Genomic DNA, 144179 nt, shown 5'->3' on the forward strand with positions numbered 1-144179 from the left:
TCTGATATGGGGACATTCATTCTGCCACTAAAATTAGCAACCAATGATTTACTGAAATAATTTATCTCTCCATCGCTGTCATGCTCCCTATGTCTCGCATTTCTATCTCTGTCTCATTTCATTCCCTCACCCACTCTTCTCCCCCTCTTATTGACCAGCTACTAGCTAAGACAAGTTACCAGCACTAGATGGTTGACCAGCTCATACCCAGCGAGACCAGCTTGTCCATGCTGGTTGACCAGCTCATACCCAACTAGACTAGATTATGACCAGCTTGACCAGCTCGATTTTCAAGCTGGTTAAATCAGCATAGCAGGATTTTGCAGCAGATATCACTCAACAAGCAGTTTCATGACAGCCAGAATAAATAGAAAGCACTGGAAAGTTGTGTAGGCTGAAGCAGTTAAAATCATTGTTCCCCACAAAATGGGATTTGCATACAAAGTGCATAAAACCTGCAGTTTTGAAAGCACGCAGGGAGGGAACGGGAGGCACGTGGAAGTACACTTTATATGGAGTTGATTATTGCACATTAGATCAATGTGCCACTCTGGCTGAGGTTTGTGCTGTTTGACCAGCTGATTTCTTTCGATTTTTTAAGCACAAATAGGTCTGTCTTAAGCTTTTACCACAAAAAGGAACACAGCATTACTGTCCAATGTGTGCCTGAGCACTTAAAATGCCACAACACATTTTCAATACCAGTTAAAAGCTTACAAGCCCTTTTTCAGTCCCTGCAAACAGCAAGTAATCTCACGTAAGACTTTGCAGCACACAGAATTATTTACCATGCAATCCAAGAGCTAGCATTCACTTAAACAAATTCATGTGCAAATATAAAACTGCCCAGTATGCAGCAAACTAAACCATGAATTGCCCATGCCTTGTAAAAAATTAATTCATAAAGGTAGATCCAGAGTTGATTAAAATGCAAGGGAGCCCAATATTATGGGTACAACAGTGAACTGAGTAATTTGTCCTGTCCCTTCATCCATCTCTGAAAATGAGTATGCAAATAAGATGGCTGACTCTAAATTACCAAGGTTATAATGACAATGAACAACTGAGAGCAAAGAAGAGAGAAATGAAGCCTATGTCTCACATGCTGACCTACAGATGCTCAAATGTGCAACACATCTAGTGGCAGGGAGCCCATTGCATATGACCAGCCATTTTGAACAACTGTTACTGTATCTCTCATCATGTCACATAATCAGTTGGTCTTTCATTCTCGAAGCTTGTGGTGAGCCCTGGACAATTTTTTATTTTACAAGGGGAATTACGTCCATGTCCTTTTACTGCATTTTAATACAAACCTGGGGCATTTTCATCTTTGGAAAGCCAAGTATCCCGAAACAGTTCCAGCAATTGTATTCATGCATATTTAAACAACTGCATCTGCGTTTCTGTCATGTTCAGCATTACAATAAACCTTTATGTATACACCTGATTGTATTCGCCAGGCAAGGCAGCCGGATTGACTCATTACATAACATGTTGTTCTGATTGCAATTACGAAAACAAAAACAAAACCTTGGTGGATTGAAGCGGTTTCATCTGAGAAACAGAATGTGCTTTCAATTATGTCATCAATCCTTCTCCACAGAGAGTGACAATCACACACAGGGTCCAGCCAGAGCCCCTAGCTCTTTTCACACATAAGCAGTGATATGAAAACAAAGAGAGAATGCATATGTGCCTGCATATGGTTGTGGAAGAGTTAGTGAGCATGTATGTGTGTGCGCACATACCGTGTGCAAATGAGTGTGTCTGCATGTGTGCATAAGTGTGGATGCACACATGCAGAGGGGCGACATGGCTCAGGCAGTAAGAGCAGTCGTCCGGCAGTCGGAGGGTTGCCGGTTCGATCCCCCGCCCGGGCTGTGTCAAAGTGTCCCTGAGCAAGACACCTAACCCCCATTTGCTCCTGACGAGCTTGTCGGTGCCTCGCATGGCAGCCAATCGCCGTTGGTGTGTGAGTGTGTGTATGAATGGGTGAATTAATCGTACAGCGCTTTGGATAAAGGTGCTATATAAATGCCAACCATTTACCATTTACCACTCAGATGAGAGGACTGACCACTGTCGCAGGGCTGGTTCCTTCTAGGTGCATCGGTGCTTTAAGCGGTGAGTCATCGATGAGCATTCACCACAGTAGCACAGACTCATTATGCAACGCCCAGCAGCTGGCTGGCTGCCGGACACTCCAACAGGAGCGCTCGTACGAGAGTTCCTACCCAAACACGGGAATAAAGCTGAGAGTAGGAGTCCCAAATCACTCCGTTTTGTTCAGCGTGCACGAAAGGTCATTTATGCCATCTGTGGTCTGGGATAGGCAGATTTCTCATCAGATCTGTGAAGAAGAACATGGCATAATTCTCCCAGGGTATGGAGGATGAACTGAAATTGGGTTCACGCGTATCTGGGTCCGCACAGAATCCTAACATCACCTTTTGGGTGCGTGTGTGTTTGGGGGGAGCATAGATACTACTTCAGACTGCCATCTACCGCAGAATGAGATTTTTCAATTACTGGAACCCAACAGCGCTTGAAATTTTGACATTCCACGTGCCATTTACATCACGCCAAAGACCTTGGCCTTGTTTAGTTTCCAGCATCCCCTATTTATTTAACTCGAGCAGTGTTTAGCTGCAGCTAATTTCATGCTAATTAAATGTGGGGGCAGGGTGTCTGATGTGTGAATAGGCAAAATTATCACACCGGTTTTATTTTAGCACAGAAAGTACTCATGAAAGGGTGTGAATTGCTTTGAACTAAGACAGATCGATTATAGCCTCATGCTAATAGCCTTTTTTGGACCAAGCTGATAAAATTAGCCCACAGTGTTTTCTCTGTGCAATTTGCGTCAGGCAGAAACAATATAGTTTTCCCACTCCCAGAAAACCTTTTTAATACTATTGTAAATATAAATCTCACTTTTGGTTTTAGGGTCAAATCAGAAGCGAGGCATCTCATGTTCTGTTATCTTAATTCAATTGAACCATGGCAGGATTAATTTCATTTAGCCTATTACTGCTACTTTACACAATTACCATAAGCTCCTCCACCTTGTAACATGATACTCCTGATTGGAGAATGGAGCCAGCCAATCAGGAAAAGACATTAGTTTGAGGGCAAATTTTTTTTTTGTGTATATAAAAATTTGCTTCAAATCAGCGGGAGTCGTACATTTCTCATCAGACACCAAACCAAATAACTTGAGTGAATAGCCCTGAAATAATCTGTCCGAAAGCAGTTTAGAGCACAACAGGATTTAATGGTTTCTTGAGGTCACACATACTTACCTGCTTTAAAAGCCAACAATAACAAGCTGGCACAGGGCACCAGTGCCACTGCCAATATCAAAAACATGTGTCCGATTTCATCTACCAGATGACCGCCAGATATTAAGTATTCCAAGCTGACCTAACCTTACATAAGTACAAAAATATGCAAATAATTTAAAGCACTGAAATGGTGACAAAACATGCAGAAGTACTTTCAGCTACTATCCAAAGTCAGGTGTATCACAGAGAGAAACAGTATGAAGTTACTTCAGTCTGAAATAATTGTAAAACAGGTCACGTCTGGTAAATTTTGTTACTCCCTCTAATTTCTGAATATGGCTGGAGCCTACTGCACTGCAATATATGATATGCCCAGCAATGGCACCGTTCTGGGCCACTGGAGGAGGTAGTGCCACCGGCATTCAGAGTAGTTTACCAGCACTGTCTTTATGGACCAGACCGCATCAGGAGAAAAGCAGTAGTGATTAAGGCAGGGCTGACAAACAAAATGCAGTCAGCACAGTGCAGAAGCAATATTGTGCCAAAGACAGAGAGATTGAACCTGCGGAGATAAGCTTTTTCATTACAATGCAAATCCCAGCTATAATCAGGGCTGGCCTGCAGCCAGGGCCCACGGCTGAGTGCAAGCATGCACAGTCCTCGCGGTGAGCTGGCATCGCGACCCTCGAGCGTCACTGCCACCATCCGCCATCCGCTGTCGACACGACTGCCCACGCCGCCCTGACTCCCAGCAGTCCCCTCTCTCCCATCCCCCACCCCTCCCAACATTCTCCCAGCAAACACGTTCCCACATTGCTGCTGCCATGTAGCAACAATGTTTTAACACTGACAAAATTCCAGTAACATTATGAGAACATGGAAGGAACAATTGGGCCCATGCCTGAAATGGTAAGCATGGGAATAATTAGTAGCGAAGGTACAGAATGTGAGGCCAAGCAAGAACAGCTAACACAAAATATTACAATGGCAATGCTATAACATTGACAAAACATTCCAGTAACATTGTCAGAACATTTTGTGTTAGCTGGGTTTGCTTGGCCACCCGTCCCGTCACTCCGAAACTAATTATCCTCACGTGTCCCATCTCAGGCCTGGACTGAGATTGTTCCTTCCACTCCACGGACACTTTGGAGTACATAAACCCAAGTTTATCGTGGTACTAAACCAGATGATGGAGACACAGTCACACACTATCACATGTGGATTGTGAGAGGCAGAAGCTCTCAGCTTGGTGTTACTGTTACTGCACTGCAAAAATAAAAAAATAAGTAAATCTCAGTTAGCATTTTAGTACTTATATTTAGACTTATTATTAGACTTATTTAGTTTTGCTAAATAAGACAAAATATATTGCCAATGGGGACAGTTTTCAGTAATTTCAAGCTTCAGGCAAATGTTCACTTGTCAAGCAAACAGTAACTTAAAACAAGGTACTATTTTCTACTTGAAAGAAAAAAATAAGATCTTGAGTCTCATTGCAAGACTAAAAACGCTTCTTAAGACAGACATTTTTTGCAATGTGTTCTAACGCCATTTATACATGTTTATTTAATCTAAATGATCCATTTCATTTTTAGCGATGTCTTTGCCGTCTGTGGGAAAATCCAAGGCTATATTTTGAAACACGACTTGTTAAAATGTGACACAGAATCTGGCTCCTTGCTCTGTTTATGCGCAGATGCTCCCACCATCTCCTGCCCTCCTGGCTGTCTCCATTACAGGCACCCCCTCTACACCCCCCCCCCCCCCCTGTTCCTGCAGCCAATCACTGTCTGACACATTCATTACAGGCCCGAGTAACACCAGAAGATTACAGTCAACTCAACTGCTCCTATATTACAGCAAATCTGCATCAACAGCTATGTACTTCCTGGCTTCAGTCATTGCAAGCACCAGTATTAATTACAGAAAGTCATAGATGGCCGGTGGTGATTACAATACATAAAGCATGTATTATCAGCAGTACTGCTCGTCTGCCTTTCTATTTTACATTGATTTCACTTTGTACCACCTCTCCCCAATCATTCTCAAAGCAAACAAGTGCACAGAACATTTTATTCTTTCTAGAGAAAGGTTGGATGTCTGTTCAAATCTCTTTTAGTCCACGAGTCTCGGCTACTAAAAGGTTATCTCATCCTAATGTGCTTCTGCCTCAGCTCTAAAGGTTACCTGCTATTGCTATTGTTGTCGGATTTGATTTGATTTTACTCTGCAAAGTTTTACTCTTTCCCCCAACAATTTCCCTCGAAAGAAAACCAATTCACTTTGGCCAGTAAATGACCGGAGGGTAGGAATGTAAGTGTAGGTCAGTTTTAGTTCTGTTCAGCTATGCACATGCATACATGCATGTGTGTGAATGTGCACGCCTGTGTGGATGTATGTGCAAGTGTGTTGGCAAGCATGCATGTTTCTATACATACATGAAGGTATGTACACATCAGCACACATTCATGCCTGTGTGCTGTAAGCATGTTAATGTGTGCCCAAGCACATTAGATACACTACGGATTAAATAAATGACAGGAGATAAAAAAAGATGTAAAATGGCAGCCATGATTGCTACTTTCCGGTCAAGAGCACCTGGCCAGGAAACAGAAAAATGACCAAAACATTCTCCGATTCGGTGACAGGCAGTGTGCAGAGTCTCCTTATCTGAACTAAGCAGAGCTCACTGCAAACAACAAAACAGTCAGTCTCAACAAGTATTTTAGTTTTATATTTAGACTTATTTCTAATACTTTTTGCAAAATAAGACAGACTTATTGCCAAGTTAAAACAAGCCAATATTTACTATTTGAGAGAAAACAAATAGGATCTTAAGTTTCATAACAAGACTAAAACAATTGACAAAATACTTTTTTGCCGTGGAGAGGCCATTTCCTACCAAGTTTTACATGGCATTAGAGTTCATATTTGTTCATTGTTAGGAGGTGTGGTTCTGCGAGGTACTGAAAATGAAGAGTTAATTATTTTAGATTTTGAAGGGACAGAAGGCACATGGCAAAAAAATGGATTAAAAGCATTTTTACTCAAGTACTAAGCTTTCCTCATGCTGTTTTTAAGCAGATATTTATCACCATATTGGCAAATCTTCAAATGAGTCAAACTCTCTCATTGGCAGTGTTTAATCTCATTTAGCAAAAAACTAATAGAAATACGATTTTAAGCCCAAATATAATACTAAGATACTTGTTAAGACTGACTTATGTTTTGTTTTTTTGCATTGCAAATGTACCAAAAGGGCAGATGCAGACCATGGTATCACGTGGAGTACAGGACAAAGAGCTGTCTCTCATAGCTATAGATAAATCTACAGTTTCACAAATCTGACCAGATATTCAAGAACATTCTTGAGCTGACTAAAAGAGGATACATTCTTTGTACATCCAAAGCAGCCACGTCTCCAAGAATAACATTTTGCACCAGAGAGGTTGTCTGACACCTCTAAATTTAGTTGAGATCAGTCAAACACATATATACGTCATCTAGCACAGTCAGGAATGTTCAGTGTTTTTACTGGTGGGGAAAGATACAGTCAAGATTCAGGGCTACAGAAAATTGAGGAGGCAGAAAATATCCCCTGAATTACTGGTCATGACCCATTTTCAATAATTTTCCTTGATTAACAAGTTTGCCAATTATCTGAATATTCCACTGGCAAGTAAACACACAGCTTCTTTCTTCATGCCATGTTAGGGAGATTCAATTCAATTTAGAAAAATGTTTTATTAACTACCCAGTAAACACACTTCATTGTTACGATGTATGTAATTAAATTAATCAGGATGGCATTGTAGGCGTACACAAAAAAAGATAAACTAGCCTACTCCATTAACTACTGCCTTGCAATAAAAGCTATTTAACCAGAGCTTCAAGATTTTAACAAAGATTTTGCATATTGAAGATCTTGCCATGACTATGTTCTGAGTGTGAGTGTGGAAAACAAAGAGTAGCTACATTATATCCACGATTTTTAATAACACTGGATGGTATTGAGTACTTGGTGTCTTAATCCCATTGTTAATCAAAAAAAAACAATTTAAAACAAGTTGTGACCAAAAGACGTTGTCAGCCAAGGAGCCTCCGATGTCAGGGATGTAAGCAGTCAGGGAGACCTGAGTTCCCTTAAGCTCAAGAGCAGTCCTTTTCTTCTAAGCCAAAATGGAGCAGTATAACCAGGACAATAGCAGCCGCTCTGACACTTCTACACATTCTGTCCCATTGGAAATTATGACAAATGTCAATTTCTGCATTTCTGCTCACTTTCTGTCCAAGAACTGCCTTAACGATAATAACAGCATAGGTCCCTTGAAATTATAATGAATACTTATGCTCAGGAAAGTGCATTTACGAGTCTCCTCTGAATACATAATCATAACACGCAATAAAGAACGTTATTTTTGCTGAGGAACCATACTAAAACGGACAAATTCCGATTAGTCGTGCAACGGCTGCCTGCTACGTTTGCTTAAACATTCGTACTTGGTTTGAGTTCCCACTCAGCGCTCTACAACTCATTAGGGCAATCAATGGACCGCTGACAGCACGACACAAATTGAACTGGAGGATCTGTAGGGCTCTGCAGCCGTGATTGCAAGCCAAATATTCCACCCTTAAAGAGATGATGCATGGCTGTTTATCCAGCATATTAATCCACCCGGAGAGAACGTGACTGTGGCAGGATTGTATTTCACCACAGCAATGAAAAACAAGCCTCCGAACTCAGCTGAACAGAGGCGAGAGCAGAGGGACGAAGATCACTGCTCTTCAGACAAACGGACAGCATTCATTACATTATTATACGATATGTTCCGAGTTATGACAAACACGGAGCCCACGTGCATATCTCAGAAATGAAACCTGAAACAATCAACTGCCTTTCCCGATTCTCTAGTGCACTGGTTCATAGACTTTTTCAACACTGAGATCCGTCAAAAACACATACTAGCATGGCCTAGTGAACTACAGACCAACTACAGACCAACTGGACCCACCTGGACCCATTTTGGGTCTTCACCCATAGTTTAAGAAACACTGGTCATGGGTCACAAACATGAAAATCGCAAATCAAAGGAACATTAAGCAAGCAGTTGCAGTAAGAAAAATAAAAGTACCATAATTGTAGCAAGGAGATCGGTGGGTGAAATGTGGGTGGGCTCCCCATGTGAATAGTATCCTCAGCATACTTAAGATAAACTTACAGTGAAATATAAAATAGCATACTTCAGATATGCTTCAGCATACTCTTTTTTTAGGGGGCCATAAATGCTTGTACTGCAAAAAAATAGTTTTTAGTCATAAGACTTAATGTCTTATTTTTTCTCTCTCAAGTACAAAATATTAAGTTGTTTTAAGTTACTGTTTGCTGTTGTTGAGATGACTCATTTTTGGTGTTTGTAGTGTGGGAGAGGTGGCCGGGTGATCCAGTATGCAAAAAAATTAATAAAATAAAAATAAGCCTGAACAAGTATCTTAATGTTATATCTAGACTTAAAATCTTATTTCTATTATTTTTTTCATAAAATAAGAAAAAATAACTGCCAATGAGGTGAAAAGGTTTGACAGATTTCAAGAATTGCCAATGGGGTGAGAAAATTTAAGCAAATAGTAACTTGAAACAAGCAAATGTTTTCTACTTGAGAAGAAAAAAGATCTTAAGTCGTATTACCAGACCAAAAACACTTGTTAAGACATTTTTCGCAGCGAGGGCAGCAGCTTCATGTAGCAGAGCGCTTCACAGGAGCAGGACAGGGACCAGATGTCAGCCGTGAAAACAGGGTCGCGCGGATTAGCCCGCAGCAGTCACGCCGGTCGCACGGTTAGCGGCAGACATGAGCGCCGGGACGCAACCTGTTTAAGGTGAACGACAGAGCGCTTAGCCCCATATCCAGGCCAGCTGAGGACAGACCCATCGCCTGCTCATTACTCTCCCCTCTCCTGCTCCTGAGTTTTTGCAGAGGTCTGGATTCTCATATCCGACGGCAGACATACAGTATCTCATTTCGACATGAGGATGAGGGCGGTCAAACTACTCTCTCACTCAAACCCTCCTTTAACCCGTGTGCACCAACAATACGTGTGATAAATTAATCCCCTTTAATACAACTTAAAATATCACAATTTTAAAGAAGATCAATTTAAACTTGTTTTCTACAAATCCAAATTAATAGCAAGATCCACCAATATACTTTTCAAGGTTATATGCAACTGAATTACTGCTTCCAAAAACTGAAACATGGTAAATTCCAGAAAGGTGAAGGTTGTTTAGAGGGAAGCATAAACCTCTACTGAAACTCCTAATGCTCCAGAGCCAATACGCAGTGAGTTTGATGGAAACCGCTAATTTGCCCCACAAACACTTATTACTGGCCAATATAGAATTAATGAAATTGCACTACACAGAAGCATATTCAGCCTTGACCATATAACCCCATAGAAAATCCAAACTGCTCTAAACTTTCAGTATTGCGGGAGGTCTATGGAAGAGAGATCACTGTACAGAGAGAGCAAAAATCCTGACCACAATGAAATTAATCAATTACGAAGAGTCCCAGAGCCAGGGCTGTTACCGCCACTGCAGCTGCCTGGCTTCTGTGTGTGCAGCCAAGAGCAGCGTCCCCTGAGACTGCTGCCACACACACACACACACACACACACACTCACTATATACATGCACGCGCGCACACACACATACAAATGCCCACACATACACGGAAACGCACACACATGCATACATGCGCTCACACACACACTTTGTCCATCTTTGATTAGAATGCTGTTGATGATGAGCCATTTGTTATGCACTCATTTTGTTGTGACAGAGATCTATGACATTCCCTTTGAAACTGGGCAAATTTCATTTTGAGACACCTGGTCTTTTTCTTCGTTTTATCAACACAGACAGCCCCAGCATTTGGATTTGATACAGATCGTGAGCAGAGCTATTACATGGCAGCCTTGGCACTGGTGCCAAAGGCTTTACAAAAAAGTCATGGATAAACACGATGTCTGAACCCCGATCAAAATCTGCTGTCAGAGAAAGATGCAATGAAAGATCATAAAAGAGGGACAAAAAACATAAGCGCGAAACATACGCCAGCCTTTTCATTTCCATTTGTTAAATCTACAGAGCAGGAAAGCACATTCAGCAATACTACACTATTACTTTGATGTGTGAGACAATCTTTGCAGAGATCCCCCCCCCCCCTCCCCGAAGACACTGTTACGTAATCCTGACACAAAGCCTGCTGTTCATACCACTAAACCTCCTGTCATGACGGGGCGGTCAAACACTACACCAGCCAGTCCCCCGTGTTGTCAGCGCCAGGGCTGGTGGGACACTACAGTCACCAGGGGGTGGGAATTGGGAGGAGGGGGATTGCTGGGCCCGCGCTCCCATGATCCGCCTCCCACGGACCGCTGCCTCCACCCTCCCCCTGCAATTGGCCAGCAGGAATGGCCTGGACTCAGCCGCCGATTCCGATAAAGGTTACATCACCCTTAACCAAAAATTGGTTACCCTTTTAATGTCACGCTGAGTGTACACAGACGCGGATGTCTTTCCGATGCCCCGCTTTGGCTAGCAAATGGCAGCGGGGAAACAGCAGACAAACAAGCTGAAAAAATCATCTCTGAAACAAGTCCTGTTATGTGACACCTGCAACATCTGAAATAATAACACATAACTGTTTGGGTGAGTATAACAGTAGAACTGTTTTGAAAAGGATACTGTGGTAATACTACATTTTAGTGTCGCTGTAGCTGAAGGCAACAGTATCATTGCAGGCAGCAGTGAAGTGTACAGCAGCACTGCAGTTAAACTAAGTGTTTCAGAAAAACATCTCACGCCAGCGCTACAAGACCGGCTAACACTCACTACTGCCACACAAATATATCACCAAATCAGCGGGTTTAAAAGTGGTCGTCACCCCACAAACCCCCCAGGTGTCTCATTGGCCACTGAACAGTTCACAAATAATCACTAGCTGTCTAAGACCCATCTAACGCAGACCCGCTACACTGAAACGTCAAACATGTCTGCTGACATGCAGAGTTTGTCTCCAAGGCATGTAAGCAGAGGCAGGTAGGAGGATGTGAGGGTCACAGAGGCACTCTGTACTGTGGAGGTAAACGGCCGGGGAGAAAAAGCAGCAGACCTAATTGCAGTACCTTCCCCCGTGCACAGCCTTGGCAACGGTCAGGGCGACGACAACAAATCCAGTACACCGCTCCTCTGATTCCTGGAAGAGGCTGCAGCTTTAAAAAGTGCTGTTTTCATCTGGCCCATGAGAGCCAGAGGGTAAGCTAGTGTATCACACCGCATATGCAAGCATCGACACTACTCACTGACGTACAGAAAAGCATCAAAGTACATGGGCACATAGAAATACATGAGTGCAAACCTAAATGAAGGAATACACACACATACGCCAAGTGCACACAACATAAAAACCCCAAACATATTAGCATACAAAATGCACAGATACAAAAACAAATATACACAAATAAACCTGACTCACATACACAGACGCGCTCACAGAAGATAGATTATTCACTCTGACTAGTCCTGCTGCTGCATCACCACGAACAGCCCAGCTCCTGCCATTCGTCTTTCAGAATGATCGAAGGTGGAAAACTGCATTCCTTTGCAGTCCAGCATGATTCACACACAAGGTTCTAAGGTTCTATGATCTTTAAACATTACAAACACAACACACACAGATATGCCCAAACACAGACAAGACATGCAAACACACACCATACACTGACACTGTCAAACACAGACAGACATGTACAAACACACACACTTGCACGCACACGCACACACACACACACTCACACACTCACACACAGAAACAGCATCCTGCAGAGGTTAGTAGAAACAGCAGGATGTGCACACACACAGACACAGCAGCACTGGAAGGCAGCTCTCTGCAGCAGCAGGGGGAGAGCTGGTCTGACAGTACCTCTCCAGCAGCGCTCCCAGGTCCTGCGGTCTCCCTGCTCCAGGACAGGCGGCTCCAAGGCGGCTGGGTCCTACTGTGTCATGTTACCGACGAGCTGGACGGACGGGACGACGGCGAAGAGGCGCCTCTGCTGCGCGGTTCCACGGCTTAACGCGGTTCATTAGTGAGCGGCAGTGAGCGGTCCGGCCGAGCGACGCAGAAGCGGCGAGAGAGCATCCTTCAGCTCGCACAGCGGCAGTGCAACAGAGCACACGTTTACACACACTCACTCTCTCTCCCTCTCCCTCCCTCCCCCTCTCTCGCTCGCTCTCTCCCCCTCCCTCCCGCTCTCCCTCTCTCGCTGTCCCTCTCTCTCATACACTCGCTCACTCACGGACTGGCAGACGCAGAGGCGGTACAACCCACAGTGTCAGAGAGGAGCGCACCTCGAAGATGGCTCTCTATCTCGGTCCTCTTACTGTCTCACCCTCAAATTAACTAAAATTGTCACCCGCCTGCTTCTGAACTCAACCAACTCACCCCCCACCCCACCAGCACCACCATAATAAAGCCCCATCCCTCCTCCCTGAAGCTGAAAAAAACTGTGATGGAAGCTGACAAGGTCAAATGAGGTTCTTTTTATTTGGGCTCCCCCCTCCCTTTCCTTCTTCCCTCCCTTCCCCCCGTTCTTAGGAGCAGCGACCCGACGCAGGTATTTTGCTGTCTGCCCAGCCTCCCTGTCGGTCAGTACTCCCGCACGCATCCTCCTGACACTAGACCCCGGGACCCCTCAGAATCCCCTCAGCTGGCCAGACCAATCGTTACCTCCAACACTGGAACAGGAATATATTCTGTCCAATCACAGACGAGGAAATGAAGTGCAGAAGGTATTAAGAGGGATTATTCGGACAGTACTGGGCTCTTTTTCCCCCTACAGGCAGATTTGATCTGGGCGCAGCGTTAAGTGCTGTAGCCTCTGTGGGTAGGGTGCTATCAGCAGCTATCAGCTGTGCTGCATGCAGAAGGGGAGAGAGACGCAAAGGGAGCGGAGTACAGTTCCTCTTTGCTCTGCTCTGCTGCCTAGCAACCACAGCGGCTCTGTTCTCAATCCCCCCACCCCCGGGTCCCTGCCTCAACCGGGATGCTCCACCTCCCTCCGATTCCATTTTAAAGCTTACGTTTTGCAACCGCCGCACGACGCCCTGGCACTGCGACATCGCACTCCACTGACGGTAGACCCTCCCCACTCATGTCCAGCACACACAACACAAACCAGGGGGGAGGCACCCAGATGACGGACAGCAGGAACGGTGCAATGAGAGAGGGCATTAGGAGTCGCTCATTACAGACAGAAAGATGCAGTGATTTAATATGTCAAGGTGACACTTTTTTTAGACACTGTAAAAAAAACAGGGCTATTGAACCATTTTAGTTTCTACTCGTCTGTTGTATTCTGCCTCTTGCCTCCAGGTGGTCACCATGAGTATCGTTTAAAAGGTGCTTTATCAGCTAATATAAGCACTGTGGAGGGTCTTTGCCTCAAAAAAGTACTCAAATGAGGATTCTTTGTAGAATGTTTCATATATTGTGCCAGTCGGGTTAATGTTGGTCTCTTATCGGAATTCTTAAAAAATATATTATTGCATTACATGTACGTATCAATGAGGAAAAATATTATGACAGTCTTCAAAAACGCTTTGATTACTTAATATGCTGCATCTGGGTAGATCTAAAAAAAATCTACAATTAAATAATTGATTAATCCACAGTCATTCGGGGATATGCTGGAACAAAAACAAACTGCTGCTACATAAGTAATATTTACACCCCCAAAATGATCTATTTAGCATGTGCAAGAAAGTACTTTGCAGACACTGAATGGGGCAATTAAGCAGTTAAGATGATCCTAATACAACCTCCCTCTCTATTAAGCAGTGAATATTAATCTGCTCGAGTCTCTACGTTCAAGAGGATGAAAAGCACACACAGCGCAAATTAAATGCTATTTCTCTAAGGAACTCCATACACGGTGCGTCATCCCCAACTGAAGCTTATGTCCGGAGTCCTTTGAGGATCTCTGCCCTAAATATACTGCGTTTCCTTTGTCTAGGCCATAGCATGAGAGGAACTCAGAGCCTTCATGCTCAGTGGGTGGCCTTCTGATCAAAGACCCATCGGGTCAAACTCCACTGCCTGCCTTCAAAGCCCACATCGTCACCATCATGATGCCGGTTATCCTTATTGCACTTTGAAAAGAATCAACAACAAAAAAGGTGAGGGGGGAGCCCACCGTTGATAACCACAGACTCCAGATCGGTCCGGGAGCACAAAGGTCGGTCATTGGAAAAGGCCCCAAGGTATTGATGCTTAAAGCTTCTAGAAAGTCAATGCATTTCAAATGTAGACTAGTGCACTAAGACTAATAGCAGCGAAGCTTGGTGTTTGGAGTTCCAATAATACTTTTTTTTTTTTTATACAATATCACACCACCCCCTGTAATACAACTGTAAATAATACTGTACATGCAGTACTCATAATATTGCAGATTATGAGATGTTTATTTCTCAGCTACAGTAACACATAGGGGATCTGTTGGCATGTTGCGAGAACGACGCGGCATAGATCCCAAAAAGAGACGAATATTTATCAATAGATAAAATGTGCTGAAATTTAGCACATGTTGGAACTAGTACAGAGAATATGCTTCCATAAATAAAAGCAAACCAAGGGGAATCTGTGCTCTGGGTGATAATTATGGAAGAGCAGTTCCCAGTTCCAGCTCTAGCTCTTACAGAATTCTGGCCTAGTTGCATCTTGAGTTTCATTCTGTTTTTATGAACACATTCCTTTGTGCTAACTTGATAATACTGCCAATTGCAACAGAGACCAATAATTACATATATTTCAGATGTCTCAGCTTTCCCTAGATACAGTATACAAAACAAAATGGAGGTTCCTCTGCTTGGTACTGCCATGGACCAGAGTGGCTGTTTTGCAGACTATGGCATGGCTCTGAGAGGAAGCTCAGTCCCAGGCTTTGGGCAGTGAGTTCTGCAAGATGACGGACTCATTACTCCTTGGCCAGCCACTCCTCAATCTTCTCCACAGATGGTGGTGACACACTCCACCTTTCTCAAACAGATGCTCATCCCAGTGAGAGCCTGACTGATCGGCCTGATTTGAGGTTTGCTTTGTTCATCCCATAGAAATAAGCAACATGGACCTAAACTGGCACAGTTTGTTTTGTGAAGTGATATATATAATATATATGCCACCACTCTCCACTGTTCTCAGTCCAGCTCACTCTGTATTATTTTAAATGATTTTCACATTTTTATATATAAGTTGCTGAACCATATGGACCCAAATATAAGTATCACCTCGATGAGTGCAACTCTCATAGAGAGATAATTACATTTATATTTACATAGTCTGCATGCTTACAGCTGGATCTTTACCACAGCAATTCAATTTATTAATGAAATATTGTCTTTATTATATTGTGTTTAATGGTCCAGCTACATTACCTCACTCCTAATTATAACACAACAAGAATTGCAACTATTATGAAACACTTAATAATGATGGAGCCGCCCATGGAAAAGCAAGCCACAGTCTGCCCAAATTATCTGTGAGAGCGCAACTGTGTCGCTGCTACATGGGAAGCCTACTCACCTTCTCCTTGGCCCTCATGTGTGCCAAGTTCCTGTCCGCAATGATGGACAACTGCCTCTGGATCCAAAGCAGCTCCTTCTGGGACTGTTTCAGTAGTTCCTCGATGTCACATGACCTGTGACCTCCCATGACCTCCTGCACCGCATACAAACACACACACAGGCACAGATCAGTGCTGGTTACATAACATAACTGTAATAACCCTAACTGCAGGCAACAGCTGCATTAATGCAGCATGTCCTTGTCAACAGAATATGCAATTACCCTCTCCTTTCCGCTTAATTGCTCTTTAAATCGTTTGAGATGGCTTTGCTTCTCGGTGGTGGGACCTACCATGACTGCGCCTTCGGCATGTTTAGCCAATGCGCTTTGACCATGGCCGGCTGCAAATGGCTGTGTCTAAGCTGCAACGTGCTGCTCTTTGCCGAGGATTATTAATATGCATTTTCAACCCAGTTACATAACAATTGATGTGGGATTATTTGAGCAGTGTACGGGAAGCCTGCAGAGTCTCGACTGCAGCCAGCTTTTTTCCCACCTCCCTACTGTTCATAGTGACCAGATGTAATATTCAATAATAAAATAAGCCAGGTGTATAGACACCTATAGACAATATAAATTAGCCCAAAACCTTCAAATATGTTTTTTGGAAAACGATGATTCACACATCATTGATCCTATTTGTTGTCTTAAATTGGATAGTTTACTACTTCTACCAGGCACTGGAGAATCCCTGTTTGAGACATGTTGCAATGTCTAACTCTCACCACATGGTGTAGCTGCCGCACCATTGAAAGTTGTTTCAGCATCAAACGGAACTAAAATGAAACTTATTTTACCAATTCACATTGAACAAAAACACAGTACATGATATTATGACGAGTCTTAAAGTAGCCTAATATTCAACTTTTCTGTGACTGTTACGGCTGTGTGTGCGCGTGTTAAATAGTTTTGATTAAAATGTTTATACTTCATTCATTAATAAACCACAGCCCTGCATTCAATGAAAAACCATACTATATCGCCACTTTGAGCGAATATGCATTACATCCAATTTATTTCAGTTCAAACAGAATGCACTCCAAATGCATCGCAAGGCATTTAGTCTTGACCAATCTTTCCAATGTAATTCAGTTTAATCAGAAAGTTTGCCTGGTAAATACATTCTTACACAAACACATATAATTTATTTAGCCAAATGTTACTGTTTTAAGTACTTTAAGATTGTCTTCTTGAAATTCAGTGTTAATAAAATAAGCAAATATCCCGAGCACATATAATCAGCCTTTCACAGAGAACCTATTTATGTAAAAAATATGCAATTCATACCACAGATGATATAATTCTTCTGAACCATTTATTTAGAAGTCACTTTGATGTTTCATGCAGTCATATAATTATTTTAAGATAATTCTGTGTTGTGGTAGTACCATGCCTCAATGGTAGTTAAATATTTATGAACATATCCATGTATGTATATTTGTAAATATGTAAATATATTTATGATATACACTCCACACACACACACACACACACACACACACACATAGCTATATTCATCATAAATATACCTAAACACATACATTTACATATTATGTGCAAAATGTTTTTCATATATTTGTTTTCCCATTTCAACCAACCTCAGTTATTATACATTGGAATATTTCTAATATTTAGACATTTGTAGGGATTTCTGTGGGAAATACAAGGGAGGTTGCATTTATTTTTTAAGCAGACAACACCTACCTTTAAGTTTCCCAGTCGCACCCTCATTTCCTGGTAACTCGCTGGTGATTCCCCCGTCTTAACTTGTTGGTGGACTCCCGTAGCAAAAATTTCCTCCATTCAATCAAGCTACTTATCCTCGGGATGTCGGTGTGTGTAGCTGGGTATCACGTCCAACCTGTAGGCCACACAAATAGTCCAGTTGATTATTCCGATAGTCAATCTCTTCTTTTTGTTGTTGTTGTTTTTTTTTTGTCTTGTGCTTGCCAGGATTTCACCCGTCATGGATGGCTTTGCATGTTAATGTTCTCTTTCAATCAGCCATTCTTTTAATCTTTAGAAAATAAGAAATGCGTAGCCTAATGATTCCTGTTTAAAACGTACAGCAGAACAGTAGCAGCTGTGGTTTCTTTCTAGGGTACTAATGCAACTGGGCTGCGTGCCTCGTGCCCCCAGTGGGGTTTTCTTGTTAATATCAAATATAGCGTATACTACAGTTAAATGGCTTCATTAAATGATACCATTGCAGATGTAGCGCGATGAGAACATGCGTTTTTTCTGTTTTACTGGTATGTACACTTTCCTCACACTGGTGCTCCAGGCTGAAGAGCTACTCAACAGCTTCACTTAATGTAGCATACATGCCCTTGGATACAGAGTATGTCTACATATGCTATACAATTAAATTAAGTTATTTCTACACAATTTTCTTTTCTTCTTTAAAATAGCCTATCACATCTAAGACATTTCTATATTTCTCCTACAGAAATAGCCATGTTTCAAATTCAGCCCAATGTATCAAAACTTGACAGTAGTGCTCAGTGGCCTTACAATAACTGAAAATGATGACTGAACTCACAGAATTACAAGTGCCTCCATATGTTAGACAAACGTCCTGGAACCAATACCCCAAAAACAAAGTTGCTTTTGGAGCGTCGAACAATTGGTCTACTTATGCTAGTATGCTATCGACTACTCATGCAGTAACTTTAGCATTCACTCATGTGACTACAGTGTATTGACAGTAACTTATTGCTCAGTAATCTGTTTTAAAAAATCCCCATGCAAAACAGATGTAGCAAGGAGGCATGCGGTGAACGGTTTGTACGGAGCATTACTATCCATCTGTCTGGTTTTAGATAAAGGCGCGTCGCACGGTTTCATCTCGAGCATCTGTTTTTTCCAAACGTCTCATAGCCCACCTTCTAGTGCGAGAGCCCCACTATTCGCACACCACCAACACAAATACAGACTCGTTTCTCATTTCACTAGCATTTATACTTATTCCGCTTAATGAAATATTGTAATGTAAGCTCGTTAGCAAAAGCACACAGAGCTGCGTTTTAATTCCAGGCAGAGAAGACTGTATAACTGATTGGATGGCTCTTGGCTAGGGACAATGACTGCTTTTTGTTTTGTTTTTTAGTTGTTGTTTTTTTCTGTACTTTGCAGCTTTTCTCTTGAAAAAAAAAAAGACCTTTTTGTCTCTGACACTAGCCCATGTCAAAATATAATTAAATGATCCCACAGGTAGATACCATACAATTAATAAATAATTCATTGGAATTGAAGTGGTAAATTGTCTCTTTTTTTGCAGAAAATGGTTTTGCCATGGCAGAAACCATATCAAATTGATGCCCAGCTGTGACACCCCTTTTATTGCTTTCCCAAATTGGGCCTCCCTGGTCCTCCTGAGCCTGACTGCACCTGGCCCAGGTGTCTCACAATGATGTAGCGCTCCCCGACGGTAATGCTACTACAGGGAGGTTTAGCATCCACCTGAATTTCAGACAGAGGAGAAAACATTTTCCAGCACATTGCAGCTTATTTGGGTGTTCTGTTGTACCGAGTGACTGAGAAAACTACAAACAATTTGCTTGAGAGGATCCCCATCTATTCCATGACGATGTCTGCATCCTGTTTACAGCTTTGCTTTCAAATTCATTTAACAATTTTGCAACATTTGCGCAAGAACCTCAATCGCTTTGCACACCATGTTCTCATGTTTGGCAGCCACTCTCCTGGCAGCTGTCTTTTATTAATCTTACTTGATTGAGTGAATAATTGATGTTTCTCACTATTAAAAAAATGCATATTAGCCTCTGGAGATATTCAGTGACAGTCGCACACTCAACCGAACATGTTCAAACATTTCCCATGTGTCCATTCCAGACCTATTCATCATTTGCATTTTCAAGCACATTTTGAAAAAAGTATGTACAATTAATGCGCAGTTATTAAAACAAGTAATCTAGTTGTATGCGACAGAGCCTCCATGCAATTAGTGACTCAATCCCTTACACATCAATTTTATTGTCAATTGCTGAGATTTAAGAGAATGTACATATTTTTGCCCTGTTTTATTAAGTGGTTATGAAGCTAAAATATGATGCTCATTCTCATTATTTCACACTCATTTGAAGTCTGTTAGCAACATGATGAGATAAATTTTGGTAGTCTAATTACTATTCTGAGAAGCTGAAAAAAAGACATCTCATCAACACCTTAAAAATTTCCATTTCAGATCAGCAAACATGTTCCGGCAGGAATTTCAGACAGTTGTGTGAATAGACTTACTGTTTTTAGACACAGTTCTCAGCAAAGCCATTTTATCTTAAGATGACAGATGTGTAATTACATTATTGTTGGCCGATAGTCTGGCTTTCCTTTATAATTTATCTTCTCTTCTAAAACTATATTTTAGTCAAAGGTAAATTTCACTTCACAATATTTCATATTAACTGTAATATATTAAATAGAGGCAAATCACCCCTTTCTTTCTCACCATTCTCTATAAAAGTGCATGTAAGGGCTTCATTAAGCCATTTTTCCTAAACAGAATCTCCATGAATATTAAGAACTCCTTGCACCACATAAAACATGGTCACATTTCATAAACTGAAGAATTCAAAATGAATTCAAAACATGAATGTGGTAGTGCTTGCTGTGATGTCACTGCCAGTGGTTTCAATATTGAGCTTGAGTGTGTAGCAAGTTCTGGCTTCCTCTCATTAAAGAGAAAGAAAGCAGGGCATTCTATAAATGTTGTCAACATTAGCCAATTATTTTTCCACATGCTGGGAATTAATGTTAACACAATATCACAACTGCTATAATACCATACAACTCCAACAATAAACACATTCATATTGAAGGTATTTCTTACACTTGAGCTCAAAGGGTGGACACTGCCTGACGCAGGTGCTTGTGCAGGAACACTTTGTTGCTCTGTTCCGCTGGTAACTGTCCACCTTGGCACACTACCCCTGTAGTTAACCTGTGTATAGTCTAACCACAGGACACTTAGCTGAAGAGCCAGAGAGAAGTTGGCAGTTTTAGTTATATGGTGAGAGGAAAGATGTCAGGATTCATACAGCATGTGCTGTTCTGTATTTGAGTGATGTGGAGCTACTGCTGCAGATTGTATGTGCTTGAATGCGCATGCAGTCAAGTTGCTTAGCATAATTGTAAAACAACATGTACAAGTGTTTGAGAGCAAAAGAATCAATCCCCTTCACTCTTTCCGGTTATTGTGTCAGGCACCGCTTGCTGTGTGGTCATATGGCACCAAGGAGCAGGACAGTCATGCAGAGAGAAACTGGCACATTCCCACAATGTCAACAAACGCTCAGATCCATTGTTTTTGCACTTGCTACTGATGATAAAACGCTCAGATCAAGAACACAATTTCAATAAACAGGAAATGAATTACATCATCAATCTTATTCATGTGTACATACCTCAGATACAGATTTTCCACTTCTGTTGCTCATGCAAATCCAGATTTAAAACTGAATATAATAGATTTCATTACCAGTTAGCACAGGTTACTACAACACATGGACTATGAAAATATGTAATTCACCAATGAGCTCAGTCAGTTGTCTGAAAATGTCCATAGTCTATAAATTGCTTTACAAATGATGGGCTCAAATAAGCAACATCTACATCAAGTCTGGCCATAAAAGGAGATCTATTAAAAGCAAGTGTATCAGTCATGGAATCAGCTAGAATGGAAAGCCAGGTAATGACTCATTAAACCAAAGGCGTGTAGGTAGTGTTACTATATATACATACCTGCAGTTCCTGCCTGTGGAGACTCCGGCTGCTCTAGCAAGAGTTTGGGATGGTGACTGCATGGGAGGTCTGGACACTCCTCTAGACAAAGATCTTGATAGGGTTGCCTCCACTTGTTTATTCTCTTCAACCAAATGTATCAAGATGATTTTTGAATATGTAACTTTTTAAAGTTTTAAAAATGTGAACTCAAAATCACTCATTGACTTGACTATTGAGAATTTTTAGAGATCAATGGCCATTCATCTAAATTTAGTGCCACCCACACATTACAAAATAAAAGTGGAGTTAGACTCACTAACAGTTCAAGTGTTGCAAGTTTGCAATATCCTTCAGATAGATCATTACTGAGCCAAGTGTGGGGGGAGTCTTATCTTAAGGGGGCAACATTGGCTCAGGAGGTGAGAGCAGTCGTCCGGCCCTGGGTGTGTCGAAGTGTCCCTGAGCAAGACACCTTACCCCCAAATAGCTCCTAACGAGCTGGTTGGTGCCTTGCATGGCAGCCAACCAGTGTGGATGAATGGGTGAATGAAGGAATGTACCATTTACCATTTATATGTGGAAATTATCCCCAACCCCCTGCCCCCAAAGACAAATTGCCTAATGAAAAAAAGAGCTGGACAGTTCCACCCAAATGGTTACAGCATGTGATAATCAATAATAATGTTAAATCAGTCATTTCAAAATCAGAGAATCAAGCTGAAATGAACAATCATTAATTAGATTAACTTAACAACTTTAAACACAACATTGAAAGAATGTAACATTTTGAATCCTTAACTTTTCCATGTTTATAAGTCAGCAAGGAAACCTGTGTGTTTGAACTAGATTGATATTTTTTAGATTGATATTCCTCCAAGGGGAACGGTTCCAAAAATCTGAAAAAAAATATATGATGGGGTAGTGCTGAACTTCTGATGTGACAGGACAGTTATTAAAGGGGGTAATCCAATGAACACAGAAATGCCTTTCCCTTCATTAGTGAAGCACAACTCGCACCACAGAGGGTTTCCAGACCATTCTACCTAGCTAGCAAGCAGAAGCCAGGAGAAAACCATGCTGTGCTAACATATCAAGTAACAAGAAGAATTGGATAGCTACTACTTTAAGTGAAGAAAAAAAAAATCACCTCTCTAAATTACTGTAAAAGGAGAATAAACAAGCTAAAAATGTTTGAGTTGGCCAGGCGATAACCGGATGTCATGTTTGGGACAGGGGCCCCTCGGGGCCAACTCATATTCCCACCTCCCAGCGTGAAAACGGCACGGCAGTAGGGACGAGGAGACACGACTCATTCCCGTGTTACGCAGGCGTGACCTCGGAGAACAGAACGAGGTCCTCACAGCTTTGTGAACAAGCCGGCTCTTGTGCCATGGTGCTAAGGGAAGGGCCTGACTCAACATCCGCAGCGACAAGTGGGATGGAGAAATAAGGCCGTGCGACTGGCCTGGCACAATGAACAGGACAAGCTGAGGGATTACATAACCCAAAAGGACGGGATTACATAACCCGAAGCATAACTACAGCCAGGCTCCAACATGCCAAGATGGCACTGGAATCAACCACACACTCCTCGTTAGGAGCCTGTTCATCACTGCGCAGAATATTTATCTTACAGACATTGACCAGCTAAATGTGTAATCACTCGCTGTTCTGCATGTGCCCCTGCAGTTATTCCAAGAACAAATGGATAACAATATATTCCAGGAAACGGTAGCAATTCAAGAAAAACTGAAATGGAAATGGTTATTACTTTTAAAAAAGGTAAAGACTTCAATTCAGAGCACACAAAAAGAAAACACAAAACAATGTTCCTGGGCCAGCATATCCTCAGTTAAACACATTCTCATTATTGGCACAAGCAGCAATTTTCATTAGCACTGTCAAATCAAAGAAGTAAAAAAAAAAAAAAAAAAAAAAAAAAAAGATATATATAAATAAATTTTTCCCCATGGCTTAAAAAACACTAATTAATGCTATTGCATAAAGAGAGAACAGCCATCACCAGATTTGAAAATAAAAGCACAAGACACATCCTTTTACCGGTTTGTTTATTTGGGCTAAATTCAGTCAGTGTAATCACATCATAAACACAACAGGATACTGGGCCTGTGCCCAGAGGGTATGTCACAATAAATGAAAAACCAAACAACTGGATTCACAATGGCTAAGAGATGTGACTTCATCTTTGGCAGAGTTTTAAGATCCCAATTAAAAACCGTAATGGGGTGTACTCTTCAAGCTTATATACTTCAATCTAAAGACATTCATCTTGCTCTATACAATCACTTTGAGAATAAAATAATAAACCATGAATATATAAGTTCCGTGTCACACAGCAAGACGTGTACGTACAGCACAAAGTGTATGGACAGTAGCAAAATCCACATATACCAAGTACGACTTTCAGTCTTAACCATTATAGCCAACATCTGCAGCATCACTGTTAAATATAGAATGCATCTTGTAAAATATTTTTTCATTAGATTTATTATTCTTTAAGTTTTATATTATTTATTGTATTTGGAGACTGCATTTTTGACAGTCCAAATAAAATCTGTATTATTATATTATTACTATTATACACTTCAACAGTTATACTTGAGGTATACAGAAATATTTCCTTTGGAATAAAATATTAATGAAGTATTAATAAAGAAGAATTAATGCATGTGCAAGACTTGTATTAAAATCCCTCCCAAGATTCCACTATAACTTGAAGTAAAGGACTCTTATTTGAAAAGGTAATTGTGCACTCTATTACTCAGTCAACTCTCAGGCACATTCTGCTCATTATCACAGTTGTTGATGGAACTAAAAAAAAAAACTTTATTTAAAAAAAGTTTCTATTGTGCAAAAACTGGTCATACACACTACCTAAAAAAAAGACTATAAGGCTATAAAACAATACAACATACATCTCGGAATGATTTTAAGTCTTATACACTGACGTTAGTAAAGAGGCCAAAATTGGTGAAGGGTTGACAGCCAGTGCTGGAGCTGAGACACATTCATTAAAATGGGCCATTGGAGAGCTGGCCTATACAGTACATCAAGGCAGAGACTCCCTGAACGGGCCTGTGTGTCTCCCCGCGTTTCTACAAAATGGCATTTCAAAGGACACTTTCAGGTGATACAACTGACATGAAGGGAACCGCAGTCAGGACACAAAGGATAAAATAAAAACTAACACAGTTCTCAGGAGTCTATTCATAATGGAGAGCAGCATTGGAGTGTGTGTGTGTGTGTGCGTGTGCGTGTATGTGCAAGAGAGAGAGACAGAGCAGAGGTTGTTTGTTTAAGCTTAAGCGCTAGACTAATGAGCATCCTGTAACAGCACAACACTGAAATATTGGAGATTTTCTATGCAAAACAAAACAAAAAGCTTTTAATATACAATTTCTCAAATTTGGAGTGACTCTCGGTGCGATACAAAGCTGGCAAGGCCTCTTATGGTGAGACTGTGAAGCACAAATGGTGGCACCTTCTTCATGAGTGTGGATCAGGGGAAAAGCCAAGTCAGAAGATTCAAACACACCAAAGGCTAGACAATAAGGTACCACCAAGGAGCAACACATCCTACCCGACTCATCTATTTTATAAAAACCTGCAAAGTTAAGTTTGCTCTGGGGAGTGCAAGCGGCTTTATTTTCATCCTGGGCATGTACATTCCACCTCACCATTTCCTCCTTCGCCGATGGGATGTGGTCCGCACTAAGACACTGTGGTGCCGATGACGATGGCTAAAATGATGACACACACTGCCACACAAATAGCGATGTAAAGAGTTTTCTGTGAGACCAAAGACAGCACAGGGAGGAAGAGGGTGAAAAGGAGAGAAACCGGGTCAGAGGACTTCAGGAAACATGCTGTATACACACACCGTTACAGAAATGACTTGTGACATGCACATCCCACACTTTAAAATCTGGTGCTTGGATGCAGTCCTCAGTGATTCACATCAACGCGAGTAGCCCAACCTAATTCAAGTCTGCATACTCCTAACTACAATTATGCATGACAAGAGGAATTAGAACAAGGTGATGTCCCATTAGAATGGCTGGAGGCTTAGTGAGCGCCAGCTATTTCTTCCCCTTGCTAATATTCTTTTTAAGATGATGCTAACTTGGTCACAATCTTTGATGCATCTGAATAATAATCTATTATTTCCTCAAGGCTCAATGTCTTACTGCAAGCTGAATATCTGAAGTCTATTATAATAGCATTTTGCAATCCTGCCCATAGAAGCCTATGGATGGGGGCCGTTGACAACACTGATGGGTAAATCAGAAGCTGGCTGTTAGTCTCATATTGTATACAGTACATGGTCAGTAGCTGCATTCATCATGTTACTTGTGAGCCTTGTGCTAAGTTCCTTAATTTGAGCTTGGGTCTGTTAGAGCATTACAGCATTACTCATGGATGTTAGCATTGCAGCATTACTCATGGATGTTATAGCATTACAGCATTACTCATAGATGTTATAGCATTACAGAATCACTGGTGGTAATGTGCCATAGGATGCGCATTCCCAGAATGCTCTAATTTGGGAACGATACCACTCCTGGGCCAATGAAATCACTTGCATGACAAACAGCAGTGACGGACAGAGCAGGTGAGTGTTAGCATGCGATGACATGGTAATTACCTAGAGCAGCAGGTGGGAGGGCCTTACTGTGGAGACTTATTCAGGCCCACAGACAGGCCCACGATTAGTGCAATTACAGCAAGCAGGACCAACACAGCCATGGCAATAATTAAATATTTCTGCCAAAAACAAGATCGAGGGTTACATTCAGCTATTGGCACAAAACAAGGTGCAAATAATAGGAGTTAGAGGTGCAAACGTGACTCCAATGTGTTAATTTCATCATCTGCGGTTGTTCTACTGTGGTTTGTAAGAAGCATCACACATGCATGCAGACAGGTGGCAAGATGATGTATCTGTCTACTGAAAGGAAAGGTGCATTTTATTTTGAACTTGACGTAGAGATAGAGACCACACTGACCTGAAAAAAGGCTAATCCCACACATGACTCAATCAGACCGGGGTCAAATACGTAATTGTTTTGGATTCAAATACTTTTCTATGATTTACTGAGCTCATCTAGTGGATTTGAAAAATGGCAAACTCCACCTTCTAGTCTTGGTTGGCTTAATTGCACCAGACAAGATCAATAGAGTACAGAAAAGTATTTGAATCCAAAACAATTAAGTAATTGACCAAGGTCAGGACTCAACTGAAAATGAATGCTATTCCAGGAACCCAGACTGCAGAAACTGATGCAGGGTCAGTTCCTAAGAGCATAATTTATTTTAGAACAGCTTTCCTTGAAGTTTGCCAAATTCTCCCAACAAAGCAAATCACATTTTATAGAATACATCTCTGTCAATATGATGCCATTTTGAAATCCTTGTAATTCTAATTTTGGAATGACACTAGCTAAACACGATCATGATCTTGGGCTTCTTACCCTCCGTGCCTTCTTCTGATATCGCACAGCTTTTTTGGTCTCCTCTTTGGCATGGCCGATATACTCCACGGAATTGGTCACGTTTTTCTCTATGTTGTTGACCATCTCTCCCTTTAACAACAGTGAAAAGAAAACAAATTAAAAAGGGCTCCAAGGCCATTTCCTTCAAGTATTTTCTTTCAATAAATTTTTATTTTCTTACTTTCCTCTCATCGTGCCCCATATTTTGTTAAAGTATCAAAGTGCTCAAATACCCAAATATATTCATATACGCTTGGGATTAAGTTGAAAGTGAGCGTGCTTTGTCAGCACAGTGTAGAAACTACGACAGCGACCGCACGCTTTCCATGGGTGGGGTATTGTTTTCAGACTGAACAGATAGACCAGCAGGTGTGTGGCAGTGCAGGGAGCAGGCACCTGGGTCTCCACCAGCATGGCCATATCCACGAACATGTCGTGGAGCTCCTTGATGCTGGACTCCAGACGGATGATGTCCTTGTGCCGCGACTCGATCTCGTTCAGGGCCTGCCGGGTGATCTGGGAGTCCGAGATTATCTGCGCGGAAGGAGAAAAACAACAGCTCTGCCTTAACATGCAAAAACAATAATTTCCCTTGCCCGTCGGTGCAATATGTTACTGACCGCCAGAGGGCAGTACAACCAACTTCCCGGCAGAGTAATGTCATTAATACAGGAGATTTCACTGGGGTTTGACTGTTTACATCCATTCTGTGTATGACGCAGGGGGCTCACGTCAGATGTGAAAATGGCAGGGTTCCCACTCTCCAGCATGTCCTCCAGCTCAACATCTGTTGTGACTCTTCCAGCTAAAAGAAGTAAACGCACAATATTTACCACAGGCTGACACCAGCCAAACACGCTCAAGCTAAAGGGTATAATTTGTCACCATGACGCAGTAAGGTAATCATACCTTCAAGGGCAAAGAAAAAAGGTCAAGATGTGATATTTTCCAAAAACCATTTAAGTACCGTGCAAATATTAAGGTGTGCGTACGTGTGTGTGTGTGTGTGTGTGTGTGTGTGTGTGTGTGTGTGTGTGTGTGTGTGTGTGAGTGTGTGTGTGTGTGAGAGAGTCAGAAGGGGAGACAAAGGAAAGCAAATACAATCTGGCCCAAGGGCCATGTCAATTCAGCTGGGGTTGCAAGAAACAGGGGAACAATACACAAACGTAACTAGGGGTAAAGGAACAATATGCTCAACTAAACTTGTAAGCGATGGACTGCCCGGGACAGACAACAAGCGCTTGTGTCCCGTCCCCCACCTCCGCCCCTTTTCACAACACCACAGGAACAGTAGTACCATTCTCCGAAGTGGGAGCCGTGGGGCGGTGCGCTTACATCCCGAGTCTCCATTACAACTCACCGCGGGCCCCCGAGACCGACCTGCTGTCTGTCGCCCGCTGGGGGATAGGTGGGAGGGGGCTGGTGTATTCACAACAAGCCCCGCTCCCCCCCCCCCCCCCCCAGCAGTGCCCACGGTCCCTCTGCTCATCACAACACCGGCGGAGCGAGGCAGGGGTCCGTCACACGGCCCAGCGACAGGACGGGACCCGCCCGCCCGCGAGCTGGGATGAGCAGCGCCGGGGTGTCGCCGCGTCTGAAATTTCACCCGCCGACACCCTCACCGGATACAGGGAGCGTTCGGCCAGGGGTTTGGCAGGCTTCAGTTCTGGCTTGGAAAAGTCTCATGTACAACTCTAAGAGAGCTTAGAGTCCTAGACTAAAAGCTTTTTTTCAATGGAGATCTTAATTGAATTTGTCTTGTAGTCTAGGACCAGGCTTAATCCATGTCTGGGAAACCAGCTGGAAAACTCTTTAAAACTCCATTGTAAAACTCTAAGGGCTGTTTTAAGCTTAGTCCTGCACTAAACTGAGTTTTTTATGGAGAATCGGCATTTAAAATTGAACTTCGTCAAGGACTAGGCTTAATCTATATCTGCGATTCTAGCCCTAAAACTCCTAAACTATTGTCAACTATTGTAAAGCACTAAAGAAACAGCAGGGGGTGTAAATGTAATTGTGTACAATTTCACTCCTCATCTTCCTACGTCCTGTTCATCCACACTGACCTCAGATCAGTCCTGAGTGCAGAATCGTGTCACGGCCTGGTGCAAAGGGGAGAGCAGCTGAGGGTGCAGTTTACTGGAGGGGCACATGCACGCGGGGAAGCTGTGAAACTACGCGGCTCAGGGGGTGACTTCCTGTAGATTATCTCCAAGAATTTTCCGACTGGAATCCGGGCCGGAGGGCCGGAGCACCGGAGCACAAAGGCACTTGGACTTGGGCAACGTCCGAGCACGTGCCGCACATTCCCCTGCCTAATCCCGAATGCGGTCTCTTTTCAGCCGTAAAAACCCAGTGCCAGTCCCGACACCGGACGGGCTCATGCTATACTCATTCATCATTTTCAGGTCTAGAGGCAGAGTGGTTCTTTGTCTATTGTTTAACTAAGCTCATTAACCCTGTATCACTAAATTCACTAATGTTAGCAATTGAAATTGAAATGTGTAACTGTGCTGAAACCTTGACTTCACCTTTAATATAGAGATAAGGCTATTCCTGGAGTAAATCACGTCACACGACTGACCTTCTACACCCACACCGCCTTTCCTCTCTCCTCTCCCCCTCCTCCTCCTCCTCCTCTCCCCCTCTCCCCCTCCTCCTCCCCCTTCCCCTCCTCTCCCCCTCCTCCTCCTCCTCCTCCTCCCCCTTCCCCTTCCCCTCCCCCTCCTCCTCCTCCTCCCCCTTCCCCTTCCCCTCCCCCTCAGCTCTCCCTGCCAGTAACAGGCTGTGGACATACCCCCGGTCACGTGACCAGCCGTTCCCAGGGAAACGCTAACACAGGTGTCTCCTGTTGCAGGCTGCTGAGCCCGGAGCGTGGGCGTGGAGTGGCGATCCTGAGGGAGGCAGCCACAACCTCAACACCTCCTCAGGGTGAGGCTGTTCCTCAGCACACACCACCATGCAAGCCGCTGGAGCTCCACCCGAGAGCGCTCCGCTTGCACAAGAAAGCAACAGCCTCTTCTGACGTAGGGTTAGGGAAGCTACTCAACCGAAAGGCCAACTGAAAGAGCGCACATTAACTTTCAAATACTTATTCATAACCAGGCAATTATTCAGACGTCAATGGTAGGAAACTACAATTAAAATTTTATAAAAACACAAACAAGAACAGAATAATACAATACATTTTTTTAAAAGCACAGGGTAAATGTTTTTTGAAATTACGGACACAAATTCCATTCCAGTACTTTTGAGTTTGGCCAAAATCAAATATTTCAGTAATGCAACACAGGAAGTGTGAGAGTATTTTTTATTTTTTATTTTTTTTGGGGGGGGGGGGGGTTGTGTATTTGCAATGGCCTTGTGCTACTCACTGATCTCCAGCTGTCTCTGAATCCTTCCTTTACTTCTTTCCCGAAAGGACACTTGGGTCTCGTTGTACTGAGTCATGACCTCCACAAACTTCCGGGAGAGTACAGTGTGCTGCAAGCCGAAGAGCCGAACCAGGAAACCCGGAGAAAGAGGGACCGCAAGGGAGAAACGAGAGGAAACGCATTTCAAACGGAGCCAGCGACAGCGGGAGTGGAGGAAGGATGGAGGGGGTGAGACAGAGAGGGAGCAGGGGGAGGATAAAGCAGGAAGTCAGGGTAAAGGAAGTGATAGAGTGACGGAAACAGGGAAGCAGTGGAAGGAAAACACAAGGCCAGAAAAAAGGCAGTCACGACAGTTGTCTGAACACATAAGGCATTTCAGAGTCATGCGCATTGGTGCGGGACCAGTGTATTAAACTGCTCGCTTATATTCATGCAATGCACAAAATTCAGGTCATGTTCAAATGCAGAAAAACCCTATCATTTTATTAACACACAAATGACTCCAGGGGCCTGGATTAAAATGAGAGCACAAAATTGTCATGGAAGCGCAGGAGTGTGGCCTGACCTGGGTTTTCTGAATGCGGATATCCACAGAAGCCCTGTTAGCGTTCTCGTCCGACGGGAGGTTCTGTTGCATGGCTGCGGAACCACAATGGGCCTGTTGTTAGAACACTAAGTAAACCCATCCACCCCCTTCACACTGGCACCGCGTGGCACGCTTCTACCACAGCTGCCTACGGCGGCTGATAATGAAACTAAAGTACTGCTTAGTCATTAGAGCTAATGGAATTAGCAAAATGGAAAATGGATGCCGTCACTATAGCTGCGCTGGCACCAATTAAGGCCCGGTTACACCCCAAATTGTTCTACCCCAGAGAAAAGAAAAAGAAAACCTTCCAGAACTCCTGAAGCTGCACCCTTTTCTATAGAATTTTCCCTTGGAATCAGAAATTGTGCTTCTTGAGTAACCACCATCTGCGCCCATACAAAGAGCAGCTGAAGGGTGTGCACTCATCTGATTAATAATGTCTGCTATGGGAAACAGTCTTGTTACGGAAAAGTCATGAAAATGTATGAAAACAACAAGGCTATGGGAATAGCCTTGTATATATATAAAAAACTAGAAGCAATTACCAGTACCTGCCATTTTACAATCATTGCCATTTTGGCATTCTGTCATTTTCAAAGTGTCAAATCTGAATTTTAAACAAAACTTTCTGTTCAGTCCTATGTGTTCAGTCCTATGTGTTGGGGCTGCCAGCTTACATACTGCACACTTTCCACCTGTTTCACAGTCCTTTTGCTTTCCCCATTTTGCAAACCAAATTTCGGCAAGGTTGGGAACATTAGCTGATGCCTTTGCTGCTTTCAGCACAACCACACCACTCACTTTTTAACTTGGTCCGCACAGTGTTGGCATTCTTCTTAATTTCGTTGGTCAGCTGTTCAAGTTCCTCTTTTGTCTCTGTGAAGAAAAGCAGAGAGGAAAAGAGACTTCCGACACAGCACGGGATGTGGTTTGACAAAATAACCTGTAAATGCTCAAACAACCATCATTAACCACACTCTGAGAGGACACGGAAGTCAAATTCTCCATCTGATATCACAATGCTGGTCTTCAACAAAGTTTAATTTCATTACTTTAATTGTATTAAGCTACTCAAGCTACAAAGCTGGGTAACACTAAACTGCTGTTATAGTCGAAACACTCATGCACTGGAACGGCACCACTGAGAGCATGAATTAGAGAACAACTGGCTTACAGCAAAAGACTGTCATTACTCTGTAACATTCCTCATGGTAATGGACATGGCTCAGGCAGTAAGAGCAGTCAGAGGGTTGCCGGTTCGATCCCCCGCCTAGGCTGTGTCGAAGTGTCCCTGAGCAAGACACCTAATACCCAAATGCTCCTGACGAGCTGGTCGGCGCCTTGCATGGCAGCCAATCGCCGTCGGTGTGTGAGTGTGTGTATGAATGGGGGAATGAGAAGCATCAATTGCACAGCGCTTGGAGAAAAGCGCGATGTAAATGCCAACCCTCATTGGAAGCTATTCTCCATTTGTGTTCAGTGGATATAGCAGTTTGTTTGCTCAATTGAAACAGCTGTGTGAGAACAGAAATGTTCACTCCATGTGAAACTACAGCAGTAAATCTGAAGGGTTCTGTTGAGTTCTCCATGAACCAGTGGTTTTCTGTGCACCATGTCGTTGTCATGTTATGTCGTTTTGGGAATGGGAGGGTGGGTTTAAATATGGTGAACCTAATGTGGTATGTGTATAGAAATGGAACAACCAAACAACTGTCCTAATCTCACAGCCGGGAAAAGGGTAGGAGGGGTAATATTTTTGATTGTCATATTTTTTTTTGCCAATGAAATTGTAATATTTACAGAATTGGGTAGACGTGGCTGATATTTCACATCTAAGAAAAAAACATCAATTAGTGATTTTTCAGGCCAGTGCAAAGGGTTGACTAAGCACACAAGCTCATTTAGAGCCACGCTCTGTTAATGTCTGAATAGGTTGATAATATTTTGTCAAGCTTGACAACACTAACAAGCACAGTGGTCAAACCCCAGAAATATGCAACAGGAACTGTGCATCTGAGGTTTGGTTGTCCAATAAACCTCATACTGAAACTAGTCATCGTGACCACAAAGTCATCACAAAAGTGCACTTGTTCCAGTGAACAAAAATCTTGACTTACTTCTGTTACAGACATGTGATGATACCTGGACTGCACTGACCCTTTACCGTGCATAAAATCCCCAATCTGACCTACATCCAAATGTGAGTCCAAACTGAAGGATAAAAAATCAACAAAAAAGTGTTTTTGCTTGCGATTCAGTGTGTTGGATGTGCCTGACGGGTCCTGTCAAAGCCAGCTCATCCATTGGGTCAGCAATGAACAAATCTGGCCATTGAGAATAACAGCTGCAGCCCAACACCGCTTGGAACACGCAAATACAAAGAAACCCAATCACTACAAATACACCCACACCACAGTTCCCTATTCTTATGATATTTCATTCTGTTCTGCTATACGATTTACTCACAAGAGCAATTTCATAACCCTTTAACCCTTTCAGTCCACAAGGCACTCCCAACCTTTTCAAGCAATCAAAACAACAGCCAAGCCTAAATGCCTTGCAGTTCTAGGCATAACCTTAAATGAATCAACCGCAGCATTTCGTTTATCTTTTTAGTTTTTTCATAACTTCCCTGCAAACGAACTCGGACTATTCCTGAAACAGTTCCTTGAAATGGCCGGTTAAATTATTAACATAGCTAGCAGGGTCACGCCTTCCTTCCCAACCTTGCTCCTTCCCTGGTTAACAATAACAAGATGTTGCTGGTCAAAGGCACTCTTCCTACACAGGCTTGCTTGCTGCACAATTTATTTGTATTATCAAAGATATGACATTTCCTGAAGCAGGACAATGCTCAACAGGAAGTCAGGGCAATTTGTCTCCCTCAAGCAGCCGACTTCACAGCCGTACCTATGCATATCAGCGGCTATATTTAGCCATTCAGCCAACATGTAATACTGACATTTTATTGGTTGGTTTTGCACACATACCAATGTGCATATACCCCTGCTTTAAATGTCTGTTACAATAAATCTGTATGTGAAAAGTAAACCTGAGTTAAACATGAGATCTTTCTGCAAATCTTAAAGCAAGATTGCTTTTTATTTTAATTTTTTATACTGCTTACAACTTACAAAAAAGGAAAAAGGCCCTGAGCAAAGGTTTGGGAACCCTTTCAGATTATTTGTTACGTTTGAAAAAGATGATTACTAAGGCCCAGGCCCACGTGATTTACTCGTTAGGGCTTCAATGAGTCAGGTGAGTATACTGCAATTCCAGGGCTGAACTTTACATTAAAGTAACTCCATGCCTTCTAAAGTACCCAACTGCAAGGATTTCGGAATGAAGATGGTTCATTTCCACCAAGAAAGAGAAGGCTACAAATACTCTCTCAATGTTTCAAACAACCTATTTCCACTGTCAGAAATTATTAGAAAATTTAAGATGAATTGAACACTTGAAGTCAAGGCAAGGTCTGGAAGACCAATAAAGATAGAATGGCTCGAGGCCAGGTGAGAAATGCTTAAAAGAAACCAAAATACTTTTAATAACAAAGACCTATATGGCAGAGTTGTTAGAAAAAACGACCTCAACACAGAATTAAGCATGCAAAATTATGCAAAAGAACACTGAGAAGCCTGAAGCCTTGGAACGTGCTTTGGACTGATGAAACACCACCACCACCACCACCAAAGAAGGTTTTGTAGAGGAGAACACCTTGCCAACTGTGAAGGACGAAGGTGTATCCATTATGCTTTGGGGTTGTGTGGCAGCTGGGGGCACAGGAAATATTGTGCGAGTGGAAGGAAGAATGGAAAATAATAATCTAGAAGAAAAGAAGCCTATTCGAGAGGCTAATGTTCAAAGATCAGTCCAGACACTGAAGTTGAAGAGAGGTTTGGCAGTTCAGAAAGACAATGATCCAAAGCATACCTCAAAATCAACCAGGAAGTACCTCCAGGAAAGACGGTGAACATTTTAGAATGGCCACCATGGTCCCCAGACTTGAATATTATTGAAAATCACTGGAGAGATCTCAAACATTGTGCACATGCAAGGAGGCCAAAGAATATCTCTGAGCTAGAGGCATTCTGCCAGGAAGAATGGGGAAAAATTCCAAAAGCGAGAATTGAAAGACTCTTAGCTGGCTGCAGGAAGCATTTACAAGCTGTTATAGTTACCCGAGGAGAAGTTACAAAGTACTCTTACAAGGTTCCCAAATATTTGCACAGGGCCTTTTTTCATTTTTGTATTATTTTGAAACTGTAAAAAATTCAAATAAAAAGTAATCTTGCTTTCAAATTTGAAAGTGTCATGTTTAACAGTGTACCATTTAGAGGATAGGTTCGCTTCTGCTCACTTCAATATTCATTGTAAAAGGCTTTTTGACCAGCGTTGCCCAAATTTTTGCACACTACTGTATGTATAGCTGTTCCATAGTATCTTTCATTTTACTCATTACTTGTAATCAATGTAAAATATAAAATGGTCAAGCATCCTGTCAACTAATGGAACTTGTCCTATCGCATAGCCAGGTAACATTAACTACACAGATATTGAGCAATAATAAAACTTAAAATGGATTACTATTATATCCCCAGAGCATGGAGCCCACTTTCAATCACAAACTGATGTCTTCCATATCTACATAGTAATCCTCATTAAAACTTTAATTAGATTGCCTCGACTGAGAACATTGCCTGTAAATGAATTAAGCCAGAGCAGACCTCCATCATAGGATGTCAGTGTCAACCAAAGTTCCACCTTTTTGCTCTAACACAGAAACAGTTGCAGGAGGCAGTCAAACATCACACAACCTAATTCCACCCAGAGAAACAAAAGAAAGAAGCCACAGATAATGGGATAACGGGATGAGGAGTAAGAGGATTTGATTAGCTGTAAACTGATGTGAATGAGTTTAAACGGGTGCCATAAGGAGCGAGCAGGGGAACAGGTGCATATGTGTCTGGGAAGGAGAGGACAGGTGTGCGGATGCATGCTCACTCTCATCAGGATTGGGTGCCGACAGGATCATGCTGTGTTTCTTCTTCACTTCCTCCACTTCAGACCAGATCTTATCAATAAGTCCCCTGATCTCCTCCACCTGCAGGATAAGCTGACTGGTTACAGATCTTATCAACACTTCTAACATCACTGTAACAATAAGATAACCAGGCCAACCTTAAATGAAATATATTCAAGTCATTCTTACCCGTCTGAAGAAATCTTCCATAAATGCACCTTTATCAACAGTGATGTTGACTTCTTCCTCCTCATATTTGCTGTTCTGCAGAGAAAAGACGCACTCCATGTGAAAGTAAAGAAAGGTATTAAAAAGCACAAGTTGATCCATTCCATCAGACTTGAATGTGGACATACATTCAGTGAGCACTTTATTAGGTGGCCTGTAGTGGTTAAGGTATATGACTGGGACACGCAAGATCTGTGGTTCGATCCCCGGTGTAGCCACAATAAGATCCGCAGTCATTGGGCCACTGAGCAAGGCCCTTAACCCTGCATTGCTCCAGGAGAGGACTGTCTCCTGCTTAGCCTAATCAACTGTACGTGCTCTGGATAAGAGTGCCTGCCAAATGCCATTTATGTAATGTAATGTAAAATAAATATTTATTACTTTTTTTTTTTTTTTCTACTGCTGCAGCCTATCAGAGTTATGATGTGTTGTGTGTTCAGAGATGCACTTCTGCATATCACTGCATAATGTGTGGTTATTTGCGTTACTGTCACCTTCCTATCAGCTAAGACTAGGCTGGCCATTCACCTCTGATGTCACTCATTAACAAGGCGTTTCTGTCTGCAGAACTGCTGCTGACTGGATTTGTTTAGTTTTTTTTCACCATTCTTTGCAAACTCTAGAGACCAGTGTGCATGGAGATCAGCAGTTTCTAAGATACTCAAACCACCCTGTTTGCCACCAACAATCCTTCCACAGTCAAAGTCACTTAGACCACATTTTTTCACCATTCTGATGGTTGAATAACTGAAGCTCCTGACCCATACCTACATGATTGTATGCATTGCACTGCTGCCACACAATTGGCTGATTAGGTAATCGCATGAATAAGTAGGTGTAAAAAAGTAAAAATGTTCCTAATAAACTGCTTGGTGAGTGTATATTCCACAACAAAGGTATATTATTGTGATATTAAACCTCACTCGACGTAACTCACTGAAAGATAAAGCGCTTAGACTTTAAAAGTTTGCCAAAAACGTGCATTATAAGACACAAATTTCATGCTGTAACAGGAATTGATTCGACTTCCAGGACACTACTTACTCATCAATTACTTACTACTGAACGACATTCTATGATCACCATGAGAAATACAATTAGGACACAATTCAACAGCTTGGAACTTGAATTTAGGCAAACCCAAAGATCTCACACACATGAAAGATAACTGCCCTTACTGATTCTGAAAGATAACAGTGACCCAGTTCTTTACTTCCTAAGTGTGAAAAAAGACTGACTGTGCCTGTCAAAAACACTGGGCTGTTTTCACACGCTCAAGTCACTTACTCAAGCCTCAGTCTGCACCGGTATGGCAGGGCCACTTCAGGGTATGGATCAAAAGAAACTTTTGTTAACTTTATATCTGCCATAGCACAGATTTCGAAAATCTATATTCAATTATTTGTTATCTGTTGCTAGAAGATAGCCGTTTATTGTAGTTGTTAACTTCTGCTTATTGTTGTCAACTAACGAACTTATCTAGCTAGCTAGTTTGCAACACTCAGCTAAATTAGTTAAACAAGCCCCCTGATCAGAGCTAAAACTACTTTTTAGCGTCAATTCATATAAGGTAGGCCCACTGCTCCAGTTTGATACTTAATAGCTGCCAAACTAATAGAACAGTCTCAAATAATAAAGTGCAATACACCTGCACATTCTCTCACGGAAGAACGAAACAAATCCTAAGGGAAAATAAGTGGCCAAATTATAATTTAAAGATGTTTAGGAAAAACATACCAGTTAAATTCAAGGTTAAAACAATTGTCTAACGTTACCGTTGATTTTGCTAATAATAAAAAAATGCGTATAACCGGCAGACGTCAGTAACATTACGTTACTCTTTCCTAAGCATACCCAGACGAAGTAATTTTACATGTAAGCTTGCAACATCATAATTTCATTTGATCATTTGTAACTGTAGGAATAATGTAAAATTATAAATTATATAGACAAGTGCGTCAGTGACTCCAAAGTTCTCGTCCATAATGCCGGCTAATAGACTAGCTTGCTGTTCACCGTGTTCATTTTTGGATCTCTTGGCTAAAGATAACGCCGTTACTTTATTGCGAACTGTAGCTAGCCAACTAGTGGTCGACTAGTGATGGTAAAGTACAGTAACTAGCGAGTTGTTTCATGATAACAACAGATCAGACACCAAAGTTAGCTAGGCTAATGTAATGTTAAAAGAAGAAAAGAAGAAAAGAAAAATGAAATGCTAAATTAGCTAGCTTAGCCACTAAATTGTAGAGAACAGGGTAGGGGCAACGTTAGCTATAACTGCTAGCAAACAGCTGACTTCCCACGGACTGAAAAGGGCTGGCTAGTACTTATTTAAAATCGTTATTTAAAAAATGATCTTTACTTACGGCTGTCAGGTCGGCCAACCGGTCCCTCATCACCCTTCTTTTTAAGCAGCGTTGGTTAAAAAAACATCAGCTAAAGTTAGCCAGCCAGCTAACGTTAACGCACAATGTCCAATGTCTTGGCACTATTCCATGGAACTAAGTCGGAAAGATATCCGCGGACACATTTATCGGTTTGTTCTTGAAGTTTCCACCTCAACGTGTACCTCTTTAAATGACCTGTCCTAATAATGTAGCTTGCTATATACAAATGTGAGGTGATTCTTAGGTTTTTCCAAGATAATGTATGTAGCTATCCTTAAGCGTTTGTCTGGTTGAAAACCAGCTTTCAGAACTCTTCAAAACTAGCTAGCGGCGTGCCCTCGGAAACGCCTCTACGCGGTCACGATCGTGCACTCGCACAAGCATCAATGGTACTGGAGAAGACACCGGAGCAGAAACTTTGAGACCCGTTCGCTTTGTGCCCTGCGAGTGGCCTGGATTGTGCCGTATTGGCCCATCTTCATTCTAGCTAGTAGACGATTAACAAGTTTTAGAAATACATTTGAACTTATTTTTTAAATATATTTTAATGATACGTTACCAGCTATTTGACAATTGCATCGTTTATTTTCACATAAAGCCATTTACTTTTTGCCACAACAAATATCTTCAAACAATTACTATCTATAAATAGGCCTATGTTAGTTAATAGACATTTTATTCCAATTAGTGGACCATGTTATATACAGTATAACTTGTGCGATGGTCGAATTGATATTCAGCTCTCTGATGCCACCTTATGTCTGCAAATAGCTAATTCCAATACCGTTCTTCTTGTTTTGGGTTTGGCTACTGGATACGTGGAAACACTATAATGAAAAACAAGCGGGAAAGCAGTTGGAATCTGGAGTTCATAATTTCTAGGATACAGATGAACTATAGCCTATTTTGAGTTCGACGCTTTAGAGTTATTGAATATGAATGATACAAATTTTCATAGCTTACCACTAACTTCAGGCCATATCAGAAACCATTTTTAAATAAAGGTCATTTCTAGTATACACTGTCAAATCAGTAAGGAACCGCATGTGGAAAAATGTTTGTGAATCTTATTGCAAGATTTAAACGTTCCAGTTGCATTGTTAATCCCATAATAAAATGGATAAAATATATGGCACAACCCCAGCACTGCCAAGATCAGGACATCTTACAGCACCTCACACATTTGTCCTCTTTGGGAGAATGGCTTGACGGAAACCACTTCTGAGAAAGGTCAATTAATATTAAACCACCTCAGAATCCATGCAACGGATCCTGAGATCTTCTGGAGAAATTATGGAAAATATTTTGTGTTCTGATTTTGAGCTCTTTAGTCTGAAAGCAATATATTTTTACACAAACCAAACACAGCCCAGTACCCAAATAACACTGTCAAGCTTGCTTCCCACTCCCAAGATGGATGGAGCCAAATTCAAGCAAATGAATAAGTACAAAATTAAAGAAGTGTTTCATTTTAAAACAAGTAAAGTGCCTTGAAAAAGTATCCAGCCCTGAACACTATCTATTTAATAACATTTTATTGTCTCAGATTCTACATTTAAAAAAAGTTATTTAAGTAAAAGGAGATTGAGAAAGTATTCATCCCCTTTGTAATCATGAACGTTGCTAATGTGCAAGGTATTATCTTACCAACACACACAATTTGTTTATGGTTTTCGCCTGTTTAGGAAATTGGCAGAACACCTGTTTTTAATTAAGTCATAAGGACAAATACTCCTATCTCTGAGGTCCGACAGAACTATTTTGAGATAGTCACCAAACAAAACAAAATGAAGACAAAAGAGCAGGGACATAATTATCGAGAAGCACAGATCTGTGGAAGGGTACAAGACCTCAAAGGCACTGAACATACCTCGGTGCTCAGCAGTCCATTATACAGAAGTGGAAAAAATGTGGAATTACAGCTTCTGCCTAGGTCAGGCTGCTCCTCTTAACTCAGTCACTGAATAATAATGGCACTTGTCAGAGAGGTTACTGCATTGCCAAATGTCACTCTGACTGAGGGCCTTTATGGAAGAGTGGCAAGGTAGAAGCCCTGGCTGAAAAACATATTCTTGCCTATTAAGAGTTTGCAAAACATAACTTGGAGGATACTGCAAAGATGTGGCAGAAAATATTGTTATCTGATGAGACTAAAGTGGAACTATTTGGCTAGAACATGTGTGATGTAAAGCTCACGCTGCACATAAGCAGGGTAACACCATCCCCACTGTAAAGTATGGTGGTGGTAGCATCATGTTTTGGGGATGCTTTTCAGCAGTAGGGACTGGCAATCTGGTCAGGAATGATGCACAATACAGAGAGATCCTAGATTTAAAAAAACCTTCCCCCCCTGCCAGAAAGCTTTTAAACTGAGTGGCCCAGTCACAGTTGTGACCTTAACCCAACTGAACATTTGTACAATTTGTTCAAAATTGCTGTCCATCACTGCTCCCCAACAAATCTGGCATAGCTTGAGCAATTTTGCAGAGAGTGGAAAATTAATAGAGGCTTAACCAAAAACATTACTGGCTATAATCACTACAAGAGATGATACAACCAAGTAATACATGTAAGATGTAACAGTGAAAATGTGAAAAAACTCAAGGAGGAGCTTATATAAGATTAAGTTCAGATATAAGTATAAATCAAAGACTAGATGAAATCACATGTACAGTAGGTTGCTGTAAGCTAACAAGCATTAATGCTCAATTAACTAATTGAGCAAGCAAACTTACCATTACATATGGATACCATATTATAGGCCACAATTAAGTGTGGCGCCATGGAATGTGGTACTGTTTATAATTTTGTTCTTAATATGCATTTTGTTCATAATATGCATTGCTTCTTATGATACCCCCCATAGTGCATTTTTTAATGTTCGTTGAATATTTCTTTGGTTGTTCAAACAGTATTTTGGACAGTTTGCCTGCAACTGTTCGTCGCACACCACTCCTAGCCGCTAGGTGGCAGTAGTCACACCGGATATCAAGCACACGCGCTGTACCTTGGCCAGAGCAAGTCATGTCAGTGTAAATGAAAGCAGAAAGCAGAAGCGTATCATAGCTGCTTATCGTGACTACAGTTTAGCTAACAATATTTTCATGTGTTGTTGCAGAATATAATAAAATATGAGCACCTGGATATCACAAAATGTCATTATTCAAATGTGCAACATAAGCATTATCCAACATACCAGCTATACTCTTATCTGAGTGATTTGTATACAGTGCCATGAAAAAGTATGTGCCCCATTCCTGATTTCCTGCATATTTGTCACACTGAATGCTTTCTTTAGAAAAAAAAATAACAGACAAAAAAGCCACTCCTTTGATATCTTGGCTGTGTGCTTAGGGTCGTTGTTCTGCTGAAAGATGAACCGTCGCCCCAGTCTGAGGTCAAGAGCGCTCTGGAGCAGCTTTTCATCCAGGATGTCTCTGTACATTGCTGCATTCATTTTTCCCTCAATCCTGACTAGTCTCCCAGTTCCTGCCGCTGAAAAACATCCCCAGAGCATGATGCTGCCACCACCATGCTTCACTGTAGGGATGGTATTGGCCAGGTGATGAGTGATGCCTGGTTTCCTCCAAACATGACGCCTGGCATTCACGCCAAAGAGTTCAATCTTTGTCTCATCAGACCAGAGAATTTTGTTTCTCATGGTCTAAGAGTCCTTCAGGTGCCTTTTTTCAAACTCCAGGTGGGCTGCCATGTGCCTTTTACTCAGGAGTGGCTTCCGTCTGGCCACTCTACCATACAGGCCTGATTGGTGGATTGCTGCAAAGATGGTTGTCCTTCTGGAAGGTTCTCCTCTCTCCACAGAGGAATGCTGGAGCTCTGACAGAGTCACTATCGGGTTCTTGGTCACCTCCCTGACTAAGGCCCTTCTCCCCCGCTTGCTCAGTTTAGACGGGCGGCCAGCTCTAGGAAGAGTCCTGGTGGTTCCGAACTTCTTCCATTTATGGATGATGGAGGCCACTGTGCTCATTGGGACCTTTAAAGCAGCAGAAATTTTTCTGTACCCTTCCCCAGATTTGTGCCTCGAGACAATCCTGTCTCGGAGGTCTACAGACAATTCCTTTGACTTCATGCTTGGTTTGTGCTCCGACATGCACTGTCAACTGTGGGACCTTATAAAGACAGGTGTGTGCCTTTCCAAATCATGTCCAATCAACTGAATTTACCACAGGTGGACTCCAATTAAGCTGTAGAAACATCTCAAGGTTGATCAGTGGAACCAGTATGCACCTGAGCTCAATTTTGAGCTTCATGGCAAAGGCTGTGAATACTTATGTACATGTGATTTCTTAGTTTTTTATTTCTAATACATTTGCAAAAATTAAAAAAAAAAAAACTTCTTTCATGTTGTCATTATGGGGTGTTGTGTGTAGAATTTTGAGGAAAAAAATGAATTTATTCCATTTTGGGATAAGGCTGTAACATAACAAAATGTGGGAAAAGTGAAGCGCTGTGAATACTTTCCGGATGCACTGTAAGAAGTAACAGCTTCTGCTTCCAGTTCCTTGGACTCCAATGGGTGGTGCTCAGTGTGGCATGACATCACTTTATGGAGGCTGGCATGTTTCACTATGGGGCTTTTTGGCATCAGAGCATGCACACTGGGGCATTTTTTTGGATACCAGAACATGCAATTACATTTCATTCAACCTTTTCATGATAGTATTTGTAGGCCCCATCTATCCGTCAGCTAGTCATCATCACATGTTCAATACAACCCACCTGAGTCTCCAATGTTGACTCTCCGATTATTAACCCTCCTGTTATGTTGCGGGTCAAATTGACCCGTTTCAAAGTTTAAAAATCCATGAAAAATAGAAAAAAAATGTTTGGAGCATGAAACCTTTTCTGCTGGGCTTAATCACTGTAATGAACATGTAAATGAAAAATTACAAATTTTACGAGTTTGCAACCCCCCCCTGCATGTTTATATAACACACATACTGTTCGGGTCAATTTGACCCGGCAGTGATAATGGAGGATACAAAGGCTAAAATTATCAAATTTAGACCAAAACTGATTTCTTTTCTTTTCCAATATCAGAGACAACCCAACCACACATACAAACACATGCATACACACACACCAACACACACACACCTGCACACGCACACACAGAAGCGCGCACACATATACAGACAGACACACAGACAGACAGACAGACAGAGAGACAGACAAACACACACACACACACACACACACATAATTTGTTCCTGGACCCCAACTACACCCCTTTCCTCACTTTCTGCAGGGAAAATGTGAAATGTATCAAATATCATTCTACCTAAAATGAGATTGGGAAAACTCCGCCCACACTCAGGAGGCTCTGGAATACATCTTTGGTCAGGATGGTGAAGTAGAGGAGGAAGTTTCTGAAAGTGAAGATTATCTTGAGATCAATTCTGATCATGATGATGAATTTTCAGATGATGAGGGTAATGTCTCACACCCATCAACTCCAAGAAAGTCATTAATATCAAAAAATGGTCAAATCGAATAGTTCTCACCCCCGAACAGGCGTCAGGGAACAACATCAGCTGCAAACATAATAAAGGCAGCACCAGGGCCCACTAGGATGGCAGTGACTTGTCACGGATATAAAATCTGCTTTTGAGTTGGTCATTCCTGATTCAATCCGGAAAGTTGTTCCAGAAATGACTAATTTAGAAGGGAGGTGTGTTTTTGGGCAGGAGTGGAGAGAACTGGATAATAAGCACTTACATGCTTATTTGGGGCTTCTCATCCTGGCTGGGGTTTATAAGTCCAAAGGTGAATCGACAGCCAGCCTGTGGGATGCAGAGACAGGCAGGGCCATATTCCGAGCCACCATGTCTTTGGAGATCTTACATATTTTCTCAAGGGTCATCAGGTTTGATAATCGGGAGAAAAGAGCTGGCAGACGGGAGAGAGATAAGCTGGCGGCTATTAGGACAGTGTGGGACAAGTGGGTAGAGCGGCTGCCACTACTCTACAACCCAGGTCCTAATGTCACCGTGGATGAAAGCCTGGTGGCATTCAGAGGTCGCTGCCCCTTTAGGCAATACATGCCTTCAATGCCAGCAAAATATGGCATAAAGATCTGGGCAGCTTGTTCAAGCTATGCATTGAATATGCACTCAATCCTGCCACTCATGTGCTTCATAGACACACACACACACACACACACACACACACACAAACAAATTGATCTCTCCTTCTTGTTCAGGTTTCCTGTTGTAAACATTGTAAACATTGTAAACATTGTCAAAAATTCAATGCAGTTTCAACATGTATATTTGAATTTAAAGGGACAGTTTGACACCAAACAGAAGAGATGTATTGTTTGAATTAATCAACATGCCCTCATAACAGAAACTATTTGAAAAATGATGGAAAAAAAACAAAATAAAATAAGAATGTGTTGAAGCAAATGTGGTGAATGACACATTTTTGCCAGTGTACAGAAAAAAACAGTTTGAAAATAATTTTTTTTATGGAAAACGAATTGATTCTCATCAGTAAACCAGGATCTGTAAGAGGTGAAAAATTGATTCCACTACATATTAATTAAATTGATATTAATTGAGCTAAAGATAATGTTTATGGAGAAAAATATCTTTTTAAACTACTTTCAGATGGTGAAACATGCACCGGGTCAATTTGACCCGGGAGCATTATTGCTGTTCCCTAAATTTGAACATAACAGGAGGGTTAAAACAACTCGACTATAACTTTGTTATTGAATGGTGTCAAGTAAAATTACCCATTGATTCTTATTATTATATTTACCATGGAAATACTATGTTGAAAATGTGACTGTGACTCCCTTAGTTAGGAAGAAAATGACACGAGTTTCTCCATTATAGCCCTTGGGAAAATTGAGAGTTGCAGGGCACTGGACGCCATATTGGTTTCAGCAACTTCGGCAAGCGCTTACATCAGAGACAGTTTCTGCTTACCGGTACGATCTGTATTCATATGAAAGCTGCCCAATAGCGCATGAGGCCAGTTTATGGAGGCTGCCATGTTTGACTATAGGTTTTATTGGCACTAGAGCATGCGCACTCGATACCTAAACGTGAAAGGATGAATAGGAATGGAAAACAATTGTGTGCATTCCTTCTTTGCGGTCCCTGGATAGTAATACGTTCAGTGTGAAAACATTCGAGAATTTAAAAGTACTGTCCAAAATAGTAGAATTCTGCCAGGGTAATTTCATCATTTTTTAAGGGACTTCAATAGGGAATTTGCACCAGAAGCTGAGTAAACTGCAATACCCTTGGTAACCACTGGAGTTTGCGAGCTTCAGGGGGAATGTCAATCCCTGGTTCCCTGGCTAACATGGCCAAATCTTGCCGCGAGTTGCCATGGAGAAAATAAGCACGTGACGAGGGTGTGCGCTGTTGCTTCAAAAGCGAATCAGCCATTTTCTTCAGAACATTCCCTGAAAGGCTTGGTGCTGCAAGAGAAGGTAAGCTAAGACACTAAAAGATAGAATCCATCAACAATCAAAGACATCCGCAAAGCTATTATTTATTACGTGTGTGCATGTATATCTGGACATCGGTAAACTTGTGTTTACGCTTTTCTCGGTGTGCATCGAACTTTACGTGTAGTTAAGTCTATACTTTTTATGCGAATGGTCGCTATTGTGGCTAGCTAGCTAACCACTTGGCGGGCTTTTAATGTGACAATGAGACCGCAACTAAACCGAGTTTTCACTCATCACTATTGTACAAATGTTATTAGTCGTACATTCAGGTATCAATATAGTCATTTGTGTTTGTTGTATTGCCAATAACATATACAATATTGCCGACTTCGTAGTTAGCATATTGCATTTCCAAGGGGGGAGTGACGCTGTTTCTGATCAGTTCGCTTGAAGTCTATTTCCTATTTGCGCTGAAGTTAAACCAATATGAAGAGCCACGTTTGTCTTTCAAAGTTGGTGATGTAACTTGTTACTAAAAAATCCGCTGATGCATAGCTTGCTTAATCGGTAACGTTAGCTATTTGGGAGTGGAGGTCCAAGGTAGCCGCTGAAAGGGCCCAGTAGATATGACTAACGTTAGCTAGATGGCTAATAAGCGATGGTGCTGGCGGTCATTATGAATAGGCCATGTTTCCAAATTGTCATTATTATAGCTAGATACCAAAGTTAAGTTTTTCCATTTTTTTGCAAACCAACCACCTGGCTGGGTTTATCCAATATTGAAGAGCTAATCTCTCATTCCTTGTTCTAACGCTAGTCTAATTTAGATTTGCACCAGTAACATTAGCGTTAGACAATAGTTTACTGGCTAGCGTTTACTACTGTTAGCTAGATGGACATCAGTTGGTATAGCTAACTGGCTAATGTTAAAGCTAACGATTGATCGACCATGGTAAGTTCAATTGTATGTTGGTTAGGTAATGTTGCCGTTTTAATCCTGTTCTACTAGCTGTCTAGTCTAAATCATTTCTGGTTTCTAACACGTGGCTCCACCGTCCCATTGCCTCGCCCTGTTCTAACCGGTCGTGTCTAGATGGGGGACCGGAGATTTCCGGAATTCGATAGATTCGCCACGATATAATTTAACGATAAATCGAGGAAAGTTTGACGTCATTTGTTGGACAAACGAATTATTTGGGCAGAGGTAGGACAATACAAAATGCGTAAACTATCAAGATGAGAACTAACTACCTACCTAGTGTTGCTAGTTCCCCCATCTGGTTTGGCTAGCGCTCCATCGGTCCAAACCCAATGGATGCGACACTTGCTGAAATCTCCAGTATCCCATCTAGACATGACCTTTCTAACCCTGAATGCAGATGACGCCAGAAAGCGGTCTGCTTCATGGATTCTAATGAATGTAGATCTGCCTGTGACCCCCTTGTGGTTTTACAGAAAAGGTAATGTCTCATCGTTTCTACAATGTAATGAAGTTTGCTAACACTTGCTTTTTTTTTTTTTCTCCCTTTCAGGTTAACGTTAAATCAGTCATGGCAACCCAAGAAGCTCAAGCCCAGTTTAAAGTAATAAGCTTTTTTTTTAATGCAAATTATCAACTGATGGGGAACACTTGTATAGTCTGATTTGCATGTTCTGTGATGGGTGCTGAATTCATTTGTTCCTGAATGTAGCAATTCGTAGCCATTTTGGGTTGTATTTGGTTCTCATAATGCAAAGTAAAGACAGTGACTCTGAAAGTGTTTTCATTCTGGCAGTTGCGGGACACTGCATCCTTGCCAGTTTGCAAAAAATGTTGGGAGCTGAGTCAGAACCCTCATGTAAATGGTGTGACCATTTTCTGTTAAGTAACTTATTTACGCCTGCATATCTTCTACCTTTTTGAATTTAGAGGTTTTACCCCTTTTTATATTTGTTAGTTTTGTTAATCCTTTGCCCTGGGTTTGGTGGTCAAACATCTAAGCCTGTTTTTTCGGTCCCATTTCCTTTCAGTTGGTCCTGGTTGGAGATGGTGGCACTGGGAAAACAACCTTTGTGAAGCGACATTTGACAGGAGAGTTCGAAAAGAAATATGTGGGTAAGTTGGTCTTAACTGGTGACTTCAGTTGATGCTCGAGCTCGTTCATCTTCTGACAAAGCCCATGATGTAAACTGCTTCCGCTTCATATCGCACTGCTCTAAGTTGGGCTCACACCCACCTGAGTTGGAGGAAGATGCTTCATACTCTGCCTGTACTTGACGTTGGTGGTGAGAATGCAATCCAGTTTGATCCCCTGGCATGACAGTTTTCTGTTCTGCTAACAACTTTCTGCCGGTCTGAATAAAGTTCATACTGCAAATAGGGTAAACTCTCCCTTTAAGAATAAGTCTTGTTGCAAGGGTCCTTCTCAATAAGTGTCATTAGTATTGAAGGCGTTTATGCAGACCTGTCAACTTTTGCATTTTCCATACTAGTTTGGTACGCATTTTCAGTGTATGGATTAACTGAAGTCGAGGCTTTGACACGCTCTGACAATGCTGCATAGCGAGATCTTTACCTCCTGTATCGAATTTAATTCCATCTACGCGATTCAATTTAAAAATGTGAATGTTCAACTTTTTCAGATTTATTCCCAAAATATTTTATTTCAACAGCGTGATTTAACAAATGTCATGGTATACAATAACTTCTATGGAATTCGTAACTAGTGAATATACTTTAAATGGCTAGTGTAATGGTGCAGTCTCAAGTTAATGTTGCTTGCCTCATCTCATGCAGTTGGTGATCTGTTTCTATGCTGGCTAAATGGAAGATTGGTTCTAGGTCTGCTCTTAGATGATGTCCCCACTTTGTTCTGAACTTGTAATTTTCTTTTTCACTTGGGTTTTTGTGCCGTCAATCGGATTAAAGCAGGTTTTTCCTGATTAATTCTGTGGCACAGGAATTCAGTCCTGCTTTTTTGATGTTTCTGAGGCTGGAACAGCTTAAATGGAGCTGTGAAAGACCATCTATATCCATTAATGATTGAGCTTTATTATGCAGTTAGGCAGTTTAAGCCTTTAGAGAATTGTAGCACCAGTATGTAATCTCTACTTGTGTATACTGGGTGTAGTTGCTGTGAATGTGAGTGCCTGTGAAGTGAATGTAATGTCTGAGCTTTTTGTTTTGCAGCCACTCTGGGTGTTGAAGTGCATCCTCTAATGTTTCACACCAACAGAGGAGCTATAAAATACAATGTGTGGGACACAGCTGGACAAGAGAAGTTTGGAGGTCTGCGTGATGGCTATTACATTCAAGGTAAGGACAGGAATTGAGTCCTTTGTATTTTGCAGGTGCCCTTGTCCAAGTTGATGGGCATCTTGAAGCTTTGCATGGGTCAACAAACACCTTTTATTCCCTCATTCAAGAGCCCAGCTGGTCCTTGTGGGGAAACTAACCTTGTGCTTATAAAGTTCCCCCATGGAAATCAAAAAGCACAACCGGAACATGTGATCACCACCAGAGGACTAAACACTAATGCAGGCACACGCAATGCCAGCTAGTTTTGGCCTCCTAGAAGTTACAATGGGCACCTAGCTAGCCTGGCAGCTCATTTCCACATGGTAAAATGAATGGATGATTAGCTGCCGTTACTGAGGTTTGGTGAGACCCAATGTACGAGGTTCTGCAGCCTTCTTTTTAGTTTGTTGGTGACCTAGCTCCAAAGACTGAAGCACAATGAGAATTGGTGGTTTGGGGTGAAAATGCTCATTTCACACCTGTGCAGTAGATGGTTACAAATTTGCACGACGTAAGCTCTGTTCATAGTGTATGAGAAGTAGCACAAGGAACATGCACTTAAGTGGTGGTCTTGTAGTCTTCATGCTACTTGTGCTTCCATGTAGTAAATTTAACTATCATGAATGGGAATTTGGTGATTGGATTGATTTATTTTGATTAGTTCTGTAATGTCTGGTTTGATTGTCTAACATCCAGTTTTGTACTTCCAGCACAGTGTGCCATCATTATGTTTGATGTGACGTCGAGGGTAACCTACAAGAATGTTCCCAACTGGCACAGAGATCTAGTCCGGGTCTGTGAGAACATCCCCATCGTTTTGTGTGGAAACAAAGTCGACATCAAAGACCGCAAAGTCAAAGCCAAGGCCATCGTTTTCCACAGAAAGAAGAACCTGCAGGTACTGCAAACTGCTCCAGCATTGTTGATGCTTTCTAGATCAGTGCTTTCACTGACCAGGAGCTTTTGCTCCTGAAATGTCCATGTCTTATGTGATGTTTTTCTTGTACAGATGAGTTTCCGCAGAGCTCTTAATCTGCCGTTTGTCTATTTTCAGTATTACGACATCTCTGCAAAAAGTAACTACAACTTTGAGAAGCCCTTCCTCTGGCTAGCCCGGAAGTTGATCGGTGACCCAAACCTGGAGTTTGTGGCCATGCCTGCTCTGGCTCCCCCGGAGGTTGTGATGGACCCCCTGATGGCCAGACAGTATGAGAGTGAACTAGAGGTACGACCGAAAGATTATGTAACCATTATGAAACTGCGCAGGTGGTTTGACTTGAGCTACCCCCCCCCCCCCCCCCCCCCCCAAGGAATTTCATAAATTTGCTTGCATCCAGTTTAAGGGGAATGTAACGTGTTATGATTGAGCGTCTTGTGGAAAAAGCATGATAAAACAAGCCTGTGGTAGTTGTGGGTTCTGTTTGCTCGTTGAGCACATGTACAGTGCCTTTGAGCAAGGTGAGTATTCATTTTTTTAATAAGGCTAAATCTAGTGGGACTTGACCTAGCTGTCTAATGCTGCCGTTTGTGGAGCAGTAAACGGATGTTGCAATGTTTTGTGTTTGCAGTGGGCTTGCATCTCAGGAAGGCTTAATGTTTTTCAAATTGGAGCATGCTGATATTCCCCCTGTTGGGAAGTCTATGGAATTGTGGTCTGGATAGCCATAAGATCTGCTAGTTGATTTGATCTGATTTGTTTATGCTGAGTAACGATGTAATTGATCATGCAGATGGCTTGCCATTGAAAAGCCAAACAGGATTTGGTCTTGAAAGCAGTGTAAAATTGTAATGGGAAAGCTCTTCACTCTTGGTACTTAAAAGATTTTCCTTTTTATCCCTGCACTGAATGGGATTGTGCAACTAACCACTTTGCCTCTCCTGCAGGTGGCCCAGCATACTGCCCTGCCAGATGATGAAGATGACCTGTGAATTTGCTGTCGCCTGACGCTGGCAGTCTAGTTTTATAGGCTACTGTGCGCAGTGGGGGGTTGGGGTGGGCATAGCAGTTATAGGGAGGGAATTGGAGAGAGGTATGGGACAAGGCCAGTCCTGTCCTGTAGTAATTCAACAGAACATTTATATGTGCTTTACTGGAGAATGAGAGATTTCTTCTTTTGGACCTGCATTACTTGGCTTTTTTTTTTTCTTTTTTTTTTCCCCTGACTGCAGTTCTGGTTTTTGTTTTAGATTTCCTAATTTCCATAATTTATCTAATGGTGTGGCACTTCATTCCCATGTTTTACTTGTCATAATAAAGTTATTTGTTTTGAAAGCACAAACCATTGGATCAGGATTTTTAATCTGAATGTTCAAATTGCAGTAGGGTAAATGTAAAACCTATGAACAATTTGAATGGGTTAGTTTCAGCATGTGTATGTGCTGACCGTAATTACCTCAGAATTGGTATCGCATCTCTGAAGAGATGGTCAAGGTGGCATTTTGGGGTTCCTGTGTGTCCTGGAAAACATGCATTAATGCAGTTTTGGAAAAATGTTAAACTTTCCAAAATCTCCCAGGGCATGCTTCTGAAGAATATTTTTGTGCAACTTTAAAAGGTAACTTGAAAGGTTGCAACCACAAAAACAAACTGTTACTGCTGTACTGCACAATATGCAGTTGACATTGAACATTTTCAGTAATAAAATTTTATTTTTTGCCTGTCACTTGATTTATTGGCTACTGTTCAGCATGTGATTGACAAAGTAAATTTCCACCATGCCCTTTCCACCCTGAAATGACATTTCCAAGTGTGCATTAGATGTATCTTCATTTTGTCATCTTAATGAAATGAGCTTAGTGCCCTGTTTTGTACCCTGGAAATCACAGGTCTAGACTAATTAATTGTGGCGTGCAATTGAAGTTTTGGGTTCTCATTTGCCGACTCCAGAAATAAAATGTCATTACGTGCAACCTTTCAGTGCCTGTTATTTCTATGCAGATATGATCCCTGTCGGTCCTCAGTCCTCTTTCAAATGTACTTTTCTGTACAGTCGAAAAAGGAAATTGCTGTGTTTTTTTATCAATTGTGTTGTGTCTAGCGGTTCAATATTCCTGGAATGTACGCCACATTGCCGTTTAGTATGTACACCACGCGATGGCGCTGTTAGACGGCTTTACAGGTAAATCCTCCCTAGTCTGGATAATTGGTGTTTCTGATATTTCGGGTTTAGTGGGTATTTACGATTTGGTTATGTGCGATGAAGGATATTTTCGTTATACACGCAAATGGGACGACATTGGCTCAGGCGGTGAGAGCAGTCTGAGGGTTACCGGGTTGATCCCACGTCCGGGCTGTGTCGAAGTGTCTGAGCAAGACCCCCCTAACCCCCCAGCTGGTTGGTCCTTTGCATGGCAGCAATCGCTGTTGGTGAAAAAGGTAGACCCTTTTAACAGGAGCCAAATCATCCCATGTACAAACTGATTGTATGTTTAAAGTAGTATGCGTACCGTTCTGCTCAGAAGCCTCTGCAAATTGCTGTAACAGGCTAGACAAGTGCAGCAATATCAATAATTCTAGACGTCGACAGTAGTAGCCCAGTTGGCAATAATAGCAAAAAGAAATGCAGTTTCAAAGCCTGATTTTCAAAACGATTGGTTCTTCTGGTTCAGTCTATAGTAGCCTAGCGTGTTCTGGTCGTGAAGCGTCTTCTGTCCAGTAGGCGTAGGCTAAGATCATTTAGACAGGCCTGTGTTACAAGCCAACATGCTACTAACAAAGGAAACGTATTTGTCATCTATATCTACTATTTACAATAAATGGCATAGAAGTCCACCTGGAGTTTACTAAAGACCATTCGCCATGTATACATTTTGTAGCCTATGGCTTAACGTTCGGGTAATGCTGTATGAAATAATCTTTTTATGGTGTAGGTATAGGCTATATTTTACAGATCTAGGTGGAGATAGTTGTAATTACATTGCAGTTAAAAATGCTCATCCATCATTCATTTGTAGCCTGCACAAACATTAACATCTTTCGAAGTTGCGCTTGAAATGGACTAGTGATTGTCTTGAAATAGACTCTGTTATTTAACAACTACCAAATTTGACCAATTTACATTATAGGCATTAGGTACATTACAGGCTTGCCTAATACAGTCTAGTTTACAGACTACTTTCTTTTATAATCTCGAATTGTGTGGAATCCAAATTTGTCAACTTTTGTCAGTTTTACTTGCGCTTAAAACAAGTTTATCCCTTCTCTTCTTGTCAGACGCAAAAAAAAAAAAAATCTGAACATTACCGTTACTTTACGTGGGCTAGGCCTATTATTATTTTGAAGAGGATGGATGAAGCGCACAGGTTTGTGGCGAAAGCTAGTTCCTGAGATATTTCCCATTCCTCAGAGCACATGACATCACAATTTGAATTCGCACACCCAATTCGACAGCGCACTGGACTCGGCTAGTGAGTTGCGCGAGTTCTTTAACCAAAGACCTGTTGAGAGCGCATTGAGCAACAAGCGCAGCGAATCCGGGGTTTGCAGCTCATTTTCAGACTGGATCCAGAATTCGCTTTTCGGGCGGTGGATTACAAGTTTTTTTGGGAAAAAATCTAACAAAGGATCCCTGAATTTGCTGCAAAAGATAATTTCATAGTTTCAATATTTTGCTTGACAGCGTTTTTATACTGTTGAGTTTGAGAATAGACCTCCAGACATTTTTGACGCAAGCGGTAACTTTTTGGTTGTTCTAAATTTTAAGTATATTGATTCTGGAATTTAGCTTGCAGATTTTTGTTTCCGACTCCTGTGCCTTATTTTCGAGGTGAAAAAAAAATGGTCAATCGTTTTTGGAGTTATTGTGGACAAAGGATTTAATTCAAACCAAGTTAAACACAGTCACAATTGTATTTGCAAGCTATGGAACAATTTTGCAGACTGCTGTCACTCACCACATTTGTAACTTTCATTCAGGTAATAGCATATTACGATTTTTAGATTTTCAAAACCAATTCGGCCTAGACATGGTGGTGAAATGGTTCGATTTTTAAATGTGGGTTGTCTTTTTCTGCTTAGGTTAATGATCAAGCTGTTCTACCGTCTGAGCATCCAGGTAACGCAATCCTTAGGATCCTCTTTTATACACTCTAAAAAACAGTTCCAATAGAACCCTGTGATTCCATACAATAACCCAGCCTAGTTAAAGGGTTCTTTGTCAGGCAAAATGGTTATGTGTCTGGGAGTTTTCACATCTATGGCAGAGGGTTCCATAAAGAACCAAAAAGGGTTCACCTATGGAATCATGCAGAAGAGCCATTTCAGAACCCATTTTCATAAGAGTACATATTTTTAGCCTTTAAAATATTTATATACTTTCATTTTATTGAACATTTTATTGCAGTTAAATAACCGTCAGTTGTAGTCGGAAATGACTAGATCAGCCAATGACAGTTTAGGCTATCTTTTTCGAGCTGTTCACTTTAATGAAGATACAAATATTGAATTAGGTGTTCGTTAATTTCTTAGCCTAGATTTATAATGGCAGGCGAATTTAAAGCATGCATTTCCAAATGGTGGCCTAAAACAATGTCATATTCAGATAGCCAGAATACTCATATTATGCTGCCACTTTTATCATATTGGACCAGGTGAAGTTGTAGGCTATTAAATAAAGAAAAAATCATTTCACTGCTAAATTCTAAAATATCTTAATGTATTTTTCAAATTTAGGTATGATATGCTATATTTTATCTACACTGTGAGTGACTAAAACGTTTATATTTACAGTCCTGATTTTATGAATAGACTATAGCATCAAGGAAGAGTCCGTTGATTTTAGACAGGCTACTTCGTCGTGCTTTATTTTCAGTCAAATCTTTTAATTGCAGTGATGGAATAATACGGAAGAAATGAGCCATTGATACTTTATTTATTTTCCCGAAGTCCTAGTGAAATGCGATGTGAAGAACAGACTCGCTTTTTTGTCATTTACGAGCTTTGTCCACAGGCCTGCAGTTGCTGGCCACGGCCTCGCACTACTGGCCTCTGGATGCTGTGGATGGGATTCACGGACTTTCGGACCAGATTGGAAACAGAACAGGTTATGTTAATGGAAGTAATATAAGTATGTGCACAGGTGTATGCTTCACAATATAACTCATTGCCATCTTTCTGTCTGCCTGTCCTGTCCTATTAGTTCTAACTTCACACCACCAGTTGCCATTCAATTCCTATTCTCCAGTGTACATATGCAGTGTTCAAAATTGAATGCGCCGTGAATTGACGTTTAAAAATGACAATATTGTAGTTACCGTTTATATTCTGAAAGGCTAGATAACGTAGGCTAGCTTGAATACTGTTCTACTTTATGGGCCTGGTGTACATCAGCAGATAAGTACAGTAAATATTGTATAATTTAAATTGTATCTTTATACTTTGACCATAGGTATTAAGAATAAGTAAGAATTTATAGATGTATATATAAGTGTCATCCTGTGTCTGGAAAGCATGCAGTGCCAATGCCATTTATGCTATATTTGCTTCAGTTGTGTCAAACACAGATTTTCTGTGAGTAACAATTTAAAATCTGTTGATATTGTAGATGCAGATCTTTGGAGATTATTTAACAGAAATTGACATATTTTTTTCCATGTGTTGTTGATAAACAGAGATCAAGATATTATTGAATAAAGAACCTTCTGGGGCATTTACGGTGACTGCTTGTCAGTCCTGTTCAAATTGCATCTTCTTTTTGGTGCTCTGCTTTATTCCCTGCTCTTGCATTTAATATTGTGTGAGTGAATATTTGCTGCAACAAACAACATCCAGATTCACACTTTGTCATTGTGTTAGCAGTGTGAGTAGGTTAGACATTAACTGTATGGCATCATTTTTATTAAGCCAAGGAGATAACGTATCCTATGTGAAAAAATATTTTTTATTTGCTTGTATAAGACCAGAAATGTCTACTTGGTGAGAAAAAAAAGATTTATTCCCCTTCAATGTGATTTCCCTTCACGGAAGGGCAAAATTGTGTTGAGCACTGTGTATGGGTCACATACTTTGGTTTCCCTTTGCATTTGCATCTTTTCTGCCTGTTTTGTCCGGCCTTTTGTCTCCCATCACCAGTGCTGCGTTTGTGTTTGTGTGAATCACCTGTTTCACCCTGTTTGTCTGTGTTTGTTTTCCATGTCCCATCCAGCTCTCAGAATCCTCAACCACACTGTGCTCCCTTCCTCCCATAACACTTCTTCTGTGTATGCCAATGATTCTGCCTACACTAACATTTCTGCAACAGTAGGTGAGGACCATCCTTGTAACTTGAAATTGGATTACACTTCCAAAGTGACCTCATTCTGTCTCATCTTGTGTCAAAACCTATACATCTGTCCTCCGTGGGGTATTTTCAAACCTTTGCTGTCCCCTGCTCAGCAGCCAGGGTTGTTTTCCCTGCCATCACAGCCCAGCCCGTCAACACTAATGTGTCACTGTAGCTATGCGCTGCCACCCAAAGATGTTGAATTTCACTCCCCCTGAGTTACTCTGCCCCTTCTTAAGTGTGGAGTTTCATCCAGTCGTATTCCATGCCAGGGAACTAGCCAAGACCGCAACTCTAATGATGCACTAGCCAACACTGAGGTTTGAAAATATGCCTGGAGTACAGTATAATTAAGACTCTTAATACCAGCAGAAATTCTATTGTGTCAAGATTTGTACACATGAGTGGAGGAGGAAAAATTGGTTAACCACTGAGCTTAACCTTTACAAAAGTGTTGCTTTTGTGAAAAACCACAGGCAGACACATTTAAGTAGCACAACCCCACCTACAACTGTAGGTGGTTGCGACTGATATTCTAAAGGAGCCTTTATAGGATCTGTTGGTTGCTTCTCATTGAAAGTGCTTATGATGATTCCAAGATGACCATTTGAGACCCAGTTCAATAACATTCTCAAAATGTTCAGCTAAAGTTTCACATGCTGTACATGTGAACATTATGTGTCTTCTCAAGTGTATCGTTTAGGCAGTTGACTAATTAAGAGTTAAAGAGCCAGTCAATGCAGAGTTGAACACATGCACAATATTTGTGATTGTAGTACTTTTTTTTTTTCTACTTCATTTGTTATTGAACCATTTTTGTTATAGACACATGGATGTGATTACCTTTTTATTGCCTAAATAAGAAATTAATTGAAATCTTCAGACAAAATAATGTCATTTATCCCCACCTTTAGACATTGTAGAAGGAATGGTTAACAAGGCGATATATCTGAATGGAGATAATGGGGCCACCTTTTTGCACTTTGGGAACTACAAGAATTCATGCATCAGTGACCCAGCCTTATGTGGCTCTGAAGGTGAGTCCTGTTGGCATCTTGGAAGTGTGTATACATTTGTTTTGATGCAGGCACAAACTAAACTGTATGTATTTACATACATACGTATGTATACAGTGAGTTCAATAAGTCTTGGGATAAAGACACATTTTTCTTGATTTGAATCTCTACTCCGCAATTTTAGATTAGTAATTGTTAATAATTTACAATTACAAATTTGTAGTTTGTCATTGTAAATGTGTTTTCTTACTCTTTTCTTACTCCTATGCAGGAATCACATTTTCCTTTTTTTGGAAGAACCAAGAAGCAGGATCCCGCTTTGCCGTCTCTTCAGGGGGAAAAGTCATTTCCAATGGGTTCTCTGTCTACACAAACACTCATGGGGGATATGTGGAGTTCTACACAAGGGGAGACTCTAAGAGATGGAGAGCAACAATCGAGATTCCAGGTACCCCTTTCTCGGGTTTTCAAATACATGTAGTCTTTCTGCCAAATAGAAAATGTGCTTTGCATCAGCTCTGGTCTCTTGGAGCATGGGCTTAAATAATGTTCCGAACAGTCTGCATTGTCAGTTGTTTATTTAAGTTAAGTTCGACTCACTGAGTGTTAACACGTTTCATACACACAGATGTCCAACATGGAAACATAATGATAGGTCATTATTTAATAATATAAATATAAAATGCAAGAAAAAAAACAACTTAACAACTTAACTTACCTAGAGCTTAAATAACATATTGAAAATATGTTAAACATGTTCTTTTGCCCCTGGTTACAGTCATGAAAACAAGACCTTGCAGAAAGATACTGCATAGAGCTTGAAGTTATTGCTCGATGTCCATATTTCTAGCTCAAGCCACCGAGAAACATGGACTTTATTGCATATCTTAAGGAAAGGGCACCAAGTGAGACATTTATTACAGTGCCATTTAGCTGTCTCTTTCCAAATTATGGATGGCATGATTGTAATATAAGTGTTTGGTTATCTTCTTATACTTTGCCTGCCATCCTGATGACAGACTTCTTTCGTGATTCCTCTGTTATCGAGCATTGCATATTGTTGAGCTGTGTGTTTTCTGATTTGTGACTGCACTGTCTTATGGTGTGTTAAGTGAACTTTCTAAACATGTAATTATTATTAGTAATAGTATTAGTATTATTGTTGTGATTGCTATTGTAAAAGGGTTGCACAGAGAAGTCAAAATGTATTTCCAAATCAATCATCTTTACACGGACAAATGTGACTGTGGGTGAAGCAGACAAAGTAACATTGAGCTGACATACAAAACCGCAATTTCCTCTACACCCCCATCCCCCAATATCAAAGGCTGGGCTGGAAGCTGTAACTAATAAATCAATATTTATATTGACTTTGATTTATAAACAGATGATAACAGACCTTGAGGCTGTTGTACTCTGGTATTTCAGTATCGAAGTGGAGAATTGCATGTTTCATTTGCCCTTTCCTCGCTAAACTCTAATGAAAATACTACGAGACTTTGTTTTTGAGCAGTCTGGCCTTATGTAACCTACAAGCAGGCTACATATATGTACATTTACACGAGTTGCAGTCAGAATGATGAGTGGTGATGGTGGGACATATGGTTTGTATTTGGGCGTGGTCGGCCCAGATGGCCGGTGTGTGACTGCATTGAGCTCCAGGAGGGGGAATGCTGGGGCAGGAAGTAGCCGCAGGGAAGATTGGGTCCCTGCTGACGTAAGTGCCCAGACACAGGACACAACCTGGGAGTCTTTCACTGGCCTGCAAAATAACCAGGGACATGCACTAGTCCCATGTTGTAAGGTGGAGGGAGCCAGGATAGGTGGATAAGGAGAATAGGTTAAAAGTGGTAAGGAAAAATGGGAATGGCAGGAAAGTCAAAGTGAAAGTAATGACCTGCCTGTTCTCAAGAGGTTCTAAAAATAAGTTCTGTGGGGAACACAAAAAGTCCCAGAACAGCAGTGGTGTTGGATGAACTTCCAACTTGAGTTTCCTCTGTCAGTTTTTCTCAGTGCTCACCCCCTTTTCATACTGAGCAACTGTCAGTTTCAGTAATTCAAATTCACTCACAACATACAGAGCCCACTCTGCATGCAGTGAATTGAAGTAAATCACCACCCAAACTGTACATTTATACTAATGTAATATTAAGATCAATCAGACAAACTTTGGGCTGTGTCATGTATCATAGGGCCATACTGGACCCATGTCCTATTCACCTGGACCCGGAAGGATGGCCTGAATGTCTATACTAATGGGACCTTCAGCGTCTGCGACCGAGAGGGAAATGGCTCCAAAAATTATGGAGACTCTCATCCGAACCTAGTCATCGGAACCGACAACAAGGAGTCCTACAAGCACTACGCGACTGGAGCCTTTGATGAATTTGTCATCTGGGAGAGGGCCCTTTCTCCAGATGAAATCTGGCTGTACTACAAGGCTGCGACAGGTAAGGGGCCATGGAGGGGAAACTCCCCTTCTGAAATATGAAAGTTTATCATTTGAAACTATCATGTTTCCGTGTTTAAATACTGCTAATACGACTCAAAATTAGCTCTATAATTCCCAAATTGGCAGCGTAGGTTCTGATAAGCAGTGTGGGCATGATTGGCCATTCCAAATTGAGAGGAAAAGAGGGAAAAAAAATGAAAAAGGAAATGAGGGAAAGCTCACAGAAAATGCATCCATCTAATATGACTGCTAGATTTGAAAACAACTGCCTCCTTTTCTTGTTTACATGTGAATTACATGTAGGTGCACAGCAGGTAACAACAGTCTACTTTTTTTCCATCAACTCGCTTGTTAGTGATTACAGAGGTCTGTTTCTAACAGCTTATGGCATTAATGAGTTTGCGATGAGAGGTTGAATGATGTCTGGCGGACCCTGTATCCTGGCACTGTGGAAACAAACACTCCAAAACACAGCAGTGTACCGTAGGGCTCGAGTCTGCTGAATCTATCAACGGAGGTATGCAGGTTGTGCATCGACTGTGAGGCTGAGGGGCCTGCCATAACACTTAACCCCTGTCAGTTAACTGTACTCACAGGAGTGCGCCAAACATAAGCATATTTCTCTGGTGGTAAGGATGGTTTAAAATGCAGAAATATATTTTATATACATTTTCATAGTTTTTGTGGTGCTCTAAGGAAAATATTTTAGAGGACTTGATGAGCATATTAGATACCAAATGTATGATCCTTCGGGAGAAAGATTTTAATATGACAATATTTTTGTCAACAAATGTAAACCTTGAAATTACCTCCCGCTATTTCAAGCTGTCCTGATAAGGGCTTGTATAATGTTACAGCACTTACACGTCTGCGTCATTAGAATAACAGAGCATTCAAGTTGGACGGCAGGTTAATAAATGATCTAAATATAGTACAGGACAGTTTTTTTCTTTGTCTAATAAGGTCATGTGGATATAGCAGAACTGTGTAATGACAGGATTCTGAATTCACCTTCACTGGGGAATCAGTTTTTTGATGATGATGAGGGGGTTGGCTTTTTTTCCTGAGCAAAAGCGATCAATTTGTCTGCTCTGACTTGGCCTGGTCCTGTGGGCATGGTCAACATCTTGCCAGACAATAACATAATAATCAGAATAATACTCGTAGAGAGGGGTTTTCAGTGACAAATTACAACACTTAATACATCTTACCATCTCCATCAGTTAATGCAGTACCAGGCAGATGTGCAAATTCTGTTTGATATATTGTATATGGAATATGAAAGAAGGGAAACTTTTACCCGCATATTGTTCCTGTGTCATCCACTTTTCCACACTATGGACTTGGAGCGTACTATTTGTTTGTCTCTCTGGTCCAGGTGATTTTGTTTTGTTTCCCTCTGCAATGCTGTCAGATCAGTGGCCTCTGAAAACATCTGTATAAATGATGTGTTTCCTCACTCAGTAAGGGATTTCCATTATGTTGAATCTTGACTGTATTTTCTTAGTACTTAGTGCTTAAAATGTGTCCTTCCCCTCAAGGTGAAACTTGGTTTGCTCCGACAACGGCATCTGTTCCTACCTCTACCACTGCTGTGGTGAATACTCCTGTGAGTAATAATCCGCATGGTTACATGACTGATGTTTAATACTGCAGATTTATGTGTTATGTCATCCCCTGAAGGAAATCTGCCTTTATCTATTGAATTGCAGAGGGCACGGTTATTTATGACATATCAGGATGCACAGAAGTGTTTCTTAAGGGATTGCATCGAGAGAAAACATTGTAAAAGCTGAGATAAGATTAGATAATTTTCAACCTAAGGGAAACGGTCAACAAAGCACATATAAAAAGATAAAAAGACAAACTGGAGGGCTTAACCTGTCTCCATGGGCTTGTGTTCCCCTGAACACACACTCTGGTGCATTAATTAGGCTTGTAAGGAAATTATCTGATCTCATGTAGGTACCATGCAGACACCTCAAAATGAAAGACTATCTTGAAGTGATCTGCTCAAATGATCAACTGCAAAATCCCAGGCTGATCAAGTGAGCTAAGGGCAGCAATCAGGCAGGAAGTGGACCTTCAGTAACCCTGGTTAAATCACAATAAATACAAACATTTGTTTTTATGTAACAGTTGTTTTTGGTGAAGAGCGCTCTCTGAGGAAATGGAAAAAATGGGCGTATTTACTGATCAGTGGGGGCCCCTTGCTGTTTACGAAGCAGCTGCTATGGACCTGACTTTGATAAAGAAAAGATCCCACAGCTCAGCTGCACGGAATGCCTCTTTAGGTTATGGTTACATTTCCCCTCACAGCTCCTGGCTTCTGCTTTGTGTCCGGTCATATTACTGCTCCACATCAATGGGAATGCGGTTCTGTTGGAATGTTAATCTCAAAACTGTGTGAACTTATCTGAATATTTTCAAAATTGATTCTTAGGTGCATTGTTTGCGCTGATACCTTAAATGAAGGCGGTATTACAGTTGTTAAGTCAAAGACTTCAAACTCTGTGGTTGTGAAAGCATGCGGTACTGTACTAGTAGATAAGTGAGGTAGATTTGACCCTGGCGTGATGAGATGTCTGGTGTCACCGCTGCAGGTGCCCTCTACTGAAGCTTCTCTGCCTGCGGTCACCGACCTGCCAGAGGAGATCCAGATTTATGACTACCCTGTTTCCATGCCCGGGGTGATGGAGTCTGTGCCCATCAACCTACCTAAAAAGAACATTGGCCAGGACACTGCCAACAACCTCACCCTGGTAATATGCACATGCACATGTGCACACACTGTTTTTCACACTCACAAACCTTGTTTAATGCACGTACACAGGCACGCACACACACACACACACACACACACACACACAAACAGGCTGGCTATCAGGTAACATTCTGTTTCACACAAACCTCTTTTAATCTACATACACAGGCACACACACCCACACACACACATAGGCTGCCTATAAGGTAACATGCCGTTTCTCCCAAACCTCTTTTAATACATGTATACACATATGCACGCGTGCACTCACACACTCAAGGTACACGCACACAGACTCACACGCACGCTCACATAGGGTGGCTATGAGGTACCATGCTGTTTTTTTCTGTTTTGGTTACAGGCCTTTTTGAAGAGTGTGGAAGAGGTCCTGTCCTCACCGGGGTGGCCTGAAGAGGGGGAGGTAAGGCCCAACAGCCTGGCTGAGTGAGATGTGCTTGGCGTTTGAGCTGCCTCACATGATGGCTCAACACAAACAGATTTATGAACACAAGAATGCCTGGCGGGAGAGAAACATTTGAAACAAGGTTGTGGTTTCAGTGTGATTAACACAATGAACAAGCTCAGTTGTTTTTACATGAGCAAACTCTGAACCAGATGTTGGAGCCCTTGAGTACATTCCAGCCAAACAACACAGGAAAATCTCGAGCAGAATTTCACTAGAGGGATGCCTCCAAGTACAACAGACTTCTATAGTTATCTTTTCTGTCTAGCTTATGAATATTGCAATATACCTGCACCTTTCAGTGTCATACTAAGCAAGTTTCAGGTTTTCTTCTTCGCTGGTTTTGTGTTTCTGCAGCAGTCGACCCCCATGGTCAGTGGCTTAATCGAGACTGTGGACGAAGTCATGATCCAGATGGTGTCCAACCTGGAGACCAGTTCCCAGTCAGTTATTTCCATTGGCGGGAAGTCTTCTGTGGCAGGTCAGCATACGCTTTTGCATGTGCTTTGATAAAGTTTTGCATGTTGCTTGTATTTTGAACTGTACGAACCTTAAGGCTCAGAGCAAACGAGAGGCACTGATGACCTGTATGAAAAAACAAGCCAGTCAATCTGGAGTTTACTGGAAAACCAGGTTTAACGGACATTACAGGAGCATACCCATGGGTATATGGGGGGAGACTTTTTGTCCCAAGTTAGCTTTTTTGTAAACAACCATTTTTTCCACTCACAGGGACTGTCCTCACTTTGATCTTCAGAGTAATCACAGCTATCTGATCTTCGACACATAGATAGCACATATCCCCCCCGATAGTGAAGTTCTATCTCAGTACCACTTAAAAGTCAATATCTATTGTAGTTCTATCTCAGTACCAACCCCCCTCCATTTTCCTGCACAGACTACTCGCTGATGAAGATCCCACAGAACTACAATCTACCACTCTACCGCTTCCCCACGCAAGGAAAGAACTACATTTCTGTACCCGGGGAGGCCTTCACCCAACAGTGTAAGTTCTGATTTCCTGTTTCCTGTTTCCGCTGTCAAAAACCCCACCCACTACTCCTCCAGTGTGATAGATTTGAAACATCTGCCCCAAGATTGGAGCTATAGTGCAGAAATACATACTGTATCAAAAAAGCAATTCACCTTGTAACGTTTCTCAACACAGAGGTGCGGAATTTTCATAGTGTGCATCATACGAGGCACTCTATGGGAAGAATATGATCTGGCCAGTACACTGTTGAGTGTATTTAATTTCCTATGGTACTTTCTTCATCAAACAGTCACCTCAGTATAAATCAGCAATTCATGTTAGCTTGACACAGCTGTCTGTGTATATTGCCAAACTCAGCTAGTCAAGCGACACAAATTTGGCTGTCAATGACAAAATGATGTGGAAATAACAACATAAGGAAAGCATACATTTTTTAAGGATAAAGACTCTTGTGGCTTCATTTTCTGAAAGTGTCTGTAATTAGGCAGGTTTTAGTGTTGATGTAAAAATAAGTGCATACTAACATGGGGCAGGCCCTGGAATGTGTGTGCATCTGGCACCTCTGCCTCCTGACTGCTGGAGAGGTCTCGTTCATTAGTTCAGCAGCCAATAACAGCGCAAGGCACAATCCCCCATCATGCTTTAAAGCAGTTCTGAAGCTCATTTTACTTCCTGGAACTGTTTTAATTTAAAATCAGTTTTTTTACAGCCCAAGATATACCAATCACCATGGGAGCTGGGAGCACCAAACATATTTTATTAGTGTTTATGTAGCAGTCTTCACCCCACCTAGATCAATTATGTCTCATCTCCTCATCAATATTACAAATAACATAATCTGTAATCCATTTATTTTTGAGTGTGCTGTTTTATAAAAAGCGCACTTAAACTGTATTTGTGTCGCACTATTAACATAATCACACATTTTTCCTTGCTTGTTGGCTTTTTGCATTTTTGCCTTTTCTCTGCGGTGTATGGTGCTCCAAAGAAAGCACTGGTCATAGTAAAGACCACACCCAGAGAGACGGCTCACTGTTCAGTACAGGCAAATGGAAATAGGTAGCATTAAGGAAATTACCATAGTCATAGTCATATTCATTTATGATTATCATTTTTCTTCATTTCTCTTTAATGAGAGTATTACATTGTCTTGTAGAAGTGACCATGGTCACTTCTACAAGACAGTGTAATAAATGAGAGCTACTTTCAGGTACTTAACAGTGTCATCAGACAGGAATGCTCTTTTCATAAGATGGACTCATCTATTTACTTCTTTTTTGGAGGTCTTACTTGCTGAAGTTAGTTTGAATGCAGAGGCTCAGTAATTTCAGTTCACATTAAACATCGTTGTTTGACTTATGCAGAAGTTGGATTCCCCTGGCTCTACCTAGCCTCCAACCCGCTCCTAGTTACTCTAACATTTGACTGAACAATTTTAATGATCCATTAAAATACAATTATCAGAAATGGAATACAAACATTGCTGCTGGTGACATGGGTCCAATATTTAAGATGTAAGCCTGAACACATGGCGTGCTTCATTAAAAGCACCCAGTGGATGTTGTATAACACAATTAAGCACACACAAAGGTTATTGTTTTTCTTGGGTCAAGGTAATTCCAAGCTTTTAAAAGACGCTGAATGGTGGGAGGTGGAGATGCATTGAAGCTGATTTCAGGAGCGATGTATTACCTGAAATTTCTATATTATGTACCCTCAGTGAGCACTTTATTAGGTAGACCTGTACACCAGCTTGTTAATGCAAATATTTAATCAGCCAATCATGTGGCAGCAACTAACATAAATGGTCAAGAGGTCCAGCTGTTGTTCAGACCAGAATGGGGAAGAAATGTGATCTAAGTGACTTTGATCATGGAATGATTATTGCTGCCAGACAGGGTGGTTTGAGTATCTCAGAAACTGCTGATCTCGTTAATGAGAGAGATCAGAGGAGAAGGGCCAGAATGGTCAGAGCTGACAGGAAGGCGACAGTAATGCAAATAACCACACATTACACTGTGGCAGCAGCAGCAGAAGACCAATAAGTAAAAAAAGTCTAATAAATACCTAATAAAGTGCTCAGTGAGTGTATATTATATCTATATTTTTTGCACCTGGTTCCAATGCTATATTCAGCTGAGCGCAAATCCAAAAACCAATTGCTTGTTATTATGTATTTAAGACTATCTGGATTTAAACACACATTGATTTCTGATTTGATTTCTGATTTTATGATGATTGATTTTATTGATTTATTGAATCATTTATGATCCTATTTTTGTCATCATTTTTCTACATTTCTCTTTAATGAGAGTATTACCATTTTCCTGTGCGTAACACATTCTGAGGAGGTGGTCTGTCTTGAAGAAGTGACCACATTGTGCTGTGTTGGGTTTGGTTGTTTGACTTGGACTGTTGGGGCTGTGTGACTTGCATAATCTCCCATCACACACGTGGCCCTCGGACAACCCCTCCCTTGCACCTGGGTGTGAGCAAACAGCTCTCCCATTAGTTTCTCAGTGCCAATGCTAAGCAGCATTGGAGCGCTAATGAATTTCCTGTCCTTGCGAGTGTTTTATCAGCACACCAAAAAAAAAGAAGAAAGCCACGGGTCTCTGAGCCCTCTGTGTTCCTCACCCATCCCTTTATGATTCAAATATTTTTCTTCCTCTCTTTCTCTCTGTTTCTCACTCACCCATAGCTCAAACTACCATTGTAGGCCTGTTCTACCACACCATGCACAACTACTACAAAGAAATCAGCCCGCTGAAAACCAAGTAAGTGCCGTCACGCCTTGCCCTCGCAGGTTGCTAGAGATGACAAAAGTATTTTAGTATTTAGTCACTAATAATCAAGAGTTGTGTTGTTATCTGCGGTTCCCTAGGTCTTACATTCTCTCATGTGTTTATCAGCTGCGTTTGGCCTTTTCAGAAAGCCATTTAAAAATAAATTCACCCCTGACAGTATATGGTCGGTTAAACATTGCACACATTAGTGCCATCCCTGGCCTGGCTTGCTCTTAAGTTTTCGTGGAGCTGTCCGCAGGCAGTTCCTGCTGGAACAACTTCCTGTATGACTGGATAAGAGTGGCTGGTTCCAGCGATGCCCCTTGCTTCCTTTGGTACAGAGTGCGCCTGAGGGCGGCTGTCTTTATCGTCTCTTGCTCCCTTTCATCTCTCTGTTCGCCCTCCGCTATGAGACTGAGCCTCCACATTATGTCTTTCCCTCTGTGTTAGATGGACTGGATAATTTCCGTATCTGGCAGCCATCGGTTAAATTGTCCCCATTACGGCGGGGCTGGTGGGGGACGATTGAGCACTCCCCCTCTCCAGCCATACGTCAAGGGTTTTCAAACCCCTGGGGTCAAAATGCTATGTGAGCACAGGCCATTACATTTCCTTTATCACTGCCAAGTCTTGTACCTTCAGAGAGACACTGTTATAAACATTGTGAATGAGCGTCTTCCCTACATTGTATCTTTGTCTCGGTGGAGACCAACCATAGAATGTTTTTGGGTCACCTTATCAATTTCTTTAAAAACACAATTAAGCTGGTAAGTAATATTTTGTCATACTTTCCCTCCACACTGAGCAGCCATGATGACAGACACATTGGCTGTGTCACAGTCACAAAGGTGCATTATTGTACACAATATGAGAATTTAACATCACTTTTGAATGGAAGAGAAGCTTCAATTTTGTTCAGGGGATCTGAAGCTTGATTGATTTATTAGACACAAAATCGTGGAAGAATAGAAAATTCTATTCCATGGCCTGGAGTTGATGCAAAAAAAATAAAAAATAAAAAATAATTTTATTTTAAAAAAGGCAGTGGGTAGCACTGCCGCCTCACAGCAAGGAGGTCCTGGGTTTGAATCCCCGTCGGCCGGGGCCTTTCTGTGTGGAGTTTGCATGTTCTCCCCGTGTTCGTGTCGGTTTCCTCCGGGTACTCCGGTTTCCTCCCACAGTCCAAAGACATGCAGGTTAGGCTGATTGGAGAGTCTAAATTCCCCTTAGGTATGAGTGTGTGAGTGAATGGTGTGCGTGCCCTGCGATGGGCTGGCGACCTGCCCAGGGTGTATTCCTGCCTTTCGCCCAATGTATGCTGGGATAGACTCCAGCCCTCCTGCGACCCTGTTCAGGATAAGCGGGTTAGGATAATGAATATTTGAAGTATGAAATGTGGTGTTTTTTGTTGATTTATATTAGGTTGTTTTTGTATTACAGTTACATATGTATGTAGGTACTACTAATACATGCAGAATTGTTTTATCATGCTCATATTCTGTGAAAGATACTGGGACTGGAATCTGAAATGATGCAAGACACATATCAATTGATCAATCAATCTATGTAGTGTTGGTTAGTGGCTTTTTAATCTGATGTCAGCGAGAGTTTTTACTTGCATCCAATCCTGTGTGCCTAGCAGTGTCATCCTCACTATGATCACTTTGAAAAACGTGGCAGGAAGAACAATGAATTTAATCCAAAAAAAAAAAAAAAAAAAAAATATATATATATATATATATATATATATATATATATATATATTATTGCATAGTATTGCCAGTTTTGAATTTGTCCTGTTTATAAACCCTCAATAATATATATATATAAATAAATATACAGGACTGTGCAAAAGTCTTAGGCACTTGTATAACTTTCTGTACAGATACGATTCTTTCAAAAATTATTCAATGAAAGGTCCTAAATAAACATTCTATATATTTGACATTACATTTTAGTCATTTGGCAGAATAGTTCAAAACTGAATTAAATCAATGTTTTTTTTGACCACCCTTCGGCTTAAAACTGCATCACTTCACTTCTCCTGCAGTTCTATAAGACAATCAGCAGGGATGTTGTTCCAAGCATGTTGGCTCCTTGCTTCTGATCTTAGACAGCCTTGATTGAGTTTTTATGTAAAAAGTAGTCAATTGCATACAGTAATATGTAACTTTTTAAATTCAATACAAAAATGTCTCTGTAAAATTAAATGGAAAATGAATATTTGGAAATCTCAAATGTGTTATTTTATACTAACACACACACACACACACACACACATATCTAGCCTATTTGCAATAGATATGTGATTGTCTATTTTAAGTGGCTAACTTCTGTAGTCTGTAATGGCCATGTAGTATGTTTGCTCTGAAGGGGCTTTTCCCGCTACTGCTGTCTTTACTGAGTGTAAAGATGTGAGCCTGAAAGTCAGGCTAAGCAAATTCTTTTTGGCTTAAACACATCATTGGGCCCATTTGTGTTAACTTTCAGACATAACTACAGGAGTATGACTACTGCAAAAGTCATTGCATTTTGACAGTGTGACAGTATTTGATGAAGGATGTCTCCCAATAAGGGTGGGAGCTGAAGAGGGGGTGAAAACAGCCCTCCTGCGCTCTGATTTCAGGGTGAGGTTTTAGCAGGCCGGTGCCAGTTACCCGCTGACCCATAAGGAAGCTGGGGATACATTCTTCACAGTCAGAATGATGAATGAACGGAGCGAGGTATCACAGTCCCACTCTGCTGCTACGGCACACGTTGTGACAGCGCAGAACGCAGGAATGCGCGGAGCGTGCTTCACCGCAGGCTTCCGGCTCATTCTCCGCCACTTCCTGTCTCTCCTGCAGGATCAACGAGGCGGCCGACTATAAAGATCACAAGATCCAGGTCGCCAGTTTCCTCATCTCCCTGAAGGTGGAGCCCTCCCCCGCCCTGTCCGTTAACCTGTCGGGAGCACCTCTGATCAAAATCGTCCTCACGCACCTCCTGGTAAGCCGTGCCTGTTGGGAGATGTGCCCCTCCCACTTGCCCTGGAGAAGCTACTTTGGCTGAGTGTTTGCGGTCATCATTTCTAGAAACTTCTTCCTTTTTTCCCATTTTGCTTCTTCTACTGTCGGTGTCAAAAGGACAACATTTTCTGGGGACAAAAAACATTTAATTTGGAACTTGCCATGATACAGGGTGGAAAGCTTATTTTTTTTACTAGTATTTTTAACTTGTCTTTTCCTTTTATTTTTTCATAAAAAAATAGTGACAATCTCCCTTTGAACTCATGGCATTTGGTTCTTTTTTTGAAAAGTGTGTATTTTTGTTCCCCAACAGCAGTTTTGTTTTGTTAGATTGTTCGTATGGCAAGGATTAAGCAAAGGATGCATGTAGCTGCCAGGTTTCCATGGGAAATGCATGTGAAACCCTGAATGGAAAGCATTAATGCGAATGAGCCAATAATACAGTATGTGCACTGCATGGTTAACTCCATACCCAACGGAGTCCCAGTTTGCTGTTCACCTAGTACCATTTGGGGGAGATAAATTCTTTACTGGCTTAAAAATATTCAATTGCCATTTTTGTCGATAATTAATATAAGGTAATCTGTAATGTATTAATAATAACCACACACTGCTACATTTATATAAGACAAGTCTTCTTATTTTGTGTGTTTGACACTAACAGTTGATGGCAGATGCTGTCCATTTGGCTCTCTTAGAGTGCTTCTCCTGACATGAGAGCTTCCAGATATTGACCCGCCATTAAAATAAGTGACCATCAAACCTCTTTTCTTTCCCGAGAAAGAGGTTCCATGCTATTTAAATGAAAACCATGCCGGCTGCCTGAAACCATGGCAATATGCTTTGTTTTCTGCTTTTTTGCCCTGCGAGAGAAATGTTTATTTTGCAATAATCTGGCCTCATTCCTGTTGGATGATTACTGTGTGTGTTTTACCAGACACCCCTTGCCTTTGAGGGAGCGCCAGTGTGTATCGCCCTCGTTAGGAGGGGTTTGGAAGGCTTCTAGCTTTGAGCTGTGGGGTTAACAGGACCAGGTCGCTGAAAAGCGACTCCCACAATGATGAAAGGTGTCATATTAGGAAAGGAGCAAGGAGAACCTTCGACCGTGATTGTCCGGTGTCTGTCACTGCTAAAAAATGCGATGATGTAACTTTCTGTTCTTTTCCTTTCTTTTTTTCTAACAAGCCACACATAGAGCTTCAGAGCAGGTTATGCTCATAAAACTGATTGATTTTACGATTTTACATCTCACTGTTGTTCTGCCAGCGACTAGCATTTTATTTATTTATTTATTTATTTATTTATTCAAACAAATATTAAAGATATCATATGAGACTTTCTGAAACCTGCTTGTGAGCATGCATACATTTGTTTTTGTGACTTAAAGAAAGTGGGGAGGGGGCGATTATGTGAAAAATATGATGTCATTGAACTTAAGGCAGTGGAAGATTAGTGAAATGTGGCTATTTCCAGTTCCCAGAATTCCCAGTGCTCTGGGTACATACCACCCTCCGGACGATGAGAAAGGGAAAGCTGCTGTCCCAGGGAGGGGTAGACCTTTTTAGTCATTGTGCACTCCGCTCTGTCCCGTCTGTCAGAGTAACGGCCGTTTAGCCTTCTGCGTGAGGAAAGTGATTCATTTCCACACCTTGTGCAGTCCCAGTGGCTGTGAGTCTGAAAGGACAAATCCCAGCACTCCATTAAAGCTGAGGAGGGTTATTGTACTGCTGGCACACCTGGGGTAGCCATCCCATGCTTCTCAACCTCTTTCACCTCGCCATGGTTACCAAAGCCCCTCGCAATTAATAATGCAGAAGGACAATGCACCGTCAATCTTGTGCATTCCCCTTTCCAGTCTGCCCTGCACAGGGTACTTCTGATCGGCAGCCATGCTATACCAGCTAAGCAAATCACCAACTTGAAGTTGATGTCTGTCAAATAATTAGTTTTTAATTTCTGAATTGTTGCTTTTCCCCTTTCCTATATTTCTTGGCTGTATCTGAAATTCAGCTGGGCACTGTTCCAAGTTTTTGACCCGGCCACCCAGTTCTTAGTCATTAGCTTGACACACATTTACCACTGTGCTCAGTTTAATTTATGGCAGGCCCAGGTATGGCCGGACAAGGCTTTAGCTGATTTATGCATTCAATCGCCTGTCACATCTCTTGACAGAGGCAGCTTGGAGCATCACAGAGTTTCTGCACGAGATCTTGTGCAAATGTTGATCCGAGCTGCGGGCAGTGGCGCTGTGCGTTATCAATCAGGAGTGATCCCAGCCCCAATCCGAAGGAGGTGTTATCAGACCCATAAGGGTTCTGGGAGCGTTCCCACGGCATTCTCCTGTGGTGCTGATTTGGCCTTGGCTCCGGTTGTGATTTATTACTGTGTGATGAGCGTGTGTGTGTGTGTGTGTGTGTGTGTGTGTAGGTGGGGTTTGGGTAGATAGGGTCTGCAGTTAAACAGTAATGTATATATCAAAGCCTTATAGAGGAGGCATTAGGTGAGGAAATGGAAAGAATGATTTCATAAGGAATGTCAGTGTTGCTTATTGTTATAAAGGAAGGAATTAAAAAAAGATTTTTGCAGCCAGGGACTTCTTTCATAGCCTTATAAAGCAGGGACTGGGGTGCATGCAGGGACTGTCTCCTGGAGAAGCAGAGATGGCCTTCAGATGGATTCCTCACAGAAACATATCCAAGGGGGTGGTTTTCAGATTTAACCCCCCACAAAAAGAATTCGGGAGATGCATGTTTTCTTAGGGAAAACTGGAAATGTAATCATTCAACCCCCCTCCCCTCCCTGGTTGACATTTTTTTTCTTTTTGAGGGAGTCGGAATTTCAGACCCAGAGACTGTGCAAAACCCTTATAAACCAAAACTTCTTCAAGAATCCAGTGCTTGCGTTTTTATCTCATGTCAAGGTCTTTGAAAAATATTGTGATTACATATTTCATTGCTTTCCTTAATACAAAAATGAGTTTTACTTACTCTACTTAGCAGCTCCTCACATCCTTCCAAAGGGAAAGTTACACTGTGGCGGTGAGTCCTACAATACGTTTGTGCCCATTCAGAAAGAGTACCATAGTATATCATTGTGATGGACTTTGTTTTTAAGAAAATCTCCATTTCTCACTAAAGGTCACTGGGTTTATGTCCTGACATCGTTAATCGCAGTATTCTAAGCTGACTTCATTGTCTGCATGTCTGCCTCTTCTTGCTACCCCAGCAATGTAAAACTGAAGCTGCATTAGGGGCGGGGATGGTATTGTAGTGGTCTCATTGGTGTATTGCTGTCAGTACTCAAACAACACAGACTGTGGCATATGGAACACAAGTGAATGGCATGGATCCAGAAGTGAAATATCCAAAACTATCCATTTAGAACTGATCTTGAAAAGTTTCTGGATTTTTACCTTTCTGAACCCCTGAAAAACCCTGACAAATATGGTAACAAAGGTGCTTGTTCATTTTGTGGTTATGAATTCTTTGTCTGCTTGGGGTCTTGCAAATGGAATGCTGGCAGGTGCATCTTGAGGACTGTTGAACATCTGCATTATATACATTATATACATGTTTTTGAATGTAAGATACAGTTTTTACACACTTGTGAAGCCCAGTGGCACATTTAATGTGCTTGTGGACTATTAAGTAAAGATTCAACCAAAAGCTAAAAATATGTTAAAGAAGTTATTTTATTTGTATTTTATATTAATGGCTGAGATAAGAACTGTGAACTCCCTTTTTTTTTGGTCTAAAACAAAAAGTTAGTATCGTTTTTTACCACAATAATAGTGAGCCTTTATTGCCATGGGCTTTTTATAACTCCCAGAACACACCCAAACCCAGTGGGTAAGGCTCTCTCACTGTGGTCAGTGAGATGATCAGTTGCAGATGGAGGTCTGGCTTCTCTTGCGCACACCTCTCTCTTCCCCCTCTCCTACTTTCTCTCTCTCTTTCTCAAACTTTCTCTCATACTCTTTCACTCACTCTCACTCTTTCTCATTTTCTTTCTTTCACTCTCCCCTTTTCTCTGTCCTCCTATTCTTTCTTTCTTGCCAAATCTCCCATGCTCACCTGGGGTTGCGTTTCTCTTACCTTTCAAAGAGCAGCAAGCACTGGTTTGTTTGAGCCGTTTGCCATCGGTGAATAAACCCGTGCCATTCACAATTTGTTTTTTACATTTTTACAGACTACAATTGCAGCTCCCTTGTTATTTTTGGGAGCATAACTAAAATTAGCTTTAACTTAAAAATAGCACAGAAGAGGTTTTTTATGACCTTAAACAAAACCAACAGACGTGCAATAAATAAATGTGCTTATAATTTCCTGAGTACACAAATCCATTAGCCATATGCTTATGTATTAAAACGCCCCAGCTCGATCCTCAGTTCAGCTATGGACATGCAGATGTGGCCAGTAACATTATGCATAGTGCCTAACAGTGCCAGGAATCTATTTCTTGAAATAGAGATTTCAATATTTCCTGAAAATCCCCCAAAAATGCAATTTCCTGTCCCTGGGTATTGTTCATTTTAATGTTAGTAAAGATAAATAGCTTGTCTTGTTTACAGTGAAAGATCATTTCCTGTTTGGACAGCAGTGTTAATACAACATTTCTATTATATACTGTAGATTCTCAGTGGAACACCTTTCCTACTTATGGAATGAATGAGTTCCAAATCTCTCGGCACTCAAAGGGAAATTCAAAACTTAAAACATGAGGTGTATGATTTTGCGTTTTTTTCCTTTGCACCTTCCACACGTCTATCGACACAACTGGAATGTTTTCTCAGCCTACCTACTAGCCCTCGCTCGAATTGCAGCTGTGCGGCTTGCCTTTCCCTGGACGCCATGACCTCATCCTAGACCGGAAAGTTCTGTCCAGAACGGCCCCATTTGTTTCAGCACAGATTGAGCTGTCCTCCTGTTTCTGGGAGTCCTGTCGCATTCCGCTTTCAGTTTGGTTGGTATGGCCGCCCATTAGCTCTGTAGCCCCTCTCTGTGGACCCTCGGGAGCCGTTAGCGAGCATGGGGGTGAGGGTGACATGCCGAGGAGCCTCACCGGTGATGATGACCTGACTCGTTTCTTTGGTCTTAGCCTGCCGCTCGGCCTCTTGTTACAATACACCCCTGTGTTTATGTCCCAGACACAGAGCAATAAAACTGTTCCTTTTATAGCTCAGCCAGCATTGTATAATGTCGCCCTATGCAATGTCACGTGTTTGGCCCTTTCGTTAGTTTTCTTGCAGAGAATGAAAACTTATCGATGTGATAAAACTTATTTTTTGTTCACTTTAACCCCTTAAGTCTCACCGGCCCAGGGCTATAAATAAGGTAATGTCAGTGTCCTTTTCACGATAAGTGTACAGCGGACCAAATGCATAATGGTTTAATTCTAAAAATCTGCTAACTCTGAGAAACATTGTACATTGTTTACTTTATTTACATACCTTTACTTTCTCTGGAGGAATTATCATTGTTGTCCGTTTCGCCATTGTATACTTCTACAAAAGTACTTGTACATAGTTCTATTATCTACGATTTGTATAAGCTCTATCAAACACAATGAGCCCAAGTACAACCGTGTCTGAACAGTATTTGTAATTTAAATGCGTTACCCCCATCCACGTGTTAGAAAATTCAGTATATTTCAGCTCATCACAGAAACGACTATAGGCAAGTTATTGAAGTGACGACTAAAAAGCATTTAGCTAATGACCTTATGTTTCCAATGATGCATAAGCTTGTGTCAAGAAAAGGGACAATCCTTAAGTGGTTAACGTATGCGTGTGTTCTGTATCAATATATGACAATATTCAGAACAGGAAATTGCTTTAATTGCAGGTTTCTCAAGCTGCAGAGCTCGATCACAATGTATTTCTCTTTGTGCGTGATGACTAGAGCAAGTGCTTGCTGAAGGGAGGACAGCATCTCTCTCCCACAATCATCCGGGAGAAAAATGAATGCTTGCAAAATTACACCCTGTCGTATTGCGTCTTCATAATTAGAGGACGTAGCGCGTAGCATGCATAGACGACAAGGAAGCAGATTGGCTGCTTGTTTATTTTTACATTTATCTCTATTTCATATTTGGGAGACAGATCCAAAGGCTCTTCAAATTTAGACCAGCTGCTCACTTTATTTAGACGCCAGGGCTCTGAAAATATGTTTGACCTCAGTGTGGTCGCCTGCTGTGCTTCAAGGTGACCGCAGTGCTGGTGCTCAGTCCAAGCGACCCTGTTTGTGAAGAACTCCCAAAGTGGATGTCTAGAGGGAGCAAGATTCGAGTCAGCCACTGTCACACCTCTCTCTTCTAGCTTTCCGTTGTTCTTATATCCCAGCTACCTCCAGAAAAGTTTGGCAGCTCTTTTAAAGCCAAAAATTCATTTTAAGCCAAAAACTTCACACATCAGCTGGGATGGAGAGGGTAAAACGATAGTGGATAATTCGATGGCTGGGTACAATGGGGGATACTTTGCGATTAGTATGTTTCCCACTGGGCTAGGACTCATTTGAGAGATTTATACAGTAAAGTACATTCATACAATTAAGTTTTATTTTGTTGTATTTTTTTCCCTCAATTGTCTTAGATGTAATTGTATCCCATCCTGTCTCCTCAACATCAGTATCAGTTTTGGAGGGCCTACTCCACCATTCATGCAGGCAGCCCCCATGCAGTCCACGTGCAGAGCTGCACAGTTGCATTCTGGGGAACTGTGGAATGTGGATTGCCGGCAGGCCTTAGGCGTCCAATCAAGCCCAGTCGAGAGGAGCCGCTATTGAGTGATGAAACGCCGGAACGCACTGCCAACTCAAATCTTCCCTCCCCAGACAGTAATGGAGGACTGTTATTCCTTGTTCTACTGGGCCATGCTCAGGAAATGGTATGCACGATTGTGCTGGAATGTGTTGACTTGCAGAATTTGAGAGCATATAGGCTCTCTCGCTGCAATCAAAGCTTGGGACCCAAATGGGCTGCAAAAATCTGATGTGTTGGACACAGAAAAGACTTACTGGGGGTCTGGGTAGGAGATGTGAAAGTGGCTTTGACTGTACAAAAAGGCAGCAAATTCTGGTTGAATTCATGTATTGTGTGTGAATGTGCGGTAGGGGGATTTGGTGCCCCACAACTTTGCGTCACAACATGCCGTTTGATGCTTTTCCATTTTTTCCTGTGGTGATTTTTACAGAAAAAGCTTTGTTAGAGATTATAGGAGCGGGCGTATCAGTACTTGAGCCAGCGCTTTGCAGTTGGCAGTCCTTTCGGCTGAGTGCCATTCTTGCGCACTGACGAGAGATGGAGAGACGACTCTGTGGCTAATTACCAGTACGTGCCACACATCTCTTCGCTCTGACGTTACGCAACAGGCGGCTGTATAATGGCGAAGGAGATATGAAGTCATTGCAGCTGACAGTCGCCACATGCCCAGCAGAAATTAATGACATCATTGTTAACCCTCGTAGTGCCGTGCGCTCCTCCTCCCCACCATTGATTTTTTCAGCCCTGCTTCTGTTGGGCTGTTGCGACTGCGTTAAAATTCTCATTTCAACTGTTCTCAGTAAAGCATTCTTGAATAACACCAGTGTTTCTGGAGCATCATACGCATTATTCCTCCATAAGTAAGCCTAATGAAAACAACCCGAACTGAAAATTGAAAATTGAGAACACTGAAAATGACTGGAAAACGCTAGTTCCTTGGTTTATCTTCCCGCAATCATTGGTCTTTCTTTTCTTTTTTTCAGTTGCTAAAACAGACTAGCAGCACCTACTGGTAGGGAGAGTTGTTTTCTCTGCGCAGAACATCGGCCGTCGGCTGTCGTCTTTGCAGTGTGTTTCGGTGCAGTTTATATGGCCTTGTGAGGCAACTTGAGGCAAAACAGAGATTTGACTGTGGCCTTGGTTGCTGCTAGTTCTTTGACGTTGGTTTGGTGTGTCATTTAGAGATTCAGTAACACTTTACAATAAGTTATTGCCAATTCATATTGAACTGAAAAAGTCAGTTAATGTATTAGTTAATACTTAACTCATTTATCCTATGGTTTGCTAATGCATAAATATTACATAACAAATATGTTAGTTAGTTGTTAACAAATGCATTAACTAATGAAAAGTTAATTAAATTTTCCAACAAGTCATTAATGTTAACAACTACATTAGTTAATGCAAATTCATGAACCTTATTGCAAAGTGTGACCAGGGATTCTTTTGAACCTAAGCTCTTTGTTTCCCGATTAACCTACTCCTATACCTAATTGAGCACAGTAAGAGCTGCACATCTGAGATTCTCAGTGAGGAGGAGCTGCCCCCCCCATCCTGGGCTGTAATTGTGGAGTTGAACCCCCCCCCCCCCCCCCCTCTCTCTATAATGAAGGTTTGAAGTCATTTCCAAGTCTTTCTGTGAGGACCTCTGTTGTTAATAAACTGCTGGCGCAGTCATGTAGAAGAAAGGGTACAAAAGAATGCTAAAGTACAGACCTCAATCAAATTCAATTAGGATTCAAGAGGTTTTCTGAGGAATGCACCAGGTTTTCTGAGGGAACAAAATCACTTTCTCGGTTACGTGCTCTCCAGCACCGTTTTCAGTAATACTGGGCTTCCTGAATGACGTAGCTGTTGTGGCTTTGAGTCGTGCTGATAAGCGGCCTGATGAATACGCAGCAGGCCTGCATCACATTTGTTTCTTATTTATTATTTTCTTCTGTAACCCGGAGGTCTTCATGCGGAAAATCAGTTTCTGATGACGCACCTTGAGGACTTTGGAAACAGTGGAAAAACAATGGTGAGTGAGGAGAGGGAGAGTTGATCAGAGCGCTCTTTCCTTCCCCCTCTTCCTCCTGCTCCTTTGTGAAACGCTGTGTGAGTAGCTTCGCCCAGCTGTTTTAATTTGTTTTAATGTTGAGAAACCTTGGTTATTAAGTCCTGCCAGCGTCTCTCACAGCTCTTTAAAAGCAGCCTAACGCCGGGCGGATCGTGTGATGTGTGCCGCACGCGGCCCTGTTCAGCTCCTCATTCTCACTCCCCACAGCCAGTCGCCGTTTTTAGACACCTCTGAGCGCAACCTGACAAACGCACGGGCGAATGTGTTAAACGCACGGAGCACAGATGCGAGGATGACCACTCCAGGAAGGTTGGGCCGCAGACATGATGATGACGTGGCATTCCTCCTCTCTTTACTGCTGCGCGCTAAAGTTTTCCAGTGAAAGAGGCAAATTGAGACCATCTCACAATTTTCTCGATCAACACCTATGGAATATAAAGAGAGAGGGGGAAAAGTATGGCTTTATTCACCAGCCTTTTAAAAAATCCTGTTTTTGTAAAAAATTGGACCATGGAGCCAAAATGATTTAACCCAGAACGAAGGCCAAGCCCCAATTACCACGTTCACATTCTTTAAGCCATTAGCTCACTGTCACAGGGGAGTCAAAATCAGGATTTTTGGAATTACGTGGAAAAAGTGAGTTATATAAAAATAAAAAAATTAAACGCTTTAAGACAGTAAGGAGCCTCACTACAATGGCACATGATGCAATAATCACCTTCACAAAGTGCAGGATATGTTGTTCTCTAATGATCTTGTTAAAGCCAGTGCCCATTTTAGACATTTATTGGTCTCACAGCAGCAATTGAGCAATACCTGTTATGTAAAAACAATAAAGGAATACATTATTTTATTCATCGAAACCTAAAAAAGGCTTGTGACTTGTGTGGAGCTTAGAACTGGGCCAAATTGTCTTGTTAGCACAGAGAAAGTAGTGGGGACTCACTGAACTGAATCAATGACCTGCCAAGAGTTTCTCTCTTTGATTTGTGGGGCCCTTTGGGGAATCCTCTGTCATTTTCCCCAGTCCCTCCATGGCTCTGCGCAGCAAACATGCCACATCAGCAAGACTTGTAGAGGGTGATTGCCAGACCTGAGAACCAAGATGGAGACTACATAATAAATCTTACTTCAGCTCTCGTGCAACACGGTTTCACCCATCGATCCGTTTAGCTAACCGCTGGTTCAATTAAGTCAACTGCAGTGCTTCAGGGGCATTGCGTGTTTGTTCCAAGCCATTTCTGACTTGCTTAAAACTGAGGTCATTGCTCGCTCGAGTCGCTCAAAGTGTTTTGATGGTGAATTATGTTGCCCTTGTGTAATAGAAGAGAAAAAATCTGTTGGGCTATGGTGTGGTTAGCAGAGATACAACTGGACTTCAGCGATTAGTGGTGTCAAAGTCAGCCACAGCATTGCACTCTGTGTACAGATGTTTGGTCGTCATGGTGCTTACTGAGAACCCTTTCATGTGAAACCCCATGGCACCAGGGGTAATGGCTTTATAATGGCAGGGAAATATTTTTCTGCTTAAAATGACACAGTTTTATGTTTATTATGTTTCATTGATTATTGGTTTAGTAAATGTATACATTTTTTAAAGATACTAGAGAGTGACTGATGCTCAAGAATGCAATACCTTCTCAACATGCACAAGGCATGGAAAATGAACATTGTGTGAGCAATAAAAAACATGGATGAAAGACAATCTTTTGTCTGGGGATGTCTGGGGATCTCACACCATACAAACAACACAATAATATTGTGATATTTCCTATTTTCAGAATAAAGAACAGTACAGTCTTGCCTCAAATCAGAGCAACACGGTCTTCCTCTACTGTGCCTTCCTAGACTACAGGTGAGTTGTTAACAATGGTCTTGGGTCTTTGATTTACATGATTAAGATATTGAAATCTTGAAATATTATCACATGCAGATTTAAGTTGATTCAGTCCAGTCTTATCTCAAAAGGGCTGGTTCGGTACTGGTTTTAGCTTAAGAGGATTGTTCAATTGTTGCAGGTAAATGTGTAACAGTGAATATTAAATAGCAAACAATACAGTACTTAAAACATCTTGTAAAATATTTTTTCTGAAGCATTTGCAAGATTTGTACATCATTGTCAGCTACTGAGCGAGCGAGGAGTGGTGTGAATGGGTCAAACGCGGATCAAGCCCATGCTGCAAGATTTCCCATCATTGGGCTATCAATTCCTGAGTCAAACGTGTTAAGCCAGTGTAATGGCAAACTTCATCATATCCGCTAGCCAGCTGGCTACTGAGCTAACGGATATAATGACCGTAATGTGGTGTGAATGGGTCAAACGCAGGTCAAACCCATGTTCAATATTCTGTGCCAACCCTGACACAGAATATTGAGCACGTATAACCTTGTTTTTGTCAGGTTTTTGGGAAGCAAATAGCTCTTCTTACGGCTTAAAAAAAAAAAAAAAAAATCTCCAAATGTTGCAGTGTGCATTTTGGCTCAGGGCCCATGGCATTCCTTGCTTCTCTCCCTGTGGGTTGTGAAAACAATTCCAAAAATATGACATGCTTGTTACAGACGAGCGCTCTCCTGTTCTCAAATATTCTGGGGGGAATTCTGTCATTCATTAGCTGGTCTCTGAGGAGCAGCTCTGTATGTTTAGCGGCTGAATCTGGAATAGTGAGTGATGAGTGATAAGTGAACTCAGCCAAGGGCTTGTGTTGTCCATCAGTAACAAGGAAGGCGTGTGGTCCAACGAGGGCTGTGTCCGGTCTGGTGGGAACCTGACGTACTCTGTCTGTCTGTGTAACCACCTCACCAACTTCGCCATTCTCATGCAGGTGGTGCCAGTGAAGGTAAGAGCTTCTCTTATGTGATGCCCGTCCCACAAACATGGTTAAGCAATGTGCCTTACTGATGCAGCTGCTTTTAGGGATTCTTAAACTGTGGTGTGGGGACCCAGGAGAACCCTGAAGGACTCCTGCCAAGGGGTCCTCAGCAAAATAGGAATGATATTTTATATTTTTACCTTTTTAAGATCAAATTCATTGCAGTCTGTAGTGGGTTTTGGATACAAGTGTCAGCATTCACTGTCATTATTTTTATTGAGGTGGGTGTCCCCAGCCATAATCTGCTGATTCTAGGGGCCTTGATTATAAACAGTTTGGGAACCTCTGCTGTACACTATGTGTAGGCAACCCTGTTCTTTAAATGTGCAGAACACTCCCTCTGTTAAGTCTGTAATTAGGTAGGTCATGCTTGTAGCAATGTTCTCAAGGGGGTTTGACTATTTAATTACTAGAAAAGTCAAAAGGAAAAGGTTTTCCTATTTAGGTGTCCTAGAGCCAAGTTTTCCTTCTTGGTATAGATGGTACAGGTAAGTACTTTGTTCAGTTGTGTCCTATTACATGGCCACGATGATAAGCTACTGTAGGAGGAAGCTAGATGGCACTGTTTCTTGAGAATTTGAGTGTTTTGGCACTCGAGCCTTTGGGATATTTGTGACCATGTAGTAAAAGCTTCTGCTTTAGTGGTGGTTTATTATTAAAACACTGTGGCCTACCATGATGAAGTGTGCTTTTTGGGGTTCTGTGTGGACTCTCTCTGAGGGTGAGGGGCCCTGGTGTAGTCCAGTGGCTATTTTTTGCTCCATTTTGTACTGCTCCATTTTGTACTGAGGTTGTTTTCTGATGTGGATGTAGAGGGCACAGAAAACTACCATGACTGAGAGTTTGAGAACACCCTACAGATGTTGAGTAGTTGCTTCCCTGCTTCTTGACTAAAAGGTGTGGGGAAAAAACAGTGTGAATATACATTTTCACAGGTGAATAAACTCAGGTGAAAGGGAGCTGCGTATTGTTACAGATCCCGTTGCCATGTGCCAAGCACCATTTATAGAGTAAAGGTTTTTACAAGTGTATTTTATTGCAGACAGGAGATGGAATAGAAACCAAGCTAAGGTCAAAGCCAAGGAAAGGTTTTATGTCTGCTGTAGACGGGCTTTGGCTTAAAATAATGTCATCATCTTTTTCAAGAATGAAAGTGTCATTTTTTTGGTGGGGTAGGAAGGGTATATTTTGAAGGGAGATACAGAACAGAATCTCCAGTAAGTGTTAGTGCAGACAAGTAGCTAAGCAAAGGCAAACATCCTTGCAAAAAGTTTACAAATGCTAGCATCCTAGCTAGCTGACATTAATCGTGTAAGAAAGCTTAATGACCCTACACCAGGAAAACATTGTCCTGGACTTGACCCTAGTTTGTGGTACAATACCAGCCTTAATTCAATATAAATATATAATTCAGTACAAAATCTAATGAACAAATACAAATTGTGCATGTCCCTGTAATAGGCAAGCACGCAAATGGATAATTTGGAGTTAAGTACATACATGTGGAAACGCATTGAGATAGGCAGTGAGAGATGTCAGCTGGCAGCTGGATACACTCATATCTGACGGGGAGGTGTAAGTCTGGCAAGCCTGCTGTTCAGAGACCAGCTGTTTGTGCCTGTCTCAGGGGTTCACATACTGCCTTCCCTCAAACAGCTCTACCGACCCCCCCGCCTCTGATGGGGAAGTTAGTGCCAGAGGCCCCCAACAGTGTGACTGTCTCTCAGCACTGATGTCCTGTCCGCTTAGGCCTGGACTCAGTCAATGTTTGTCCATAACTGTTTTTGTTTTATGATTGTGGAACTGTGAATAAAAATGTGATTATGCAGCTAAAATCAAGCACCAGTGTTGATTAAATCCAGAAAAAATAGTCACAATCCCAAGAACATTTCCCCCAAAAAATAAAAAAATAAACCGCTCCTGTCCATTGTCTCAGTTTTGAAGATGGGCAGCGGTCCTGCTCTCAGTGACAGTAGGATTGTCAGAATGAGCGCGGGGTTGTTTTTGTCTTCGTAGAAGCCAGCACAGAGTGAGCATGCTCTGGAAAGTAGAGCGCTATTAAGATCTGCTCCCACAGCTGCAGCTGAATGAAAAACTAGCTGAATGGAGCAGGTGCTCAAGTCTGGAAGAGATGAAGAAGACCAGTGCAGAACATGAGCACTGTAGCACAGGGTAATAATAAGGGTCATAATGTCTGCACCCCAATTATGTGGGTTTTTATTTATTTGCATTAGGCATTAGTTTTCATAAATAAATGTAATGAATCTGAGGCACTTATTTCAGATACTTTATTTTTTTTATTTTTTTTATTCACAGATTAGTTGTGAGTGACTGTTCAGTAATTTGTTAATGCAGTCATGTACTGTATTTGGTTTTATTTGGATGTTGAAGCTTGAAAGGTTTGATAGGTTTTGTACATTTTAGATGTCGTTCAACGAAAAAGGAAACGGTTCTATATTTATCAGTTCCATTCTTGAGCAATCTGCTTGTTTAAATCTCAGGTTCCTGTTTACATCCTCATTTCATAATCTGTTTATTGTAGTCCCATTATCTCTGCCCTGTGTTGATTTGTAGGATAATTGTCTTGGAAACAGAGTTTACAGAATATCTGAAGATACTTTGAGGTTGTAGCAAATTGGTAATATGCCTGGCATCCTCTTAGCTTTCCCGTGTGTGAGCTTTATGTATAATGTGTGTGTTTTTTTGATGGTGGAAATAAAGGTTCCCCATTTATAGATGTCCATGTTTTACACAGACTCACTGAGATGCATGAGAGACAAACCCTCAGCAGTGTTGGCTCCCAGTAATGCAGCTTTGATGCAGTGTACCTCAAAAAGGCTTTAATTTGTGGCCATCTCCATCCTCCCCAAGCGAGTGAACACCCCCGGCTTGCCATTTTTGGAAAGTCTCGGTTTCTAGGTCAACTTAATTATAAGGCACCCAAAATGTAATATCTAAATGTCTACATCCAAACCAAAAACTCAAAATAACTTACTTCCAAAAAAAAAAAAAAAAAAAACCTGCATAAACGAATGTGCTCATTGCTAGCAGTGTGATCTATGGTTACAATACAAGCCCTAAAATACTGTTTGTGGTTTAAGTGTAGTAGATGAGAAGTTAGGGTTTTGTATGAACATACTATTTTCTCCTATCATGACTTGGCTCGGCAAGCATTCCATCAGTGAGAAAGGAGCAATATTAGGGTCTGTCCCATCCCAGAGTTTGGCCAAGAGCCTTGAGAGACGTGACAGACCCTGCCTGACCCTCATTAGTCAGGGAAAAGCACTACAGTTGGGCCTCTGTGGCAGAGTAATGATGGGGGTCTCCCCTGCAGAGATACAGCAGGGCTGTGAGACTAAGCTCCCTGTGGACATTTCTCCTGCCAAAGTGAAGAAAGAGACATGGCCCACAGGATTATTACCCCCTGTGCAGAATCTTCCACATTCAGAGCTAACCCACACACACAAACAATCTGTGTTTTTCACAATGTTCTCACTGCTCATTCTCAAAGATAAGACTCTCTCTCCCTCTCTCCATACAGTTAAGTTCAGTTCAGTTCAGTGGTGCTTTATTGGCAGGACAACCAAGGTAATATTGCCAATGGACACACATACATGCACGCATACACACACACACACACACACACATACATACACGCAATGACGCCTTGCTTACCTGCCACATATGGGTGGAGGCAGTGGTCAATTACCAGGGATTAGCCTATGTATGTATGTATGTGGATATGTTTGTATATAATATGTTTCTGTGCTCAGTGGCAGTCCCAATAGCTCATTATTTTGATGTAATGGTTCACAGTAGTGTAACAATCAGAGAGCTGTATCATGTCTCCAGTAAAGTGCACTTGTCACCAGTGCATTTCATATGAAGTGTCAGTGGTATGAAATAATTATTAACTCAGAAAATGATTGGGTCAGGGACATGCTCATTCCACTGCTGGTCATTTCCCTCACTTTTGTTAAATAGCTTATATGATGATTATAGTCAATATTGAAAAGGGAAGTGAATCCTGAATTGGACAAGGTTGTACAGATAATGTTTTTTTGCAACTGACATTGTGATTGCAATGTTCACAATGTGAAATTTAAGGTGTAGTCTGTGAGTTTCTGAATACCCTTGAAGTCCTGCAGATGGTGCTGTGTGTCCATGATTCAAGCTCTGCCTACCCATAATGCACTGATAACTCAGGTGAGGCAGGATGAGGTAAGACATTCCTCGTGCAAGACAGTTTCTTTGCATCGCAAACAACTGCTATTGTACGAGCAGAATTATGTGGAAAGGTTTTGGAATACGCATTTATTATTTTTCAGTTTGTCTGAGATGTCATGTAGCTATATAAACTATTGGACATTCCAGGAATCTTTTGTTCCTAGTCCAAAAAAACATTTATTTTACTTTAAGTTGAGCAAATCCGTTGAAACTCATTTAATTTGTGCTTTTATTTTGTTTAAGCAATATATTAAACTGTCAAGGCTAATATGCTGAATTATGTGAGTCATGGGGTATTTCAGAGAGATTTATGTTGCTCACCTTAGCTTACCTTTGAAGTATTGTTCTCATTGCAGACCCTTGCATAATACTAATGAGCTATTCATAGAATTGCTTGGTATAACTTTTAACTTTTGTTAACTTTGAAGTTCAAATGCACATTTTACACAGATCCTGTGTAAATGTGTATTTGAACCACCATTCCCCTCATTACTAGTAAGAGATGGCCATTAAGAAGAGCATTGCTTTTGCTTTCCCTATTATGTACCATGGAGGGAATGCAAAACAATTGACTCTGCATGGCCCCTAAGATGAAAGAAAATATATGCAGGGATACAGGGACCACGGGCAGTACTGTTGCATAATTTTGTCTTTCTGTATTGAATCCATTGCAGCCTACCCATCTGACTGTGAAATGTTTTTAAGATGAAGAGAATCTGTTTCCAGTGTTATTTTGATACATAGAGGTGAACTTAGATAAGAACTTTTATTGTTGTATATAACTCTGGCCAAACTGGTGTACTGTTCAGAATCATCACAAGATGAAGCTTCCACAATCCGCACTGGAAGGATTACATTAAAATCCCCTTTTCTGAGAGGTATCTTAAAAAAAATATGTTTTTCTGTGGAGAAATTGACCTCATGTTGATATACCCTGATGCATTTAATACATGGTTATGCTACTAATACCTCATGTATCCATACCGCATTTAATTTTAAACAATTTACCTAAGCTTGAATGTTGGTGTAATATGCTAGTTATTCTGCAAGGTAAGTGGTTAGCAAAGTGGCTTCAGGTCTCTGGATTGAGGATAATTCATGTGGGATGGTTTTTCATAGCACAGGAAATGTATTTGATTGCACCGATACAGTAAATGGGATGAGAGAATTCTTAGCGTCAAATGTTTTCAGACCGATTAAGCAGAGCAATGTCACATATTAGAAATGAACACTTCCTTGAGAGTTTTTAGATGTTCGGTCAATCTCCCTCACTCAGGGCATTAGAGTTACTTGGCTTGCTGTTACTTTCCATTTCGTAGAGAGGCATTGCCAAAGGCATGATATATCATAATGCTGGATATCTCCTCGTGATATTGTCTCAATTTAAACAAGTGGGGCAGGGACTGTGACTGTGTCTCTTTCTAAAAATGGTGGGGACTGTGATTGTTCCTATAATGGCCATTACTGTTCCCTTTCTCAGTAGGGATGTCCAAGCATGCAGTCCTTTGATGCAACTGAGTGAACAACCAAGATGATAACCGTGATTGGACCGGTGCTTAAAACAAGAAACTAAATACGCATAACAGTAGTAAATTGATTGATTGAATTTATTTTATTATTACAATAGAATCACACACAGCCTTGAAGGCATGTGCTCTAATGATTACACTTTACAATTATTGAAGATAACGTTAAGGATGGTCATTAAAAGGATAGCCATTGACATCAATGTTTTGAACGCGAGCTCAGCCAGAGACCTGAAAGTATGAGCTACGGTCCCTCAAATAAATACCTGTGCTGTTAAGACATCCAGCTTGTGCTTTGTAGAACACAGACCTGGATTATTGGAGGTTTAAAGGTGTGTGCCCAGGACCCAGGGGGAGAAGAACGCTCGACTGGTAGTAACCAGAACATGCAGGCCAGACGATGTCCCAGAATCACTCCTGAAATGCTGGATCTGCACATGAAAACCTCCAGCACCACATCACTACCCCCTTTAGACTGAACGCTGGATATTTATGCTGCGTTGGTTGTTGTTAGTTCTGTTGTCAGTGGGGACAACAGGCCCCTCAGTGGAGTTGATTTGCAGTCTTGTTAATGATATTACAAGAGGGCTCTTGCATAGCATAATGGTAATTAATTGAGATAATTGTGTATCTGTTATGGCTGGAGCACAAGCAAATAACTGTAATCTATCAAAATAAGTCAAGTGAAATGGATTAGAAGGAAGATGGTCAAGGCAATAGTACAGTAATATAAAAAAAGGAAGGAGGATGATTAATTATTACCGTGATACTTAAGCTATGCCAAAGAGCACAAGAAGGCCAACATTAAACTGGCAGGAACATGGACAATAATCACATTAGCTTGACATAAACACTTTTTAATCTGGAGTGCTGTATGAATTGATGTTACAATTCTTCAGAAATGACAGTAGATGAGTTTGAGGCAGCACCTGGCTACTAGGATCATTCACATCCCATCTTTCATAGTCCCATGTGTGCGCGTTTGAGTTTTTCCTGCAGAAACATTGAAATATTCTTTACAGTCCTGTAGAGAGCTGTTATGTCGATCCACTGAAATGATGTTATGTAATATTTTGTGCTGGAGCATAGATACTTTTATTTTATTGCTCCCTAAACAATTTAATAGAACACATGAAAAGCATTACAACAAAATGATCAATGTGTAAAGACACAATATATTTGGTTGAAATGTATTGATTGCCAACAGTAGCACAGTTATGTGGAGGAATTGGAGCTGATTGGAGGTTTTGGCTGTGAATTCAATTTCATGGTTTAATGGAAACAAACCAGTTATATGGTTGCGTTTATATTTTGGATGTCTTTCTGCTGAGTATTTAATTTTCCAGCTTGGCATGGGGATTTCACAGCTTCTTCAAACTTGTGGACAATGTGTGAAATACAGTTCTTCAATGGGCATGTTGACAGGTTTGTGAAAACAGGGTTAGAATGAAGCTTTTTAGCTGGATTAAAAAAGCTTTTTGCTTGTCAAGGGAGCTGTACTGAAAGAATGCCTTCTACTTAGTGAATCAAGCCAGAGTAGAGTAGAGTGCCAGGGTGCTCTTTGAACCTGAGGAACATTGAATAAAACAAAAGTAAGGGAAGAGGGAATACAAAGCCCACTTCAACAAGTGAGGAAAATATGAATGACTGTTTACAGGTGTCCAAGGCGCTTAAGACAGGAGGACAAATGCCTCAAATAAGCCTTTATTTTGCCACTTTTAGACCTGTGCCCTTCTTTTTATTTTGATACGCAGCTCACCGAGGCCCACCAGGTAGCACTGTCCACCATCAGCTACATCGGCTGCTCCATCTCCATCTTCTGCCTGGCCATCACCCTGGTGACCTTTGCCATCCTTTCGTGAGTGTCCTGTTGTACTCCATTACTTCACTGAAGTGCGCAACAGTATGCAAATTCTCAACCCCCACGTTTTCAGACATTTGTTGTTATTGGAGCAAGTCAAGTGTTGTCTTTTGCATATTTTGCAAAATGTCTCCAAAGATTTAATATAACACTTTGCAGCATTATTTACCTACCACTTGATTGCATGTTTGTATTTTTCCCACTGACCCATATTCTCTATACACACCCTGCACTCCTAGTAATACGATATTAAGCATGAGACTGTAGACAGTGTTCACCAAATTATAATGCTGTGCTGTGCTGCAGGTCCAGCCTGAGGTTTCAGTTTATAAGCTTGTCCCATGTAATTATGCCCATACGCATTAGAGCAGTGTACACATCATCCCTGTTTAGAAGTGTGGCATCTTGCCTCTCAGAATATTAATGCGGTGGCTCATGAAGAATTCAGTGTTTAATCTGACTTGGCTGATGGAAGCTGTCCTTGTCTCTTGCCGCTCTGCAGATCCGTGAGCACCATCCGGAACCAGCGCTACCACATCCACGCCAACCTGTCCTTCTCCATCCTGGTGGCCCAGATCCTGCTGCTCATCAGCTTCCGTTTCGAGGCGGGCACGGTGAGCCTTCCCGGCTCCGAGCCCAGCCCTCTCGCTGCTGCCCAACTGGGCGAGTGATGATTAAGGATGTTACTTATCCATTATCCACAGAGATTCACATGCTGCTGCTCAAGTGTGATCATTTTTCACACAGTCCTTTATTAAGCTGGATATATGCTGGTCATGGATACAACAGTGCTCAGTGGGGGATATGAGCTTGCAAACTCCTGGTTATATATGAGCTTAGACCTCTGATCAGCATGCTGCACTATTGTCTGGGCAGTTGTGAAGGCTGGGATGGGGGGTGGGGGTGATCAGGACTGGTGTATTCCTGTTGTCATGGTGCTTTTCTGCAGTTGTGGAAACATCATTCACCTCCCACTATATCTCGTTGTTAACCACTAGCTGTAAAATTCCCTTCAGAGTTATGTCATTTCTTCAGCCCTTCTCCCTTGCAGTGTATTTCTGTGAAGGTATGCGATACTCTCCATCCCTGTGCCGTTTGTGTGTGCCTGAATGCATAGACGTTAGAGCTCTTGTTCCTGCTTCCCCAGTCAGATCAGACCCTGTGAAGCACTAAACAATAGGCAGTGATGGTGATTCAGAGAGATCTTGCAATTACGCAGGTGCTGAAAAAGTACAGAACAAATCAACCAGACTTTGATGAGATAATAGGATCTGCCAGCATTCGGTGTGGATGCCATTGTTGTACGCAATACTGCTGAGTCTTCTTACTGAACCTCAGACTCATTAAGAGAAGCCGCTTTCAGAAGCTCCTGCCAAGCTGAATGAATTCTCTCCCACCCTTGTGTGTTGGTCTGGGGTGTGCATCAACCAAGAAACAAACTTGCGTAGATGGCTAATTGTGATTTGTTTGTTTCCACACTCGTGATTAATTCCATGTGGGCGGTTGACATGCTTATTATTGACTAACAGATGAGTCATCTCTCTCGTCCCCCAGCTCCCCTGCAAAGTTATGGCCGTCCTCCTGCACTTCTTCTTCCTTAGCGCGTTTGCCTGGATGCTGGTGGAGGGCCTGCACCTCTACAGCATGGTCATCAAGGTGTTCGGATCCGAGGGCAGCAAACACTTCTACTACTATGGGATCGGCTGGGGTAGGTGCTGCCACTAGCACGGTCACTGGTGCTGGAAGCTGCCTGTGAGACTGCTCTGAAGCTTTCAGATTCTGTTTTTCATTACTTCTCTCAAAATTTACTATAAAGAAGAAATCTATGGAAAATATAATTTTGATACATGAAGTATATTTATTGTAAAAAAGAAAAAGGTTTACTACAAAAAACATGTTATTTAAAAGCAAGCTCAGTATATAAATACAGACCTACGTTGGGCTTGTTGCATTATGTTTATACATACCGTAAGAAATGCAAATAGATTTTGTGTGATTATTATTATTCATGTGCTGTCTTACTGCTATACCAAAGGCGATTCAAGGTGAATTTACTCGCAAAGCAAATAATATCCTGTCACATATGAGAAATGATGCCATGCCAATGTTGCTGAATTTGTTCAACTGACAATGAAACGCTAGTCACACATAGCTTTCTGTGTTGGTTTTAGACCTCGAGAAAAATTGTGGGAGAAATTGGTGAGAAGATAGCTTGGTATCATTCATACAGAAAAGAATCACGTGACGCACAAATGCTCTCTGATTGGTCTGTGCATAAAATCTGTTCCTGGAACACAAATTATGTATACAGGTACAGAGTGAAGAGTTGCCAGTCTGCTGCAGACAGATTGCAGCTAGTGGTTAACAGGAAGAAACTGATAGTGAGTCTGGCTACAAGTGATACAGCGCACAGTGTTAATTAGCGGGATGTGGACTAGTGTGACTGTGGTAAACACCGGCAGAGGCTGTCCATATCACTTCTGGCAGGCAGGCAGGCAGGTTCCTCTTCCTCATCAGGATCAGAGAAAGCATGTTCAATTAAAAGCGTATCTTCAAACAGGTTCAGTGAAACAAAATGTGAATCAATGCGAGAGGACCCTATTGGACCAGACATGGAATGGCCTTGTTTTCTCCGTCCTATATTCCTGAGGACGGAAGACGTCATGGAGATTTATAGTCACTGCAATAGATCACTGGGGATTTTGGAGTGTGGCTTTCGCATTACTTCTGTTTTAAATGAAAGCTTTTTTAATTGAGTCATCCTCACGTGTGCAGTGCACTCATGTTCTGCATTTGGTTCGCATTTGGATCAAGCGGCACGTTTGTCTTGTTCCATTTGTCCTTGGTGAAATATGCCCTTTGTCAATAAGGTCTTTATCCCATATTTATTTCATTCTAAGACATCTCCCAGATTCATGTCACTGGCAGTAACTGAGCACTGCCTCACAGAAAACATGTGGCCCTAAATTAAAGTCACATTAAGGAAACAATTGACTATCTGCAATGTGCTGTGTGTTATATAACTTAAATAAACCAATAAAAGCACACAAAAATGTTCAAACCAATCTGTCATGCAAAGCACATAAAATGGTTATTCTTCACATCAATATAAAGTATAATTTATTCATTTTAGTAATAATACATGAGAAAATTAAGATCTTGGTTTAAAAATATATCCACTGAGACTCATTATGCTTTACTGTACCAAAGGATAATGTACATGATGCTGTTTTTTAATATCTTGTGCATATTTATAGCTATAATAAGTATATTGTAGATATTGGATTAGTACTGGATGAGTATAATTTCGCAATAACTTTAAATGAGCATAGTAATTGCAGATAACTAGTGCTTTTTGTGGACCTATTAGATTTAATCAATTTTATTTTCATTTTTTACATTTCTATGGGAGCGTATGTGTCCCACACTTATAGCTTCCAATATATACAGATATAACCAATTAAAAATGGCTGTATAATCTATGTATGGCTGTGCTCCTGCATGTTAGCCAAAAGAGAGGGACTACGGGGACATGGTGCAGATGGACCCCCGCTGTGATTGCGCTGGGATCGCTGTGGAACAGGGGGAATGTGTGAATGGTGGGGCTTTAGCAGGGCCTCTCTGGGGCCAGCCCTGGACCCCCGCTGTGCTGCGCTGGGATCGCTGTGGAACAGGGGGAATGTGTGAATGTTGGGGCTTTAGCAGGGCCCCTCTGGGACCAGGCCTGGACCCCCGCTGTGCCGCTCTGGGATCGCTGTGGAGCAGGGGGAATGTGTGAATGGTGGGGCTTTAGCAGAGCTTCTCTGAGACCAGTCCTGGGTAGGCAGAGGAATGCGCACAGCTTGGCAACCAGTCTGGGAACACTGCACCTCCTCCACATGTTCCCCCGATTATTGGCAGGGGATATCAGCTTTCCTTTTTTTCTATTCCAGTGCTCTATGTCTTTTGGCAAACAGATGTTGAATATTTATGGCCAACGGCAAACCAAGCAGGCTTTCGGTCAGGCTCTCCTATTTGTGGTAGGTAGTGGGACTGTCAGTGTTAGTCTTTCTTGGTGGTTTTACAGAGTGGGTTACCCTTTGAAGTGCATATTTATGACCAGCAAATGGTCTAGAGCCTACTTCTTTTTCCTTGTTGTTGCAAAACCTTGCAGCGTTGGGAAAGACCGGACATCTGAGACACGTTTCCGCAATGTGGAATCCATTACGCTCATTATGACGGGCGGATTGAGGAAGGGAAGCCCTCCTACTGGTTCTCAAATATCACATCTCCCTCCCCAGGGTCTCCGCTGGTGATCTGTGTGGTGTCCGTGACCTCAGCCTTAGACAGCTACGGTGAGGTGGGGAAGTAAGTATCAGGGGCAGAGAAGCACCCACACGGAGTGCTAATCACTCCCTCTCAGGGTCTCTAGGCTCCTGGATTAGGTTTGGCCATAAAAACACATTTAAATGGGGAATAACAGTTCTACTGATGACCATCAATGTCCCATGAATCAAATGACTCCAAATAACTTTTCTGATTGTTGGGAAGAGCCAGGGCAGGGAGTGTTGATCTTTTTTGTACGTTGTTATAGCTTTTTAAGCATCCAGCTGTACCAGTTTTTATTTTATGATAATAAATGAGCCACATCTGCTCTATGCTTAATGAAAGCAGCGGTGCTTATTTTTGTATTTTTATAACTGCTTCGAAAAGAAAATAACATTTTGTCAGGGTATCAGACTACAAATGACAATGCTTAACAAATATCTCTAAGGGGAGAGCAGCAATCTGGCAACTCTGCAAAGTAGCAAATGTTGGCAGTTGGAACAGGGATTTATTTTATCCAAACTCTTCATTAAAGTTTAAAACTTTGTCCTTTGTGGTAATGCAACCCCAGGGGCTTCCCATATCCATTTGAAGGGGCTCATTAATCTATGAAGCAGAGAGATGTAGTTTTGTAATATCGAGTCAAACATGAGCTGTGGCCGACTTAAGGCTTTTATTCAGGCTTATCTTAGAAGAACCTTTGGAAGATTTTTTTTAGCTTTAAATATGACACAAAATAAATAAATATAACAGTTAAACCCTCTTGGGGACATGTCTGCATTGCAGTTTTGTCTGTGAGTGTTCTTCCCATAGAAATAAGCATGGCTCTAGCACCAGGAGTGTGGGTCTCTGAACAGGTGGGTGAGATAGACCAGTAGTATCATCTGCTTTGTTGTCTGTGGGGAAAAGTCTACGATTCTGTGTTTGATACTCCCTCCCTTCAATGGATGCACTCTCTGCAGTCAAAGAGGACATTCATTGCCACCTTGAACAGTAATTATAATTCAGTCAAGTTTGGACATAATGAGAGTCCCTAAAGCAGAATGCTAGCAGGAAATATTGGGGTGCTCAACATTGACATTCACTACAAGAACAATACAGCACAAAATAATCATATATCAAAGTAAAGTGCTTGACTAAGTTTAATACGCTTATTAACATTTTACTTTTATATTTATACATGGTTTCATATGCCTTCATAGAACAAACTCATAGAAACATTTGTAAAATATTATAGTTGTATTAAAGATTTGAATAATTCAATAAGCATGATCATAACAGTTTTCAGTCACACAGTGCAGTAAAGTACCTGAAGCAAGCAGGCCTAATTACATTACTGTGGCCCCCTACCCTTCTGGCCTTTGGGTGTGAATGAGATAAACCTAGAAAGTCAATAGGTTTAATGAAAGATGATTAACATTTTGTAAAATGAGAACTCTAGATAAAATGTTTTTTTGTTTTTATTTTTGACTGTAGAAGCCTGTTTGTTGGTAAATGAAGTGTACTGAGTGGAGATATGTACAGGGAGCTCAGCGTCTGTGTGTCAAATGGATGTTCTTCTTCTCCAGCTGCTGGTTGTCTCTGGAGAATGGAGCCATCTGGGCCTTTGTGGCACCTGCGCTCTTTGTCATCGTGGTAAGAGAACCCAAGCCCGTCTTTCACCGTCTATTTCTTCTGTCCCTCCGTGAGATCCTTTCAGGATGTTTCGATAATTTGTTCCTCCTGTCTTTCTTTGACATATCTCTTTCCTCTGCTCTTCTTTCTCTTTCGGTAATTTTCTCCTTCATTGCTCTGTTCTGTCTTTAGTCCTCTTTCTTTCTTGTGTTCCAGTTTGTGTCATTTGCCATTTCATCTTCAGTCCAGCATGTTCCTGTACCCTGGGCCTTTCTTCGGGCTCTGCAGGAGGCAGTAAATGTCAGAACATGCATTAACCTCTTTGCAGCTGTGCTGTCTCGCTTCAAGTGAAGTCCTCCCCCTGTGGTCTCGTATTGAGAGCTGTGTCCAAGCAGAGACCCTGGTAATCATACGAAGTGATTTAGTGCACTGTTACTGGGCTCACATGTAGAAAACCTCTCCGTTTGCTACCACAGCGCTCACTACATGCTCACATCAGCATTTGCTGATGGCTATAGAAAGTCCCTAAACTTTTTCCTATTTTTATCTTTTAAAGGTAATGATTTACAGCACATCCATAGTATTCTCATGCTCCTAGTACCCAAAACCTTTGAGTGAAATAAATATCTCCAGTTAGGGAAAAGTTACAGCATAAGGTGGCTGCCTTCATTACCATAAAAATTGATATTGAAATCTATTTCCTCTTTTGCTTTTGTGCGCAGATAGTCTTGGTGGCAGACGACGTGAATTGTGCTTGCCTCGACTTGAAGGCCCATTCTCCCCCCCTACATTTCCATATCAGTAACAGATGCTTTGAATGCACAGACTCAGTCACCGCTTTTCATAAAATAAATTATTTAACTTTTTTGCTTACCATTTGCTCTTATTTAATCCAGGGCTGTTTATGGCATACAAATGTCCTGAAGCCGTTGTGGTTAACCCCAGGCTGGGGGTTTCAAGAGGTCCTCAATGAAAAAGGGAAGTCAGTCTCTGATTTAAAATTGCCCTTAAAAGTATTACATCTTATAACTCAGCAGCAGCCCCATCACTGCTGTGGTGTAATAACGCCCCCTGCTGTTCCACCAGCACCCCTTTGAGACTCATACAGTGTCCACACTTTCCTCTTGAGGTCTCCCGTTAAAGTGCCCTTGAAGCTTCAGCTCCGGTCTACTGATGGTAATCTGTATAAGTGGGGTGCTCGTGTTATAAATCGATTATCTGTGTAGTGTGGTTTGAAATTGATGTGCGCTCTCATCTGTCTGAATCAGGTGAACATCGGGATTCTAATCGCTGTGACCAGGATTATCTCTAGGATCAGTGCAGAGAACTACAAGGTACATGGGGATGCCAATTCAGTCAAGTGAGTCTCCACACATGAACGAATACTTCTGCTGTGCCTGTGTCTGTGAGTTTCACTTTTGACTTGAAGGGTAAATAAATGTCATTGTAGACGGGGGTTTGTTCAAAATGTTATCAGAAATAAGATGAAACTCAGAGCCCTACGAAGAGATAAGAGGAGCTCTGGTGAATTTCCTTAGATACCTGTGTATGTTTCCATGTTTTAGTAAGGACCTGTGTATGTTTCCCTGTGTTAGTAGGGACCTGTGTATGTTTCCCTGTGTTAGTAAGGACCTGTGTATGTTTCCCTGTGATTGCAGAGACCTGTCTATGGTCAGTTACCATCTGTCTCTTCTGAATTGACAGTTATTTGGCTTTTCCCAAACTGATGGATGACAAAGATATTTTGCATGCTTGTTACCTTGTTTTTGTACTCTAGTGAAACAGGAAGTGATTGACTGTTGCTTTTGACTGAGATTAACTAAATGTAAAAGTGAAATTGTCATAATAATTGTTAGAGGTGGCAATAAATGTGACACCTATATTTTTCTGAAAAAATTAGATAAAAGACTTAATAAAAAATATTGAAATATGAGAGCAAATTAAGTGAATTGAAAGTATATAGTTTTCCCGTATTTGAACGTAACATATACGTAGATTATTAGCATTATCCTTTATTATACTTAGCCTCATTATTTTATTAATAATTCTGCTGCCCACTGTACATGTATCTGTGTGCTGACAGTGGAACAACCTCATTATAACCATCTCTAATTCTGATTGCTGCTGACCACAGTCAGCCCTGGCAGAATTTAGATCCGATTTGGGCCATGAGGTTCATCAGTGCTTTAGTCAGGCTCACAGCCCAAGAGCCACTACATTATATCTGCACAGAGCACACAAATTCACTGAGATAAGACAGACCTTTCACTGTCTACCCCTCTTTGTCATTGTTTGGCAGAGAAAACATACAGTAATCTCATTAGATGTTGTCTGTGATTGCTGATTGAAGAATAATTGACCATATCTACTCGGCATTAGAAATAGGCCTCCATTGGAGTCCATGGTCAGGATGATTATGTATATTTATTACCACTTCCTTTCATCTAATGGATATTTATTTACGCAATGAGACGCAATTTGCCTCAGTGTAGTGACAGTTCACTCTTCTTCTTTTTTTCAATTGGATATAAAATGGCTGCCTTTTGTGAAATTAGTGATGGCAGCATTACCAATGCAATCTTTTCAGGGCAAAGTAATTGCTCATGAAGAACAGAGATTGGGATGGGAATACACTTTTTTCTCCTATTTGTATCGAGTGTTTAATATAAAAAAAGGACCATTGTCCCTTCTAAAAAGAAAGGGGAGGGGTAGAGAACTTCTGATTTGATCTGATTGTAAAGTCCCTCTAGTATACTACATGGATTCAATTAAAATGATTTTTCTCTGTAAGACACAGAAATGCACTGAACAGTTTATATCTGTGTCCTGTTCAGTGGCAAGGGATATGAGAGGGGTTACTTTAAAATAAGAATAACACATGGAACCAATGAGAAAGTGCAAGCTTCTGGCTTATTTTAATGACAGGGTAGAAAGACTTTGATTAAGGATGTAACAATATACTCATCTCACGATTCGGTATGATACATGATACAGGGTTCACGATTCAATACACTCACAGTATTTCTCACAAACTTTGAATGGAAATGCCATTGATGTTGGAATACTGACAGCCCCCTGCCAAAACCTTGTTTTCATTTGACATCCCAAAATGTAATGCAATCTCTAGTAATTTACTGTAAACAAACCTAGCAGTACAACAACTCCCACAATGCACTGTATTCTACTGTAGGATACTGCAAAAATGAAGTTAACGTTAAAAACTTTTTACAGTGTATTCATTTATTTCACCTGAAACCAAACACATTATTTGCCTTGGAGGCCATTAATATGCTTTGTCGTACTGGTAATGTAATGTAATGGCTTTATCTTATATTGTGACTCAAGATACCCTCTTACCCACCCTGTAAAAGCAACCTCAAGCTTTGAATGCTTCCTGTTCATTCATCCTGTCCGGAAAATCCTTGTCTCCAGGATAGTGCTGTAACATTTCGGTGTTAACAAAGTTTTGTCCAAAAAAAAAGAAGCTCATCGGGAAAGGCTCAACAGAAAACAAGAACAATAAAACAATTGTGGCTGTGATTAGGCGACAGTGGCAGTGCATTTACGTCTATGCAGATCAATCAACCTGCCAGAGAATTACACTGGCCTCTAGCAATCTGCGTCCATAATAGAGGACTGTAGTTCTGTGGTTCTGGTGCGACACAAAAATGTTATTATGGATACCCTTATAAAAATGTCATATTGGCAACACTGATTTACTTTATGTAAGGGGTAAGGATATAGTTTGTCCGAGAGGCCTGTGTGCAATAAGCTGTCACATTTTTGAGGAATAGACTGACAGCCAGAGGCATGTGCTGACTGCCAGCTATCGATTTCTGTATGATGAAAAGTTTAGTGTGCGTCAGCAGAAGTGCAGTCAGGGCCTGGCTGGTGTGGAAGCAGCCAGGTTTGGTCTCTGTTCAGGAGCGCTGTCCTGCTTGGCCCCTGTCAGTACCTGGGCATGAGGGACTCTCTGTTCTCACCATGCCGATGGGTGGAAAATGCCACCTTGTTGAAATATGGACATCTTTTGCTGCATGTGGAAATAACAGAAATATCAGCAAAGTGATAAACTCACTGACTCACTGTGGCCATTAAAGATACCATGACACTCATCGCAAAGAGTAGGGGGTTCCCCGGTGTCCTGGCTGAATTCCCAACCTGGCTCTTTCAACCTGCCACCTAGTCATCCCTTGATTTAATTGGTTAAAAAGATTGTTCTCTCCCTTTCCAACTCAGCTGGTGTGTGGTGAGCGTTCTGGCGCAAAATGGCTGCCGTGCATCACCCAGGTGGGTGCTACACATCGGTGGTGGTTGAGGCGAGTTTCCCCCTCGTCACTGTAAAGCGCTTTGAGTGTTTTAAAAATTATATATCTATCCATCATAAAAGCTTATGACAAGGCAGGGGAAAATTGTTTGATTCCTGTCAATAAGCATCAGAACAGTTTTTTGAAATGCACAATCAAATCCATCTTCAGAATAAAGATTTTCTAAACGAAGCAAATTAACCAATCTTTCAAATTAGAGGCCTACAGCATAGCCCAAAGGTATGAGCAACCTATTTGCTGAAATCATTTTTTCTTTTTGAATGAAATACGCCATTATACTATAATCATGCTAAATTAGTACACTCAATCATAAAATTAAGGCTTTTTTCAATTTGCTTTAAAAGCTTTCCATCAAAGACACCGATCCAGTTAGTGCACATTGCTTATGTGGTGTAATTCACCATGAAATGAAGAAAAAATAATTATGCTCTAATAAAGTCCAGGACAGGTATGTTTGGATTGAAGGATGAGATGTTTCACTATGTATCCGTTTACTTTAATTGGGTTACTCTAACCTAGCATACTTGAAATATTGCATTTTTTCATTTCTGCATTTCAGTTCACGAACACAAAGCTGTTTCAAATGAGTGTCTGTAATACTCTATAGCACTGCCTCAGTATCACAAATCTAAAGGAGTTTTTCCAGCAGTAGCAGCTTATATTTTGGAAGACTGTCAAAAGCAATTTGGACATGAACCAGTCATTTTAACGCCCAAAATATTTCCCTTTCACATTTCCAGTAGTTTATCTCTATGTTAATGGCTTTTTCCATTTTGAATGTGATGGGATACTACGGCTAAGAGGTAAATGTACTCTTGAGAGAGCAAGGTCACAACGCAATGTTTATAGAAAGCTGTAATGTGTACAGTAGAAAGATAAAAGTGCGGAGAGACTAAGGTAAGCTTAGAAACTGTTACATGAAGTGCTGTTTTCAGAAAGCCACAAGCCATTCCCTTTGACAGACCTGCTACGAAAGCTGCCACAGTGTAATGGAGATACATTTTATATTTCCTGTTCTATCTGTTCTGACAGTGAAAAATTCAGCAAATATTGTGTTAAGATTAAAACGTGACTCCTTAGTCCATTGCAGTGAATTAGCACTCAAAACTGGTAACTATGTAAATAACGATAGCTTAATGACATACTCTATGTGTCAATGTTTATTTTTAAAATAACATTTTATGAAGAATTCTTTTAAGACAAATTATCCGGATAAAATGCAAGAAGAAAGCTTGCGACAAGACTAGACTCAACAGGGAGACCCCGTCCTGTTCTGGCCAGCTTTGGGTGTGGGTTCATAGTGGCCAGTATGGTCAGGAGGTGGCAGTCCTGCGGTGGGGTAGCAGGCTGAATTGGAGGACCAGGGGACAGATAGCAGGTTCAGGAGTGGCTTTTGAGAAAGAGCAGATGTATACACACACATGCACAAAATCACATGCACATACAGTACATGCACACATACAGTATACTTGCGTTAATTCTCACACACGCACACATGCGCCCAACCAAGCATTGGCACACAAACTCACACAAATGCCTTTGTACTTCTTTGCACACATACACACACACCTTATGGAGCGGCAGATGCAGATGGTGTGGAAACTGGCAGATGTTCATTTGCACAGAAAGGCTGTCTTTGCCAGCTTATGACCAGCAGGGTAGGCGTGTTCAACTGCAGGAGATGACAGGGTTTGATCTGATCTCTCTATTTCCACAGGTGTGTACAGTAGGTGTATGTTTTTTTGCACGGTAGTTGTTGGTGAGATAATGATTATGTTATGTACAATATGCACTCCCCCCCCCCAGACTGACTGCAAAGGCTGTGGCTGTTCTCCTCCCCATTCTGGGCATCTCCTGGGTCTTTGGGGTCCTGGCCATCAACGACCAGTCCTTGCTATTCCAGTACATGTTTGCTGTGTTCAATTCCTTACAGGTGGGTGTGCTTATTCTGAAATGCACTGCCACGGTTACAGAATCCTTGTATTTATTTTAAAAGATTTGCTTTAACCAAAATGTCTATTCTAATTGATTTGGCGATTTGAACCATCTCTGGACTGTATTTTTGTAGGCACAAAGAAAAAAGGTGTGCAACATAAAATGTTGAGGGACAATTGTTTGGGAAAAAATGCAGCTACTATATATTTTGCTGATTCTCCCTAATGTTTTATGGAATGAGGGATGAATGTTCAGATCTTGAGAAATGAAAAACTTAAATATTATTTTATGATAAGAAAACAGGTTTTAAATGCAATGTATTCTAAATAGCATTTTCAGTGGAGATGACTTTAAATGTGTTTTATTTTAAAGGGATTCTTCATCTTTCTATTCCACTGTCTTCTCAACTCAGAGGTAATGTAATCAGCTGTCATTTTATATATATTGTCTATAGCCTTCATGTAACATTCTGCTTACAGTCTGAAAAAGTTGCCTGTTGCTTAGTGATTGGCTGAACAACAGTGCAGAATGAATAAATCAAAACTATAATCTCATATGAATAGAGTATAAAAGGTCCTTTATAATTTAGCGAAATTTGATTTGGATGAATTATCTGCCACATCCAAGTGACTTGTTTAAAGAAATAAATTAGTCTAAATATCCAAATCCACATTTTTAATACCTCTGCATTTATTCAATAATTTGATTACGAGGCTTAACAAATGAAGGCCCGGCTGTGTAAACATGGAGATTATATCTCACTTGCTGAGTGCCTTTTCCACTTGGATACCCATAATTGAGAAATGTCTCATCTTGACTGTAATATCTCATACTATATTTGAGATGAACTACTAGGATTAACAAACAAATTTATTTGATTTTGATGTGGTGTTATTGAGCTGAATATACATGTAACATTGTAATTGTTTTAGGTTAGAGCCGCCTTCAAGCACAAGACCAAGGTGTGGTCTCTAACCAGTACCTCTATCCGCAACATCAATGTGAAGCCTTTCAGCTCAGACATTGTGAGTATTCAGTTGAATATCCAGTGTCTTTACAGGCTACTGTGTACAGGACTTTTGTCATTTATGAAACAGTTTGAAATGCAACCAAATCAAAGAATGAAAGAGACCTGCAGTGGTGTTGTGTAATCGCTAGTACTGGAGGAAGTGTTGCTTTGACCACCAGCTTTATGTTTTGGTTTGTTTTGGTTTTGAGGGAAACAGTTGGTGTAGGAGCAAGTACCATCTACTAACACCGATCGGTGCCTCATTTCCCAGAATGGCAATGGGTGCCAGAACCTATGGTTGGTGAAAGAAACATATTTGACTTATTCAGCACTGGAAAGAGACCTCATTCCTTGATGAAAATGTGCTCTTCATTATTAAGCGAGTGTGTGCAAGCCCTTGTTATCTCTCCTCTGGACTGTTGTGAAACCTTGGTGGGTGGCTTGCCAGTGAGTGCTATCAGGCCACTGCAGCCGAATGCTCCTGGCAGCCTGATCTCCGAACCGGCCTAAATTCGCCCATTTGTCCCTTGCTTAGTCTAATCAACTGTAAGTCGCTTTGGATTTAAGCATCAGCTAAATAACAAAAGAAAGAATGGAAGTGCCCCTCCCTATCTTCAGGCCATGTTTACACCATGCGGTGCATTCCAACCAGCATTTCCATTCAGTGTCCTCTGGCCAGCTGGCTGCTCCGTCTCTTGGAGCCCCTGGCAGCCACACCTCACGGGCCCGGCTCTTCTCAGCCCTCATCTCCCGATGATGGGACCGCCTTCCCCAATCAGATTCACAAGGCAAAATGTGTGTGTGTATCGGTGAGCCTCAGTGATTTTAGTCTTTTGAAAATGCCACAGTGCTTAATTCCATTAAAAAAACAGAGCTCATCTTTCATGGTGGTCATAGTAATTGGATTTGTGCTGAGAAATAATCCATTCTGTTATTTTCCAGAAATAGCTTCTGTTTTTTCAGTATATATACACTCAGTGAGCATTTAATTAGGTATTTATTAGACCTATGTTTTAGACTTCTGCTGCTGTAGCTTTTCCTCTTAGAGGTTTGACACATTGTGTGTTCAGAGAAGGTTCTACATGCCACTGTTGTAATGTGTGGTTATTTGCGCTACTGTCACCATCCTGTCAGCTTTGACTAGTCTGGCCCTTCTCCTCTGACCTCTCTCATTAACAACACATTTCGACCCGCAGAACTGCTGCTCACTGGATGTTTTTTTTTTTTCACACCATTCTCTGGAAACTCTAGAGCGGTGGTCACCAACTCTGTTCCTGGTGATCTGCCGTCCTGTGGATTTTCATTGCAACCCAAATTTGACACACCTGTTTCTACTAATTAGCAGCTAACAGGATCTTTAGCTGTTGAATGAGGTGTGCTGTGCTGAGGTTGGAGTGAAAACCAACAGGACAGTAGATCTCCTGGAACAGGGTTGGCGACCCCTGCTCGAGAGACTGCTGTGCGTGAAAATCCCAGAAGATCAGCAGTACTCAAACCACCCTGTCTGGCACAAACAATCATTCCACAGTCAAAGTCACTTAAATATAATTTTTTCCCCATTCTGTCATTTGGTCTGAAAAAACAGCTGAACCTCTGGACCATGTCTGCATGCTTTTATGCATGTAGTTGCTGCCACATGTTTGGCTGATTAAATATTTGCATTAACAAGCTGGTGTACAGGTCTACCTAATAAAGTGCTCGGTGAATGTTTTTTTTTTTTTGTCCTTTGACAAGGACTTTTTGTAGAATAGTACATTGTGTGAGAAAATGCTTTCCCCCCTCAGTATCTCATTATAAGTAAAAGCTTGAATTTTTCATTATAATGAGAAAACATCTCATTATAACAATAATTCCACGAATCTCTACACTCCCATGATCCCGGCAGTCTTCTGTGCCCTGGAGCTGACCAATGAGAACTAATGTGACTTCTAGAGGGTCTTTCTTCTGCACAGGCCCATACACGTCACAATATATTTTTATATATTTTTTTATATATATATATATATTTATACTGATCACCGTACCGTCTGAGATGCTCAGGGGCAGCAGAACCTCGCCATTTCTCGACCAAATTCTAGTCGTGCACTTCAGCCAAATTATTGGCCTTCACTAAAATAATTCTGTGTATCATTGATGGTATGTTTTTGGCTATCCTTTCTCATTTTAATGAGATAAGAAAGTGTTTCTGAAAGTACTTTTCTCATTATATGATATCTTTGAGGAAAAAATGAGAAAAGTTCCTCATTATGAGAGAGGGTTCTTGCTACGTATAATGAGATACTGACCGGAAAATATTTTTTCACCGTGGCAGAAATGTGCCGTAGAATAGTATGTGGAAAAGAGAATTTTGCCACATCTCTCCATTTAAGTGAAATAAGGGACCATTTTCTGTGATTGTGAATACCGACTTCGTCCTCCATCACAATACCCCTGTTATTTTCATACATTTTATTCATGCACACTTCATTATTTTAAATGATGATTTGCACAAAGATTACTGGGGCTCTTCAAGGTCTGTCTCCTTGAGATAAATGAATACAAACAAAACAGTATATTCAAAATGAGTTCATTTTTTGTGAAGTAAGAGCATGCAATATAATCCAAAACTTTTACTATTTAGTCCCCGACCCAACCCTGTTTCTGGTGACCTACTGTCCTGTACATTTTCACTCCAAACCTAACAAAGCACACCTCATTCAACAACTAAAGATTTTGTTAAGCTGCTAATTTGTGAAATTGGGTGTGCCAAAATAAGTGTTGAAATGAAAACCCACAGGATGGTAGATCTCAGGGTTGGTCAGCGTTGATTTGGACTTTGAAGTTATATGGTTATATGGTTCTATGATTAATGTTCTGAATTATTCTCCCCTTTCCCCCTCACAGATGAATGGACACAGGGCAGGCCTGACCCCGACCAAGATGCACACGTGGGACAAAAGCACAAATTCGGCCAATCGCATTGACCTGTCAGCAGTGTAGCAACCGCCCCTCTCCTCCACCACCCTCAGGCCACGCCTGCCAGCTTCCACTGGAAGACAGAGGACAACAGTTAAAGTAAATTTTTGTAAATAAAATAGCTAACACTGGCTACTTCAGGAAAGCAACCATTTATGTGAGGATCCCACTGTGACCAGAAGGTTTGCCCTTAGTCTGACCACATCATATATCCCCTCTCATACCAAATGCAAGAAAAGAAATGAAAGGTCTTGTGGACATAATGAATGATAATGGATTGATCCAGTACCTTCTGCACTTCAAGAGTGAAGAATCCTATTCGATATTTACAAAGAACATTGCTAATTTCATGGAAAATATAAACCTAAAATAAATGTTTTGGACTGGATTCAAACATCTATTGAATCAACAACTGTCGACGCTCCTACCTCTTTGTCAGATCATTTATGGGAAGAGACAAGCAGGCAGACAACACAGGTGCATGAACATCGAGATAACCAGGAATGCACATTAAATGAAAAGGAAACAATAAAGGAGCGACTCAACAATCCAAAAAAGCTATAATTTTGAATGGAAATGTGTTTGCTTGTGGGAGGAACATGGAGACTTGCTTTAGCGTGACAAAGCTGCCTGTTGAACTCTGTGAGAAAACACTCCATCTCACAGCCCATTAAACACCTCCCCTCAGACCGTAACCTCTGTTTCTTCTCGGGCCCTTGCTGCCAGATCATTCAGTGCTGTGCTATCGCCAGATGAAAGCAGTGCCTAAAAGGTGCGTCCCTCTTTTCTGCAGAACTGATGAGACAAGTACGTGCCTTTGGGTACCTGTCGAAGGACGTGTGGGTTGCTGTTTTTGCTGTCTTTGTAAAACCAAATTGCCACCCACTCTTTTTTTCCCCCAGTTTTCTCTTTGTCAGATTCTTCTAGAAGGGGGATGGGGCGGGGGGGGAAAAAAAAAAAAAAGTGTTTTCCCTGTAATCACTCTCCACAGACTGTGTACAGGATGCTTGTTCAGTCAGAATGTGCATGCAGATGGGAGGTTGTTCCTTACTGATCCAGGTCATGTGAAGAAAGTAAAATTCAATATACATATACTGGTGTTGGTCTCTACAAAGGAAAATATGCAGGGTTACAAGTTTCCTCACCGTGGTACTGCTCCATGTGAATAGCTGCATAACTCTGTGTACCCATAAACTGGAGGCAATACAATGAAAGTTAAAATACGGAGCTGTTCAGCATTATTTGTTACTGAAAATATTCCTTTTTTCTCTTAATTACAAGACACTCATGCTTATCTGTACTTAAGTAGTGCAAAAGAGCCTGTTATACAAGTAAAATTAAGAGCTAGCTCCACATTTTTATTTCTATTAATAGTACAAACTGTTCATCATGCTAAATTATGGGTTTATTGTGAGAGGGACAATCTCAGCATATATATGGGGACATGCCATTAACATCATTCCAAAGATTTCTCCTTTTGCTTAAGTAGACTTTAGTATAAAACAAAGCTTTTTTCATATACTTCAAATGTATTTCTAAGCTGTAATTAAGCTGCACGCCCCTTTGCAAATAGCATTGTGTTTATTTTGTCTATGTGAAATTAAATAACTCTAATTTAAGTTATTCATCTGTTTCAGTTTAAATGGTGTTGGTGTATTAATTAAGTCTGTATGTGTGCATTCCTTTCGGGAGTGACTGTAAGTCACAGGTTTCTACACCTATGTAAACCAAGGAGTCCAATGATTCCTTGTCCACAAGGAATGTGATCATTTGTGTTTTGTTCACTGGGGAACATAGTTTTGTCTTGTGAATATTTAATATAAATATAGCTTTATTGCCCCAACAAAAACAGCAAGAGTAAAACAGCATAGCTCAATTGCACAGAATATGCCATGCCTTCAATCTAATGAAAGCTGTAATAAATGATTGTGTTGTGTTGTAAGTTTTTCTGTGTGAGGATGGCTTAGTCTCAGCCATATAAACGTATGTTGCCATGGTCAAGCCAAGTGAGTATCTTTTCAATGAAGGTATTATCTTCTGTACCTCACATTCCAATAGCTGCAGTAAATCTTGTTTGGTCAATACATGAAAAGATTTACGCACGTCAGTCAGACACAATTATGTGAATGTTTTATTTCTGTTAATTAGGAGCACTGTGCCTTTATTATAATTAGTTTGCAGTTTTCTTATTTATATACGCTAACCAATGTCAGATTGGGACTTTAATTTGGGTCCAACACATTCTTTTATGAGAAAACTTCACTGTGAGATTCGCTATCTTATATCAAGAGATGTAATTGTTTTGACACTGTACCACCATTCTGTTTCCCACAATATGATTCACTGTATGTAGTATATTTGTATGATTTAGATTCAGAAAAGCAGAAAAGGGTTTAGTCCTGTATTCATCAAGCCTTTTTGCTTCAGTTTTAAGGTACTATGTATGTTCAGTATTGCCTTTATTTCCTGCATTGCTGTTTGTTGAATAAAGTACAATCTCCCAAAAGGGGAATATATTACTGCTCATAGCACTTTTTTAATAGGTGTTTTTTCTTGTTTTTGATACAGTCTATCTGAATTAGTCATTTATTTTGTAACTATACTGGATGCTAAACATGTCCTTCTGGTGTGTGTTCTAATTTGTTATAACAGGTTTTAGATGTGCTGAAAAACCTTAAAATATGATAGAATTGGATTGTGGTGCAAAAATGAACTAAAATGTATGTAAAAATACACAACATGTATTATCTTTAACTCAATTCCAAACAATATCATTTTTGCCATTTACCTGTGCTAGATCACAATGATAGTGGCATTGACAATGTGATTTATATACAAATTCCACTATAGTGAAGGCTTGGGGGAATAAATCATGTTTATCTGTGAGAAATTAAGATGAAGGTTTCCTGCATTATTGATATTTGTTGTTTGGAACTAACATTCTCTATGATTTGTCATATTTATCTTATATTATTATATTCTATGAGAACATCAAGGCAAAAGACCAATACAGATGATGTACAACAAATAAAGAAGAAAATGAACCACCAAATTTACAATGGCTTAGTCAGTGTTTCTGACTTTCAGAAGTGTCATTTCTCTTTTAACAAAGTTTCAACTTGGTTTGGGGGCTGTAGCCTAGTGGGGCTGTAGCCTAGTGGTAAAGGTTCTGAGAACCAGAAGGTTTGTGCTTAGTCTAATTAACTGTCACTTTGGACAAAAGCATCAGCTAAATAACAAATTATATAGTTGTTAATATGAATTCATGATGGATAAATACATGAATTAAGCATTAAATTAACTTTTGATTAGTTAATGCATTTTTTAATAACTAACATATTTGTACATGAATATTTCTACATTAGCAATCCATTAACTAATGTAGTTGTTAACATGAATTAATGATATATGAATACATTAACAGAGCTGTGCAGATTCACTTCAGAGTAGTAGTTAGTTAACAACTAAATTAGTTCATGCCAATTCTTATTGTAAAGTATGACCGACCCAAACCAAACAGAAGCAGTTTTCCATTTTTCTACTCTTGTAGCCAAGCATTCTTGGTTGTTTTGTTTAAAATCAAGACCCTCTTTTGAAGATTGTTGGTGCATTAGTATTCATTGGTATTCCTTTGATTCTTGACTCATACGAGTATAAATTAGGGGAAAAGATGAGAAAGAACTTTTTTTTCTGAACAAATTTATAGCCAAGTTTGGGTTTTGATTAGGCTTTCCTCTGAGACAGCACTTTATGAATTATAAGAACTGAGCACACAAAATGCTTTTATTTTGTAAATGTCTTAAAGTAATCAAAAAATGCTATGTTGGAGTCTGACAGTGGGTGGCAGTAATCGCCAAAAGGAGAGAAAAGGTGACCATTATTCCTCTTGTTTTGTAGCCAGATTTTTACAGCTGCATTTTAATTGATTTAATTTCTTAGACAGCATAAAGATGGTAACACCACAGAAGAAAGTATTTGCTCAATTAATATGTAAAAATAATTATATGAAATATTAATGATATCACTTTGGGCATGAGATGATTCTCTCTCCTTGGATGGGTTATACCCCTTGCAAAATGTGGTCCTACCCAAAGAAGACAACTACATCTGAACTTGGCTTAGTAAATAGTATACTGCACTGTACACTTTGTGAGAGTGTTCTTGTTGCATTTGCCAATTAAGCATAGCACACAAGCTAATGTAAGTTTGGTTATGCTTCAAAATTTGGAGGAAATTAAATTATCAGCACTGACTGTTTCAAGTGAGTGGCATGTTCTTTTTTATCATGCATAGCACTTTCATTGTGCTGCTCTTAGTATGAAGTGTTTTTATTGTTATTGGACCTTTGTATGCATATGTATATACTAGAATTGAATTTTTACTGTTACTTGTTACTTGGAATAATGACGTATTTTACATGCAAATGCTTAAAGCTGTCACTTGGCTGGTATACTGTAAATAGCATAAGGTCATAATTGTTCAATACCACATCTTAACTGCTTATTGTAACATAATGTTTCCATGCTAATATTGCGCAAGAAACCTTTGGTAGGATTTGTATGATTTGTATGATTCATGAATAACTCTCTCGTGCTCTCTGAGAAGGATTAATTACACACACACCACTGAGCCACATGATCCTGCTCTCTGGGTCGGTTTGGTCTCTGCGCCTGCCCCTGAGCTGTAGCTGCCAGATAACTGGAACAAATGCAATTGAAATGGAACTGGTTGAAATCCTATACAAATCATGGCAATTAATAGCAATCTGAAGGAATAAAGCAACGTCTACTTGAAATGGCTTTTTTGAAATATCAGTTTATTTTTATGTTTTGCACAGCCACATACAAAAACAAACACATTTTTCATTGTCTATCTTACACTTATACGTTGGCACAAACAAGCCACCATCTCAGCTTTTTCACGATAACGTGCTCACTTGTTTATTATACTAAACAACAAAGCAAGACAAGTGATGTGGAGTTGAAGAACCAGTGCATATAATTATTTAGATAAGTAGACAAAATGGAAAGTTACCGACACAATTGAATGGTTGTCTGGAGGATTTTTTTATTCACTGCATATCTCACGAAAACAGATGGCAAAGTCATGGTTCAGAATGTGCAATGGGTATGTATCCTTCCAACAGAGCTCAGAATAGACTGTTTCCAGCAGGCCTACTCAATTGTACAGGGCATTCACTTGAGGTAATTCAGCTTATTCATCCCCCGTTCTGCTGGTTACCTGCATAATTTTGTTTGTGAGTTCTGTCCATTACTTTGCTGCACTCTGTGCAGACAAGTGAAAACACTCGACTGTGGTCAGAAGATAGTGGCATTATATGGATTTGCAGACCAACTGAAAAAGCACATATTCTTAGTTTGTGAGTAAAGGAATGCTGAAGAATGAAACATGCAGGTAGCTGCACTGCTGCTTTGAGTGCAGCACACTGTATAGGGGTCAAAGGAAAACGTTCTTGAGAAGATTTTGGAACGATTCCACTGAATCCACTGTCTCCGGTCCCCAGCTTCAGTGGTGCCTTGCAGTCAAACAGTCGCACTTTAAACCTGAGATGCCTCTGACAAGGGCAGGCCACTGGTGTGCAGCTTTCTCACAGTGTGTTGGTATTTTTCATGAGGTCACTTAAGGGTTCAAAACATTTCTTCCAGAATACTCCAAGAGGAAGAGAAAATCATTGCCGAAATTGTGCCTTTAACTTGTCATTTATGTACATTTTCTTGACATAATTTTGCCTGTTTCGTTGACTTCAGTGATCTTAAAAGAATATGATTATCTAGGATGGACAGCATGGTAATTCAGAGGAATATGTTCTAATCCCCTAGCAGACCCAATCCTTGAAATCTGAGACCTAGATTTTTCTTGGTAGCAGTTTTTATCCTCAAATAATCTTTAATTTCTTAGACTGGGCCAGAATTGAGTGGAACTGACATTCCCTATTATGCATATTATTTCTAATTCTGAAATTGATTTTCATTCATCTCCTACATTTATTGCTCTGTACTTTCAACTTTTAACTGAAAAGGCCCATCTTTGGAATGTGAAGCCTCTGTTCCATTAAGTGGGGTGTGCTTTGGATAATTAAATCTGTTCTGCTGTAGGAAGCTAAATTAAAAATGAATATAATACAGGCTTATTCAGCTCAAGAGCATTGTAGTGATGCAGTGAGACAATTATAAGCTCTGTGTAATATAGATTATAGCTGTGGTGTCTGCTCATATGCCAGATCTGCTTATTACATCCTCCATATGTATTCCAATCATGACTCCCTAACAAGGCAAATTCCTTTTATTATAATGAACAGAATTACTTGTTTAAATACAAAGATATGGAAAAATGTGACATGCCAATGCAATGCAGTACATTAATAATGTCATATAACTGGTAAATGTTATATTTTTGTACGCTGGCAAATGTTAATGAAGTACAGTTTATGGTGACCTTGAGTCACAAGACAGAAATAAGCCCAGCTTTGGAAACTACAATGTAAGCTGCCATGGACTGAACCAATTTAAAAGATTTTGCATAACTACATTTGTGCATAACTGGATAACATACAGTAAATACCCACAAAATGACTACCTTACAAGTTTTCAATAGGCAGGTTTCTCAAGATACCTCCCCTTAGAATTGCTTACACAATCAAATTAATACAGAATACCTTCCAAGCTCCTCTTCTGTCAGTAATTTCAGTGTAAGGCCTTTATGTCTGTTGTATCTATTTACTGACTGAGTGGGCCTTCTTATATATGGGAATGCTATGTAATATATACAAATTATATATATTGTATAAAACACAACACAGTTATTTTGTGAGAGATATACTACTATTCCTTAAAAGCATCTTTTCCTTCATTTGTCTAGTCTCTCTCCCAGATGCGATGCCGTGCGGTAGGATTTATTTAATGGAGGGTAATAGCTCAGATCTCTCTGTGTGGAATTGAGGCAGCATCAGCTCCTGACCACAGCACTCAGAGACGGTTCAATCAGTGGCATTGTCCTGGCCTCACTGCATAAAAGCGTGTCCTCTGGGAGCCTGTCGTCTGCTTGCGGCAGCTGCAAGCGAGCAGTCCTCCTCCATCCCATGGCTGCGGCTCTGCTGATGAACTGAACGAGCGTGGAAGAAAGGAGCCAGCTCCTGACAGCATGCCTTCTCCTCAACTCAGGGGGAACCCTGCAGAAATCATATGCCCTTACAAAAAAAGTTGGCCAAAAGAAAGCCAAGAAAAAAGTTCAAAAAATGAATGCAGGTTGCTGTATTATTTTGGTTACTTGAGGAGCATTGTTGTTAAATTGCATGAGTGAAAGCTTACGTCAGGAACAAAAACAAACTGGATATTGTGTACTGAGGCTTGTCTTCAAATACGTGGCACAGCCCTCAGTATGATTAGACTTAATTGCACCCTGTTTATTTCGCACCATATTTTTCTAAACAATCGAGTGACTGTTATCTGAAAATATCCTTGAACCTCCATTGCCAACACTTTTATTTTTGCAGATTTGACTGATGGAAAATAAGAGAAAAATGAGCGGCAACAGGAACTCAATAAATATTATTTTATGGTATGAGGAAATTGGGATAAAATATTGCAGAGACACCGTGAAGAACAGATGTGAGGGAGAAAGCCACGGAAACCTAGACTCCAAAGGACACATTGATTTAACACTGGTCTTTGACAGTAAAATATGGAATTTATATTTGTTGAAACTTGATCTTGTTCTTGGTTACCTTCAAAAGCCGTTATGATCTTGTGAAGGTAACTGAGCACAAGATGGCACATGTGAAGTGTATGTTGTACTAATACTGATGAAGCTGCTGCACCGATGAGCTGCATGGCTGGAGGATTCATCCTATCAGAGCCAGTCGCTGGAGGATTCATCCTATCAGAGCCAGTCGCCGCTTTTCCAGTGCCTTCCTCATCAAGGTGTGGAATCACATATATGCTTAACCTTTTTTCTTGTCTTTTTTTTCTTCTTCTTCATACCCTTTCTTTTCTTTGTAAAGAATATATTGATAATGTACAAATTACATATTTATACTGATATTCCAGACTGCATTTCGGACTCAATTTCCACAAAACTGAATTGCTCTTTCCACCCTATTTATCCTCCTCCCTTGAAAATCTCTCTGCTATCAATGTTAAAATGATGATGCCTACATCCAAGTTTACGGTATTACCTGTTGTAGCCTAAATAAAATACAAAACTCTGGTCCTGGCCTATATTCCAGGAAAAGTATCTGATCAACTGACCCTACCTTGTGATAGAACCTTCCACTCCTGCAAGACCTCTGCCCCTGATCACATCGTGGTCATTTCCTGATAGGTTTTCTTCTTATTAGTCGTATGTCACTTCTGTAAGTTGCTTGCATTCATTCAGAAAGTTAAAATTTTGAATGAATTCAAGTACGGGAAAATAAAACAAACACATTAACATTTTCATGACATTATAGCTACCAATATGAAACTGAAAATAAAAAAGTAAAGTCAGGTTGTGCAGCCTGTGTTTATGTGAATATTGATCCTACATGATTTAGTTCTGTCAGTGAATGATCAAAATACAATATATTTGAAGGGGAATCCAGTTGAAGCAACTGAAATGGATTTTTGTTAAGGGCAATCTAATTTTCATCTGTAGTGAGGGAAAAATTGAACAGCTATGACAGCTATGGAATCATTAATTGTTATGTGATCTTCCACCATGATGATGCCATCTGCAGCCATGCATGAACTCACTGCAACTGAAGAGTGGCCATTCCTCTGCTCTCATTAGCACGGCAGTGGTTACTTTCCACAGCCAGCAGTATACTTACAGGAAGACAACTCTCGCTGTCGACAACTGGTAACATGTAGGAAACTGGTTAGGAGGAATGCTGACTGAAAGCACACCCTTGCTCTTTGAGAGGAAACCAGTCTTCCGTTAATCTGAATTCCCTTTCATAAGCAACTCATGATAATCAGCAGCTCAGACTCGGCCGCGCGACGGACTATTCATCCAGATCCATTTACCTTAATAGTACTTTGAAATAATGGACCATTTTGATTCAGTGGGACTCTGCAGATGACCGAAAGAAGCTCTTCTGGAAATGGCATGATTTTTTAAAGAAATGGAGAGCAGGCAGTCTGCCTGCCTTATGTATTTTTTTCCACTTTATTCAGAATTCAGACAGGGGTAGCAGAGAGGGTTAGATATGGAAATGGCATCATAATATTGAAAATGGCAGGACCAGGAATGGAACCCCAGCAGCAAAGTGAGTCTGTGAGTCTTTTTTTGTTGTTGTTTTTTTTTGTTTGCGGTTATTACTGTGGCTCTATAGTCAACATGTGTAGGTTGTATAATGTATTGCTCCCAAACCCATTAAGGTGCCCTATAGAAAACCCATAAATAGGCATAGGAATCACAATGCATTTTACCACACACATTTTCTATTTCTCATTTTATTCTCTGAATTCCCATGCATAAGAATACGGTATTGAACTTCTGGACAGACAGGAATTGAACTCCCACTAACACTCAATGCCTTTAGAAACTCTCCAAGAGGAAGGGTAGAATAAACAAGATTTTTGTTTTACAGAATTACTGAAACTAAATTTCCAGGGTTTTAAAGCAACCGGGAGAAGCATGCGAAGGAGCTTCAATGGGCCAGGCGGGATTGGCTGACTGACCTTTCAGCTTTTATTCCTTCTGTGTTACAGCAAGCAGCGGCAATACATCTGCCTTAAATACCCTCAATATTATTGTGTTTCTGAGATAATTTCCCATTGCCGATTGTCTGCTTCCACATGCAGAAAGGACGCAGAAGGATGAGCCATGCTCTCATGATTTATCGTTTTCATAAAGCCAGCCAAAGAACAGGATCAAAATTTGCTCCATCATATATTATGTGCAGCTGGCAGATGCAAATTGATTTTATTCCCACTTGTACATTGGCTGCTTTTCCAACGGGATTAAAGGCTGCACATTACCAAATGAACAGGCGTCTTAAGACAGTAGCTCTGCAGCTCAGCTATATTGACAGTTATAGTAATGGCTTTTCTAGCAGTATGATAGCATTACATTTTGTTCCCGGCAACTGAGTCAGTGAGAAACTACAATGTGCACAATGTTGAAAAATATTATTTGTAAAAACTACATTGGATATTAAATTGGGCATTGCATATTTGTTCCATTTTAAATAGAAAACATTTGTATACACAATACACAATGACATTAAGACAATAAGATAATGCATTTTTCCAATTATGTCCTAGACCAACTGAATCTGCTAAAATAATTCATTGGGGAAAATTCTGATGCTTTGGATGTGGAACCTGGTATTCTGAACATTCAAAAATAAATATGTCCAGGTTTTTTCAGAAAAGAGTGAAATGTGGGGTTTGACTTCAACAGGAACTCAAGCTTAAAAACGATCCACCGCCCGGGCTGTGTCGAAGTGTCCCTGAGCAAGACACCTAACCCCCAAATGCTCCTGACGAGCTGGTCGGGGCCTTGCATGGCAGCCAATCGGCGTCGGTGTGTGAGTGTGTGTATGAATGGGTGAATGGAGAAGCATCAATTGTACAGCGCTTTGGATAAAGGCACTATATAAAATGCCTACCACAAGGCCTTACTATGAGAATAGTCAGTGAAAGAATCACGGTGATATCACATGCATATTACTGAACGCCTCTTTGCTGTGATGTTAAGTGAGCAAGATATTGCCTATTTCCTGATACGTAGGCAACATTACTGTGTGGCAACATGCATATGGAGTACACTAAAAATAAATGTGTGGAGGAGAGCTTGCTTTTCATGAATTGCTTTTTCTTATTATATTGCAGTTATTATATTGCGGATTATCATGCTCTGGAATTTAAGGCTTATGCAATAAAATAAAAAAAGGAAAATTCTTTCTTTCTAATTAAGAAGGGACAATAATTGTACTCTATTGTGATATGAGAAGAAAACTGAAATATATACTATACATGTCCTTAACCTGAGTTAGTTTGGTAGTAGAACACCATGAGAATAAACAGATAAAATAACTGATCAGTGTAACTCAACCATGCTGCCACAATTATAATTACATGATAGTTAATGCATAATAATATTAGATGCTGGAACATCTCTAGAGGTTAGTCAAAACTAACAATTCAGAAAATTAGCTTGGAGATTTATGTAAATGATATGGTCTTGTACTATGTTGAACCAAAATTAATTAAAAACTAGTGAATAGTGTGATAGAGGACAACAAAGCTGCTGTACTTATATTTCTCATTTCTAATTCCCTCCGAAAGCAAACACACACATGCATGCACACATGCACACAATTCAGACTTGTAGTTTGCTTGTGCAGAGAGAGTGCTATTTATGCTCTTCTCCATGTGGATATACTGCAATAAACTGCAGATTAAAGCCAGTCCAATAATGATAACTTAACAGAATACTCCATTTCATCAGGTTATATAGTTCACCCCAACCATTAGCAAATGGAAATTATAACTCAATCATCACTTTTCCACTCACACTCACAAATGCAACGCTTCCCGATGTGTCGGCTCATGGGCCAATCACTATTTCCACACTAAGGCCAGTCAGTACTAAAGTATAGCTAGCAGAGATAAGGGGAGCATATCTCTGATGGGAACTTGTAGTCTGTGGCCATCCGATTAATATAAATTAATGAAATGGTAGTCAAACTATGGTTAGCAACTTAAACCCACCCTAACCTGTGGACTTGCAGTAAGGTCATAGACGAGTAGCGATATAGCCTAAGCTGCCACCTAAGATGTCTAAGCAATTAAGCCTTATCAAGTCAGCCACACACTGAGCTGTACACATCTAATGTTGGTGGACTTCAGACAGGCTATAATCCTTCTTAGCACTTGTCTCTTTGGCTAATGAATCTCAGTGATACTGGAATATCTGTTGAGAAAAATGCTTGCAGTATATTTAAAGGCTACTGTATGCAATCATTGCATGAGTACAGATATAGTTCAGCGCTGAGGAAGTTTTAATCTATAATGTATGATGAAACAATATTTACTTGTATAATGCTTCACAATATGCGACCCGTTCTATCATAATCAGTTGTAAGTCACAATGGCCAATTTCACATTAATTTATATGTTTATGTAAATATTTTTAGGCTTTCATCTTCATTTTGTAGAACAATATCTTGCCTTTCATAATCTGCATGTCTTAATGGCAAATTCAGAGTAAAATGTATAGTTTTTAAGCTTTTAAATGCAAGATGTCAAAGTGAAAGTAATACTAGAGTTGCATTGTGCATTGTGTCAATTGTGTCTAAATGTCAAGAGTAAATATTCAGAGTGAAAATATAATTTTAAAGGGTTTATACATGAGATGACACTTTATAGCTCTGGAGTTTTGCTCGCCCAGTGTCATAGCTATGTTTTTTAGAATATGGTTTGCTGGCACTCAAAATAATTTGGGGTCAATATGACTGATTTTGAAAGAGTAGGTGAAATATAAGTTTTATGCATATTTATTTGGGAATATGGGCACCGTAATTTGTAAATTAATCAACAAATCTGTGTAGTCTCCATTTTTATTACACAGACTTGTTTATGCAACAATCATACTCCATTTCACTTAGAATTTGGCAAATTTGCTGATGAAAAAAATATTGACAGCTACTGGAGGGTAGAACGTTGAACTAAACAAACCGGACTGACAGTATGCATTGTTGGCAGTAAATAAAGCACATTATAAGCTTTTTTCTGACAGGGACAACAGAGATTTCAGCACTTTCTCTGCTCTAGAGGTTCTGTAGAGTTTATATTTCATACAAAATGTATTTTTTTATTTATGCTTCATTTTACTCTGGGAGTCCTCCAGAGTCAATGAAACATGCTTGTAAAAAATTTTCATTTGTGGAATCAAAAAAGAAAAGAAATAAAATAAATAACACAAAACCTCTGGCAGGCTGTGAAAAGTGTCTCATGAGTGTTCTAGACATAACCAATAAACAGACCTCATTGTTTACTTACACAGTACATTTTGACATGCTATGTTTGCAAAGCGATGGTGCCTGGAGGCAGTCCTTTTTCGATAGGCTCTTTGAAGTTGAATTCATGACCCAGAAATAAAATGGTGGTTTGTTTGATAATGATTTGAGGCAGATATTGGTGTTTAGTGGAGAAGGCGACTTGTTGCTGCTTGTTGTTGGGTAGCACAAAGTGTGAGGAAGAATCTTGGCTGACCTCCTTGCATGTGCGGGTTGACATTTATGCTAAGTCATTCTTAAAATTTACACACTTACTTACTATCAGGGATTGTAATCTCATTAATGTTTAGGCTAATAAATAAGCTTCTCTGTACAGAGAATTGCTTGATGTAATGGGATACACTGTATATGTAATATGTAAATACCATGCAAATGTCAAATGTCAAGTCCAAGTGATCCTACACAGCTTCAATTATGTTAAGGTTAGGGTCTGAGGTGGCATATCTAATAGTGTTCCCTATGCTCCAAGTAGGTTATGTTTGAGTGCCATTATCCTGCTGAAAGATCACGTTTTCACCAATCTGTCATTTTCCAGAAGGTATGACATAATGAATCAAGATCTGTTTATATTTCTCAGCATTTAGACAGGCGTCAATGTACTTCTCACCAACTCAAATATGGACTCATTGCTCGATAAGACTTACTGCCACTGGTTGTCGCCCTATATTTATGGTCTTCAATCTCTTCTGCTTGTTGTCTTTCTTCAATAATGCTTTCTTAGCTGCAAGCTGCCCTACAAGACCATTTATTGCAAGACTTCTCAGAATTGAATCTCGGTCTTTGGTGCCAGATGACTCTTGAGCAAGCACTGCACTATATTTCCTTCTGTCCATCAATCAAGTGACCTGTAAGTACTGTGCATCAGATACAGACAGTTTTTTGGGTATTCCACTGCATCTTCAATTTGCAGTTTCTAAAATTTTATCACGACAGCTTCAACACCACATCTTGTAAATTGAGTCAGACGGGCTGTTGAATGCTGGGAATTGCTTCCATGAAAAACTATGCTTTCATGTTTGACCAAACCACCCCTTGAGGCACCCTAGCTATTAAATGTATTTGTTAAATTCCACCACCAGCACACCCGGTTCAGCTAACCAATACCTCATTACAGTAAGCTGAATTTGGTGTGCTTGTAGTAGGTTATTAAAAAAATGCAGGGAGTGGCTAAGTACCTCAAGGAGAGGTTTGGGTCCAAACCAGTGTTCTTCTAGCCATCTTATTAATAGGATATCATCAAATTTCTATTACATTAATGCACATGCATTTGTATTTATTCTAATGTTATGTACTGTTTTTACAAGCAAGTAAACACATACTGCATTGATAAATAGCTTTGAACACACAAAAAAAATTGATTTTGGTCTTGTGGTTCTCTGAGAAAATGTACAAAGTGCATGCATTTATTTATCAAGTTAGCTAGCTGACATAGGGAAGAGAAAACAAAGATGTAAATTGTATAAAGTTAAGAAAATGCTCTCTGCATCATTGCATGTTTAAATTTATTTTCAGCAATACCAGAACCTCAGGAAATAACTGTGAGAATACCACTGAAGTTTTTCTATTGGGAGCTACAACTCTCCTGGCCACACAAAAACTGCTATTGCAACTTCACAAATACTGTTGGTGACACAGATGAACACGTGAGAAGCTCGGGCTAGTTTCAGTAGGTAAACCTTTTGAAATAGGCCTCACATTCACAGCAGTGAGCTAACTGACTGATCCAATTATTTTCAAGGACCAGGCCTTGACTCCTACAGTAGTTAAAAGAAAAATGCCTGCCATGCCCTGAAAGGCAATTTCTCAGACGTTGCATGCTATCATGACCATCGACAATTTAATGTCACAGTACAAGTGTGCAGTGAGTAATAACCACAGCATCAATAGATTCTGGCTTGTTTATTCTCTGAAGTTACAGTGCCTTCATTGTTTTTCCTGTTGGTTTTTGCTGACAATAAAGGCTATTCTTAAACAAGGGCTGGTGTTAATGGCTATTTTTCTAGTAATAATAATAATTGTTAAAAAATAGAACAGGAGGAGTCAAACCCACTGCGGAAGCTGGGAAGGTACTTCTACCCACTTACCTATTACTCAGGGCAATGCTGTTACTTTCAGGCTTGTCAAAGTTAAGTGAGATGACATGAAAGTTGTGTGGGAAAGTTTTGAAAAGGCTGATTGATGCAAAGCAGAGACACAGAGAAATTGCTGAGATGGTAGTTCCTGGAGTTAACAAGGAATACTTGATAGCAAGGCAGTTGCTTAATTTGACAGAAAAATATCTTCCCCCACCAGTGTCTGTGGCAACCTACGTCAGTGGTTAAGGTCTTATGTCACAAATCTTTTGATGAGATGACATTTTGGTGATTTGAATTGAAGCATAAAAGGAGGTAAAATTAGCCAGATCACTCCGCCTCCCTCCAAAATCACTTTGTATAATCGTCCTCAACAGAATTTTTCAGGCTGTGTTGACTATCATTTCAGTATGCCGCCAAATATTGGCTTAAGCATTGAGGCTTTTATATGTGATGAAAATAAGGGGGAGTGTGGGAGTGTAGAATATACATATATATTTTCAGTATTTTGATCCAAAAACAGCAGCTGGGTGAAAATATGTTGACTACAAGCTCTGAGCTGCTTTGATGTTTAATTCATATCTCGGTGGAAACTCAGAGATACTAATGCATAGGTAATGTAGGTCATTCGGAACTCTGAAATGGTTTTGACATTGAAAGTGAAATCAAAACACACATATTGTATATGCATAATTTATTCTTGATTTTATACTGCAGAGCGACATTAATAGCATTGATTAATGTGAAAATCCACACATCCTCATAAAGGTATACTGATTTTGTAGGAGTAAAATTAGACACCCCACCCCACCAATTATCAATTACACTTGAACTAATAAAAAATAATTTTTTGCAGACTGATAAAACAAAGAAAGTTCTATAGATGACAATCCTGTGCCCCCCATTTCAAAGCCAGTCAGTCCAATGAAAATGATACAATTTGTTTGTTAGTATAGCGGAACTATAATTAACCATTCATATAGTATAATCTGGCTAAGATACTCCCTAGTTAGCGAGCAGGCTAGGTGAGCAACATTCTTGTAGCCACTGGGTTTGCAGATGCAGAAGTCAATCTTTTTAGAGTGCCTATAAATGCTCTACAATGACTAGGTACAGAACATTCTTACCTTTTTGTGGTTCCTGTCCTTCCCAGGGGTTTGAAGATGATTCTTGGCTTGAAGGTAGGCTGCAGTTTACAATGATATTACTGTTCATGTCAGGTTGGTCATGTAAATGATGGGGGTTGTATTGTTTGAGGTTTCCATGGACGGAGTGGTGATGCTTCCATCTGTCCTATAGCCCGCGGAGGTGTGCATCTGAGGTAATGTGTGGGCTAAAATGTGTGCTCACCAATGTCTCTGTCATTATACTGCAGGATACTACTGCCTGTTGTTTTCCCTATATTTTGTTTTTGTAGCCTTTACTGCCACAATTTTCTTTTTGAGAATCCTGTTTTATTGACAAACCATTTTCTTGATGGTTTATGATTGTAAACAATAAACAATAAACTGAATGTTTTTATTGTAGAATTCATGTCTCTGCTTGTTCATTTAGTTGAAGGTGCATTTATTTATTGACTTGCCTGTTTCTTTGGGTGTAATTCCCAAGGTGGGGCAATCGGGAGTTAGCCCGGCCCACATTAATGTACTATAAGTTTGCGAAAACAATTGGAATCATTATTCACACATCTTCATCATGGGAATTACATTGATAATAGTTTCCGGACCTGTTGCTTTTGCCCAGAGATAGAGTTCTGCAGAGGCACCATGCTCTGCAACGAATGAAGATAAGTGGGAGGCTTTAAGAGTGAATAATGAGGGCAATTTGTGCCCATTGAAGTTGCCTGGGCTCTGCTTCTTGGTACACTTTCGGAGCCACATTGCTTTATACTCTAAGGAAGTAAAGATACATTTCAATGGTTTTACTGCAGTTTATTTATTTATTTATGAACAAATAAACACTATGTTTATAATGCCCTATGAATATACAAACTCAGAACATTTTTTTCACAAAATGTATTTTAGGTGAGGTATTCTGTGGTATACTGTCTGTTGTATTAAATTGGTAAGTGAATGCATATAACACCACTCATACAAGACGTACATGCATGTATCCACACCCTGGAACTACTTCTCTTCCTGTAGTTAACAGCTATTCTACCCTGATGACTGCAACCATATCGACCGATGCAACCATATATTTCATGGGTAATAGATCCTAAGGCTCTGATGATCTTTTGGTTGAACATAATTGCAGTCTATGCAGCTATCAGCTTTCCACCAAGCCAGTCATATTATTTTTTCAGTTTAAGGCGTTTCTATGAGCCATCAATCTCCATTAATCCTGTGCAGTGTTCAACAAGATGAATGCTATGACGATTTCTGATAATAAAAGCAATAAATCGGAAAATGTATATTTATCTTGAAAATGATCAGCAACAGAATTAACTTTGGACATAGTTAATCAAAACAGTGTGGCCTTTGAATAGATAGATGGCTCTGGGAAGACTAAAATGCCCTTCGTAGTTTTTTTTTCACTGAATCCCCTATTTTGCCTGAAGATGAATAGCATCAAGTTATTTGGACTGGTGTGATTTTGCTCTTTGGGCAACAGAAAAGCATAACCTCAAAGCCATTAGGAGAGGTATGGCTGGGGAGTAGCCTATAGCCTAGTAGCTAAGTTGCTTGAGTGGGACCCAGAAAGTTGGTGGCTCAAACCACAATAGCCACAATACGATCTGTGCAGCTGTGGGCCCTTGTGCAAGGCCCGCAATCCCCAAATTGACTGTAAGCTTCATGTAAATAAGTAATGTACGTAATAAACAACTGTGGAAATTAAGAGTGTTAAAGCCCCTTCTTGTGTTGAGAAGATGAACAGTCTATCAGGCTTTATTGTAAGTTTGGCAGGTCAGACAGGTGGGGTTCAAATGCCAGCAAATGGAATCAGCAACAAATTGGCAGTTTGTGAGTAAGTGTCCTGGCAGAGGGTCAATGCACTAGCAGAGATATCAAGATATCTAAGTCATGGTCACAGGCAAAAAATGGTAACAAGCGGGTACAGCAAACAGAAACAGAATCCAAAGACAAAAGTCGATAAGCCAAAACAGGTCGTTCAAACAGAGGTTCAAAACAAGACTTAATAACCGAAGGCAGAAGTCGAAAACAAAACAGGTCGTAACAGGTATCAATCAGAATATACTGCTGGAGTGTATGGTCGGGACACATAACAATCTGCAAGGAACTAGACAAACGGAGGGGTTTTTACACACTGGTAACAACAAGAGGGACATGGCAATCAGGTGTGGGGATACAATCAGGAAGTGAAACAGGTGAAACGAATGACAGGGAATGAATGAACTGACAGACAGACTACGGTGTGCACAGAGGGCAACACTGAATGGAAACGCAAAGCACGGTGAGGGAAAAATGCCCTTTTTAACATTTCACAGGTCGTCTGATGAAACAGGTCCCAGTAAAAACAACGATAGCTATACTTGAGTTTAACTTTCGTATTTATTTGCAAAGAAATGACAGAAAGTGAGAAAGCTTTTTTTTTTGTCTTCTGAAAACCCCTTGTTGACCTTGCTGTAAGACCAGAATGTGCTAGCTGAGAAGCAGTGACATTAAGGTCAAAGACAGAGAAAGACTCCTAGTAAGCACTTTATTCAGAAAGTGGTCTAATAGTAATAAGGATTATCATTAAAAGGTTATTTGTAATCAAGTGATTGTCTTTATGTTAATACATATTGTCAATTAAGAATCAATTAAGAAAATTACCCTTACAGCACTTAGACAAAACATATAACAAAAAAAACATAGAACCTGACACAATCATTATGCTGAGCATACCCCTAAACCTCTTGTGTGAAATTTTTGGTCATCAGTACTGACATCCTCAGAGTACCCCATGTTTAGAGAACATATGCACAGTGTACTGTGTGACAAAATCAACATGGTTTTCTTTTTAATGACAGATTATGGCCTAGATTCAGCCAACATGCATCCTTTGGCTTATAGTACAAATACAGTAGTACTAAAGCTCTGCTCAGAAATCATCAAGTTAACTCACCAACATGTATTGGTCAGTAAAAATATGAACACATGCCTTCACTTCACTTCAGTTGAAGGTAAGGAGATAAATCAGAATCCAATGACTGTAGCCAAAATGCCAAACCTCCTTGCTTGATCATGCAGAAGCCAATCAGTTGAATCGTCTGCTTAATTTACATGATCAATGAGGTTTTGTGTTGAATATGGACCTGTAGCAGTGTAGAAAGTGCAGAAGAGATCACCAGGCAGCATCTCAAGTGCATCTCAAACAAATTATTGCAGCAAAATAATTGATGAAAGAAGATGAAAGAATGATACTGTACCAGCAGAACAAAAAAATATGGAAAATATGTCAAATAAATATGAATGCAATAAATAATTCAAAACAAAATAACAAAAACTACATGGATGAAAAAGTACAAAGAAAATATATGTAAATGGGATAAATAATAGCAAACAATACAGAAAATTAAAAATGAAGACAACGTGTGCCAAAATACTGAAAAAAGCCACACCACATTCAAACCAAATGGAGGTTAGTATTCTGGCTTTTCAGTTTGTTCTTTGGCACTTAGTGTACATTGATTGTTTTGACTGAAATTTTAAATTATGCTGGTTTAGGTTTGTTGAAATGGCCATTGTATCAACAGGTTGATTTGATTGTCCTACTTTTTTCCACTGCTCCTTCAAATAGCCTTCATTATAATGGGAATAAATTCACAAGAATATATCAATGTGCTGCTCTTTGCTTTGCCACACATTTGAAATTGTGTCTAAAACTAAAGAGGGCTATCAAGCTGCAAACCTAGGGCCAATGGCCTCACGTCCTTCTTATTAAAGTTAAATTATATCTGGCAGGGCAATTTTCACTAGCGGCTCATTAAAATTCAAAAGATTGTCCTTCCTGTAAGCTTTCAGAGCTGAATAATTTTCTGTTCAGTTACTGTACCTTGGTTTGCTCAGTAGCTGGTGCTGATTTCCTTTTCTCAAGGGTTCTTAACCAGAAAAGTTATTAATCCAAGAATGTCTCCTTTAAGATGCCCCAACCATTTTCACTGCCTTTTTTATCTTTGAGTGTAGCATACATTGAGAAATGAGAAAAATGAATTGGTGCAAGGTGTCCTTTATGCGTATTAACATGGGGGTGACTGCCAAGTGTAATTCCTACTTCATTGTGGCTTCTGTTATCATTCTGCATACTGTAGCCTATTGGGGGTATTTAAGATGGGAAAATCCAACAGTGCTGCTCTCAACACTGAAACTCAAGCATTCTGATCCAAGGCCCACCCTGGTGAGTACACAATACAACTGCTTAAATATATATATATTTTGTGTGCTTACTGCTTAGAGATCTATTTTCATCAGCTTTAATGTTAATCCTGACACTTGTGCTTCTGTGTCTTCTCTTCATATACAGTCCCCTCCTAAAGTATTGGAACAGCAAGTTCAATTATAATTTTTTACTATACACTGAAACAATTGAGTTTGAGGTGAAAAGATGTACATGGGATGACAGATCCAAATTTCAGCTTTTATTTCCTGAGTTTTGAGTTTCAAAATGCAATTGGGAGGGAGGTATCGCTGACTGAAAAATAGAGATATTGAAATGGGGAATAACATGTGTATTTTCCACAAAAACTTCCACAGAGGCTGCAGTAAAAGCCTGGAAAAGCATCACAAAAGAAGAATGCAACAGGCTTCATGCAGTTATTGCAAGCACGGAATATTACTTTGCATTACATTACATTAATGGCATTTGACAGATGCTCTTATCCAGAGTGACCCAATGCAAGGTTAAGGGCCTTGTTCAAAGGCCCAATGGCTGTGTGGATCTACACCGGGGATTGTGGGTCCCAGTCATGTACCTTAACCACTACGCTACAGGCCGCCTATATGGTACCAAATTTCATTTACTTAAATACTCTCTGTCCCAATACTTTTGCTCACCTAAAAATGGGTGGTCTGATACCAAAGTTACCATGTTCTAAGTAGTTTAACACATCTTGGTATAAATACCAGGAAATATCTCAACCCCAAATGTATGCACTGTATTGCAAAAACAAAGGAATTGGCCTTGCTGTCCCAATACTTTTGGAGGGGACTGTATAAGAAGGAATGGTGTTCTTCTCCATGTATCTTTGAGATATGATTGATCATTCAAATAATCTGACTACTCAGAGAACATTGGGAGGGGATTTCCTCTTAAAGCTATGAAGCAGGAAAAACACTGATTATCTGCATATTAAAGACGGCCCTCTCAGGAGTTTCTCAATATTTGGCTCTTGTCCTCAAACCCCAGAGGGCTGCTAGTTTTTATCACCAGTGATAGAAATAATAAGTATTACCTCACTGGAATTATGATAGCCCGGGAATCGAATGTCTGATTTAGTATAACAAAGAAAGGACATTTTAAAGACCCTTATGCATGTTTGTAAAACGTCTCCCCATGTGACATGACGTATGTTTTGGCATCGGATTATTATCGGATGATGTTGCTAAATGTTAACACAAAGAGCTGACCACAGGAGGCGGGGGTGACACTGGGGGTGGAGTTAGGGACTACATCACTGCTCTTTGCAAACGTTTTGTGGGTGTTTTAGAGAATGCTCAAAACGCTGATGCACGTGGACTTAAACTGTAATCTCAAATTGCAGTTTATTTTTAACATACTGCATTAAAGGTACTGTAGAGCTACGCATAGGGTTAAAGCTTTGCCCAATTTCTGTGGTGCATGAAGCAATGGAAAACCACAAGCAAATAAACAGCACTCTATACAATCCACTCACTTCCACCACACCAAGGGCCAGATGTACTAAGTGTTTGCAACGATTTTCAGGTGCACATATGTCTATATCTGCCCAGGAAACATGCATCTTATGTATTGAACTGGCGCACGGGGCTGGAACCGCAGTATGCGTGTGATCTAGGCGAGTCAATGCAAGGTGCGCTTCTCTCCTTAATGCATATGGATTTAAGGGTGGATCACGCAAATAAAAGGCGGAGATATTATAAGTGTGGCTGATTATGTATTCTGTTGAATTTACTAAGATGCGCTGAAATAATAAGGAAAAAAGAATCACACTATTCCAACTCCCAGGGCAAGAAATCAAACAGATTATTCATATTAAATATTAATTAATTATTGCGGCCAAGCAATAATGAAGGCTCTGTGATTAAACAGGGTTGTGTGTTTGTTTTGAGTAGCTATCCTCCAAAACATTCATGGGAAAAAAAAGGGAAATACATGGGACTGCTGTCACCTGCAGCTTCTATGACAAACACCCAGCCATACAAATAATTACACCTGAACCTCCTGGAACCTGCCACACAACGTTTCCATTCTATCCCAGCAATCTATTACAGTCACTGCGAAGTTGCATCTCACATTTCGATTCAGTTCAAATGACAATCGCCGGCACAGCTGAAATATTTACACAATTTGTCCTGTATCCAAGTTTTTATGTGCCACCAGAATATGTATGGATATTGCCACATCTCATGAAGATATTCAGTGGACTAAACAGGAGTTTTAACTGCACTGTTTCATATCTGCCTCATTCACAGAATGCGATTAGTAGGCAGTCCCATTTACTGATTGTGTAATGAGCTGCAGCCTTCCTAAATAAGACGTTAATTTCATGTATGTAAATCTGGCCCAAAGTCCACAAAGAAGAGAGATGAGGAGAGAGTCACAGGGTGGGTGGGGGGTTGTTCTCTAACCACAGCCACAGAGAAGCAGTCAGTAGAGTTTCGATATGTAGCATTTACTATGCTAAAAAAACAAAAACAATATGTGAGGCATGGTCTGCATGGTTTGACAGTACAGTGTCAAATGAGTCCTGCAGCAGGACAGGCTCAGTGACAGCATCTACTTTGCTTCCTCTTGAAGCTACCAGACTAGCATGGGTAGTGAAAGACTTCCTGCCATATTGTGATTCTGTTTTTCTCCTCTCCGTCTGCCTGCCATACTCCTGCATTTCATCTTGATCAAGCCAATGTTGTGGTGTGGAGGGTGTCGAGGATAAACGCAGTAAACAAAGTGAACGTGATGCAACAGATGTGCAAACATTCAAACGCAGCAAAACAACGAGGCAGATGTCCTCTGGGATCTTAGTTTCAATTAGGAGAGTGCTTGGAAGAGGATAGAGTGTGTAAGTGTGTGTGTGTGTGTGTGTGTGTGTGTGTGTGCACATTTGAGAGAAAGAGATTTTGAGAGAGAAAGAGAGAGAGCTGTACATGTGATTGTGCTCATACAACTTCCTCAAAGAAAGGAAAAATACCGTTAAAATGTGCTGGGGTCTTTGTGCTTGTACAAAATACTCTGCCTCAGAACAGGCATATCTTCATTGTTTCCTTCATTTTATATTCAGCTGTGGAATAGCCAGGGAAGCCAGGGAATAGAAATTAGTTGGAAAATCAGTTTTGCTGTGAAGGAATCACACTTGAGGGCTGGGTCACTGCGTGGTTTTTGCCACTGAGCCATTTTCAAAGACTCTGAAATCACAACATTAACAACACAATTCACCCCCTTTAATCTTTGAGTCTAGCATAAATGAGTCAAACTGAGATATGATTTCTGTTGATTTCACATATGGTATAGTGGCAAGTGCTCTGTGGGTTGTGGGTCCAGGTGGTCCAAAATGGTACATTAACTCATTAACTTTATTCCAGTGTAATACTACGAGTACAGTATCACCAATGCAGGTTACTAAATGTATATACATTTGGAAAAACTCTATGTCAGCTGGAAACTAATATTGAATAATAGAAATTAGTTACATTTTCATCTGGAACACATCTTGCCATAAAAACTACCAGAGCACATGATTTTATGTCTGGTTATTCTCCTAATGATTTTGTGATAAAATGTGTATTTATTTATTTATTTATTTGCAATCTGTAATAGATAAAACACATGTCATGATGTCATGATGTAATGAACAAGTCCTAATTGTAATGAACAGAGTTGTTATTTTTCAAAGTGTTTCCACATGTGTTCCTCTTGCTTCCTCTTGCTTCATTTTTGCAGCAATAGGTATAATTAACGTAGGACTTTAGGACTCGCTGATGAATATCTCGAGTCTAATTACAGCAGCGTGACTGGACATCTGTTTTCACTGAGCACTGGGGGGAGAGCTTTGCTCTAGTCTGCCAGACCTGGGTCAAAATACATCATTGTTTTGGATTCAAATACTTTTCTGTGTTCAATTGAGCTTGCTTGGTGCAATTTCCGCCAACCAAGAGGACCAGAATGCTAGCACTTTAGAATATTCCTCTCAAAAAGTTATCCTTTAACATGTATTTATGACTTTGTTTTGAAAAGCAGAATTACAATAGCCATTACAAAACCTAGTACATACAAAGAGAGTATATTGGACATGATTTTAGTATCTTAAAAGAAAAATCTCCAATACACTGGAGATTGTGACTTTCTATACATCTTGTGCATTAATAATTCAGTGGCCAAATGTACAATATAGTTCTTTTCCATTCAATGCTTTTAAAACCACTGAAATAAATCTGTAGAATGCCTGAGGACCATGGTTAATTATCTGCTTCAGAAAGTCCACATAAATAAAATGATAAATTTCATTTTTAGTCATGATGCTCTGTGAATTCCATTATTAACAGAAACTAACATTTTCTGAGGAAAAGATGGATAATTTTTCCAGATCAAATAATTATATAATTGGCTTTGTCATTATAAGAGCACACCCTATAGTGACTCCTGATTGGGGCTGAACTCAAGGGCAACACTGCACTGTGTATCTGACAGAATGAGCTCTACCCAAGGGCAAATAAATATTCTATGCATTGCCACTTTTCCACAAATCCAGGCCAAGAAAAAACACCATCTGTGGTCCTTGGCCTAATATGTGAGGCTGATTTGAGTTCCCTTTTGAATATTTCATGTTTTTCAGTTGAATCAGTCAGATCGGATATTTGGTTTCCAAAGATTGCTCACAGAAATGTAAGGCTATCTAATCTCTACCTGTTGTTTTTTCTTTACAATTAGCAGCCATTCACTGAGGAAAATCTTGCTGTGTCTACTGCTCGGGGAAGTGTATGTTTCACACATTAAGTTTGAATCAGTAAAACATTTTGTTTCAAACAGGATATAGAGATATATGTGGATGTAATGTGGTACAGGTAAAATGGTGATAAGGAAATGGGTCTTGCAGAAGCAAACATTAGACAGCAACTTGGTGCAGCTGGGATTATCAAGTGCAAATCTTAGTTATAAAAAAGGTCAACATAGTTTAGGAATACACTTTGCACAATGAACACCTTTGAAAAGCTATTATACCAAGCCAGTCTTTCTCTGTCATTCTTAATTGCTATTCTCAGTCCCATTGACATGTACCAGTTATTAAAGTAATAACTCTCAATAATCCGGACCTTAAACTCGGAACTAAAATTTGGAGAAAAAAACAAATATTTGAGTAGGACTCTGTGCTGAGTTTGATACATATTTAATGCAATGTAGAGTAAAGCAGCTGGTTTCCTTGGCTGGACCTTCCGTCCTATCTCTTGGCCAGAGCTCCCTTTAAAGAGAGACTTTAATCTCAATGGGATTCACCTGGTAAAATAAAGGATAACACATAAATACATAAAATGAAATGTGCGTTCCAACGTCTGCCATGGCTAGAAACAGGATCAGATGAATTACAGACTGGCAGATTTATTCCTTTAGGTCATGAGTAATTGACCCACACACAACCTTGGCACACTTGTATGTATTTCCCAGTAGTGGAGATTTACTTCCATCTCATCCACGTGATTCACATGCTTATGGTCGGAAATCTCTGTGACAACCAATCCATCATGGGCTCAGCCAATGCCATATAGTGCCATTATCTTTTTCAATAAACTTTCAGACATTTTACCATAATTGGATTATAAAGTACAATATGTTGTGCGTGTACTGCAGGCAAATCAGAGGGATGTATTTTTTATTGAAGTTGAAGGGAAAGCCAGTGTTCAGAGGTCAGCCTGATTTATGAAGCGGTGTTCAAAGGCGCCTGCTAATCAGGGTGGTATCCTTTAATGAAGATCTGGGCATCAGCTGCTGGCGATTCTCTTATGAAAAATTAAACAGAGTAGTTCATAAATTGATTCCCCGCGTGATTAGGAATTACGAAGGCAGTGTCACCTACAGCAAGATTAGCGCTGCCATGACCACACGGCTGTCAAACAGACATCCATCAATTCCATAGAGCATTGGGATGCTTTATTTCATAAGTAATTTAGAATGTATGTTGGAGTTAAGGAAAATTTTAATCGTGTAAATTCCTTCCATCTCTTGACGAGCTGGTGGGAGATGAACCGTGCAATCTTGCTAAGCTGGTTTTCTATGTATTGCCTCTTAAAATGATTGGAATCTGAAAGAAGACTGGCCCTGCTTGGAAGAATATGGTTATTTCTAATCTTGTACTCATGTCAGCCAAGTAAGGAACCTTGTTGTACTGCAAAGGAAAATGTAATTATTTGACCAGGGTTGACAAGGGCTCAGGTAGAAGAACTAAGTTATCAGTCCTGTAGAAGAGCAAACACCTCCATGACTGGACACATGAAAGCTGTTGGGTCATCTCTCTGGGTGTATACAACCTCCCCAGGCTCAGCCATGTCACTCCCATTGTAACCTCCCTTCCTGGTGGTCAGGGCAGCAGAAACCCTACCCATCTGCTCATGCAGACTGAAGACACAACTCTTCAGACTTCAGACTGGGGGTGACATGGCTCAGGCAGTAAGAGCAGTCGTCTGGCAGTCGGAGGGTTGCCGGTTCGATCCCCCGCCCGGGCTGTGTCAAAGTGTCCCTGAGCAAGACACCTAACCCCCAAATGCTCCTGACGAGCTGGTCGGGGCCTTGCATGGCAGCCAATCGCCGTGAATGGAGAAGCATCAATTGTACAGCGCTTTGGATAAAGGCACTATATAAATGCCTGCCATTTACCATTCACCATGGCTCCCCTGACCATCCATCTAATATCCAAGGGTATATTTACACATGGTCTCACCATTGATTTACAGACATTTTTATACATAGTCCCTTCATTATATTTGCATTTAACTGTGTATCTTACCATATACACCAGTTCAAACAACCATCAAAGACAGGAAGCTGACAGTAATGCAAGTAACCACACATTACAACAGTGGTATGCAGAAGAGCAAACCTCTTATACAGCAGTAGAAGACCAATACATCTAAAAAATCTAATAAATACCTCATAAAGTGCTCACTGAGTGTATATTGTTCTAAAAAAAAAAAAAAGTAACAAATCAGAGAGAACTTACCTCAAATCCTGGAGAGCAATACCATTACTTGGCTTTCTAGAGCTGCAGACAACTTCTCCAAACTTTCTTTCAGAAAAACAGATGGGTTACACATACAGCAGCGTATTAAAGAACCTTACTGAAATTGTCAACATGACCTTTAAAAAAAAAAAAAAACATAAATATTAACAAAAGAAAAAAGGTCATCCTAATATTACAGAAGTGCTGTTCAAGAAGTGTCACAGATTAATTGTCCTCCAATGGGACAGTGAGAGCACTACCCAGACAGAGAAAGGTCATGCTATATTAGCATTCTATCAAGAGAAAAGCTATAGCCAGTGTTTGTACTTCAACAACTTATTCCTTATCAAACATGACACCAATCTCTAACAATTACAAACCAAAAGGCAATTATAGGTCCTAAAAAGGACTGCTTCTCCATTAAATGGATTTATAGTGGCTGCATATCCAAAGTTGTTGGATATTTTACAGCTTTTGAATACATCATATTTTTGTTCTAGATTCCACACGATTTCATATCTTAAGCTCCAGCTAGATTTTCAAATGTAATAACCCATAGGTCATATTAAAGGAGTAGCATGGTGGTTGGTCACACTTTATAGGTTTTTATATGTCATTTGCACAATAGTGCATTAAAGAAACACAATGAAAGTAGTAAATATTTCCATTCTTCAGTTTTGGAGAAGTAAGCGTTCTAAGTTTATCGTTCTTTGTTCAACTGTTTGAGAATGTTATCCTTGTAGTACGTCACATGAGGATAACCCTTATCCCTCCCCTATAACTCGTAACCCACCGTTTGCACCGCTAGCTGCAGGAAAGTGGGGGCACATCAAAACTAAATTCCAGTTCTCATTGCCACGCCCAGACAGTTCGGATGAAATTTTATAGTGCCAAGTTTAGGCTTAGAAAAATAAGTTTTAAAGTACATTTAAATGACTGAATAATAATAATAAAAAAGTATGCACATTTGTTTTATTGTTGCCTAAAGACAACTAGCAAGTGTCACATTCAACCACCATGTTACTCCTTTAATGCTGACTTTCATATATATTTTTAAAATATGGTGCACTATTCAAGCTGGTTTTCTCTGAACAGTTCTCATTTTAATGCCATAGACTTGAAACTTTAAGAGACTAGAGCTAGTGTGACACATTCCTCGACTTGACAACTGATTCAGAAATACACCATCATCCTGAATTTGAATTACATTAGAACCTCTGAGATAAAAATCTTTTGGGAATTGGGGTGGTTTGTGAATATTTATTAGGTTCATTTTACCACTAAAATCTTATTTTTATCAGGACTTTAATTTGTAGCTATACAACTTTTTTGTTAGGTGTTAAATAACCACATACATTACAAATTAATTTAGCAGTTATCTGTTCTCAAAAATGAAAAACATTGCAAACTGTAAACTGAAATGTCATAAAGTGTAAGCCAGATCTTGATTGTAAGCTGTCATTGTGTTCTTCATGTTCAGCATCCTTTCTATACTTTATGGGGCATTCAATTATGTGGGGTTGAGTGGAGATTAAGCATCTGGGGATTTCATGGGCTGAATTCGAACCAGCACTGCATAAATCTCCTCTTTAATTGCTTTAAACTCCCTCCCATTACATGAGACATGTTGGGAAATGCTGGGTCCAGTTTATGGCTTGTCAAAGAGGTGAAATTGACTGAGGTTGGGAGGAGAACATGGCTTGGATCTGAAGTGACTGCATTTGGTAAGCTGTGTTCAGTTGCCAGGCTGAGCCATCAAGTTTGTGGAGAACATGTGACTCATCAAAGTTGTATTTGCATTCTTTGTATTGCTGCCATAATTACATGCATAATTTGCAGTTCACCAGCTTTTAACTTTGCAAAAAGCTTGCGTTTTGCTTCAAGAGCGCCAAAGTTTTCTTTAATCAAAACTTTCTGGAGTAACGCAGGACATATGGTAAGTATGAAAGATAATGGGTTACTGTTAACAGTCTTATTTAGACATTAATTTAGATAATGTTTTGAGCTTTAAAAGCAAATCTCGGCTGAAATAAAGCAGCTCAAGCTAGATTTGTAACAGCTGGTAGCTGGTTGACCAGTTCAGAACTGCTTCCAGCTCAACATGGTTTAGCTGGTTGACCAGTTACATTTACATTTACATTTTAGTCATTTGGCAGACGCTTTTAATCCAAAGCGACTTACAAGTGCATAGGTTCTACCACAAGTCAAAGCATCACATCCAGAACTAGAAAAATACACCTGGACTGCTGTTCTAAACATATAGTCGTCATCATAAGTGCAAATTTTTTTTTTTTTTTTTTTTTTTTTTGGGGGGGGGGGGCGTTAGACAGGGATAGGAGTATCAGAAGGGGGGGGCGGGGTAAATCAGGAGGGGGGACTAAGGTAGAGTTTGAAGAGGTGTGTTTTGAGTCTGCGTCGAAATAGGGGGAGGGATTCTGCTGTCCTGACAGTGGTAGGCAAGTCATTCCACCACTGAGGAACCAGAACGGAAAACAGGCGTGAACGTGCAGCTCGACCGCCAGGTGCCCGTAGAGAGGGAATCGTAAGGCGACCAGAGCTGGCAGACCGGAGTGGTCTAGCTGGGGAGTAGGGAGTGATCAGGGATTGTATGTAATGTGGGGCAGTCCCCTTAGCAGCCTGAAATGCCAACACTAGGGCCTTGAATCGGATGCGTGCGGCAATAGGAAGCCAGTGGAGGCCAATGAGAAGCGGGGTGACATGAGCCGACCTGGGCTGACTGGTGATCAAGCGGGCTGCAGCATTCTGGACCAGCTGGAGGGGCTTGATGGCGCACGCTGGGAGACCGGCTAGGAGGGAGTTGCAGTAATCCAGGCGGGAAATGACGAGCGCCTGGACTAGGAGCTGGCTGGCTTTCTCCGTCAGGAGATGACGGATGCGGCGTATATTAAACAGAAAGAACCTGCAGGTTCTGGCAGTGGAGGATACTTGTGGAGCCAGGGAGAGGCAGTTATCAAGAGTCACCCCAAGATTCTTTGCCGTACGGGAGGAGGAAACTACAAAGTCCTCCACAGTCAGTGAGAGGTCGATTGACGGAGAGGACTTAGCAGGGATGTAGAGAAGCTCAGTTTTGGCAAGGTTGAGCTTCAGGTGATGGGAAGTCATCCATGCAGAGATATCAGCCAAGCAGGCAGAGATCTGTGTGGTGATTTGGGTGTCAGGGGGGAAGGAAATGAAGAGTTGGGTGTCATCAGCGTAGGAGTGATAAGAGAAGCCGTGGGAAGAGATAACAGAACCAAGAGACATGGTGTATAGCGAGAAGAGGAGAGGCCCAAGAACCGAGCCCTGCGGGACTCCAGTTCGTAGGGGTTGAGGGTCGGAGAGTGCGCCCCTCCAAGTCACCTGGTAGGAGCGACCAGAGAGGTAGGAGGAAAACCAAGCGAGAGCAGAACCTGTGACACCCATCCCAGCCAGCGATGAGAGCAGAATCTCATGGTTGACTGTATCGAAGGCGGCCGACAGGTCGAGGAAGATGAGGACAGAGGAGAGGGATTTTGCTTTAGCAGAGTGGAGTGCTGCAGTGACCGCGAGCAGGGCGGTTTCAGTGGAGTGGCCACTCTTGAAGCCAGACTGGTTGGGGTCATGGAGATTGTTGTGGAGAAGATAGGTGGACAGTTGGGAGCAGACCGCCCGTTCCAGGGTTTTAGCGAGAAAGGGAAGAAGAGAGACAGGCCGGTAGTTGTTCAGGGCAGAGGGATCGAGAGTAGGTTTTTTGAGGAGGGGAGTGACTCTGGCCCTCTTCAGGGAAGAGGGCATGGTGCCGGAAGAGAGGGAGGTGTTGATTAGAGAGGAGAGAAAAGGGAGAATGTCCTCAGATATAGATTGTAGGAGGGGAGAGGCGATGGGGTCAAGAGGACAGGTGGTTGGGCGGTGGGAAGTAAGGAGTTTCAGCGTGTCGGCGTCAGAGAGGGGAGAAAAGGAGGTTAGGGAGTTGGGGAGGGTAGGAGGGTCAGCAGGGGTGGAGGGTTGGGAGAAGGAATTGCGAATAGCATCGACCTTCTTTTCAAAGAAGGAGACAAAGTCATCAGGTGTGAGTGATGAGGGGGGTGGGGGGGGAGGGGGGGCCAGAAGAGAGGAGAAAGTTGAAAACAGTTTGCGGGGATTAGAGGCGGCCGCGTTAATTTTCGAGTGAAAGAAGGAAGATTTAGCTAGAGAGACAGAGGAATGGAAAGATGATAAGAGGGCATGGAAGGAAGCCATATCACTGGGGAGACAGGACCTTTTCCATTTTCTCTCCGCCGCCCGCAGTTCGGTTCGGACAGCTCGTAGAGCATCAGAAAGCCAGGGACTGGGGGGGGAGGCCCGAGCTAGTTTGGTGGTGAGGGGACACAGAGAGTCAAAGGAAGATGAGAGGGAGGACATGAGAGTTGTAGCCGCATCATCGGTAGACAGTCGAGAGAAAGACTCCGTAGATGGTAGGGAGGAGAGGATTGTAGATGAGAGGGTGGAGGAAGACAGGTGGCGTAGGTTCCGTCGACAGGTGACAGTGGATGGTGGGAGAGATGGGTGGGTGTTAGAGGAGAGTGGAAGAGAGAAAGAGATGAAGGAGTGGTCAGATATATGGAGTGGTGTTACAGAGAGGTTGGTTGTTGTGCAGCTCCTTGTGAAGATGAGGTCAAGAAGGTTGCCTGCTTTGTGGGTGGGAGGGGAAAGAGTGAGGGTAAGGTCAAAAGAAGAGAGGAGGGAGAGAAAGGTAGACTGGGTGGACTCTGAGTTGAGGTTGAAGTCACCCAGGAGGATCAGGGGGGTGTCATTGACAGGTGAGGAGCTGAGGAGGATGTCCATCTCATCCAAAAAGTTCCCCAGAGGACCCGGGGGGCGATAAACAACAATGATAAACAGTTTGCACGGCAGAGTAACAGAAACCGCATGAAATTCAAAAGAGGAGAAGGAGAGGGATGAGGAGAAGACACTAGATCTCCATGAGGATGAGATTAGGAGACCTGTGCCACCTCCTCTGCCAGAGGATCTGGGTGTGTGGGAAAAAGAGAAGGCAGAGGAAAGGGCAGCCGGGGTGGCCGTGTTCTCTGGTGAGAGCCACGTTTCAGTTAAAGCAAGAAAGTCAAGATTGAGGTGGTAGGCATAGGCAGATATGAAGTCTGCTTTCTGGACGGCGGACTGGCAGTTCCAGAGGCCACCAGCCACACAGAGATCAATACCAGGGGATCTGGGAGGGAAGATGAGGTTAGAGATATTCTGCCCATGTTGGCGGGAGGCGAACCTCCTACCTGACTGGGACCTGGGGAGAGGAGAGAGGACAGGGATGGGAAGGAAACACATGGAGGGAACTAGGGAGGACAAGGGGAATACTACACAGTGGAATGAGGGCAGGCAGCAAAAACAAAATCAAACATCAGGCTCTCAGACAGCCTCGATGGACACCCGCAGATAGACACCCCCGACTTTGTACACCTGCGACTTCGTACGCCGAGGCAAGTAGCCGAGGCTGCCGCACACAGCTGCCGCTGGTGCGCTACACAAGTGCTTAAATAACACTAACGCTGAATACAGAAAATGCAACCAACCCACTGCAGAACACTAATGCACACTGAAGTGAGTTCAGGTGTGCCAGTAATTATACCCTGAGCAGGGTGCAAAGTATTGGCTCCTCCTACAACAAAAGCTGTGGCCTGCCAGCCAGTAAAACAATAGCCTAACTTAATAGCCTAGCTTACCTGAGAGAAACACACACCTAACCCAGTTTCACTGAATCTAAATAAACACCACTTGTAATAGCTAACAAACAAGTACACAACAGAACACTATAATGACAACTAAACTGAATTTAGAATCAGCAAGCAAACAAATAATACTTAACTAATCCAGGAGAAAATGCAACCAACCCACTGCAGAACACTAATGCACACATTCAGAATTCAGAATTACTTCCAGCTCAACATGGTTTCGCTGGTTGACCAGTTCAGAATTACTTCCAGCTCAACATGGTTTAGCTGGTTGACCAGTTCAGAATTACTTCCAGCTCAACATGGTTTAGCTGGTTGACCAGTTCAGCTCCCAGCTTCACATGGCTTGACCAGCTAGAGCTATGTTTTGAAACAGCTGGTAGGCAGAGTTCATTTTTCCTAGTGAACAGCTAGAGGAAATGAATGCCTGAAAGCTAATTTCTCAATATTAATAAAAAGATCACAAGCATTTGCAAAATAGTATATAAAGATATATTTGACACGTGTCTTTAGTAAGATGAGTGATTTTAATCCAATTTTAAATAAATGAGCCTGGTAATATTTTCTTTGACATCAATGCATGATTGCATGACTAGAGAATAGGCATCAGGTCTCATTTACAATAGCAATTATGCTCTGTCAAACAGTGAGATGAACAGAGCTGATCAAATTTCACTTATTTGTCTCTGGTTGTAGCCCAAGTAGTCCTCTGTTGCTATTTGAACAGCCTGCATTTGAAACCTCCTTGGCGATGGCTGAAGTCCCTGGGCAGAAATTATGTTTTTCACTCTGGCTGTGCCTCATCGTGCTTGACAAAACTGAGACAAAAAGAAAATTCTATCTCTGCACCAAACATATCTCCAGAGAAGTAGCACCAGGGAGAAGTACTTTAAGCATCAGGGCTTATCCTGTGGTTCAGTCGTTTTTACTCTTTATGCCTCTATTTCCACAGTGAATAACATGGGAGGATATCAATCAGAAAGCTCATGAGCAAGGCAGAACAATATCACTATAGAGGGAAAACCAATCCTATTTAAAGAGGTACTTAGGTTTTCACAAAACATATGGGATATAGTACTGTTTTCAGATTTTCAAAACCAGTGCTTTTAGATTGATGAAATTGTTCACAAAATTGTTTCCATTTCTTATGTTTGAAGGCATATTGTGCCTGTTTTGAAACTTCATGATATAATATACAGTGATGTGAAGAAAGTATACCCTTTTTCAATTCTATAGTTTTACATACTGAGATACATTCATTCATTATCCTAACCCGCTTATCCTGAACAGGGTCACAGGGGGGCTGGAGCCCATCCCAGCATACATTGGGCGAAAGGCAGGAATACACCCTGGACAGGTCGCCAGTCCATCGCAGGGCACACACACCATTCACTCACACACTCATACCTATGGGAAATTTAGACTCTCCAATCAGCCTATCCTGCATGTATTTGGACTGTGGAAGGAAACCGGAGTACCCGGAGGAAACCCCCGCCAACATGGGGAGAACATGAAAACTCCACACAGAGAGGCCCCGGCCGAGGACCAAAGGACCTCCTTGCTGTGAAGCGGCAGTGCTACCCACTGCACCATCCGTGCTGCCATACTGAGATACAGTATAACTAAATGAACCCATGTGATTCACAACATACACAAACTTCATTTACATTATTACAGTATTTGTTCAATGAAAAATAAGCCAATTTGCACTCAACATGCAAAATAAGAGTGCTTGGATTGTGAATTAATTGCATCACTTGACCTTCAGCAGCAAAGAAAAGGAAACAGCTGAGAATGTTAGTGATTTTCTTGTGCTAACAAGCCCACTTTAAATGATGATGAAAAAGAAAAAACATGTAGAAAAATGAAAGAAACGAGAAGGAAAAAGCACACAATCATCCAGGAGGACCTGGCCCTGAAATGTTTGCAAAAGAGCGTCCATGTTTAAACAGTAATGAATACTTACTAGGTGTTTTTTGCATCCATACAAATGTACTGTACAGTATACTGCAGGTCCAAACCATGGATCAGTGCGCATTGATAGCTGGGTATTTGTACTTTAGAAGAATGTTTAACAGCACTTAATCTGGAGGACTCGTTTTGTCATCTAACACAGAAATCTGCACGTGAAAAGGTACTTGAGGAAGAGAAGGTTAATGCTATTGCCTCTTGTCGTCGGGGAAGAAAAGTTCCTGTTGCCCATGGCGTAGTGAATTTTAAAATGCAGTCTCCTTGCTGCTTCGTTATCACAGCTGCTGCTGGTGCAGGGACAGTGTAGCTGCCCTGGCACCTTTTCTGCAATAAGCCACAGGTAGCTTGCTAAAATCTCACACATTTCAAATGCCTTCAAATATCTCCACCCAGGTGCCATTCTGGGAGATAGAGGAGAGAATTCTCAGCCACAACACACGCATATATTAGTGATAGAAAAGCTTGAGGAAAAAAAGCTTAAAATGCACCTCACTTTATTACCGAGAGCTTCCTTGACACAAACAAACTCCAACAAGTACGTCCATGGAGTGTAACATTTTTTGGCTCCTGTGTACCAGTCTAGCAATGCACCACAGACATGACGGACAGAATAGATATACACACTGTACTTAATTTTGGGGGCCGTTATTCATGCACTATTTCAGATTTATTTATTCTGTGCTCACACTCTACAGTATCTCATTTCAGAAGGTGCAGAACTGGTTTTGACATGCAACTTTAAGGGGACCAAATGAAAATTATGTGACATGAATATTAATATTTCCCAGATTCGTGATGGGATAACCATAAAATACTTTTGAGAAAGTCAGCAAGCTTCATGCCTTTTGAAGTTATCACTCTGTAGCTTAACAGACCAATGATGAAATGCCTTAATCTACTGTATGCTTTATAATGCAAATTAAAGATATACATAAAATTACCATGAGTCATTCTCATTGTGGAAAAATTTAGTTACACATTCTGACAATGAATACAGTCTTCACTGACCATATATGTAAACTATTACATCAGAAAAATACTTAATTATTATTTAGATTATTTATAACCATTATAAATAGTTATGTACAGTATGCACAAGCCATTTATAATCATGCATAACAGCCATGGAATGAATGAGCAGTGGCTCAACACGGATGCCCATGACAACTCAGATTCATGTGCGAGGCAATCTTACTGATTTTTTATGTACCATTATTATTCGGTCAAATCAATCTGCTTTAATTGCTATACACATAAAAGCATTATAGATTTGATGCATCCTTTAAATTCACGGCTTGGCATTCATTCAAATTGAGCCAGCGTGTCTGCTTTAATATGCACTCCAATATAGTTTTATTTCTCTCCAAAAATTATATTAATTTATTATAGCCATAAGCAGAAGGTCAGATCCCTAGCAATCTAAGTACATTTATATATAGTATTTATAAATGATTAAAAAAATGGAGTAGTATGAAATCTCACCTTAATTAAATAACAAAAGAAGAATAATGAAAACCAATACATGTATGGAAAGCATGTTGAGCATAATGTCAAAAATCATATCAGTCCACAAATTTTGTTTATTAATTACGTCAAATAAAAATTGTGACTCATTCATCATTCATATGTGATATGGATAGCGATAGTAAAAGGAAAACAGAATTTGAGCATAGATCAACTGTCGATGCTGGCATAGATATTCTGCATTCTATTTACTGGAGCTAATAAATGATAACAAATCAGAACATTCACGCATGATTTAATTTAACTTTAGCCTATTTTGTATGGTGATATCTCATAGTATTATTATATATCTATATTATATTTCTGGGTTTGGGCCCCCTGAACTATTGTGACTTTGTCTTCTGTTGTCTGTCCAACCTTTTTTCTTTACAAAAATGACCATGATCCCTGTGACCTGAATCACATAAAATGGCATACACTGCAACAATTTAATTTTGTCTTTAATTAATTAAGTGGCCATTACTTATTCTTTTATATTTTTGAGGAAATCATTCCCAAAATTCCAAATTAAGTGGTCTACAATATTCCAATGAAATATTTAGTGAAGTAAATTATGTTAAGCAGATTTGACATATGTTTCTGCAGTGCTAGATATCTAATTACATTTCAAAATTCTGCCTAACAACGCTGGGCACTGGATGCCAATTGGTGTATGAGGAGTTGGTTGATGGCATACAATAACCTTAAACTAATCATAATAATGATGAAACTGAACTAAATGCACTGTTTGGAATTTTACTTGCTTCATCAGTAATATTATTCTATTATGAAAAGTACTTTGCTGTTGATGCTGCATACAACATGCTACATTTGTGCGATTTTTTATGGCTGATTAAATAGTTCAGGAATCATCCTATAGTCCAAAATACAGTAATGTTCTTTTAGCACAGAATTGGACCAATCAGCTTGTGCTAACATCAACTGATCTATCCATCCATATGGACTTTCTAGTTTACCTGCTGTAATATCTGAACTGTTACCATCTCAACCTATAGATCAGTGGAGAATGGGCATCCCCCTAAAGCTGGGTTCCTCTTCCTATCGGGGAGTTTTTTTTTTGCCACTGTTTGAGGGCTTTTCTCCCACTAGGGAGTCATTTACCTCATGCTATTTTATTTTATAAAATAAAATTCAATTAAATAGTCCCGTGGTAAGTGCAGCTGCCTCTCAGATCCCTGCTGTTACACTGCTGTCAGAAGTGGAGAAGTGCCCTCAACGGACAGGGCATTGTCCCACTGGTGTGGAAGCTTGAAGAAAATGCATTATTGATGAGAACTAATGAGTAGTGTTTACTATTGTTTTTCAAATTTCAATTCAAAGTTGTGGAGGTCAATTCAAATTGAACTCCACAGCTTTGAATTCTCAAATTATTTAACTATTGGGAAAGGTTCCTTCATGTCTCATTGCATATCTCCTGGGTGGGTCATCATACTCATCTCCAACCTCTATAATTACAAAGGCAAAGCAGTGCCTATATTAAAATGAACATTTTTGTATATAGTTAACAACAATCTTAACATTGGAGGCTTGATAAATTATATAGGGTGAATAGTACAATGAAAAACAAGTTAAATATGTAAATATGTCATCCCAATTTGCCTACTTGATGACTGATGCTGGTAGTACGTCATGCAAATGCTTCCACAAAAAAAAAAAAAAGATAGCAAGAGGCTTTAGATGGCAGATATGGAGGATATGGAGTAATATAAACAGAAAAATGAAAGGAAAGCCAAGCCAAAAGCCCCCAAAATGCAAAGAACATAAGAAGAAAACCAACCCATATGGAAGTCACAGGGTGAAAGGCATAGCCTGGGCACA

General features: G+C 40.8%; 3 protein-coding genes across 6 annotated transcripts; 2 read left to right on the forward strand and 1 right to left on the reverse strand.

Annotated features, from left to right (window-relative positions):
- Positions 1-23764: 23764 nt before the first annotated feature.
- Positions 23765-39221, reverse strand: stx2b (syntaxin 2b). 2 transcript variants are annotated; one of them, XM_061260354.1, is made up of 11 exons: positions 38806-39221; positions 36401-36475; positions 36193-36292; positions 31990-32064; positions 31165-31238; positions 30600-30708; positions 27957-28030; positions 27622-27759; positions 27205-27315; positions 26379-26497; positions 23765-25522 (listed from the first exon to the last, which is right to left on the reverse strand). In XM_061260354.1, the coding sequence occupies exons 1-10, from the start codon at positions 38833-38835 to the stop codon at positions 26402-26404; spliced, it is 882 nt and encodes a 293-aa protein (XP_061116338.1). In that variant the 5' UTR covers positions 38836-39221; the 3' UTR covers positions 23765-25522; positions 26379-26401. The 2 variants fall into 2 exon arrangements, with proteins under 2 accessions (XP_061116338.1, XP_061116339.1); XM_061260355.1 differs by lacking the exon at positions 26379-26497.
- Positions 39222-46193: 6972 nt separating this feature from the next.
- LOC133141023 (GTP-binding nuclear protein Ran-like) lies at positions 46194-52442 on the forward strand. The gene is made up of 7 exons (XM_061261379.1): positions 46194-46294; positions 47788-47838; positions 48266-48350; positions 49425-49550; positions 50243-50430; positions 50587-50757; positions 51417-52442. The coding sequence occupies exons 2-7, from the start codon at positions 47806-47808 to the stop codon at positions 51459-51461; spliced, it is 648 nt and encodes a 215-aa protein (XP_061117363.1). The 5' UTR covers positions 46194-46294; positions 47788-47805; the 3' UTR covers positions 51462-52442.
- A 1542-nt stretch (positions 52443-53984) lies between these two features.
- adgrd1 (adhesion G protein-coupled receptor D1) lies at positions 53985-106666 on the forward strand. Of its 3 annotated transcripts, XM_061260527.1 has the most exons (27): positions 53985-54447; positions 54550-54586; positions 55481-55597; positions 56675-56773; positions 57706-57828; positions 58079-58255; positions 60000-60257; positions 61801-61868; positions 62863-63021; positions 63385-63444; positions 63844-63967; positions 64385-64492; positions 67182-67257; positions 70113-70254; positions 80874-80947; positions 81806-81929; positions 89470-89573; positions 90079-90190; positions 91131-91284; positions 93857-93923; positions 95450-95516; positions 96764-96855; positions 99735-99785; positions 101630-101756; positions 102131-102172; positions 102691-102783; positions 105651-106666. In XM_061260527.1, exons 1-27 carry the CDS (start codon positions 54394-54396, stop codon positions 105744-105746), a joined length of 2805 nt encoding a protein of 934 aa, XP_061116511.1. In that variant the 5' UTR covers positions 53985-54393; the 3' UTR covers positions 105747-106666. The 3 variants fall into 3 exon arrangements, with proteins under 3 accessions (XP_061116511.1, XP_061116512.1, XP_061116513.1); XM_061260528.1 differs by lacking the exon at positions 99735-99785; XM_061260529.1 differs by lacking the exon at positions 56675-56773 and having other exon boundaries at positions 55481-55573.
- The last annotated feature ends 37513 nt before the right edge of the window (positions 106667-144179 follow it).

Source organism: Conger conger, chromosome 11 (assembly GCF_963514075.1).
Source record: "Conger conger chromosome 11, fConCon1.1, whole genome shotgun sequence".
Lineage (NCBI taxonomy): Eukaryota > Metazoa > Chordata > Actinopteri > Anguilliformes > Congridae > Conger > Conger conger.

Bases quoted from the DNA above. Each gene is read 5' to 3' on its own strand.
- stx2b (XM_061260354.1), bottom strand. From the start codon at position 38,835: ATGAGGGACCGGTTGGCCGACCTGACAGCC. The intron at 31,239-31,989 runs GTGAGTGGTGTG...GTGGTTCCGCAG, and splicing joins TGTGCGGACCAAGTTAAAAA to CCATGCAACAGAACCTCCCG. The intron at 26,498-27,204 runs GTAAGAAGCCCA...TGTTTTTGGCAG, and splicing joins ATCAGAAGAAGGCACGGAGG to AAATATTTAATTATTGCCAT.
- LOC133141023 (XM_061261379.1), top strand. From the start codon at position 47,806: ATGGCAACCCAAGAAGCTCAAGCCCAGTTTAAA. The intron at 48,351-49,424 runs GTAAGTTGGTCT...TTTGTTTTGCAG, and splicing joins GTTCGAAAAGAAATATGTGG to CCACTCTGGGTGTTGAAGTG. The intron at 49,551-50,242 runs GTAAGGACAGGA...TTGTACTTCCAG, and splicing joins TGATGGCTATTACATTCAAG to CACAGTGTGCCATCATTATG.
- adgrd1 (XM_061260527.1), top strand. From the start codon at position 54,394: ATGGAACAATTTTGCAGACTGCTGTCACTCACCACATTTGTAACTTTC. The intron at 60,258-61,800 runs GTAAGGGGCCAT...CTTCCCCTCAAG, and splicing joins GTACTACAAGGCTGCGACAG to GTGAAACTTGGTTTGCTCCG. The intron at 61,869-62,862 runs GTGAGTAATAAT...TCACCGCTGCAG, and splicing joins CTGCTGTGGTGAATACTCCT to GTGCCCTCTACTGAAGCTTC.